Here is a 144,179-nt window from a genome sequence, read left to right as displayed (position 1 = left end):
AACTGAGATACAGGGTTAACTATTGTGGTAGTCGGTTCGGGCTGCTATAACAGAATACCACAGACAGGGTGGCTTAAACAGCAGACATTTATTTCTCACAATTGTGGAGGCCGGAAGTCCAAGATCAAGGTGCTGGCAGATTCAGTGTCTGGTGAGGACCCTCTTCCTGGTTTGCAGATGACTGCCTTCTTGCTGTGTCCTTATATTATATATATAGAGAGAGGGGGGCGGGGAGAGAGAGAGAGAGAGAGAGAGAGAGAGAGAGAGAGAGAGACAATGAGTGAGGACACAAGCTTTCTCCTGTCTTTTCTTATAATCCCATTCATGAGGGCTCCACCCTCATGACCTAATTACTCCCCCAAAGGACCCACCTCCAAGTACCATTACATTGGGGATTAGGCTTCAGCATATGAATTTTGGTTAGACACAAACATAGTTACCTATTGCTGTATAACAAACCACACCAAAACATAGTGGCTTATAGCAACCACCCTTTTGTTTGTTCATGATTCTGTGGATCAGTCATTTGGGCTGGCCTCAGCTGAGTGGTTCTTCTGCTGGTCTCATCTGGGCTCACTCAAGTGGTTGTAGTTACCTGTGGTCTAATGGGGCTGAATGGCCTAAGATGACTTCACTCACTCGCTCTATCCCCCTAATGTATTTTTTTCTTCCAGTTTTATTGAGAAATAATTGGCATGCAGCACTCTATAAGAGTAAGGTGTACAACCTGAAACTAACACAACATTGTAAATCAACTATACTCCAATAAAATTTAAAAAAGAAAAACATTAACCACACCACAGAATTTCCCTTTGCAATCACTATTACTATTCCCTTCAGGATTATACTGATTTGGAACATTGTAAATTAACTTAGCTTATTTTTGAACTTTATACAAATGTATTGAATAATACTACTGTTTATACACACACACACACACACACACACACACACACACACACACAAAGATTAAGGTGTACAGCATGGCTTGACATACGTATATATTGTGAAATTATTTTTTTTCTTGATTCCCAAATTTTATTTCACTTATCTTCCCATTTTACCACAAACTCTTTATAGTGAGAGCATTGCAAGTTGATAGGATATATTGGGGTTAAAAGCTTATTGCCTTGGAAGAGTTTTAGAATGTTTCTTAAAAACTCTGTACCACATCTTTTTTATCCATTCCTCTGTCGGCAGACATTTAGGTTGCTTCCATGTCTTGGCTATTGTAAACAGTGCTGCAATGAACATTGGGGTGCATGTGTCTTTTCAAATTATATTTTTCCCTGGATATATGCCCAGGAGTGGGACTGATGGATCATATGGGAGCTCTATTTTTAGTTTAATTTTTATGCTTCTAATTTCTATCAACTAACTGCTTGGCTAGTGCTGCCAAGATAATGGTATGTTATAGGGGTGATGGGGCACCCTTGTTTTCTTTATGACTGTAGTGGGAATGTCCCTAGTGTATCCCCACCATGCTGAGGCTGGCTTATTTATCATATTAGAAATAGATGGAGGGCTTCCCTGGTGGCGCAGTGGTTGAGAGTCCGCCTGCCGATGCAGGGAACACGGGTTCGTGCCCCGGTCCGGGAAGATCCCACATGCCGCCGAGCGGCTGGGCCCGTGAGCCATGGCCGCTGAGCCTGCGCATCCGGAGCCTGTGCTCCGCAATGGGAGAGGCCGCAGCAGTGAGAGGCCCGCGTACCACAAAAAAAAAAAAAAGAAATAGATGGAAATTTCCTTATTTCAGTGTCTCCTTATTTTCACGGATATGGAAACAAACAACATGGAAGTCTCTTCACAGAATTCGAACCAATGTCCCATTTAATATTGCTGATAGACATTCTTATAGAGAGCTAAGTCCAGGCCGGAAATGATAGCTGTCCAGGATCAGGGTCATGATGGTGGTAATAGGAAAAGTAGATGAATCTGAGTTACATTTTGCAAGTAAAACCATTGATGGATTCAATGTGGAGTGTAAAGGATAAAGAGGAATTAAAGGATAACTTCTAGGTTTGATCTGACAAATGGCTCAGACAGAGCCAATAACTCTTGATTGCCAAATGCAATGGGATTTTTCTCACTTTACCCAACACCTGAGCTCTGAGGACCTGCTGACCACTCTCTTCACTTTCTGTTCTGCAGCACTAGGGCTTCCTCCTTCGCTGCCCTCACTGTTTCTTCTCTGTCTCTTGCTGGGTTCTTCTCCACCTGCTAGAAGCCCAGGTTGAGACCCCCACACCCAGCTCTGTCCTTAGCCATCTTCTCTCCCTGAGCATCTTTGGATATTCTCATTTCTCCCCAGGGTTTCATGTACCACCTGTGATTCTGATACCTCCAAAAACTGTGTCTCTATCCCCATCTTGCTCCTAAACTCCCAGGAGAAGATCCAGTTGCCTATAGGATTTCTCTCTACATGGGTCTTCCGTAGGTGTCTCAAATCCTTCAAGTCTGAAACCAGACTCCTTATCTACTCCAATTCTGACACCAATTCCTATGTGTATTTCACACAATTTCAAGTAATTCCCCAACACAAGATGGGTGTCCTACAATTCAACTGAATTCTGACGCTATCTACTTGGAGACAGCAACAGATCCCACAAGTTAAGGACTCAGTCCTACAAGACTACCCCCCCCCCACACCCTTCAGGTCAAAGTTTGTCACTGGTGATTCTGACTGACTGGCTGTAGATGAGAGGTTCCAATGACCCCCTTCCTTGGGTTTGACTAACTTGCTAGAGTGGTTCACAGAATGCAGAAAAATATTTTACTTTCTAGATTACTAGTTTATTATAAAAGGATATAACTGAGGAACAGCCAGATGGAAGAGGTGTGGAGAGCAAGGTCTGGGAAAGGAAAGGGCTTGGAGTTTCCATGCTCCCTTAGGGTACCATTCTCCCCTTATCTCCACATGTTCACCAATCCAGAAGCTCTCCAAACCCCGTCTTTTTAGAGTCTTTATGGAGGCTTCATTACATAGGCTTGACTGATTCAATCATTGGCCATTGGTGATCGATTCAGCCTCCAGCCCCTCTCTCCTCCCCAGAGGTCAGGAGGGTGGGACTGAAACTTCCAACCCTTTAATCACTTGGTTGGTTCCCTTGGCAACCAGCCCCCATCTTTAGGTGCTTCCTCCAAGTCATCTCATTAACATCAACAAAAGACACTTTCTATCACTCTCATCACTTAGGAAATTCCAATGGTTTTAAGAACTCTGTGCCAGGAACTGGCTGAAGACCAAATATACATTTCTTATTGTAAGTCACAATATCACATCTACCTTCTCCCAGACATGATGGGGGTGGGGCTTACCATAGGTTCCATTCTCTCTGTCACCCTTTTCCCCCTGATCAATCAATCACTAAGTCCTAAAGATTCTCCCATCTCAAATCAGTTCCTTCCAGCCTCTTTCTTAGTCTTGGTCATCTCTATTGGGACTTACATGATATCCTCAATGCTGTCTCCACTTCCTTCCTGCATTGCTCCCTTGCATCCACCATTTCTGAACTTCTTTGTTTTCCTAGAGTGATTTTAAAAAATCTATTGAGAAAATTTTTGTGTTATAAGAGACACTTCCCTAGGAATGGATTTTTGCTGGAAAAACGATGAGCATGAGGACAGAATGCTGTGTCCTTCCTAGCTCTTTATTCTGACCATGGGAAACCGGGATACCAAGATTCCTTAACCTTGTGACTGGTGCTTTCTGGAACTTCATGTATTTTCAGGAGTATTTCGTTGACCACGTCCATTACAAATCACGTGCAGGCTTCTAGCTTGAATCTGCCTTGGGCATCTGAAGGACGCTCTCTCATTGATGAGGCTGAAATGCCTTGCCATTCCATAAACTGCTTCCCTAATCCCATCACTTGACTTTCAAGGTTAACGTTTAGGAATTTGTAGGAGAAAATTTTATTCAGAAATAGTTTGTTTTTTGGCCGCACTGCACGGCTTGCAGGATCTTAGTTCCCCCGACCAGGGATCGAATCCAGGCCCCCGGCAGTGGAAGCGCAGAGCCCTAACCACTGGACCACCAGGGAAGTCCCCAGAAATAGTTTTAACTAATCACAGATACCAAGAACCACAGTCTTCTGCCACTGGCGTTTTGAAAGGCAGAGGGAGAGGTGTGTGTCCTGAAGGCCCAGCTGTGGCAGTGGCTGCCAGCCTGTAGGGCTGTGTGGCTTCTAGAGCAGGATTTGGCAGCCTGGCCGGTGTAGGACTGGGGCAGGTGGGCTGTGAGACTGAGGCAGGGCATTGGGAATGCCAGAGGGAGACCGACCAACCCTGGGATTCAGTGTGAGAGTCAGATAGGAAAGGGAGCGGGGCCAGGAAGTTTGGGAGGATCTAGGGAAGGATGGGGGTGGATAGAGGCTGATATTCTCAGGGAGGAGAGGGAGGAATCTCAGTTTATGGGAGTTCCTGGAGAGAAAGGGAGAGGGAGAGACAGAGACCCAGATAGGCACAGATAGACACAGATGGATTCCATCAAGTGAGGGAAAAACAGCCAGAATCGACAAGAATGTTCACCAGGCAGAGAACATAATTGAAGTGTCCCTACCTGTGGAATCATTCTAAAGTGGCAAAAGAAAAAGCAAAGGAAACAGAAAAAGACATATACTATATATCATATTACATCATATTATATCTTTATATATACTATCATAATATATATACTATTATTACATAATATATATTTTACCACTTGAGAATGGTTCAATATGTATTTTTTCTTTTTCTATATTCATAAAAAACAAATAACGTTTATTGAAGGCTCTGTGGGCCAGACACTGTGTTGTGTGCTTCAGGGCATTATTTCTTTTAAGCCTACAGCAGTCCCACTTTACAGATGAGAAAGTGGAGTCCAGAGAGGTTAAGCAGCTGGTAATCAGAGGAGCTGGTGTTGCAGCCCTGGAGCCTGAACTGTTAACAGCTGCTCTGGACAAAGAGAGCCGTGACTAATGTTTCACCACTTGGGTAGGTTATTTGGAGGTACCTTGGACAGTTCTATTTCTGATGGTGATGAGTTTGAAAGAATAAATGATGAACGTAGGTGGCCAACTGATCTCCAGTTCTTGTTGCTGCCTTTGTGCAGTTTGGGGCTGTGAAGGTGAGAACTGTTGAGCAGGTGTGAAGACAGTCAGTAAATAGGTTACGGGCATTCAAAAATAAGGTGCCGGGGACTTCCCTGGTGGCCCAGTGGTTAAGAGTCCACCTGCCAACGCAGGGGACACGGGTTCGAGCCCTGGTCCGGGAAGATCCCAGATGCCGTGGAGCAACTAAGCCCGTGTGCCACAACTACTGAAGCCCGCACATCACAACTGCTGGAGCCCACGCGCCTAGAGCCTGTGCTTTGCAGCAAGAGAAGCCACCGCAATGAGAAGCCCGCGCACCGCAACGAAGAGTAGCCCCGGCTCGCCGCAACTAGAGAAAGCCCTGTGCAGCAACAAAGACCCAATACGGCCAAAAAAAATTTTTTTTAAATAAATAATAAATTTATAAAAAAATAAAAATAGGTGCTGAATTGGATATGAGACATGACATCCCCACCCCCAAGAAGCTTCTTATTAAAGTCATTTGAGGAATCAGCTCTTGATAGGAAGCCGATAGCCACATCTTTTTCTCTCCATTAGGGCACCCCAGTTAAGAAACTGGACTTAAAATCACTTGAGAACTTCATACGATTTTAATGTCTAAGAATCCAAATTAGCATGTCTCTGTCCAAAGGGTATGAAAAACTAATCTGAGTATAATTATCATATAATGTGATACCGGGGCAGGGACCTGGAGCCTGCTGCCTGTGGACCTAAGTTACTAATGAGGGTGTGGGCTGTAGACCACTAACAGCTCCATCAGGGTCCCACTCGGTGCAGCTCAGGAGAGCAGCTGGGATGGTGACCCCTGGAAGGTCAGAGAGGGGTCAGCTGCGGCTGAATGTTGGCGGCCTTACAGCCAGACCATGCAGAGAGATTGCTTGGAGCCCTGGAAGAAAGCCACATTTAACATTCAGGTTTGAGATGCTCTGGGGGGGAAAATGCTTGTTCAATGAGAGCTGTGACTAGGACAATAGGAGTGGAGGGGGTCTGCGAACTGTTGATTGAAAGCTACCTGCCTCAACCCATCAGATCTGCCTTCAGGCCACTCCAGGGAGCTGACCTGTGTCTTTTATTTGATTCTAAGGGCTGGAGCCCACTTCTAATAGGGCATCAATAAAGCTTCAGGATAATTAAGTACCTAATTGAGTGTCTAAATTCAGCTGAAGCAATTTACATGCAATCTTGCCATGTCTGGGATGTTTTTTTCACTTATGTCTAAGAAGTCATGTTTCTGACTTTTTATTTTGTTTCTTAAATTCCTTTGATACGACTGTGGCTGCCTTTGCATATTTATGACATTGGATAGGTTGCTGTGGCCACACTATATGCAAATCAACCAGTAAATGCAGTAGAAAAATAATATGGAAATCTAAAAAGGTAAATAAATGGGGGTTAGAAAAGAGTTTAGACAACACTCGCAGAAACTCCCTTAGTGAGAATGACCCTCAGCGGAGCACTGGAATACTTGGAATATTGGCACTTATTCCTGCCAGGGAGCTCTTGGCTTTTTGTTGGAAATTATATACATTTTTATTATAGTCTTTATCAACAGACCTCTTACCTCTGGGAAAAAGTTACTGCCTTTCTTCAGTATCTGTGCTTTGGTTCTCATCCATCCAGTCAAACATTTATTAAGTGCTTACTGTATGCACTGTTCCAGTTGACAGTCTGGTTCTCGCTCTCAAATCTTGCCACACACTCTCTCCTCCTGCTTCATTCTCCCCCCCCCCCCCACCCAGCCCTCCTACCGCCAACGAAAGTGGCATCCTGGCCGGGCACAGCAAACCAGCCCAACAAGTGAATCAGGGATTGGACTTGGTGAGGGGTGCGGGGGACTCGGGGCTATTTCAGAAGGGTCCTTGGAGCTTTGGGGAGCGCGAGAATTGTTCCCTTTTGTGCATTGCTTGTCTCTGTTCTACACCCCCCAAGAGCCGGAGATTGCCAGTGGAGTCCACACTTCAACTCTTCAGAAATTTATGTTCAAATCCCTTAGAAGGAGGAGAATCTGCCTCAATTAAGGCTTTATCTTAAAACTGAACATTACTTTTTTTTTTTTTTTTTTTTTTTTGCGGTACGTGGGCCTCTCACTGTTGTGGCCTCTCCTGTTGCGGAACGCAGGCTCTGGACGCGCAGGCTCTGCGGCCATGGCTCACGGGCCCAGCTGCTCTGCGGCACGTGGGATCCTCCCAGACCGGGGCATGAACCCGTGTCCCCTGCATCGGCAGGCGGACTCCCAACCATTGTGCCACCAGGGAAGCCCTGAACATTACATTTTGAATAAAAAATATAAGATGTCAAAATGTGTGCTATTGCCACTTAGTGTATACATCCCTATTCTGTGTCTGACTTTAATATGGACAATTTCAAACATACATACAAGCTGGGAAAATCATATAACCCCCATATTTCAGTAATTAGCAACTTATAGTCAGTTTGCTTTCATCAGTACCCTCTTCCCACTGGATGATTTTGAAGCAATCCCAGACACCATATAATTTCATCTGTAAATATTTCAACATGTATTTCTAAAAAAAGAAAACATAAAAAAATCCACAATAATCCTTCTGCAATTCCTTAAAATCGAATACCTAATCAGCAAATGCTCAAATGATTCAACTGCTTTTTCAGTTTGTTCTAATGGGTTTTCAGAGAAGGTTTGTGATTGGCTGAGGTGCCTGTTAAGTCTCAATCTGTATCACCCCCTTTCCCTTGTGTTGATCAAGGTTTTTTAAAATGGTAAAACCACCTGTTGAATATTATCGAAGATGTGTTTTGATGTCACGAAATGATCATCAGTGAAAAATTAAAATTGTTTTTATCAGTTTTCACATGGTGGAAAACATACATAGAGAATTGCTTACAATGGAAAGAGTTCCCCATCTCATCACCTTCCCCTCTGAGGCACTCCTCCATTTTCTATTTAGTTTCTCTAGTGTTTACATCCGAGACTGTAATTACCATATGTGGATCTCTGTGCCGTGGATATTACACACTGGCTCCCACTGTGAAAGATGGGGACTTGGTGCTCTTACTCTGCAAATACTGTTCACTGGAAGACCTCATTTGTAGTTAAGTGCATCCACATGTAACTTTCTCAGAATGAGTGCTTGGCAGGTCAATTTTCTAAATCTTTGCATATTTGAAAACACTTGATTGATACTTGGCCTGGGTTAGGAGTTCTAGGGTCAAAATTGTTTTCCCTAAAAACTTTGAAGTCCTTTTTCCATTAAAAAAAATGTAACTTGCAAGGTTAATTTCCTTAGCTATTATTACTATGTGCTCACATTTGAGTACTCATGATTTGAACAGTGCCAACCACTGTTCCAAGTGTTTTAATCAGTATCAAATTTAAACCTTAGCCCTATTTGCAGTATTATTAGCCACATGTACAGATGAGGTAACCCAGGCATGTAGCTTGTCCAGGCAGGATTTAAACCCCAGAACCTGCATTCTGAACCTGGCAGCCTTCTTCTACCTAAGGCCACACCTCCTGTCGCGGACCCCCTCACACAGCCCCAGTGCTCACAGGGTTCCCCCTCTGACCTCTTCAGGCCCGGGAGTAACAGCTTCCCCGGGTTGCTGGTCCCCACACCTCAGCCCTCCCCTTTGAAGAGTCTGTTTGTTGCCAAAACTCGGCTTCTGTTCACCGGTGCCAAATAGAAACGTGGAGACAGAGTTTTGGGTAAAGTAAAACAGTTTTATTGCTTTGCCAGGCAGAGGGGGCCACAGAGGGCTAATGCCCTCAGAACTGTGTGTCCCACCCTGGAGGGGGTTGTGAGGAGTCTTATAGTGTTCAGGGAGCCGGGCGTGGTCAGGTAGTGGACATGCTTCTGATTGGTTGGTGGTGAGGTAACCGGGAGTCAGCATCACCAACCTTCTGGTTCCAACAGGTCTGGGGTCTGCATGCTTGTGGGCAGCATGCAGTTCCACATGGTAGGGGTTTCAGTATCTGCAAAACAGCTCAAAGGACATGGCTCAGAATATCATTTATAGCCCTTGAGGAAGAACTAAAGGTTCTTGACTTTGTTTAATGGCTAAAGTATTATTTTGTCTTTCTTGACTGTTTTCCTTTCTTTCTGCATTTTTTCACTTCTCTAATTAAATTTATTCTTTGACTACAGATTTTTACAGACAAAAGGAAGGTGGAGAACATGGGTGGGGGTCTATTCTGGGAAGGTCTCAGAGGGTCCTGCTCAGTTACACGTTCATTAAACAGCTTTTCTTAAACCTTCTAAGCACCCAGCAGAGACCATGACCAATGCAGTCACATGTCTGGGAAGTACCAGGGCTCAGATTCAACCTGGTTCTGTCAAGCTCTGGGTGCTTGTTACCCAGAAATAGGTTTAAGACTTAAGAAGATAATAGTTTAGAAGCTGTAGAAGATGAAAATGGAGAAAGTTTAGGTTAGTGTATTTTAATTTAGTATTGAAAATCCCCATATTTTAAAAAAGCAAACCCATTCTAATATTATGATAGTTACCACTCTGTTCATTTTGTCATTTTTATTTATTACTACTTCATATCTGTCTAGTAAAATAGTTGATCTAAGCAACTTCTCTTTTTACAAGCGTCATATAACTTTAAGTTCTTGTTTTACCATTTTTGAAGTGTTTTGAATACCAGTGAGGCTCTCCCTGTGGTACCCCCTGGGGCTGCCAGGTTCCCCCTCCCCTGTGGGTTTTTATTGTCATCACAGAGTGGAATGGCTGTTCTCCAGAGTTTAGACAACTGGTCCACAGGGAAGACATTGTTTCTGAAAGGGTTACCATGACAACCTCCTTCTTCAAGGTATGCATTTGAGTTTTAAGAAAACAAAGGACTTGGCTTTGTATTAAATTGGTCCCCATGCAGTGTTCATCACGCCATGCATGCTGTATTAGCTGCCTTCACTCCTGGTATATGTTTTTCCTGAGATTTAGGAGCTCAGCTCATGACTGGGTGGCCACCTCCTTGCATCTTGGACTCAGACCAGAAGCCTGACCTCTTCTGCGAAAAAAGACTCATCTTCCTTAAATAAAGAAAGACTGTTGGCTGGATATGGCTCCTTATCATGTAGTTACTATTTCCTCTTTGAATACAGGCTCTTAGATTTGGAAAGAAAATTTTTTGCACTGGAACAGATGCTGGCATCTCTCTCCTCTCCACCTTTCTCTGATAAAGTATTTCACTTCTCTTGGTGGATTGGTCCATTGATTAGTTAGTAAATATAGCCTTGGACAACTGGTTATCCATTTGGGAGAAGTTACTTCTCTGCTTTCATGTTATTCACAGAAACCTTGATGGATTAAAACTAAAAGAATTTCTAGAGTAGCAGAAGAAAACATAGGAGCCTATCTTCATAATCTGAGAGATGGAAAGAAAAGAAACCTAGAAGCAATAGAAGAAAAAAAGAGGGGACCCCCTCAAATTTAAAACTTATATACACAGCCACATCATAAATAAAGTTAAACAATAAATAACAAAATTGAAAACATATTTGTGACATATGGCAAAGCATTAATATCCATAACATGTAAAGGGCTTCTAAAAATAGATGACGTACGGTAAAAGGTACTCAGGTTTATGAATGAAAGAGATATAAATAAACTAGCAAAAAAAAAAAAAAAACCAACACTGTTGGACCAATCTAAATGTAAAAATTTAGAAAAAAAATTTAGTGTTTGTAGGTAGGGGTGTCGGGGAGAAGTATTCCTGCTCTGTTGATGGGAGTGTGAAATTGTTACCGAACCAGGTCCGGCTGCTCACTGCTCAAAAATCAATACGCAAGAGAAAGAGAAAGATGTTGGTAGAAAGGAAAGTTGCTTTTAATCAGAATGCTGGCAATCTGGGGAGATGGTGGACTCAGCGTCCTCCAAAAACCACCTCCGAAGGTTCTGCTTGGCCATGAAAATTTTTAAAGGGAAAAAGGGAAGTAATCTCAGTTAATCATCGAAACGGGGGTCAGAGGCATCGTCATCCCCCACTGTGTGCAGGCTTGTGTGCAGGCTTGCTGACTTCTTGTGTTTTTTCTTTAGATGCTCTCTTGTTCACACAGCTTCTTCGAGAGATTACTGAAAAGGAAGCTAAGGAAGAGACCTGGTCGTCTATTAATTACTTATTCTTCATTTCTACTTCTTTGATCTATGGAAAGAAAAAAAAAAGATTTGAAAGGTGTGCTAGGGCTGGAGATGAGTACAGCATGGGGGTGCCTTGTGTTAGGTTAGTGACAAGACAAGGGGACCTCCTGCAGAGAGCTTTTTTCTGCAAAGAGCTCTTTCCTTCCAAAAGCTGCTTGCAAATTTACACCCTCTTTGGAATGGGTAAATGTGACAGTTTTTGTCCATTTAAAATGCCCATGACTTTCAACCGCCAAATTCCCTTCATAGAAATCTGTTCTATAGGAATACTGATACAGATTCAAGATGAGAGTGTGCAAGGATGTGTGTGAGAGTGTGTCTGTGTACGACAGCATGTGAATGTGGGAGTGGGTGGGTATGTGCGAATGTGAGTCTAACATCCTTGGTAAATTTGCTCAGTCTCTCTCCTTCACTAGAAGCTCCCTGAGGGCAGGGTTCTTGTTGGTTCTATTCACCCCTTTGTCCCCAGCACCAGGGATGGAGCCCCCGCACATGGCAAATGAGCAAATATTTGAATGAATGAATGAATGAATGAATGTCAGGCGGCTGCAAGAAAAAAAAACTGGGGTTATATCATGAATATGTGATATGGATTTGGGTCAATGTATTAATGATACAGAGGGCATGATTCACAATGAAGATGTTCATATCGCCCACACAGATGTAGTAAATTACTGAAGTTGAAATATACAAAGCCAAAAAAAAAAAAAAGAAAGAAAGAATAAACTGTCATTAAGGAAAATCAGAGTGAGACACTTGAACACAGGGTTCTCAACCTTTGACAGGTCAAACAGGAAAAACAGAAGGGTTAGAGGCTTTGTATAATGTTGACTTACAGATCCATGGAATTTTGTGTCCTGTGCATAATCACCTCCTTGTCTCAGGATATGCGAAACTCTCCAGTCCCACACGGCAGGAGTACATTTTCTTTCTTCCTTTTTAAAAATTTATTTATTTAAATTTATTTATTTTTGGCTGCGTTGGGTCTTCGTTGCTGCCCGCAGGCTTTTTCTAGTTGCTGTGAGCAGGGGCTACTCTTTGTTGAGGTGCGCGGGCTTCTCATTGTCATGGCTTCTCTTGTTGCAGAGCACGGGCTCTAGGCGCACGGGCTTCAGTAGTTGTGGCACGCGGGCTCAGTAGTTGTGGCTCCCGGGCTCTAGAGCTCAGGCTCAGTAGTTGTGCCGCACAGGCTTAGTTGCTCTGCGGCATGTGGGATCTTCCCAGACCAGGGATCGAACCTGTGTCCCCTGCATTGGCAGGTGGATTCTTAACCACTGCGTCACCAGGGAAGTCCCAGGAGTACATTTTCTGACAACAATGTCATAAAACTAAAAACCAATTACAAAAAGTTTATTTTAAAAATTCAAGGCCTGGAAGTTAAGCAAATAAGTCTTTTCAGTAACCCTCTGTCAAGGGTTAACTTCTTCCAAAAAGCAATTGTTGACTGAAAAACGCACACAACGTAAAAGTTGAGAATTATGTTTTATTTGACCACCAAAACTGAGGACTTAAGCCCAGGATGCAGCCTCTCACATAGCTCTGAGGGACTGCTCTGAAGAGGTGAGTATCCTCCAGGATATATAGGAGTTTCTGGCAACAAAGACCAGGTAGTGGAACATCAAAAGATTACTGCTAATTCAAGAAAATCAGACATCTCAAGGAATTAAGGAATTTAGTGCTTTTCTATGTATGGGAAATGCAAGAGTCTAGACTCACTGAAATCATTCCTTTGATGTGCACCTCAGCTATCTGGGGTCAGCATTCTGTGCTTTCTCATCCCGAGTCTCCTCCGGGTGCATCGTAGGGAGTGGCTGCTGTGGCGGACTGCTGGAGGGCGGGCATCTTGTTTCTAACCTGAGTTTCCTCAGGGCTCACCGTTGGGGCTGCTGTAATGTGATGGCTTGATGGCTACAGCAACCTTTGTTTACTGATACGGCAGGCAACAGTTTTTCATTGACACAATTATGGACTCCTTAAAAGTTAGGACTGTGGAGAGCACCAGACACCAAAGCTCATGAGAGATGCAGGCAAACTTTGCTCAGAGCAAGAGAAGAAGTGTTTTCATTATTAGGTAAGAGAGGATGAAAATAAATGAACTAGGGATTCAATGAAAAGCTGGAAAACCAATAAAACAAAGCCAAGAAAAATAAAAATGGAACGACTGGAGACAAAATTAGAGAACAACAAATTAGAGAAAAGAACTAAAATAGGATTTTTAATATGAGGAATGGTTCTCTGGAAAAAGTTAAAAATGACTTAGATTTTAGCAATGCTAATGAAGAAGAAAAAAAAAAAAACAGTAAATGGTAAAGGGTGTGTAAGCACAGAGATGGGAGGGGGAGATGGATGGCATTATAACACATTCCCGCCCCACCACCCTCTGTTTCTCTCCACAGGCCCAGGCATCAGGAGGTAGTGGGGGCCCTCAGGGCAGCCACCACTAGTCCCTGAAGTAGTATATGGTATTGCAAATGCCGAAATATCACAGCCTGTCCTTATCTTTCAGTGGTCAAGGGGCAGATGCTGGAGTCATACTGGTCGGTCCCTGTCCTGGAAATGTATTTAAGATCCTTGGACTCTGGTCAATGGGGCATTCCTCTAAATCAAGGACATGCAAACTTGAGAGCCATTTTCCCTAAGGGTGTGGAAAGAGCCATTCTGGGATGGGTGGTGACCTGGGACCCTTTGCTGCAGGGTTTGCACCTGGACAAACATCTCCTCCAGCAACAGAGTACAAAGAAACTATAAGGGAGTAAAAGTAACCACATGCATGCCCAGTTGGGGCAAATTATGAACAAATAGATAAAAAAGGCCAAAACCCACCGCCACTCCTTTTTTCTTTTTTTAACATCTTTATTGGCGTATAATTGCTTTACAATGGTGTGTTAGTTTCTGCTGTATAACAAAGTGAATCAGCTATACATATAACATATATCCCCATATCTCCTCCCTCTTGCGTCTCCCTCCCACCCTCCCTATCCCACCCCTCTAGGTGGTCACAGAGCACCAAGCTGATCTCCCTGTGCTATGCGGATACTTCCCATTAGCTTTCTATTTTACATTTGGTCGTGTATAGATGTCCATGCCACTCTCTCACTTCGTCCCATATTACCCTTCCCCCTCCCCATGTCCTCAAGTCCATTCTCTACGTCTGCGTCTTTATTCCTGTCCTGCCCCTAGGTTCTTCAGAACCTTTTTTTTTAGATTCCATATATACGTGTTAGCGTACGGTATTTGTTTTTCTCTTTCTGACTAACTGCCACTTGTAAGGTGCTGGGAGCAAAGACTGAGTACTGTGCATGATCCCTGCCCACAGCGCCACCAAGCGGTGGGCAGGCCACTTAAGCCACCCTTCTGGCCCGACACACTGGTCCTGCCCCTACCCTCTCATCCCGTTTAGGGGACCAGTCTGCCCTCCTCGGAGAGGAGAGAGAGCAAGGGCACCTGTTACTTGCTTTTCACACGAGGGGTGCTGCAGCCTGAGTCCCATGAAGCCTTGCCTGAATTCCTCCTCTGGCCTCTGATGAATTTCTAGTAATTAAAAGGTCCGAGGACCTAAGTCAGTAACAACCCTGCCAAGAGGAGAGTGGGGACCAATGGAGAGAGGAAGAGAGAGAGAGAGAGAGAGAGAGAGAGAGACGCCAAGACCCTGTGGCCCAGAGCCACCCCAAGGCAGTGGCTGCTTCAGGACCTTGGGTTCTCTGATACCTTTTTTTTTTTTTTTTTTGCCTTATGCAAAGTGTAATTTATAAAAGATTAAATAAAAAGACTCAACAATAATATGAACAAGTGTCCAAGATTTTCTTTAACTCAATTAATGTGGGAACCAGGAAAATGTTGAAACTGATTCAAAGTGCGTTAGAGGAACTGGGTATTTTAGGCAACTTTAATAAAGGAGTGTTAGGGTAGGATTGCTGGTTTAGATAGAAAACTGGTTCATCTCCTACAGGACTATAACTATAGCATCTGGGATTATTTTTTTCACCGTTCAGAGATTATTTGCCTAGCTAACTGAAAAAATCTAAATTCAGGTCTGCCGGTACAGATCTGTAAAATAACCCAGTCCATAGGAAAGCAATCGCAGGTGCAAGCCCAGCACCGCACTGAATGCACACCCAGCAAACCTCACTGGTCTGTTTTCAAGTTGTGGATAGCTTCGATGATACTGAAAACTAAATCCCTCCTTAACTGAGTCTGAGAGGAGTTTTGGTACTCAGAGCCTAGAGGTCTGGTAGGAAGGAAGGGAATAGAACAGTCAGACGCAGACAGGTATTTCCTCAGCTGGTTGGAGGACCAGCCCAGAGCGCACATACTCCCATACAAGCGTCCCTTCCCACACTTCTCAACTGAACTCTGTAAAAGGGCAACATTCGGACAAATATCAGTGGATATTAGTTCATTATAAATTAACCAATCAAACTCAATCAACTTGTGTATTTGAGAGTCCACTACGTGACCACGATCAGGTCGGTGTCCGCGGGTTCCGCGGATTCAACAATTGATCAGATCCATGATTGGTTGAATCCATGGATGTGAAACCTGGGGATAAGGAGGGACCCACTATGCCTTTTCACATAAGGGACTTGAGCATCCACGGAGTTTGGTATCTGCGGGGGTCCTGGAAGCAATCCCCCATGGATACTGAGGGATGACTGTATACAGATGCAAAGTACTCTAAGACCACCCTGCAAGACTTCATCGTTGAGGGACTTCCTTGGCGGCACAGTGGTTAAGAATCTGCTTGCAAATCTCCCAACTGGGATTGACATATATACACTAATATGTCTAAAATGGATAACTAATAAGAACCTGCTGTATAAAAAAATAAAATAAAATTCAAAAAAGGAACGTTAAAATAGAAAGAAAGAAATATGTTTGGGAGGAGGGTATTCCCTCCAAACGCATAGCTGTAAAAATGGCCATAAGGTGCTACATTATGTGCTTAAGAGTGGAGGCTTTCAATTTCTTTTTACAAATGGCAAGAAAAAAAGAGAGGAGAAACCTACAGATAAAAAAAAGAAACTTAAGAGATGTGTTAACCAAATGCCAGTTTCTGACATAGACCTTGTTTGGATCATGATTCAAATAACGTACTGTGGGGAAAAAATTATGAGACAGTTGGGGAAATATGAACATGGACAGGACATTTGATGATGCTAAGAAATGGTTGTTACAGGTGGTGTTATTTTTCTAAAAAGAGTCCATTTCTTTTTATTTTATTTATTTATTCATTTATTTAAAAAAATTTTTTTTTGCGGTACACGGGCCTCTCACTGTTGTGGCCTCTACTGTTGCAGAGCACAGGCTCCGGATGCGCAAGCTCAGCAGCCATGGCTCATGGGCCCAGCTGCTCCACGGCATGTGGGATCTTCCCGGACCGGGGCACGAACCCGTGTCCCCTGCATCGGCAGGCGTACTCTCAACCACTGCGCCACCAGGGAAGCCCAAGTCCATTTCTTTTGAAGATATATATTGAAATATTTACAAATGAAAAGATGAAATTCTGTGTGTGTGTTGGATAGGGGCTGGGTAGGGTATGGATGAAACAAGATTGGCTATGAGTTGGTAACTGTCGAGGCTGGGTGATGAACACGTGGTGATTCATTACACTATATTATCTACTTTTTTATGTCTGAACATTTTTATTAGTAATAAAGGCTAGGGCTTCCCTGGTGGTGCAGTGGTTAAGACTCCACCTGCCAATGCAGGGGACACGGGTTTGAGCCCTGGTCTGGGAAGATCCCACATGCCGCGGAGCAACTAAGCCCGTGCGCCACAACTACTGAGCCTGCGGTGTAGAGCCCACGAGCCACAACTACTGAAGCCCATGTGCCACAACTACTGAAGTCCACATACCTAGAGCCCGTGCTCCGCAGCAAGAGAAGCCACCGCAATAAGCCCGTGCACTGCAACAAAGAGTAGCCCCCGCTTGCCCCAACTAGAGAAAACTCACGTGCAGCAGTGAAGACCCAATGAAGCCAAAAACTAAATACATGAATGGATAAATGAATAAATAAAAAATAATAAAGGCAAAAAAACCCCACAATAATTATTATTTCTCTCGATTCCATGTGTTGGCTGGGCTCAGCTGGGGGATCCTTCTGTTGGTCTCACCTGGCGTTTCTCACATGACTACAGTTATCTGGCAGCTGGAGAGTCCAAGATGGTCTCCTCACAGGTCTGGGGCCTTGATGCTGGCTGTCAGCGGGGCCTCTCCCTCCACTTGGCCCCGCATCACTCGGGAGTCTAGTGCAGACTTGCTCACGTGGCAGCTGGAACATTCCAAGAACCGGAAGAGGAAGCTGCAAGGTTTCTTCTTGCCTAACTGCACGTCTACTGTGGTCTATCAGCCAAACTTGCAAAGCCTAGATCCAAGTGCTGGGGAACCAGACCACACCTCCTGAAGGGAGGAGCTACAAAGTCACATGGAAAAAGGTTGTGGCCTCAGGGAGGCATGACAAATTTGGAGTCTTACTTATCTCTTCTACCACAAAACTGTAAAGTAGTTGCTATTTACAGCGTTCACCATGAAACAGGCATTTGGCACCTATGATACCTGCTTAATTCAGACAGGGCCAGGCAAATAGGAGGATTTTAATAAACACTTACCGTATTGAACCAGACTGAATGAATTTAGACCCAAAATGTTTCCTCTCCTTGTATTGTAACCTTCATAACCTTACCTGGTACAGTCAATGGACCAAACGGCCTGACAAAGATAGTTAAAGGATTGAGTAAAACCCTCTTCAGAATTTTTCATTCTATTTAATTTTAACAAACAGTGTATATATCAACTAATGAATATTTCAGTCTTTCACGCATGAACCAAAAATGTAATTATGGATTTGATTTTACCAACGTTTGCTGCTTGCAGTAGTCTGTGATCACAGATCGCATTAAATGAAAGGTGAACCCCATTACGGTATCTGGAAAATGGAACTTAATAAGTTATGTAATTATGGGGAAAATCTGTGCAAATTGCAATTTTTATTAGGCAATTTTCCATCTTCATCTAGGCTCTAATAGTCTATTAGGTTTGTGGCAGTTCAGTGCTTTTATTAAGGAAGTTCTTTAACTTCTTTTCTGTTTGGTTCCTGATAATGAAGAAACTGTATTTTGGGGTAAAATGATCACAGGCCTGCTCTAACTTATCTTTTTCAATCTTATTACAATAGGAAGCTGAATTCTAAGTTAATTATTCAGCTAAAACTCTATAGATCCAATTTATGCTCATTTTATATAAAGACAGAGAGCTTAAGAGAATTTTATGCCAAGAAAAAAAAAATCTTACAATCCAGTTCTTTTCTATTTACTGCACCATGTTGAAATGTTGGCCGAAAGAAAAGAACTTAATTTTAAAATCTTATCAGGTCAGGTTTTCATCCTAAAAATGTTGTTTCACCTGTTTGGTGATTATGAAGCTATAAATCATTATATAGGATAGGAATTCAAAGTTGACACATGAAATTGCCCATCACACTACCTTTTTCTACTTTGTGGTTGTTTGTGATAAGATTTTATGATATGTAAGATCCAGTAATGCTATGTTTAGCAAATTCTCAGGTTTTATTGTCATTTAAAAATTTTTGTAGTATGTTTTTATTTAATTTATTTATTTAACTAAATTTATTTATTTATTTTTGGCTGCGTTGGGTCTTCGTTGCCGTGTGCGGGCTTTCTCTAGTTGCATCGAGCAGGGGCTACTCTTCGTTGCAGTGCGCGGGCTTCTCGTTGCAGTGGCTTCTCTTGTTGTGGAGCACGGGCTTTAGGCGCACGGGCTTCAGTAGTTGTGGCGCATGGGCTTCAGTAGCTGTGGCGCATGGGCTTCGTTGCTCTGTGGCATGTGGGAACCTCCCAGACCAGGGATCAAACCCGTGTCCCCTGCATTGGCAGGCAGATTCTTAACCACTGCGCCACCAGGGAATTCCTGTAATATGCTTTTAAATTATGATTTGATAAGAAGAAAATGACCCTGTGTCACTAAGTATTAGGAAAAACCCTTGTGGAAGGCCTGTCCAGGTTGCATGGGTATTTCTATATGCAGCGTTGAAGGTGGCTCAGGTAGCACAGGGCTGGGTTCTGCTCCAAGCTCAGTTAGAGATTTAAAGCATGGGCTTGGCCTGGAAACAGAGGGCATGACAAATAATGGTAGATGTGAGTAACTCCCAGTGCAACAGAACTCACCTGACTAGGCTCAGGGATTTGCACACTTTTGGTTTAGTTTTGTTTTTTTTTAATTAATTTTTTTTGAAGTATGGTTGATTTGCTGTGTTGTGTTAGTTTCTGCTGTACGGCAAAGTGGTTTAACTTTAAGAACGTTTTGTTCCAGGTGCTCATGTCTCCATAACACTTTAGGTTTTCGAGGATGTGAAAAACACATCTGTCTCTTCCAACAAACTCCTTTACATCTTCTATATGTCACCCTTGCAGATGGTGCAAACAACCTCTCACTTGGTGAGGTGGGGCTTCCCAAGAAATAATGATCTGGGTTTTCTTGGGAATCAGTGATCCAACAGATTATTAAATTCGATCAAGATTTTGACTTCCATGTTGTAAGACCCTTGCTCCTTCCTCTCCTGTTAGGGTCATAGGTAACATTCATCTGATAACCGAGGTTTAACTCTACATGTATTAGTATCTTTCTTCACTAATCTGGGACACTTCATGGCCCCTCAGAGTCTGTGTTTGTCATCTGGCTCTTCATTTTGAAAGATACTCAGGCTGAGAATGGTATTCTAGGTGCAGAATAATTGTCCCTCAAAACCTTGAAGAAATTGCTCTGTTGTCCTGTAATTAGAATAGTCCTTGAGAAGTGTACTGATTCTTGTCCATTGTAGGAAATATTTATTTGGAAACTTCTAAGAGTTTCTCTCTCTCTCTGCTGTTCTGAATTTCACACACTGTGTCTTGGGTAGGTCTCCTTTCCACTGATGCTCAGAGGGCACTTTAATCTGGGGACTCAGGTGTCTTCAGCACGGTTACTCTTCCTTCGTTTTTTTTCTTCTCCTCCCTTTTCCTCCTGGATCTTCAGCTGAATTGCTGTTGAAATTCCTGGATCTCTCTCTGGCTCTCAGCCTTTAGGCTTTCCATCCTGGTCTCATGTGCATCCAAATCCGCAAGGAGCTCTCTCACTGGCTCTGCAGCACTGTCCATTCTGTTGCTTGGCCCATCCCTTCATTTCCAAGATTATTACATGCTATTTTTCATACAGCCCTTTCTTACTTGGTGGATTCCCAGGAACTCACTCTCTTTGCTCTTGCCCACTGTTTGGCACGGCCTGGGGAGAAGACTGAGTGGACCTGCCTGGGGGTTACTGCTGCAGTGTGGCCAGCACCTGTTTGGACACCTCCTGGAATGTGCAGCCCCTTCCTTTCCCAGCACCCTGACTGCTCCCACGGTCCACAGAAGTCCACTCTTGTGCATGTTTTGGCCGGGTGAGTTCTCCTCCAATTCAAGCCCATCTGCCTTCTGAATTTCAGGGATTCTTCATAATTGCTGGTTTATTGAAGACATTTCTTCTTTTTTTGAGGACTCTGTCATAGATTAAAAAATACACGTATACGTGTGAATATGCGTGCGTGCCATTTTTAGGCATTTGCCGTTAAAGGAAGCTGGATACGCTATCTTCAGTCTCTCTGCGTTGTTCTGAAATTTTTAAATGATATATTTTTCAGTATCCTAAAATAGTCTTTGAGAACAAGATTCTTAGTGGTTGCATGACATTTTGTTGTATGTCTCTACCATTGTTTATTTAACTAACCCCTTATTATTAGAATATGATTTTTGCTATCATATAAAGCTATATAAGTATCATATACATTAGAACTGAGAACTTCTCTCCTGTTATTACCTCTTCATTTGTACCTCCTTGTGTTTTTATTCATATATCCCATCTCCTGTTTTTGGGGTTATTGCCTTTTTGTTTCTTTTGGAAATGATAAATCACATTTCTTTTTTTAATTGAAATACAGTTGATTTACAATGTTGTGTTAATTTCTGCTGTACAGAAAAGTGATTTGGTTGTACATCCATTCTTTTTTATAAATCATATTTCTAATGAATAATTTTCCATGTGTCTCTTGGGGCACATGTGCAGGATTTCCTTTAGTTGGGGGAATTACTGGATCATAGAATACGTGTGTGTTCAACTTTATAAAATTGCTGTGGTCTTTTCCAGAGTGGTTTGGCAGTTCACACTCTGATCAGCAGTGGGGCAAGTTCCTGCTGGTCTGTGTGCTCATCAACCAACATGCGTCAGGCTTCTTTTTTGGCCAATCAGCTGGGTGGAGAATTGTATCTGTTATGGTCTGAACTGGGTTCCCCCCAAATTCCCATGTTGAAGTCCTAACCAGAAGAACCTCAGAATGTGACCGCATCTGGAGGTAAGCTCTTTGAAGAGGTGATAAATTTAGAATGAGGTCACTAGAGTGGGCCCTACTTCAGGATGCCCGGGGTCCTCATTGAAGAGGAATTAGCACACAGATAATGAGCAGAGAAAAAAATGATGTGAAGATGCAGGGAGAAGACAGGCATCTGCAAGCCAAGGAGAGAGACTTCAGGAGAAACCCAACCTGCTGACACCTTGATCTCAGCCTTCCAGCTCCCAGAACTTTAAGAAAATACATTTCTGTCGTTTAAGCCCTCCAGTTTGTGGTACTTTGTTATGGCAGCCTGAGCAAACTAAATATAGTATCTAACTGTGGGGTTTGGGAAAACCTTTTATTACAGACATTTTCTAGTGTTTATAAGTAGAGAGAATAGTAATGTAACTGGCCTCATTTCCCCATCACCCAGCTGCGTGTGTTTACTGAAGTAGTTTAAGGCAGGTCACAGACATCGTATTCACTGGGGTCTTCAGTTGCATTTCCTGGATGTCTAATGAGGTTGAGTCATGATTATGTTTATGGGTCATTCTTGTGTGAAATATGTTCCATGTTTTTGTTTTATTTTTGTTCTTAGTATTTTGTGTGTGTGTATGTACTTTTTTTCTATTGGGTTATTTGTATTTTCTTTTCTTATTGACTTGTAACAGTTCTTCACATAGTCAGGACATTAATCCTTTGGCTGCTTATATGTGTGGCAAATATTTTATGGCTTGTCAATTCACTTTCTCTATCCTTGGTTTTAAAGTTTTAATTTTGAGATAATTGGAGACTAATAGAAGGGTTGCAACATAATACAGAAAGTTCTTGTTTATCCTTTATCTACCTTCCTTGCTGTTAACATCTTATACAACCTGCATAATATTTTTAGATGAACAAAAGTTCTTAATTTTAATGTGCACATTAATATTAATATAAGAATATAATTTATATAATGTATAAGATAAAATAAAACATATATATAAACATATGTAGTATATAATCTATATTATTAAAATATATAAGTATACTAAAATAACTATAAATTAATATAAATATTATATATAAATGTACAATATATTAATATTAATTTTTCTTTTACAATTGGTGCTTTCTGTATCTCATTTAAGAAATTCTTCTCTACTCAAGGTCATATGTTATCCTGTGCTAGCTCCTAGGCATTTTTAAAGTTTTGCCTTTCACATTTAAACCTTTGTAATCCATGAAGAGTTTCACCCATCAGGTAAAAGGTAGGGCTTCTTTTCTATACGAATTGTCCCGATACTATTATTGAATGTTCCATCCTATGATGCCACCTCTGTCACATAGGGTTTCCATATTTGCTAATGTGACGGGTGAGAAGGCATACCTAAGTGCAGGTTTAACGCACATGTCTCTTATGCGTTTGGCGGTGTCTCTTAAATAATATTTTCAAGATATGGAGTGAGAAGTGGTGGGCAGGGGAGGAATTAACAACTGCTGAGAACCTGTGATGTGCTGGCCCTGTCTGAGGCCCAGATGCATCGCTTCATTGAATGCTCATGGTGGCCTGATGAGATGAAGAATCGTTACCTTCCCCATTCTCAGTGAGGTTGTTATGCTCACAGAGCCAGCAAGTGGCTGAGCAATGGCTCTGGCCAAGCCTGTGTGGCTCCACAGCTCTGTCCCCTGCAACACCTTCAGGGATGGTGTATATGTCCCAGGACCCGTCTGGTGTCAGAGGTGGGGTGCTGCCTCTCTTATTGCTGAAATAACAGTGGTGGAGGGCTGGTTAGCCATATAGGACCTTGGTCAATGTGGAATGTCAGCTTTCTCCTTGCCTGACTCCTTTTCTACCTTCTCCCCATCATCAGGACACAAAGCTTTATTAAAAGAAATGTTGCTTTAAACACGGAAAACTTTATGATCTTTCTAAATAATTAAATCTATCAATCGCAGAGATATTGTGATTTATAGGAAATATATATTTAGTCATTCAGATGACCAAAATACATTTCTCATATATATTTGGCCTTCATGCACAGTCCCTGGCTCACAGCTCCCAAAACCCTTGGAATTTCCTACTTAAAAGTTTCTTTTATTATGTGAACGAGGTGACGTTTAGAAGCACCCAAGGAAGGCGGCTGGTTGCCTGGAGAGCCAACCCTGTGATTAGAGGGTAGGAATTTTCAGTCCTACCCTCTGATTTCTGGGGAGGCGAGAGGGGCTGGGGGTTGAATAAATCATCATTGGCTCATGATTTAGTCAATCATTACTGTGTAATGAAGCCACCATAAAGACCCAGAAGGACAGCTTTTCGGCCCCTTTTCACATCAGAGAAACAGAATGCTTCTGAGTGCCACCTTGCCATGCCCCGGGCTCCACGAGGACAGAGCTTCTTTGTTTGGAACCTTGCCCTATGTATCGCTTCATCGGGCTGTTGATTCATATCCTTTAATATCCTTTTATAATAAATTGGTAATCAAGTGAGTAAATGGGTTTTCCTGAGTTCTGTGAGCTGTTCCAGAAAATTAATTGAACCCAAGGAGGGGGCCATGGGAACCTCTGGCTTATAGTCAGTTGGTCGGAAGCACAGGTAACAACCTGAGTTTGCTCCTGGTGTCTGAAGTGGAGGGCGGTCTTTTAGGACTGAGCCTTTTACCTGTGGAGTCTGATTCTGTCTCTGGGTTGATCGTGTCAGAACTGAGTTGAATTGTAGGACACCCTCCTGGCATCTGAGAATCGCCTATTGTTGGTGTGGGGAAGTCTCCACACAAACAAGTTGGAATTGGGTGCAGGAGCCCTTTCCAATCACTGACTATAGGAAGAAGTTGCAGAGACAATCTCTTGACTTAGGCAAAATATATATTTTTAATTGATAGTTTTGTTTGAATAGAGTTAAACTTGAGTTTTTGTGACTTTAGGATAAAAAAGTTATGACTCTAAATTGTCTGGTGACATTTTGCAACAATTATTTACATGTATGTCTGTTTCAACAAATTGAATGTGACACTCATTTGATACCCTAGAGCTTTTGAGTAATGTGCTTTTGGTATGTAAATGGTCTAGAGCCCTAAGGGCCTGTTTCTGTGTTGCCTACTCATTCATCTTCATTTATGTGCAGGGAGACAGCCTAAGGAATCCCAGTTGACAGAAGAGTCTTAGAGGAGTGCTTTAATCTCTTGCTTCTTGCCTCTGTAGACAGTGTGCATGAGCACATTTTTATCAATGACATGAATGATAAAAACAAAGTCTTGGGACTTCTGGTTTCAGCCCCAACATCTAAAGAACTTAGAAGAAATAGATAAATCCACTATTTGGAGATTTTAAACTCTTCTGTCAGTAATTGATAGCTCAAGCAGGCATAAAATCAGTAAGGATATAAGCGACCTGAGCATTATCAATCAACTTCATCTAATTGACATTTATGGAATACTCCATCCAACCACAGCAGATCACCAAGATAGACCACATTCTGGACCATAGAACACCCCTTAACAAATTTAAAAGCATATAAATCATACAAAGTATGTTCTCAGAACAAAATGTAATGAAACTAGAAATCTGTAACAGAAAGCTGGAAAGTAACAGAACACAATAAAGATAGCTGGAAAATTCCCAAATACTTAGAAATAGAACAACATATTTCTAAACAACACATGGGTTTGAAGAAGTCTCAAGACATACAGGTGGCCAACAGGTACAGGAAAAGATGCTCAACATCACTAATCATCAGGGAAATGAAAATCAAAACCACGATGTGATATCACCTCACACGTGTTAGAACGGCTGTTATCAAAAAGACAAAAAGTAACCAGTGTTGGCGAGGGTGTGGAGAAGAGGGAACCCTTGTGCACTGTTTGTGGGAATGTAAATTGGTGCAGCTAGTGTGGAAAGCAGTAATTTCAAAAAATTAAAAATAAAACTTCTAGAAGAAAACATGAAAGTCTTCTTGACTGAGAGTTGGTGATGAGTTTTTAGATACGACACTAAAAGCACAACCCATGAATGAAAAAACTGATAAGCTGGACTTTATTAAAATGAAAGCCTTCTTTGTGCAAGATACTCTTAAGAGAGTGAAGAGACAAACCATAGTATGGGAGGAATATTAACACATATTTGATAAAAGACTTGTTTCTAAAATATGCAAAGAACTCTTAAAATTCAACAGTAAGGAAGCAAACAACTCAATTTAAAACTGGGCAAAAGATCTGAACAGAAACTTTATCAAAGAAGGTATGGAGATGCAAATAAACATGAAAAGATACTCAACATCATTTGCATTAAGGAAATAGAAATGAAAACAATAAAATACCACTACAGATTTATTAGAATGGCTGAAATCCAAAAAACTGAATGCCAGTTGTTGGCAAGGATGCAGAGCAAGAGGAACTCTTATTCACTGCTGGTGAGAATGCAAAACGGGACAACCACTTTGGAAGACTGGTGGTTTATTTTGAGCCTAAACCTAGTCTTACCAGATGATCCAGCAATCATCTACCTAAGTATTTATCCAACTGATTTGAAAGCTGATGTCCACACAAACACTTGCACACTAATATTTATAGCAGTTGTAATCATGATCACTAAGAATTGGAAGCAGCCCAAAATGGAATATTTTCCATTCATCAAGAAAAAGGTACGTAAATATCAAGGCACACAAAGATACGGATGAATCTTAAATACATATCGCTAAATGAAAGAAGCCAGTCTGAAAGGCTGCATACTCTATGATCCTGATTACATGACATTCTGGTAAAAGCAAAACTGTAAAAATGGTAAGCGGATCAGTGGTTGCCAGGGGTTTGAATAGGTGAAGCACAGGGGAATTTTTTAGAGCAGCGAAACTATTCAGTATGACACTGTAATGTTCATTGTGGATACACAACACTATGCATTTATCAAAAACCACCAAGGGATTTCTGTGTGCTTTAAAGTTAGAGAAGCACAGGTTTACCATGACCCACATACTCAAGAGCTCTCCACTCCTCTCTTGCAGCCCTAAGACAGAGGGAGAGTGGTTCTGCCCCAGCAGTCAGCTGTTGCATCCCTCCAATTTCTGCCATTTCAGTTCAGGTCACATGCATGCTAAAGCTCTCCAGTCGCTCCATCTAAAACCTGACTTGCACAGGGGTAGCTGGTTGCCACGTAAGAAGTCCAACTACACTGACACCACCATCATGTGAGAATGCCCAAATTAGCTGGATGGAAAGGCCACTTGGAGAGAGAGATGCCCCACCAGCCCCTAGCTATTCTATCCATCCTGGCCCAGCTGCCAGACATGTTAGTGAAGAAAACCTCAGATGACTCCAGCCCTAGACCTCAACTGAATGAAACAGCATGAGACAAAAGAACCACCCAGCTGAGCCCACTCAACCCACAGAATTGTAAAGAGATAATAACAAATTGCTGTTCTTTGCTGTGAAGTATTGGACTTCTTTGTAAGGCCACAATAGATAACCAATCCAGAACTGTAAGACTTTACCTTGATCTGGGGACTCGTGCCATGTTGCCTTGCTTCCCCAAAGAGAGAAATGCCTGAAATATCGGAGGAGACAATGGAAAAGATTTGCAGGCAACATTCCCAGGTCAAGACACACAGTTACTCTAGCTCACTCCTCGCCCTTCTCACTCATTCTCCAGCAGCTGGAAGAATGAACAGATTTAACGCATAGAGTACAGACATGTGGACACAGCCGGGGAGAAGGGGTGGGTGAGATGAGTTGGGAGGTTAGGTTTGACATAAATACACTATCATGTGTAAAATAGATAGCTAGTGGGAACCTGCTGTATAGCACAGGGAGCTCAGCTCAGTGCTCTGTGATGGCCTAGATGGTTGGGATGGCAGGGGGCGGCGGGGGGGGGGACGTCCAAGACGGAGGGGATATATGTATACCTATAGCTGATGCACTTCGTTGTACAGCAGAAACTAACACAATATTGTAAAGCAGTTATACTCCAATTAAAAAAAAATAGTCAATAGCTAGGTCTTCACTTCTCTTTCTAAGGGAAGAATTAAAACAACACTCAGGTTATCAGGAAAAAAAGAGTGATGGCATCATGCAATTCTGAGGCAGGCTTAGAGAGCTACCCCTACTCAGTGACGACCAGAAAGGAACCAACGTGGGTCTTAGGCATAGATGTTACAAAAATGGGGGTGGAGGGCTTCCCTGGTGGCGCAGTGGTTGAGAGTCCGCCTGCCGATGCAGGGGACACGGGTTCGTGCCCTGGTCCGGGAGGATCCCACATGCCGTGGAGCGGCTGGGCCCGTGAGCCATGGCCGCTGAGCCCGCGCGTCCAGAGCCTGTGCTCCGCAATGGGAGAGGCAACAACAGTGAGAGGCCCGCGTACCGCCAAAAAAACAAAGACAAAAACAAAATAACAACAACAACAAAAAAAACCAAAAATGGGGGTGGAAAGGGCAGATACACACTTTAACAAGAATTAGATCACACAACTAAAGAAACATCTTTTGGGAACTTCCCTCATGGTCCAGTGGTAAAGAATCCACCTTACAGTGCAGGGGATGCAGGTTTGATCCCTGGTCGGGGAACTAAGATCCCACATGCTGTGGGGCAACTAGGCCCACGCGCCACAACTACTAAGCTCGCACACCTCAACTAGAGAGCCCGCGTGCCACAACTACAGAGCCCACGCACCCTGGAGCCTGTGCACCACAACTAGAGGAGAGAAAACACGCTCGCCACAACGAGAGAGAAACCCGTACACCACAATGAAAGATCCCGCATACCTCAACGAAGATCTCACATGCCTCAACTAAGACCCGACTCAGCCAAAAATAAATAAATAAAAAGTAAATAAATCTTTTTTAAAAAAATGAAACATCTTTTTTTTTTCTTTCTTTTTTTGGCTGTGTCAAGCGGCTTACAAGATCTTAGTTCCCTGACCAGGGATTGAACCCGGGCCCTGGCAGTGAAATCGCCAAGTCCTAACCATTGGACTACCAGGGAATTCCCTGAAGAAACGTTTATTTAAAACTTCTCCAAAGTCTCAAAGAAATTGTCATTAATCTTAATCATAGGGCATGCCTATTTAGCAAGAGGTCAAGCAGAACATCAAAGACAAGAGCATCCAACAACAGAAAGAGAAGGAAAGTGGCTCTTGGAGACTGAGTGGAGGGGAAAGCTTTTTAAAATGAAAACCACCTCAGAAGCACCTTAGAATCAAATCTGTCCTGCTGTCATGGAGATGAGATCTGAGGGAAAACCCACCAAGTGCAAGGGGCAAAGGCAGAGGCGAAACATGATTAGATGCTGGGTATGAAAGCTGACAGTAAAGAAGCAGCACACAGAGGGTTTTCCCGAAGAGAACAGAACAAATGTAACAAAACCAAATTTGTAGACAAAACAGAAAGATCACTGTAATTTGTACACTAAAAGGATTCTCTTACTATAACAAGACAAATCAGTATAAAGTCATCAGGACCAATACAAATCCTATAGGCAACAGGGTAGGATAAAGTCATCTTATCATGGGAAATTTTAGGTTGGCTTCAGACTTTCCTCCAAGACTCAAGTTGCCAAAAGATAATGGAACAATTGTTGGCAGAGTGTGGTGAGGGAAAGCCTTTGAACTAAGAACTCACAACTGCTTCTTAAATTATATGCTTTAGTTGATGGAAGACATATTAAAAGAAGAATCAAAATAAAGAACTTATGAATATGAAGAATGAAGTCTGTGGTGAGCCTTGAATCTAAATAAACAAAATTATTAGGTTAAAATGACTATGGCAATTGTGGCCATAAACCAGAGTTTACTTATTAAAATGTTATTATTTTTGCATTATGCTGCTTATTCAAGAAATGTAGGAGATCATAGAAATCTCAGCTAGGGCCAGCAGAAGTAATGGAAGCAGAGAGAATTGGAAAGCATCTCTGTCTTTTTCATTTTTTCTACAAGGGGAATGTCTTAGTCTATTTGGGCTGCTATAACAAAATACCACAGACTGAGAAGCTTTTAAACAACAGATATTTATTTCTTACAGTTCTGGAGACTGAAATTCCGAGATCAAAGTGCCAGTGTTGTCAGGTGAAGGCTCTCTTCTGGGTTGCAGACTTCTTCTTGTGTCCTCACATGAAGGAAGGAACTTGGGAGTAGGGTGGGAGAGTCTTAATCCCATTCATAAGGGTTCCACCCTCATGACCTAATCACCTCCCAAAGGTCTCATCTACTAATACCATCATCTTTGGGGTTTAGGATTTTAACATATGAACTTAGTGGGGGAAGGGGATGGAACACCTTCATTAACTTTTTATTTTTAAAGCTAATAAACATATTTTGACTTTTCCATACCACCCCCTAATTTTAGATAATCACAAACTTCAAGAAATTCCTTCTAAATATACACGTGACATGTCTAAATCACTTCTCTATTGGTATACTCATTTATGTACTTGACCTGACTGGTTTTGGGAATCTTATGTTGTCTCCTCCTGCTACTGTGCTTATCTCTGTCAACATGTATCTCCTATAGCTTTTCTTCATATATTCCAATGCTGTGTTATTTGGTGCATAAAAGCATCAGCTCATCTCCATTGTGGACTGTAACTGTCATCATTGTAAAGTCATCCTCTGACTTATTTAAGGCTTTTTGCCCACGATTTATATATTTGATGATAGTATTGCTACCCATACTTTCTTTTGTTTACATTTACCCTGTATATATATATATATATATATATTTTTTTTTTGCATCTTTATTGGAGTATAATTGCTTTACAATGGTGTGTTAGTTTCTGCTTTATAACAAAGTGAATCAGTTATACATATACATATGTTCCCATATCTTTGCCCTCTTGTGTCTCCCTCCCTCCCACCCTCCCTATCCCACCCCTCCAGGCGGTCACAAAGCACAGAGCTGATCTCCCTGTGCTATGCGGCTGCTTCCCACTAGCTATCTACCTTACGTTTGGTAGTGTGTATATATGTCCATGCCTATCTCTCACTTTGTCATAGCTTACCCTGCCCCCTCCCCATATCCTCAAGTCCATTCTGTAGTAGGTCTGTGTCTTTATTCCTGTCTTACCCCTAGGTTCTTCGTGACATTTTTTTCCCTTAAATTCCATATATATGTGTTAGCATACGGTATTTGGCTTTCGCTTTCTGACTTACTTCACTCTGTATGACAGATTCTAGGTCTATCCACCTCATTACAAATAGCTCAATTTCATTTCTTTTTATGGCTGAGTAATATTCCATTGTATATATGTGCTATATCTTCTTTATCCATTCATCCGATGATGGACACTTAGGTTGTTTCCATCTCTGGGCTATTGTAAATAGAACTGCAATGAACATTTTAGTACATGACTCTTTTTGAATTATGGTTTTCTCAGGGTATATGCCCAGTAGTGGGATTGCTGGGTCATATGGTAGTTCTATTTGTAGTTTTTTAAGGAACCTCCATACTGTTCTCCATAGTGGCTGTACCAATTCACATTCCCATCAGCAGTGCAAGAGTGTTCCCTTTTCTCCATACCCTCTCCAGCATTTATTGTTTCTAGATTTTTTGATGATGACCATTTTGACTGGTGTGAGATGATATCTCACTGTAGTTTTGATTTGCATTTCTCTAATGATTAATGATGTTGAGCATTCTTTCATGTGTTTGTTGGCAGTCTGTATATCTTCTTTGGAGAAATGTCTATTTAGGTCTTCCGCCCATTTTTGGATTGGGTTGTTTGTTTTTTTGTTATTGAGCTGCATGAGCTGCTTGTAAATTTTGGAGATTAATCCTTTGTCAGTAGCTTCATTTGCAAATATTTTCTCCCATTCTGAGGGGTGTCTTTTTGTCTTGTTTATGGTTTCCTTTGCTGTGCAAAAGCTTTGAAGTTTCATTAGGTCCCATTTGTTTATTTTTGTTTTTATTTCCATTTCTCTAGGAGGTGGGTCAAAAAGGATCTTGCTGTGATTTATGTCATAGAGTGTTCTGCCTATGTTTTCCTCTAAGAGTTTGATAGTTTCTGCCTTACATTTAGGTCTTTAATCCATTTTGAGCTTATTTTTGTGTATGGTGTTAGGGAGTGATCTAATCTCATACTTTTACATGTACCTGTCCAGTTTTCCCAGCACCACTTATTGAAGGGCTGTCCTTTCTCCACTGTACATTCCTGCCTCGTTTATCAAAGATTAGGTGACCATATGTGCATGGGTTTATCTCTGGACTTTCTATCCTGTACCATTGATCTATATTTCTGTTTTTGTGCCAGTACCATACTGTCTTGATTACTGTAGCTTTGTGGTATAGTCTGAAGTCAGGGAGCCTGATTCCTCCAGCTCCGTTTTTCGTTCTCAAGATTGCTTTGGCTATTTGGGGTCTTTTGTGTTTCCATACAAATTGTGAAATTTTTTGTTCTAGTTCTGTGAAAAATGCCAGTGGTAGTTTGATAGGGATTGCATTGAATCTGTAGATTGCTTTGGGTAGTAGAGTCATTTTCACAATGTTGATTCTTCCAATCCAAGAACATGGTATATCTCTCCATCTATTTGTATCATCTTTAATTTCTTTCATCAGTGTCTTACAATTTTCTGCATACAGGTCTTTTGTCTCCTTAGGTAGGTTTATTCCTAGTTATTTCATTCTTTTTGTTGCAATGGTAAATGTGAGTGTTTTCTTGATTTCACTTTCAGATTTTTCATCCTTAGTGTATAGAAATGCCAGAGACTTCTGTGCATTAATTTTGTATCCTGCTACTTTACCATATTCATTGATTAGCTCTAGTAGTTTTGGTAGCATCTTTAGGATTCTCTATGTATAGTATCATGTCATCTGCAAACAGTGACAGCTTTACTTCTTCTTTTCCGATTTGGATTCCTTTTATTTCCTTTTCTTCTCTGATTTCTGTGGCTAAAAATTCCAAAACTATGTTGAATAAGAGTGGTGAGAGTGGGCAACCTTGTCTTGTTCCTGATCTTAGTGGAAATGCTTTCAGTTTTCCACCATTGAGGACGATGTTGGCTGTGGGTTTGTCATATATGGCCTTTATTATGTTGAGGAAAGTTCCCTCTATGCCTACTTTCTGCAGGGTTTTTATCATAAATGGGTGTTGAATTTCGTCAAAAGCTTTCTCTGCATCTATTGAGATGATCATATGGTTTTTCTCCTTCAATTTGTTAATATGGTTTATCACATTGATTGATTTGTGTATATTGACGAATCCTTGCATTCCTGGAATAAACCCCACTTGATCATAGTGTATGATTCTTTTAATGTGCTGTTGGATTCTGTTTGCTAGTATTTTGTTGAGGATTTTTGCATCTATGTTCATCAGTGATATTGGCCTGTAGTTTTCTTTCTTTGTGACATCCTTGTCTGGTTTTGGTATCAAGGTGATGCTGACCTCGTAGAATGAGTTTGGGTGTATTCCTCTCTCTGTTCTATTTTGGAAGAGTTTGAGAAGAATAGGTGTTAGCTCTTCTCTAAATATTTGAGAGAATTCGTCTGTGAAGCCATCTAGTCCTGGGCTTTTGTTTGTTGGAAGATTTTTAATCACAGTTTCAATTTCAGTGCTTGTGATTGGTCTGTTCATATTTTCTATTTCTTCGTGATTCAGTCTTGGCAGCTTGTGCCTTTCTAAGAATTTGTCCATTTCTTCCAGGTTGTCCATTTTATTGGCATAGACTTGCTTGTAGTAATCTCTCATGATCTTTTGTATTTCTGCAGTGTCAGTTGTTAGTTCTCCTTTTTCATTTCTAATTCTATTGATTTGAGTCTGCTCCCTTTTTTTCTTGACGAGTCTGGCTAATGGTTTATCAATTTTGTTTATCTTCTCAAAGAACCAGCGTTTAGTTTTATTGATCTTTGCTATCGTTTCCTGCATTTCTTTTTCATTTATTTCTGATCTGATTTTTATGATTTCTTTCCTTCTGCTAACTTTGGGGTTTTTTTGGTTCTTCTTTCTCTAATTGCTTTAGGTGCAAGGTTAGGTTGTTTATTTGAGATGTTTCCTGTTTCTTAAGGTAGGATTGTATTGCTATAAACTTCCCTCTTAGAACTGCTTTTGCTGCATCCCATAGGTTTTGGGTAGTCTTGTCTCCATTGTCATATGTTTCTAGGTATTTTTTAATTTCCTCTTTGATTTCTTCAGTGATCACTTTGTTATTAAGTAGTGTATTGTTTAGCCTCCATATGTTTGTATTTTTTTACAGATCTTTTCCTGTAATTGATATCTAGTCTCATAGCGTTGTGGTCGGAAAAGACACTTGATACAATTTCAATTTTCTTAAATTTACCAAGGCTTGATTTGTGACCAAGATATGATCTATCCTGGAGAATCTTCCATGAGCACTTGAGAAAAATGTGTTTTCTGTTGTTTTTGGATGGAATGTCCTATAAATATCAATTAAGTCCATCTTGTTTAATGTATCATTTAAAGCTTGTGTTTCCTTATTTATTTTCATTTTGGATGATCTGTCCATTGGTGAAAGTGGGGTGTTAAAGTCCCCTACTATGAATATGTTACTGTCAATTTCCCCTTTTATGGCTGTTAGTATTTGCCTTATGTATTGAGGTGCTCCTATGTTGGGTGCATAAATATTTACAATTGTTATATCTTCTTCTTGGAACGATCCCTTGATCATTATGTAGTGTCCTTCTTTGTCTCTTCTAGTAGTCTTTATTTTAAAGTCTATTTTGTCTGATATGAGAATTGCTACTGCAGCTTTCTTTTGGTTTCCATTTGCATGGAATATCTTTTGCCATCCCCTTACTTTCAGTCTGTATATGTCTCTAGGTCTGAAGTGGGTCTCTTGTAGACAGTGTATATATGGGTCTTGTTTTTGTATCCATTCAGCTAATCTGTGTCTCTTGGTGGGAGCATTTAGTCCATTTACATTTAAGGTAATTATCGATATGTATGTTCCTATTCCCATTTTCTTAATTGTTTTGGGTTTGTTATTGTAGGTCTTTTCCTTCTCCTGTGTTTCTTGCCTAGAGAAGTTCCTTTAGTATTTGTTGTAAAGCTGGTTTGGTGGTGCTGAACTCTCTCAGCTTTTGCTTGTCTGTAAAGGTTGTAATTTCTCCATCAAATCTGAATGATATCCTTGCTGGGTAGAGTAATCTTGGTTGCAGTTTCTTCTCCTTCATCACTTTAAATATGTCTTGCCAGTCCCTTCTGGCTTGCAGAGTTTCTGCTGAAAGATCAGCTGTTAACCTTAAGGGGATTCCCTTTTGTGTTATTTGTTGTTTTTCCCTTGCTGCTTTTAATATGTTTTCTTTGTATTTAATTTTTGACAGTTTGATTAATATGTGTCTTGGCATGTTTCTCCTTGGATTTATCCTGTATGGGACTCTCTGTGCTTCCTGGACTTGATTAACTATTTCCTTTCCCATATTAAGGAAGTTTTCAGCTATAATCTCTACAAATATTTTCTCAGTCCCTTTCTTTTTCTCTTCTTCTTCTGGAACCCCTATAATTCGAATGTTGGTGCGTTTAATGTTGTCCCAGAGGTGTCTGAGACTGTCCTCAGTTCTTTTCATTCTTTTTTCTTTATTCTGCTCTGCAGTAGTTATTTCCACTATTTTATCTTCCAGGTCACTTATCCGTTCTTCTGCCTCAGTTATTCTGCTATTGATCCCATCTAGAGTATTTTTCATTTCATTTATTGTGTTGTTCATTGTTGTTTGTTTCATCTTTAGTTCTTCTAGGTCCTTGTTAACTGTTTCTTGCATTTTGTCTATTCTATTTCCAAGATTTTGGATCATCTTTACTATCATTATTCTGAATTCTTTTTCGGGTAGACTGCCTATTTCCTCTTCATTTGTTAGGTCTGGTGGGTTTTTATCTTGCTCCTTCATCTGCTGTGTGTTTTTCTGTCTTCTCATTTTGCTTATCTTACTGTGTTTGGGGTCTCCTTTTTGCAGGCTGCAGGTTCGTAGTTCCCATTGTTTTTGGTGTCTGTCCCCAATGGCTAAGGTTGGTTAAGTGGGTTGTGTAGGCTTCCTGGTGGAAGGGACTAGTGCCTGTGTTCTGGTGGATGAGGCTGGATCTTGTCTTTCTTTGGGCAGGTCCACATCTGGTGGTGTGTTTTGGGGTGTCTGTGGACTTATTATGATTTTAGGCAGCCTCTCTGCTAATGGGTGGGGTTGTGTTCCTGTCTTGCTAGTTGTTTGGCATAGGGTGTCCAGCACTGTAGCTTGCTGGTGGTTGAGTGAAGCTGGGTGCTGGTGTTGAGATGGAGATCTCTGGGAGATTTTCCCCATTTGATATTATGTGGAGCTGGGAGATCTCTTGTGGACCAGTGTCCTGAAGTTGGCTCTCCCACCTCAGAGGCACAGCACTGACTCCTGGCTGCAGCACCAAGAGCCTTTCATCCACACGGCTCAGAATAAAAGGGAGAAAAAGTAGAAAGAAAGAATTAGTAGAAGTAGAAAGAAAGAAAGAAGGAAAGAAAGACAGAACGGTGTTAGGGAGGGAGGGAGGGAGGAAGGAAGGAAGGAAGGAAGGAAGGAGGGAAGGAGGGAAGGTAGGAAAAAAAGAAAGAAAGAAAGAAGATAAAGTAAAATAAAATAAAATATAATAAAGTTATTAAAATAAAAAATAATTATTAAGAAAAAAATTAAAAACAAAAACAAAAAAAAACTACGGACGGATAGAACCCTAGGAGAAATGGTGGAAGCAAAGCTATACAGACAAAATCTCACAGAGAAGCATACACATACACACTCACCAAAAGAGGAAAAGGGGAAAAAATCATAAATCTTGCTCTCAGAGTCCACCTCCTCAATTTGGGATGATTCGTTGTGTATTCAGGTATTCCACAGATGCAGGTACATCAAGTTGATTGCGGAGCTTTAATCCGCTGCTTCTGAGGCTGCTGGGAGAGATTTCCCTTTCTCTTCCTTGTTCTCACAGCTCCCGGGGCTCAGGTTTGGATTGGGCCCGGCCTCTGCGTGTAGGTCGCCTGAGGGTGTCTGTTCTTCGCTCAGACAGGACGGGGTTAAAGGAGCCGCTGATTCGAGGGCTCTGGCTCACTCAGGCCGGGGGGAAGGGAGGGGCACGGAGTGCGGGGCGGGCCTGCGGCAGAGGCCGGCGTGACGTTACACCAGCGTGAGGCGCGCTGTGCGTTCTCCTGGGGAAGTTGGCCCTGGATCCCGGGACTCTGGGAGTGGCGGGCTGCACAGGCTCCCCGGAAGCGGGGTGTGGATAGTGACCTGTGCTCGCACACAGGCTTTTTGGTGGCGGCAGCAGCAGCCTTAGCGTCTCATGCCTGTCTCTGGGGTCCGCGCTTTTAGCCGCGGCTCGCGCCCGTCTCTTGAGCTCCTTTAAGCAGCGCTCTTAATCCCCTCCAGGTACGTGGGGGAGTTTCTTGCCTTTTGGGAGGTCTGAGCGTTCCGTAGGTATCTGTAGGAGTTATTCCACGTGTAGATGTATTTCTGGTGTATCTGTGGGGAGGAAGGTGATCTCCACGTCTTACTCTTCCGCCATCTTCCCCTCGTCTTCCCTGTATATTTTTATACATACTTTTGTTTTCAATTTTGTGGTGTTTGTTGTTTCAGGTGTGTCTCATATAAACAACACAGAGTTGAATTTAGTTCTTAGACCCTATTTTAGAATCTATCTCATTTAATAGGTTATTTCATTAACACTTTCATTTATCATAAGAATCAGTAAGACCGAGGGACAAATGAATGGTATAGACCAGAGAGTTCATGATTATGCCCAAGTATATAGGGAATTAATTTTATGATAAAGGTAACTGTTCAGAGAAGTGTAGTGTTGAAAAGCCACTATATGTTTAAAAAATAGTTGGAATCCTCATCTTTTTACTCACACCAAAATAAATTCCAGGTAGATTAAAAAAAATGTAAAAGCAGTGATGAATGGTCAATGAAATACAAAAGGATGTTTAATCACACAAATTAAGTAAATTCAAATTAAATCAATGGGGCTTCCCTGATGGCACAGTGGTCAAAAATCTGCCCGCCAATGCAGGGGACATGGGTTCGAGCCCTGGCCTGGGAAGATCCCACATGCCGCGGAGCAACTAAGCCCATATGCCACAACTACCGAGCCTGCACTCTAGAGCTTGCGTGCCACAGCTACTGAGCCCGCGTGCCACAACTACTGAAGCCCGCACTCTTAGAGCCCGTGCTCCACAAGAGAAGCCACCACAATGAGAAGCCCACACACCGCAACAGAGTAGCCCCCGCTCGCCGCAACCAGAGAAAGCCTGTGCACAACAGCAAAGACCCAACACAGCCAAAAATAAAATAATAAAAAATAATAAATTAAAAGCAAAATGAAATCACTTATTTGCACCCAATGATTAAAAAATAAAAAGACTGATTATAGCAAGTACTGGTGAGGATGTGAGGAATTAGGTCCCTCATGTACTACTGGAGAGTCTGTGCATTGACACTGTGCTTTAGGACTAGCAATATCAATAAAATGTTTAAAGTATTGGTAAATTTAAAAGCATCAGTAATTTTTTAAAAGTAGAAAGCGATTCTACTTTTAGGATCATCCTGTTGACACACTTAAAGAACAAGAAAAATTTTCAAGCGTTTTTTGCATTAGCAAAAATATTAGAAAAATTCAAAGGCATCAGTAGGACATTGGTTAAATAAATTGTGGTATATCTCCCATTTTGATCGCAAGAGATGTCATTCCAACTTGAACAAATTTTAGAAGGAAAGGGTCTACCACCCCGTGGGGTTCCTAGGAGGGACTGGAACCTGGGTCCCGAATGCTGCTAGGATTCTCTTGGTCCACCACCGCCTCTCTCTGCATGCTGGCTCACTCTTCCTGCCCTTGGAGGAGACCATGGGCTCAGGCAGCACTTGGGCTCATGCCTTCATAGCCAGCAATCAGGAGCTGCATATGAGGCAGTCTTCAAAAATACTCCCTGGTTTGGATCCAGAAGCTCCATTTCCATCGCCACTCACACCAGCGTGGAAGTGTTCACTGGCGTTTTCCTCTGCTGGCAATACAACAAGGCAGCAGTGCTTTCTACGTGGAGGCTTTCTGACAGCAAAGAGCAGGAGGTGTTCCATCTGTGTTCCGTCTTATAGGGAGGCCCATCTGTGAGAGGTGTGAGTGTCCCACCAACTCATCCTGGGCGAAGACAACAGCATGAGGGTAGAGTAGGCACTGGTGATTCCAGTAACAAATCTGTTCCCTCCAAGACTAAACTATACTTCTCTTAATAAGCATTTTCCCACTTTTAGGTTGCAAGCTTAATTGAGGATTTTACTTGCAAATGAACCTCTAGAGATGGAGATACCCCGAAAAGATAGCATAGTGTAATGGTTAGGAGCGGCTCTGGAGCCAGGCTGCTGGGTCGGCTCCAGCACGTACTAGCTGGGGGACCTGGAACAGATGCATTGGTTGAATTTTCTCATCTGAAAATGGGGTTTGTGATCATACCTTTTTCATGGGGTTGTAGTGAGGATTAAGTCAATTGATGTGTGTATGGCGCCTGGAGGGATTCCTGGCAGAGAAATGATGCTATGGAAATGTGAAATGCAATAAATACAATAGAGAAAAGGAAAGAGAGTGAGTGTCTGAGTGCCTTTTATTCTTCCCCTTGTTGAAGGGTGTGTTGACTGCTGTTAGCCCACGAGTTTTCTATCTTTGTTAAGTTGGGACTGGGGCAACAGTTTTGGAGGTGGAGTAGAGAACTTGGCATCTGGTTCTTAAGTCTCTGGAGAGAGCGCCTCCTTCAACCCAATTTAGAAATTCCTGTGCAACACCCATAGGTCGTGGACTTTAAGCCTGATGCCATGATTGGATGGAACTTTTGGTATCGTCCTTGGGGGTGTAAGTATATATTGCTTGTAGGGAAGAAGGGTGGTCTAAATATTTAGTGACAAGAAGCACAGACTGTGATAATCTTCAGTTTGCCAGTAGTTCCACTTCTCCCCATTTCCGGGCTCATTGCAGGGTGCACTTTGGGGCCCGCTGGTGGTTGACTGAATCATGAGCAGAAAAGACATAAACCATTTCCAGGCCAGACTTTTTTTTTTTTTTAAACATCTTTATTGGGGTATAATTGCTTTACAATGTTGTTTTAGTTTCTGCTGTATAACAAAGTGAATCAGCTATATGTATACATATATCCCCATATCCCCTCCCTCTTGTGTCTCCCTCCCACCCTCCCTATCCCACCTCTCTAGGTGGTCACAAAGCACCGAGCTGATCTCCCTGTGCTATGCAGCTGCTTCCCACTAGCTATCTATTTTACATTGGGTAGTGTATATATGTCAGTGCCACTCTCTCACTTCATCCCAGCTTACCCTTCCCCCTCCCCGTGTCCTCAAGTCCATTCTCTATGTCTGCGTCTTTATTCCTGTCCTGCCCCTAGGTTCTTCAGAACCTTTTTTTTTTTTTTTTTAGATTTCATATATATGTTAGCATACGGTATTTGTTTTTCTCTTTCTGACTTCACGCTGTATGACAGACTCTAGGTCCATCCACCTCACAACAAATAACTCAATTTTGTTTCTTTTTGTGGCTGAGTAATATTCCATTGTATATATGTGCCACATCTTCTTTAGCCATTCATCTGTCGATGGACACTTAGGTTGCTTCCATGTCCTGGCTATTGTAAATAGAGCTGCAGTGAACACTGGGGTACATGACTCTTTTTCAATTATGGTTTTCTCAGTGTATACGCCCAGTAGTGGGATTGCTGGGTCATACAGTGGTTCTATTTTTAGTCTTTTAAGGAACCTCCATACTGTTCTCCATAGTGGCTGTATCCATTTACTTTCCCACCAGGAGGGTTCCCTTTTCTCCACACCCTTGCCAGCATTTGTTTGTAGATTTTTTGATGATGGCCATTCTGACCGGTGTGAGGTGATACCTCATTGTAGTTTTGATTTGCATTTCTCTAATGATTAGTGATGTTGAGCATCCTTTCATGTGTTTGTTGGCAGTCTGTATATCTTCTTTGGAGAAATGTCTATTTAGGTCTTCTGCCCATTTTTGGATTGGGTTGTTTGTTTTTTTGATATTGAGCTGCATGAGCTGCTTGTATATTTTGGAGATTAATCCTTTGTCAGTTGCTTCATTTGCAAATATTTTCTCCCATTCTGAGGGTTGCCTTTTTGTCTTGTTTATGGTTTCCTTTGCTGTGCAAAAGCTTTGAAGTTTCATTAGGTCCCATTTGTTTATTTTTGTTTTTAATTCCATTTCTCTAGGAGGTGGGTCAAAAAGGATCTTGCTGTGATTTATGTCATAGAGTGTTCTGCCTGTGTTTTACTCTGAGAGTTTTATAGTGTCCAGGCCAGACCTTTTAACTCCTGGTGCAAGACCCCGCAAAGCCATCTCTCCCTCTGTCATAGTGACCAGGCACATCCCGGACAGGGGCTACTTCATCAATCAGTCTAGGAGGGAGGACAGCATGATGGAAAGCCCCAGTCAGCCTGCTGGATATGTAGCAACAGTGGGAAATAACCCTTCCTCTCTTTAAAGTCACTGAGATTTTAGGGCTCTTTGCAGCAGAATTAAGCCTATGCTGAAGACACAGAAATGTGAAGGGAACATTTCACTTGTATAAAATCACCTTGCTCTCCATCTCACTGGTTTGGGGCCAAAACCCTTGTTAAGGCCAGAGAAGAACCAGCGTACTGCTGATACACCGTGGCTGCCCAGAAGGTAGTTTATGATTGATTGGTGAACGTCATATTTTTCATGCTAGAAATTTGCTTCCATTGGACCTGTAAGGTCTCCACTGAGCTATTATTAGAACATAACTTGGAGCAGACTGCTCTGCAGTGACAGGAGTATGAAAGTTGGTAACTTAGAGGCACTCCATTTCGAAACCGTTTGGACAGCTCCTATTCAGGTATTACAGCTGGAGAGTTATGAGGAAAGATGAGCGTGGGAAAAGCAGACGAGTTTAAAGTGCTGCTGCCAGAAATCCTCTGAGGGGATTCCAGCCATCTCAGTATTTACTACATGATGAGTGTCGAAGGGAGGCAGATGGTCTTTAGCACAGCAGTGTCCAGAGACTTTGTTTTCTTACAGACCAGAGAAGGGGCCTGGTTAGGCTGCAGTGTGTTAAAGTGTCGGGTGTCAAGCCGGCTGCATTCCAAATCATTCATCTTTTTAAGAAAGATTTGCAGTTTAATTTACTTTTTTATTGAAGTATAGTTGATTTGACAGTGTTGTGTTAATTTCTGCTGTACAGCAAGGTGACTCAGCTATACACACACATAAGTTCTTTTTTATATTCTTTTCCATGATGGTTTATCCGAGGAGATTGGATATAGCTCCCTGTGCTATACAGTAGGACCTTGTTGTTTATCCATTCTACATGGAATAGTTTGTATCTCCTAACCCCAAGCTCCGAGTCTGTCCCTCCCCCACTCCCCTCCCCCTTGGCAACCACAAGTCTGTTCTCTATATCTGTGAGTCTGTTTCTGTTTCATAGATAGGTTCATTTGTGTCATATTTTAGATTCCATGTATAAGTGATTTCATGTGGTATTTGTCTTTCTCTTTCTGACTTACTTCACTTAGTATTATAATCTCTAGTTGCATCCATGTTGCTGCAAATGGCATTATTTCATTCTTTTTTATGGCTGAGTAGCATTCCATTGTATATAGGTACCACATCTTCTTTATGCATTCATCTGTCGATTGTTAGGTTGTTTAAGTTGTTTCCATGTCTTGGCTATTGTGAATAGTGCTGCTATGAACATAGGGGTGTGTGCAAAATCATTCGTTTTTGTAGTGACCCCTCTTAATTGCTTTACAAAACATTTCTTTGCCTGCTACGTATCACCTTTTTAAAGACTTCACAGTTTAAAGTTTATCCTCTTAATTCATTTTCATTTTCAATATGGACTATGTTACTGCTATTAGTTCATTTCATAAGAGAAGAGAAAAGATGGGGGACGAAGTGGGCAGGACAGCACGCTCAGACTTGCGTTTTGAAACACCTCCTCCGCAGTATATGGAGAACAGATCTTTGGGCACAGGGCTAGGTGTACACAGACAGACGGCTGCTGCAGGACTCTAGAAGAGAGGTGATGCTAGTTTGGATTAGGTTGTGTAAAGAGGGGGAAGTGACGTAGAAGAAGTAGCATGACTTCTGGATGCGTTAGGTACAGAGCAAGGGAAAAGATAGTGCAAGGATAGTCAGGTTTCTGGTTTGAACAGCAGGATGGATGAAGGTACTGTTCACTGAGGAAGATGGAGTGGGTTGAATGGTGGTGTCAGATGTCGACGTCCCAGAACCTGTGAACGTGACCTTATTTGAATAAAAGGTCTTTGCAGAGGTATTTATAAGTTAGAATCTTGAGATGAAATCATCCTGGATTTTTCCAGGTCCTTCTAAGAGAAAGGCAGAGGGAGATTTGAGACATACAAGGAGAAGAGAGGGTCACGTGAAGGTGAAGGCAGAGACTAAAGTGATGCAGCCACAAGCCAAGGACACCTGGAGCCACCAGCAGCTGGAAGAAGCAAGGGAGGATTCTCCCTTAGGTCTAGCCTTCCGAGGGAGGTTTGATTTCAGACTCTTGGACTCCAGAACTGTGAGAGCATAAGTTTGTTGTTTTAAGCCACCAAGTTTGTGGTAATTTGTTATAACAGCCCCAGAAACAAATACACTAGAGAACACTGAAAAAGAACAGGTTTGGAGGAAGAAATAATGAGCTTGTTTGGACATGCTGAACTTGAACTGCCTTGGATACAGCAAGGAAGAGATGTTGAATAGGCCAGTATGTACTTGTCTGGGCTGGAGAACTCAGTTTGTGAGTCATATGCATTTAGGTGGTCCTGGAAGCGGGGACATGGTAAGTCACTAGGAGAGGAAATACAGGGGAGAAGGGAAGTCCTGGGACCAAGCCCTGAGGGACTCTAACATCCAAAGGGATAAGTAGTAGAAGATTTGCCTGCACAAGAGATAGAGAAGGGGAGGCCGGGGAAATAAGAATGAATCAGGAGAGCACTGTCTTAGAAAATAAGGGGAGTGGGTATTTCAGAAAGGATGGAGTGGTCACCAGTATTTATTTTTATTTTTTATTGAAATATAATTGATTTACAATGCTGTGTTAGTTTCAGGTGTGCAGCAAAGTGATTCAGTTATATATATATGTATATATATGCATATATATATATACCTCAGTTTGGATAAATTTGGATATATATATATATTCTTTTTCAGATTCTTTTCCATTATAGGTTATTATAAGATATTAAATATAGTTTCCTGTGCTATACAGTAGGTCCTTGCTGGTTATCTGTTTTGTATATAGTAGTGTGTATATGTTAATCCCAAACTCCTAATTTATCCCTCCCCCACCCCCTTTCCCCTTTGGTAACCATAAGTTTGTTTTCTATGTCTGTGAGTCTGTTTCTATTTTGTAAATAAGTTCATTTGTATAATTTTTTAAGATTCCACATATAAGCGATATATGATATTTGTCTTTCTCTGTCTGGCTTACTTCACTTAGTATGAGGTCCATCCATGTTGCCGCAAATGGCATTATTTCATTCTTTCCTATGGCTGAGTAATATTCCATGGTGTATATATATATATATATACACCACATCTTCTTTATCCATTCATCAGTCGATGGACATTCAGGTTGCTTCCATGTCTTGGCTATTGTAAATTGCCAGTGTTTAAAACTGAGAGAGCACAAGGACTAAAAAGGTTCACCAGATCTCGTGGCATCATTGGGGAGACCAGCAAGAGCTCTGCTAGTCAAGTCATCCTACCAAATCTACCTTGGAATGGGTTGAAAAGTGACTATATGCAGCTTTTGGGGGGGAAAGGAGAAGGGCATTTGGACTGTTCAACAACGGAGAGAAATAGAGAGATATGTTGGAAGGCGAGGATGTGAGGGTTTAGATTGATTTGGTTTGTGCTTTTATTGGTTTGTTTCTGTCAGAAGAGTCGTGAGTACACTGACAAGCGATGAGAAAGACCCAGTTGCATTGAGAGGTTGACTGTGTAACAAAGGAGGGATAATCCGTTCTGCAAGCATCCTGAGAAGGATCAAAATGGGAACAAAACCACAGGTGGTAGGGCAGCTTCTCTGTTGCGATAATAGGACCGTGCCGATGAAGAAGTAGGAGATGAGAAGGTTCTTGTGCCGTGGCTTCTATTTTCTCTGTAAAATTGGAGATGGCCCTCAGTGGCGCCTGCTGGTGCTGATGCCCTTGTGTAGTCCCTCCCTTGAGTGTGGGCTGGACTTACTGACTTGCTCCCACCGAATATAATACGGCAGAGTCATGGGAAGCCACTTCAAATATGAGATAATCTGAAAGGCGGTGGCTTCTGTCTCGAACGCTCTTGCAGGCAAGTGCACTTGAGGAAAGCCAGCTGCCATGTTGTGAGCTGCCCCATGGAAAGGTTCAGCAGGTGAGGAACTGAGGGCGCCTTCTAGCAACAACCTGCAAGGAACCAAACACTGCCAACAACCATGGGAATGAGCTTGGAAGAAGGTCCTGTCCCATTTGAGTCTTCAGGGGAGACGTGGACCCCGTTGACAACTTGGCTGAAGCCCATTTATAACCTCTGAGTCAGAGGCATCCAGCTAATCCCCCCGCTGGACTCCTGAACAACAGAAACCATGGAAAACAAATGCTTTTTATGTTTTAAGCCACGAAGTTTTAGGGTAATTTTTTACACAGCAATAGATAGCTAATACATGGTTTTATGTATGAGAATGTAGGATGGGAAGGGGACTAGACGTTTAAAGAGGGGAGAAGATTTGAAATGGTTGTTGTGGAAAGTGAGAAAGAATGTATGTCGACCAGCAACACAATAGGATTTCTGGGCCAAGCTGAGAGCCCAAATGAGCTTAGCAATCATGGCTTTATGGTAGAACCAGTGTGCCTTCTGTCCGATATAATGAGGTTATTATTCTTTTTTTTTTGATTGGAAATTTTTATGATGCTTTGATGGACCATGGGAATCTAGCCCTCCTTTAGTCTTTCCATGACATCTTCAGGGACATGGACTCATTCAGCACGTTTGCTGAGGATTTATTATGTGCCAGACACTCTTTATCCATTAACAAATATTTATTCGGTGTCTTATTGGTGGCAGGTGTTCTAGACACTGTTCTAGTAGGGGGCATGGAAAATAAGTAAACAGAATGGTGATGCAAACTCTAAAGGAAAGGAAGGTGGAAGGGATGGGGTGAAGGGGGCTCTTTTATGTAGGGGGCCAAGGCAGCCTGATTGCATGCAGGGACTTCTGGAAGCAGAGGCTAGAGCAGTGAACAAGATAAAGTCTTTGCCCTCCTGAAACTTACATTCTCGTGGGGGAAATAGAAAATAGAACAAGCAGAAGTGTAATTGTGGGCACTGATGGCTGGTAGGAAGCAGCATTAGAGTGAGTAGGGCACGCCTCTCGTAGAAGGTAATATCGAGCAGAGAGTTGAATGGAGCGGGGGGAGGGAGTCTTGTGGAAATGGAAACAAGAGGGCCTAGAGGATGGCGCCTAGAAACGCTCTCTGACGGGACCATGCTTGGAATGGTCCCATCGCGGCCAGTGCTCTGGGAAGTTAAGAGTTACTTTTTGCTGATGGTACGAAGTGTTTCAAAATGGTCATGGAGTTAAAAAAAAAAAAAAAAGGGTGGAAGTGTCTATTAATAGATGATCTCGTCACACCAGGGGTAAACATTTTATTTCATTGGGTAAGAATAATAATTACACAAGCCAAACTCCCTTTTAAGAAGTGTCAAGATTGTGTTAATAACAGCAGTAAATATTTATTAGGTGCTTACTCTATGCTTGACACTGTTGGAGAGCTTTAAATTATTAACTAATTTAATCCTTTCAGGCCTTATGGGATGAGACTATTGATTTAATCTTTTTACAGTTCAGGAAACTGAGACACAGTTTCTGTGTTTATGTGTTTCTTGTCCAAGGTCATGCTGCTATCGAGTGATGCCGCTGGGGCAGAACATTTAGCCCTTGTGCCACTTTCCTCCAAATCTCTTGGAAGGATATTAGAAAAAATTAGCAAATAATATGCATTATAATTTAAGTTTAATGGAGTGGATTATATATGTGAAGGAAAATTAATTTCGAATATCTTAATGTAACAAGTACCATTAGATTTTGGTGGTCAGATAGAAAGCAGCTACGATTTTACAGACGGCTCGCTAGTTGTTTGGGTTAGAATTCTTAAAATATCACTCACGGAGTTTGTATATTATCATAAAATATCACAGAAATGTTAATGGGCTAATGATTTATGTTGAAATCTCAGCTGCTAATATGCCGAATCTTTTAATACTGTCCTTCTGGAAAAGCCCAAACGGATGGTGGATAGTAGTCATTCTTCATGTTTTATAATCTTGCCGTTACACGGCAGGCTCAAATCGTCTGCTTTTCTTTTTTTCTTTGTTAGTTTTGAGCTCGTGTTATGACTGATTTTCACTTAATTAACTTAAAACTAGATTTTATTTTTTAGAGCAGTTTCAGGTTCACAGCAAAACTGAGCAGAGAGTACAGAGATTTCCCATCTACTCCCTGCTCCCCCTACCCCCAGACACCTTCCCCCACCATCAGCATCCCCCACCAGAGGAGTGCATTTGTTACAAATGATGAACCTGCACTGACACATCCTAATCACCCCAAATCCGCAGTTTCCATTAGGATTCACCCTTGGTGGTGTACATTGTAGGGACTTTGGCAAATGTATAATGACAAGATCCAACGTGTATTTAGGGAGGATGCACTTCCCTAAAAATCCTCTGTATTCTGCCTATTCAGCCTTTCCTCCCCACCAACCCTTGGAAATCACTGACCTTTTACTGTTTCCATAGTTCTACTTTTTCCAGAATGCCATATAATTGGAATCATACAGCATGTAGCCTTTTCAGACTGGCTTCTTCCACTTAGTAATACACGTTTAAGGATCCTCTATGTTTTCTCATGGCTCGATGGCTTATTTCTTTTCAGTGCTGAGCCATATTCCATCGTCTGCTGGATGTACTGCACTTTATCCATTCACCAGCTGAAGGACATCTTGGTTGTTCCCAAGTGTTGGCGATTATGAATAAAGTTGCTATAAAAATGGATATAAATTTTCAACACATTTAGGTAGTGTGATTGCTGGGTCATATGGACTTGGTGGCGGAGGGAGTAGCCCTGTTCTGAGTGACACCCTTGCTTTTGGAGGAGGACAGTGGTGGAGGGTGGTAGCTCTTGGTCTTCCCGACCTGCTCTTCCTGGCATTGATCCTCAGCCCTATGAATGGGGCCTGCTGTTTTCAGTGTGTCATCCCTGAGCTAGAGCCTCCAACCGTGGGGACCTAGGTGGAAGAATGGAGCCCCATGCCCTTGACCACACTTGCCTGTAATCTGTTCGTTGCAACATGCAGCTGGGGTTGAGGGGTAAGAAACGCTGGTGACCTGTGCCTCCTGTGAAGATACTGCAGCCACCAGCGGGGAGCTTGGGGAGGGAGCCCTGTGTCCTCATCTGCACCTGCCTTTCTATCATGCTCTGTCGAGGGGGAGCACGAGGGGACAGGCTGTGTTCAAACGCCACAGACTTGTACTGTTTTTACCAAGTTGTACCAAGTTTTCTTGAATAAATGTTTTTTGTTTGTTTGCCGTATGCCCTTAAGAAAATTTCCAGAGACTTTAAATGGTTGGATTTAAAAAATTATTTTCCAGTTTATGCTTATTTCACTGGGGAGCAGGACCACAGAATTCCTCATGCTACCAGTATGGAAGTGGAACTCCTTGGAAGGGTTTTTGATAAAGTCAATTTTATTAAGACATTAATTCTCCAAGTGTGGTCTAAATAGCTACAGATAAATTATGGTAAAGAGAGAGAAAGCAAGGGAGAGAGAGGTGGGGAGATTGCTTTAAGGTTTACAATATGCACCTTCATTACAGAATACCTTCAAATAATACTATATCACTTCGGGTAAAATATAAGAACCTTACAACAGGTGGAGACAAGCGTGGAGAAGTAGCAGTAAACAGAATATATTCTGACTAAGTGTAAAGAATTCAACTAAAAATTATGACTAAAAGGAGCGAAGGGAAAAAGGGAAATTATGACTAAAAGGAGAAGGGAAAAAGGGAAAAGTAGAATATGGTCATTGATTGTTGAATAGATAATAGGTGAGAATAAACAGACACCTGAGACACCAGATAGTAAAAGTTAAATGAGTTTTTCTCATTTATGCCTAATGAAGAGCATTAAAGGTATAAATACAAAGGTAATCAGTGAAACAAAATACAAGCTTTCCTATATATAAAAAATAATTTTAGAAAGTTGACATAGCATATAAAGAAACACAGTAAATATAATATACACAATAATTAAAACAATATGAGGGCATTAAGACCAAACAGATCAATCATATCAATAAATGTTAAAGGCCTTGGGACTTCCCTGGTGGCGCAGTGGATAAGACTCCACGCTCCCAATGCAGGGGGCCCAGGTTTGATCCCTGGTCAGGGAACTAGAACCACATGCATGTTGCAACTAAGAGTTTGCATGCCACAACTAAGGAGCCCACACGCCGCAACTAAGGAGCCCACTTGCCGTTACTAGGACCCGGTGCAACCAAAATAAATAAATAAATACATACATATTTAAAAAAATGTTAATGGGCTTAACAGCTATTAAACAAATGAGTAAAATCTCTATGAAAAGATATGGAATGATTTCTAGGATATATTGTTAAGCAAAAATGGCAAAGTGCAAAAGAATATATTCATTTTGTGTAAGGAAAAACGGAAAATAAGAAGACATACACACATCTGCTTATTTTTGCAAGAAGAAACAAAGAAAGAATAAACACCAGAAACTAGTAAAATGGATTGTGTATGGGAGCAAAGTCGGGTGGGAAGATTAATGGAGAAAGTGACAGTTCTCTGAGAATATATTTTTGATTTTTTTTTTTTTTTTTTTTTGCGGTATGCGGGCCTCTCACTGTCGTGGCCTCTCCCGTTGCGGATCACAGGCTCCGGACGCGCAGGCTCAGCGGCCATGGCTCACGGGCACAGCCGCTCCGCGGCATGTGGGATCTTCCTGGACCGGGGCACGAACCCACATCCCCTGCATCGGCAGGCGGACTCTCAACCACTGTGCCACCAGGGAAGCCCTATTTTTGATTTTTTTGACTTTTGTATTCATATTAATGTTCTAAATACTAAAACAAACAGAACAGCATGGATGAGGAGGGGGAAACCTAAAACTAAATGCAAACATAAATCCCTGAATCCAACTGTGTTTCATAAGAATAACAACCACAATAAATGGGGAAGTGCTTAATTCGAGTAACATTTGAACGCAATACTTTGACTATATACCCTCAGTCTAAAAAACAACCAACCAAAGAAAACCAAACAAACAAACAAAAAAACCTGCAAATAAATACTGAACTTTTCTGAGTTGGCTTGATCTTCATAGTGACTTACAGGCATAGCAATTCTGAAACTATTCTATGTGGTTTTGGATTGATAATATTGGTAACCGGGGTTCTCACTGCAAAAGAAGAGACATAAATATTGATTTTTTTTGTTTGTTTTTGTTTAACTTTAGGGAAAGCAAGGAAGAACACTGTGGAGTTGAATTGGAAATGGCTGTACTGGCACAAAGTCATGTGTATGTATATATTTATGCACACACATATATGTATTTAAATTTTCTTGTGCTTGCATATATGTGCGTGTGTGTGCGTGTGCGTGTGTGTGTGTGATTCTATATTTCTTCACATAGTCCACTGAAAAAGCCTAGAAGCCATGGTGCTCAATAGCAATGAGCACACCTAGCATCTAGTGTTTGGTTTCTAAATATTTACCATTTCCTATCAAAGGGACCAGAGCCCCTTAGAGAAATGTTTGGTTATAGGGCCCAGGAAGGAATCACATACAATGAGCACTGAATGTCTTATTGTACCGGAAAGAGAGGAAAGGTTAAGATAAATAATAAGGTGTGTAAAAAAGACAAGATCTAGCTTGAAGGACTTCAGCTGTTCAAATCTAGAAGAATGTGAACATTGAAATAATAAGATCAGGGATGGGTTGTAAATCTAGTGGGAGGAGTTGGAATTGATGAAGAACAGGGTTTTTGGTCTCAAAATATCTCCTCACACATCACTTACTCTTTATCATTTCATAATAACTATACAATGGGTAATTGGACAACACCTTTAACTAAGTGATCAAAATTAATATCATTGAAAAAAGAAAAATGGTATCATGTGTCTTCAGATGTGATGCCCTGAGAAGGACACAAAATCACTTGTTTAGTATCAGTCTCTCAATGTATTAATCAGTGACTACACTAAAATCTAAACAGACTAAACACTCCTATTGAAAGGAAAACATTTTCAGAATGGAGGAGAAAACCCAACTATAGGTTTATAAGAGACACATCATAAATATAGGAATACAGAAAGTTTCCAAGAAGAAGGGTGGAAATATATATATACCATGCGAAGAGCATTGCTGTGACTCTGCTAATATCAGACAAAGTAAGCTAAGGCGGTAAGCACCATTTAGAAATTAAGTGGGGCATTTCATGATGTTAAAGAGACTCATCCACCAGGAAGGCATAGCGACTCTAAATCTTAATGCTAGACATATAAAGCAAATTAACAGGAGTAAACTGAGAAATAGGCAAACGCAACAGCCGCAGTGGGAGATTCTAACACCTTTCTCAACAACTGACAAGAAGAAGCAGAGAAATAAGGAATTATATATATTGAATATCTGAATAACAAAATTAAATTTGGCCTAATAAATGTTAGAGCACTGTATCCAATAATAACATAATAGATATCCTTTAATGTATATATATTTTTTGTCACCGTTTTTTTTTTTTTTTTTTAATTTTATTTCTTTTCGGCTGCGTTGGGTCTTCGTTGCTATGTGCGCGCGGGCTCTCTCGTTGTGGAGAGCGGGGCTACTGTTCGTGGCCGAGCATGGGCTCTAGGTGCCTGGGCTTCAGTAGTTGCAGCATTTGGGCTCAGTGGCTGTGGCTTGAGGGCTCTAGGGTGTGCGGGCTTCAGTAGTTGTGGTGAGCGGGCTCAGTAGTTGTGGTGAGCGGGCTCTAGAGCGCAGGCTCAGTAGTTGTGGTGCACAGGCTTAGTTGCTCCACGGCATGTGGGATCTTCCCAGACCAGGGCTCGAACCCATGTCCCCTGCATTGGCAGGAGGATTTTTAACCACTGTGCCACCAGGAAAGTCCCTTTTTTTTTTTTTTTTTTGGACTATTGAATGCCTGGTTATTTTTGAGTGGAGATTTCATTTTCATACATTCCTTTTAGAATGTAGGTGAATCAGTTTCTTCGATAGGTAGTAAGAAGGGAAACTTAGCTTGCTAGGCGCCATGATTTCATTCCCTTCCTCTCCCTGGGAGGAACTGACTGACTATAGCTCACTGAGTTTTATTTGGCTATATGAACCTGATCTTAACTGCAGAATCCAATGCAATAAACCCTTACAATATGCTCACTCTGAGTGTCCATTGGGAATTTGAAGATGAGAAAGAAATAGTCCCTGCCCTCAGGAAATTCACAGCACAGTGACAAGCCTAGAAACTTACATATTTCAGGATGACAAGTACTGTGTTAACTGTATGGACATGGTCTTATGAAAGTAAAGAACATCAAAAAGAGATGTCTGCCTTAAGAAAGCCAGACTCAGGAGAACTCTTTGCCTTCATAGAGTATCTTCATCAGGGGTCATTTGGTTATTAGAAACAGACACACAAACTAGCTCAAGTCAAAAACTAATTTATTGGAAAGGTAACAGGGGTACTTCATGGAACCCAAGAACAATGCATGAGGCCAGCCTCAGGGGGACTACAAGTAGGCACTTGTCGTCCACAACCTAGTATTTCTCCCCCTGCTTCACTGGGTGGTCACACAGCCTCTTATGGCCACTTTCTGTGCCTGCTTCACTTTGTGGAGGCTGGCTTTGTCTGCTTTGGCATGCACATAGCTGCTCCAGCCCTATGATTTCACAATTCAAATTGCCAGTGGAGGCTGAGTCGTGTCCTGAAGTCATATTTCCAGTCACACTTAGGGAAGATAACCGACTTAGGGTAAGACAGCTGTGGTGAGGGATCATGAATGTGGTCTCCTGCCTGTTAAAGAGGCTGAGGGGCCAAACTCTCTGAGAAGCAGATGTGGCAATGCAGGTAACACAGCTGCTACAGATGGGCAGACCATAGGTTTTTCAGACATCTCTCTACATGGCCAGTTATCATAGTTGTGGCACTGGAAACAAATGTTACTTACTGTTTTCATAGCTTCCATGGAAAAAAAATGTCAAAAGAAATCTGTGGGTGGAAAAAAGTTACATACATGATATCTGCGACAATTTTAGCTGAGATTAATAGTGCTTATAATGGGTTCCATGAAGGATGGCATTACCGATAAGATGATACAAGCAAAACCTAGCAAGCACCGTGCCAGACCTACAACAGGAACTTGAAAATGTGTTCTTCTCTTGTACTGGACTTGCATTCTCAGCATCTTCCTTCCCAATAATACTCTGGTTTTCCTAGCTATGTGATTTACATGCAGTTTGTCTCACATTCAACTCCAGAGGGAGAAACTGACTATCCTAAATTGTCAACATAACCCATCCCCATGGTCTCCGCGATTGGTTCTAAGATGGACACATGAACCAGAAAAATTCCATTCTTTGACCTTTGAGCTATCTCGGAAGTATACTGTCTCCCCTCTGAACCTGAACTATGCCAGCATATAGATCTTGAGAGCAACTGACAGCTAGTCTAGAAGCAGGAAGAGGTCTATGAGGATGGAGATAATATGTTAATACTAATTGACGGAGAGCAGCAAAGTGGACAGAGAGGCGCACTTCCTGGACACAGCATTGATTAAGCATCTCAAACTTAACACGGCCACTTCATAACTCTTTATTCTTGCTCCTTCCGCAGTATGTCAGGTCAGGATAGGTGAGACTGAGGTGCAATAACAAACAACCCTAAATCAAGGTGACTTAAAACAACAAACGTTTATTTCTTACCCTACCTGTTGAGTGCAAGTTGGTAGGAAGCTTTGTTCCACACCATCCTTTCTCAGGACCCAGGCTGCTGCAGCCACCAACTGCGAGAGAGTTCTTGAGGATTTGCACTGGCAGGTAAATGCTCTGACACAGAAGTGACACATCTCATTGGCCAGAACTAGTCATGGGACTGCATCCAACCGAAAGGGAGGCAGGGGGAGGGGAGAACCAGAGATATTTGTTGAACACCAATAATGACTATCATGCCAATCTTTTCCATCTCAACAAAAGGCACTACCATCATATACCCAGTTACCCAAGTCAAAAAAAAAATCTAGGTGTTACCCTTGACTTTACCCTTATTCCCAGTGTATAATCCATCAGCACCTCCTATTAACCCCACTTCTCTTCCTTCTCCATCACTACCATTCTGTTCCCCAAACGACAACCATTTTTTTTTTGGGGGGGGGGTACGTGGGCTTCTCACTGTTGTGGCCTCTCCCGTTGTGGAGCACAGGCTCTGGACGCGCAGGCTCAGCGGCCATGGCTAACGGGCCCAGCTGCTCCGCAGCACGTGGGATCTTCCTGGACCAGGGCACGAACCCGTGTTCCCTGCATCGGCAGGCGGACTCTCAACCACTGCGCCACCAGGGAAGCCCAAACCATAACCTTTTAATTGGACTACTGAAATACCCTTATACTGGTCATCCTGCTTCCAATCTTACCCTCTGCCCACCCAAGTCTAATTTCCACACGGCATCTGTGGTAGGCTGAGTAATGCCCCCTGCCCTCAATTTCCACTTCCTAATCTCCAGAACCTGTGAATATGTCATGTTACTTGGCAAAACGGTCTTTGCAGATGTGTTGAAGGTTATAAACCTTGAGATAGGGAGATTATCCTCTATTTTCTGGTGGGTCCAATCTAATGCCACTAGCCCTTAAAAGTGGAGAACTTTCCCAGCTGAACTCAGAAAGATGCAGCAGACAGGAGGTAGAAGTGATGCAGCAGCGTGGGGCTCCGACACCTCCTTGCTGGTCCTGAGGTGTAGGGGGCTATAGCAAGGACCACAGAGAGAGCACTAGGAACTAAGGGTGGTCCCCAGCTGAGAGCCAGCAAAGGAACGAGAACCTTAGTTCTACATGTGCATGGAAGTGAATTCTGCCAACAATCAGAATGAGGCTGGAAGTGCACTCATCCCTAGAACCCTCAGAAGGGAACCTCGATTTCAACCTTGTGAGACTTTGAGCAGAGGAAATAGCTGAGCCATGCAGACTTCTGACTACAAAACGGAGAGAAAACGTAACTGTAACGTTTTAAGCATATCTTTTTTTAAAAAAATAATTTATTTATTTATTTATGGCCGCTTTGGGTCTTCGTTGCTGCACGCGGGCTTTCTCTAGTTGCGGCGAGCAGGGGCTACTCTTCACTGGCGTGCGGGCTTCTCACTGCGGTGGCTTCTCTTGCCGTGGAGCATGGACTCTAGGCACGTGGGCTTCAGTAGCTGTGGCTCGCGGGCTCTAGAGTGCATGCTCAGTAGTTGTGGCGCACAGGCTCAGCTGCTCCATGGCATGTGGGATCTTTCCTGACCAGGGCTCGAACCCGTGTCCCCTGCATGGGCAGGCAGATTCTTAACCACCGCGCCACCAGGGAATTCCCTTAAGCATATCTTGGTAATTTGATCATGGCAGCAACAGAAAATGAATATAGCATCCGTGGATACTTTTTTTTGAAACAAAAATGAGATAATGTCACTACTCTGCTCAATCCTCCAATGTTTTCCCATCACATTTGGAGTAAAATTCATCCTCTTTACTGTGGCGTATGTGGTCTGATGTCTGCATACTTCTACCACTCTCTCCTTTCCCCACGTTCTCATTTCTGACCCTTAGTCGCACCAGGCTCCTCCCACCTACTTGCCTCCTTCTAGTCAGTCAAATCCTAAATGCCATCTCCTCAAAGAAGCCTTTCTGAGCACTTAAAACCAAGTAACCCCCTAATTACATTCTATCACAACATCTTATTTTAATTCTCTTCAAACATTTGGCATTTTCTTATATTTTTTATCAATTGTGTGTATCCTCCACTAAAATATAAGTTCAGTGAAACCATGGACCTTGTCTGTCTTGAACACTAATGTGTTCCCAGTGCCTATGGGTATCAATAAATATTAATTGAGTCCATTTAATCACTGGGACATTAGATTAAGTCTTACCTAAAGGCCTGATGTGCTAATAAATTCTTTTTATGGTTTGAGCCAGAGTTAGGTTTTCTGTTAACTCCCAACATGAAACTTCCTAACTTTGTTTTCCTTTAGAGGAGTTTTTATAGCACTGTCTAAAGCATATCATCATAACCATTTTCACTCAGTACAACAGGATATTTTTATTCATGTTTCTATCATAGGACCTTCCCTATCCTCAGGCCTCTCACCCTGTCATAGAGTAGGTGCTAAGTTCTCATGGAAGGAATCACTGAGCTGAATGGTGGCACAGGGAAGGTTGTGTTCATAATGTTCATAACCCACCAAGCTCTTACAGAGATTCAGATTTTCTATTAAACAAACGAAAACGCTGCCCACAAAGACAGAGCAAAATAGCTGTACAGTAGGTCCCCTAACAATGGTTTTGTCCATTTGTACGATACCGTTAATTAGTCAGAGAGAGAATCTAGCATGAGATCAGGCATTGTAAAAAAAAAAACACAAAAAAACAGCATTAACAGCAGTGAATTCTGAATGGGCACAAGTTATGTAAATAATCTTAATAGCAATGATAAGAGATAATTGTTCACAGGTGTCATTTCCTGGGGGAAGGGGGATCCACCTTTTCTTGCAAGAGAAAATGCTAATAGTTTCATTAAATTTATGAGCCTTAATTAGCACACTGCTGTTCTAATTACTGTGCTAATCCTGAAATCACATTCCTTCACTCCCCTCCCTCTCTTAAGTAGATTCATACACAATCAGGCACTTCTGCTTTCTTTACGAATATGTGCTTTTTGGAAGGGCTTTGACATTTATCTTCAATAATGATGATGTTGCTTCCAAAAACATGCAGGCCATCAGCTTCTCAGTCTTTTTCTATGGCTCTTTTTTCCTCTCTTCTATACACATACACACCCAGACACAGACACAAACACACCTCTCTTTGTGATGTAAATATGTAACTCAGAAATTACTAAGAAGTTGATTTCCTTACAAGCTGTTCTTGTTAACCTCCTTCTGAGTCCCTAAAGGTTTTTGTTTGTTTTGTTTTGTTTTTTAAAGATATTTTCTATAGCAACATAAGAATATCTCACATAAAATTACCAAGGGCTCTTTAACATCTGTCTTTATTATCTAATTTTTTTTTTTTTTTTTTTTTTTGCGGTACGCGGGCCTCTCACTGATGTGGCCTCTCCCGTTGCGGAGCACAGGCTGCGGACGCGCAGGCTCAGCAGCCATGGCTCACGGGCCCAGCCGCTCCGCGGCATGTGGGATCTTCCCGGACCAGGGCACAAACCCGTGTCCCCTGCATCGGCAGGTGGACTCTCAACCACTGCGCCACCGGGGAAGCCCTATTATCTGATTTTGATGATGATGATGGTGATACCCTGTAGCTTCCACCTATTGTACTCACCATGTACAAAGTATTAGGCCTAGTGGTTTAAATGTCATGTCATATAATCCAGTCAATGACCTTATAGGTAATTATCAAACCTCTATTTTACAAAAAAGGAAACTGAAGCTAATAGTACAGATAGCTTGTCCAAAGTCATACAGCCCCATACTCTTTCTTCTCTTTGTGGGGCTTCAGTTACACTTACAGGATAAAGTGAAATGTTCTAATATATGTCTCATGCTCTTTCATTGTTCATCCTTTTCTCCTTTATGTTTTAGCCTGAATATTTTCTTCTAGCCTATCATCTAGTTGATCAATTCTCTCTTCAGCTGTGTCTAATTTGCTATTAAACCCTTCACCGAGTACTTAATTTATTACATTTTTCGATTCTAGTATTTCCATTGTGTTCTTTTTTATAGTTTTCAGTTCACCTAAATTTTCCATCTTGTCATTTAATTTCTTGAATATAATAAGCAGTTATTTTAAAAGTCTGCTTTAAACTTCAATATCTAATTAGACTGTGGCTCTGTTTCTATTTCAGTTTCTGTTTCAGTCTTGCTTTTTTATTATTCCTAGTTATTTTTGATTGAGCGCTAGACATTGTATATAAGGAATTGTAGAGATAATTTGAGGCCATGGATAAGGTTATCATCCTTCATAGCAGACTTATATTTGCTTTTGACAGATAGATAGGATAATAGCCTCTACTCCTAGGAAAAGATAGGATAATAGCCTCTACTCCTAGGAAAAGGTATAGCTTTTCTTGGGTCTCATTATTGGGGGGTTCACCATGGCCTCTTCATGCTGGCTGGACCCCAATTCCAGCATCTCCTCAGCACTATATAACCTCTGAAATCTCTGTTCAGCTCTGTTACTTATTAGATGTTCTCTGCTAAGCTATACATGTGCAGGTTATGAATTGGCCAAGGACCCAAAGGGACTTCTCAGATTTTCTCTTTTGCAATTCCCTCCTCTCTGGTACCCTGCCCTTCCAACTCCTACCAAATCTCAGCCATCGGTGCATCCTTGAACTCCAATCTCTTTCTTTCAGTAAGACTGTCATTCTCCGCTTGAGCTCCATCTTCCCTGTGCCATGGTTTGGGAAAGACTTTAAGGGGAGAAAGCCAGGGTAATACTGGGACTCACCTTGTGTGCTTCCCTTCTTTCAAAGATGGTAGTCCTGGATTTCCCTGGTGGCACAGTGGTTAAGAATCCACCTGCCCTGCATAGCACAGGGAGATCAGCTCGGTGCTTTGTGTCCACTTAGAGGGGTGAGATAGGGAAGGTGGGAGGGAGATGTAAGAGGGAGGAGATATGGGGATATATGTATATGTATAGCTGATTCACTTTGTTATAAAGCAGAAACTAACACACCAATGTAAAGCAATTATACTCCAATAAAGATATTAAAAAAAAAAAAAGAATCTGCCTGCCAATGCAGGGGACACAGGTTCGAGCCCTGGTCTGGGGAGATCCTACATGCACAGAGCAACTAAGCCTGTGCAGCACAACTACTGAGCCTGTGCTCTAGAGCCCACAAGCCACAACTACTGAAACCCGCGTGCCTAGAGCCCATGCTCCGCAACAATAGTAGCCACCACAATGAAAAGCCTGCGCACCACAACAAAGAGTAGCCCCCACTTGCCACTACTAGAGAAAGGCCACGCGCAGCAACGAAGACCCAACACAGCCAAAAAAAAAAAAAAAAAAAAAGATGGTAGTCCTGTCAGTTGCTGCCAAATACTCTGTATCGGCCAGGCTGTAGTTTTCTTTTTAACCTATCTATCTGTGGATTATGTCTTCTTTTGCTCTTTTTCTTAATCAGGTTTACCAGATGCTTTTTTCATTAATCTTTCTAAAAGATGCAGCATTTTTTGGTGGGGAGGGGTTGTTTATTCTACTATTTCCCTAGATAATTGATTTCAGTTCTTACCTTTTAAATTTTAATCTCCCTAGTTTCCTGATTTGTTAATTTCTTTTTTTTTCTATATGAAAAATCCCAAACTAGCTTATATCAACTCATGGCCAACCTTGTTTCATCTACATGCCTCACAAAATGACTTTGATATGAACCCTATACATATATAATTCCACCTGTAACTATTTCAGTATATATTCTAAAAGATAAAGACCTAAGAAAATAACAATGTCTATATCACACCTAAAATTTATAATTCTTTAATATCATCATTGTTCAAAGGGTTCTTCTACAGTGGAGTTGGGGGACAAGACAGAGCCAAGTTCAAACTGCCATCTTCCCAGAATCCTCCCTGCTATAAAGGCATGGCTTTCAAACTGACTATAAACTCACAGTAAGAAATACATTTGACATTGCACCCCAGAGCACAAATAACGACATGTATAACTGAAACAAATATTTCACAAAACAACTTATATTTACCGTATTGGCTGTCCACTCTCTCCCTTCCCTTAACCTCTCTCTCCCCCTCCTCCCTCTTTCCTCTCTCTCTCTCTCTCTCTCTCTCTCAACCACTAAATGTTGGTTGCAACCCACTAAGTTGATTTCACATTATAGTTCTGTTATCTGCACTTCGAAGAACAATCGTACAAAGCAAATGTCTAAATATCAAATTAACTGAAAAGGGGAACTTCCCTGGAGGTCCAGTGGTTAAGACTCTTGTGCTTCCATGGCAGGGGGCATGGGTTTGATCCCTGGTTGGGGAACTAAGATCCTATGTGCTGCGTGGTGTGACGTGGCAAAAAAAAAAAAAAAAAAAATTTAACTGAAAAGGTTTGAGATGAGGGGCAGAGAACTAGCATTTCATCTGCCACGTGCCTGTGTCACATGTCAAACCATTACACATTCAGTTCATTCATAACCTGAATCTCTCGCTTATCTATATTGTTTGTAATTCTTAATTTGCCAGACCATTCTAGCAACATGTACTTAATAGCTTTAGTGTAAGTACACTGAATTGTATACTTTAAAGAGTCAGTACCGAATATTCGAGATCCCACTGCCGTTTTCTTCTATTTGGAAGTATATCTGTCTCCCTGACCATTTCTGCTTGGAATTTCAATATCTGCTTTGAACAACCTAACATCAAGCATATTTGTTATCTCTACACTCTTACCAAAAATGTGAACCACCACCCATTTTCCTGAGTTACTAAAGATTGAGAGTTTAGTCAAGAAGTAGAAACAATTCCAAAGGTCAAAACAACAGCATTTCTCTCTTTGAGGATAAATTCAGCTGACAGCAGCCTTCTCTTTACAAGTCCTAACTATAAGCTTGAGGTTCAAGTAAAGCAAATAAGCAGCTATCAAACCAAATTTTGTGAAAAAAAGAAACCCCTTCAACATTAGCAAGTACAAGTAAGACCCCATCACATCCATCTTTTAGTGATTATCCTCTATTTAGCACATACTTATACACTTCAATAAGCCAGTCCCTTGGTTTTTGACCTTCAGAGAAATGAAAGACACTCATCCTGTGTAACTTAGCTTTATTTAGTACACAATCTTCATACAATTCAGTACAACAAATTATAAACGCTCTTTGTAAGATTCTACCCCTAGGATATTAAGTACAGAAAATCAATTGCCACAAGAAAGTAAGCCACTCTCTCAGTTTAAAAGTTTTTTTCCATGAACAGACAAGCACTCTCTTCTATGCCAAAAGGTTGCCATATATAAACCATTTCGGAGCATATTGGCCAAGATATATGATCTGAGAACATTTTGTCCTTCTATTAATTCCAACGTTTAAATGAAAATTTAAAAATGGACTGTTTCTAGTTAATTCAGGTACGTTTTGGCCAAAGATGAGCTACAATTGTTACAAGGTTCATGTGCAATCAAAATAAACCTTTTTACTTAATTGTAAAGATGCAGACCAGATGAAATATCTACATATGTCCTTGCCAACACCAGCACCAACCCAACACATACACACACACACACACACACACACACACACACACACACACACACACATTTATTTAGTTGATCTCACAAAGGTCAAGAAAATCACCTTTAAGTGGACAACAAATGGCCTAGATAACACCTAATTATGCTCCTGGCTAATATATCTGAAATGAATTCCTACTTTTTAAGTCTGTAATAAAGTGACTGGAACCTTTCAACTCTAGTAGAAGTAGATTAGCCACTGTGATCGGTATCAGTAGTTGGTCATTTAATGAAGTTAAAGTTGGTTAAAGTAGGGAATCATAACCTCAAATGTATAATTGTACATTCACTTGCTCATCTTCTGATGTAAAGCCGAGGCCTTTCCTTTGCATAAGGGTCCAATGATTACAGTTTTATTTTTGCATAAATCATACCAATAATATGATTTGGGTACTTTTTATTTATTTATTTATTTTTTGCAGTACACGGGCCTCTCACTGCCGTGGCCTCTCCCATCGCGGAGCACAGGCTCCGGACGCGCAGGCTCAGCGGCCATGGCTCACGGGCCCAGCCGCTCCGCGGCATGTGGGATCTTCCCGGACCAGGGCACGAACCCGCGTCCCCTGCATCGGTAGGTGGACTCTCAACCACTGCGCCACCAGGGAAGCCCTGATTTGGGTACTTTTTAATACCTTCTGATCAGTCTAGATCTTTTTTAAGGTGAAATGAGGACTAAAATAAATAAATCTGTGAAGCAATCTAAGCTCAGAAATTTTCTTGAATTTTAAGTTATCCCAATATTTTATAATTTTCCCAACCACAATTAATTTAAAAGTAATTTTTATTAGTGGCAACCGTTATCAAATCTTACCAAAGCATTCAAGCTAATTTTTGCAGAAATAACCCTTCCATTTTAGAGCGAAATTTCCTGGGTTTATGTTGAATCGTGTATTTACAGCGGGAAGTAGAGCATGCAGACAAGGTTGGCGCAGGCAGAGAACTCAAAGGAGAGAGCAGAGGCCTGAGAATGCCAGGGAGCAGCCCCCACTGGTGCTGGGCCGAAGTCAGCTTACAAGAGGGATGGAGACTGTGAAGGGACCCGGTGAGTCACGTAAGTAAAGGTTAATTAAGAGCACTTACTGTACTTAGAGGTTCTTTTGAATGCTAACTCTGAAGCAAAATCAAGTGGTCTTTCTACCCATAAAATACAGCCGTAATTTGAGGGTATTACCAAACATTAGCACAGCCACTGAGATCGTGTGGCAGGGAGCTTAGAGAGCCAGGGTCAGCCGCTTTTCCTCTCTTTCCTCCCATGTACTCCAATGAGAAGGTCATAAAAGAGAAGACTGAGGAGCACTAAAAATATTTCACATGATTCATTAAGAGATTTGGTCATCAGGAAATAAAAATGTCAACTATACATGGTCACAGTGTTCTGGAAAGAGTGTATGTATGGATTCTGTCTTGCAAGAATTTTTGGCACTTTATATTTTTCACTAAAGACTGAACACTAAGTGTTTTGGCAACAAATGGCACCTAAACTGTGAAAAAAGGATTACTGTATGTGATCAATGTGGTGATGATAAGCATAAAAATTTAAGTACATGTTTCTTGTATACTGAAACTCCAAATACCCAAATGCATAGATTAATAATACAGGAATATTTAAAATAAATTGAAATATTTCTGAGAAGGTAATAGAGGGTTTTAAAAACGTAACTAGATAGTCGAACACGCTGTACCTTACATGTGCTTGGTTTCAATTAGAGTAAGGCACTCACTGAAGGATGGACTGACCCATGCTGTCAGCTGCAACAGGCATGCATCATTACTGGCTTAATTAAAGTTTCAGTACTGATTAAAATGTTTTATTATTGTATTATCCTAAACTGCAGTGGTCTCCAACCTTATTAAGGGATACAAGAAAGATATAATTCAGGAGTTTCAGTTGCATAATTTAATAACCCAGCTACTGTCAATTTTTTATTTAAATAAGTTTTGATAAAAGCCAAGTATCCTTCCTTGAACCCAACATGATAGTGTAAAATTTCTTTTTGAATTCTGCTTAAGTAGTAGCTGAAGAGAAAATCATTTGAACATGTGATATATCCGTCTTCATGTCTACAGTGATTTGCAAGGAGAAATATTTAAATCATTTCCAACTGGCATGAGAGGTGAAAGTTAATTTCATTAGCTATCTTGATTTAATTAAATACACAATATGCTTTTATCAGTAACTTTTACATGTCCCTATCATTAGAAATTAATTACAAAAGCAATTATCAAAAAATTTTTGAGCAGGTACAAGGTACACATAATCCTCTTCGTTGTTTACAAATAAGCATGACTTAGAGGCACTTGGTTACCTTTGAGTAAGAAAAAGAACCACCTATCAAGGGCCCTCACAGTAAGATTGGAGACCACAAATCAAACTTGGTATGAAAATGCTCTCTGCCAAAAATATCATAGTAGTGAGTTAGTTAAGATACAACATTTTAAAAATAGTAAGACTTTGCAAGGTTCTAGGCTGTAAAAAATACAAAGGCTAAAAACAAAGAGTTTACAAAATTTTGCAAACCCAGTAAATTTGAATGAGTAAGAAATGAAGAAGAATTTTCTTACTTGCAGGATAGATTAAATAGTATCAACAGGTTTTAAAATAGTAACACTATACAGTAACAAATTCTACTCAGCTACATAACATTTCTGCTGCTTTAAGGACTTACAATATGGAACTTGTAACACTTTTCTGTGCCCAGCATTAAAACATTCATGCACATGCCCGTGTACACACATACACACACTGACACATACTACTGAAGTGCTACACATTACATTTCAGATGGAGCACAACAAAACATTTTAGATACATATGAAGACTTAACATGATTTTTAAAAAAATATTCAAAGCATGACAAATTAAAAACATTATAAAATTTTTAGGTGAAACAGGACAATAGAGAGCTTTTTAAAAAGCCACCAGTTGGTCTTCACTAGTGAAAAAATATTAAATAATTTAATTATGTATCCCCTCAATTCAATTCAACTATAGCTGTTGTAAGTCAATTAAAAATTAGAAGTATTTCAAATCTTGAAACAGGCTCTAGATTTCCAACATGATATGCAGCTGTTCAGGCTACCTATGGAACACTTAACTGTTCTCCCCAACAACAAAATTCTAGATCACTTTTAGAAAGTTGAAAACATTTAGGCTAAAGAACATTAATGAAACAAGACGAAGACTGAAGCATGTATAAGATACTTTCAAAGATGGTAACGCTTGTGTAAACATTTGTAGACTTAATCATATCACAGCTTTAAGGTACCGGTTACCTAATTACATTTGAAACATTATCTATTGAGTTTCATTATGATGGAGTTTCACATATCAAAAATAGAGATTAAATAGAAAGCTCTGTTACTTGTTTCTGGATAGCTTGTAAACGTGGAATGTTTTGTTCTGAAACACTCTAGTGAAGTATGCCGTGTAGGGGGGCAGGTTTCTTTTTATCTCTTCGCAAAAGCGAGGGTGGCCTGCAAGTTTCAAATCTGGATCATTCTTTCCTGGGCCATCCATCATCTAAAGCCAAAACAAAACCAATACAATTTGGAAAAAAATCATATTTACAAAAGACAAACAGAAGTAGGAATAGGGATTGGGTTTCTTTAAGAATGACATGCTAGTGAACTTAAACTGAACGAATGTCAATGGCTGCCTGGAGACCATCTGGTCCATCCCTTTCCCCTTTGGAAGTGTGACCCAAGGCTGAAGAGCAGAGTTCGGTGTCAAACAATGTTCACCTTTAATGGCAAAGCTAGAAGCAGAACTTGGATCTCCTTGTCCTGAAGAACATACTACACCATCCCCTCTCAAAAAATGAAACACAGAGAAGAATTACTATGACCAGAGAAAGTTCTGCAACTCATCAGATGGCCTAGTTAGAAAAAGTTACACACAAAGCAAAATTTAAATGTATTTGGTCTGCACCTCTGAATTCAAGATAGTTATGGACAGTTATTTTTCCTTGAGCAAAAATCAAATCTCATTTTCTTTGTCTCAGCTTTACTGAAGCATAACTGACATAACATTGTATATATTTATGGTATACAATCTGATGATTTGATATACATATACATGGTGAAATGATTACTACAATCAAGTTAACCAATACATTCATGTTGGTCAAAGGGTATAAACTTGCCGTTATGAAATGAGTAAGTCTCTGGTGGCCTAATGTATAGCATGGTGACTAGGGTTAACGATACTGTACTCTGCACTTGAAATGTGCTAAGAGAGTAGATCTGAAGTGTTCTGAATCTCAAATTCTGTACAGTCAAGGTTTTATTTATTTATTTTTTTCAGATGTAGGCTAGGTTTATCACTTTTCCCCCCACTCATTTTAGAAATATCTATCAGCTTTCATACCAATAATTACAGCACACACCACCTCTAAAGGGTGAAAATCTTATGTTTTCTCTACCTGAGACCTGGCATATCTCCGAAAACATTTTCCTCAGAAAGAAGAAAAGAGAAGTAGCTTGTTTTCCTGCTCAGGAGTGTAAGCTTGGCCACAGAAAGCCATCTTTGTGGAAGTGTGCCAGTGGACGAAAAGGGACACCCAGCGAGAGAGCAGGGAGAGAGTGAGATTCTACCACACAGGCTGTGGGGTGCTGGGTTGGCCACCGCCCTCATGGACATTCGTATCAGCCAAAATGATGCTTTGGAGCAGCCGTTTTAAAGGTTGAGGTTTTTTCACTTTAGTAGCAAAACCTTAAAAAATAAATTCTACGCAAAGCCTCGTGACACAGACCAGCTGAAGACAGAGTTGCTCTGTTTGGTGTGACAGTGGGGACAAGAGCTCCCCTCCCATCTCTCCCGCCCCTCCAGCCCCCGTGGCAAGTTACTAACGTGCCAAGGTAGGGGTTCTGCAGAACGCAATGGAGGTGAATGCTTGATCCATTGTGCAATTCTACAAGGTATAAAGGTAGTTACACTCCTTAGGGCTCACACTGGATCCTCTCCTCCCCAGGGGACGCCCCACACAGGGCGGAAGGCATGCTTACATGTCCGTTGGCGATGTCCAGCAGGTCCCGCAGCCGGCAGCCCCGGCGGTGCCTGCGCTCATAGCAGATGCTGTCTTCCAGGATCACGTAGTCGGTGCCAAAGGACCTTAGCAGGGCGTGCACTTCCTCTGGGGCTCTCTTTGCATATATCTGATAGACCTTCAAAACAAGATAAAAATGGAATAGGGCAAAATACCACTTAACTGCTGGGAAGTCTGTCAAGGACTGTCTATTGCTGCAACCTCCCACAGGGGTTGGGTCCAATTGCAGACACCCTGCTCCCCTCACCTCTTCCTGTGCAGGTTGCTCATTCACCTGTAGTCCTGGAGTGTATGTGAGAAATTTCCAAAAAAAAAGTTGTTGGGATGGGGGAGAGTGAGTCATGCTGAATACATTTGGATTTAGACACCAAAGATTTAGGATGTATTGAGTTATGAATATATTCATCAGTAGATGCCAATTCTAAGAATGCTTCACCAAGGTAAATAATGCGATTAAGTAAATAAAACACAGTCTCTACCTTTAAAAAGGGGACCTTTAGACTAAAAGGGTCCATTAGGGGTGGTGGTACAGTCTGGAGGCACAGATACTTGTAAGGAGACCCAGCTTCTGATAGTGGCAGTTGGGGAACAGGACCCCCATAGGGTCCCTGGCCCCAGGCAGGGGCAGCACCCTTGCTCTACTGCTGTCCTGCTGCACTCAGCTTGACCAGGAGACCCTACACTTTATCTTTCTCTCGTCCTTCCTGGAGGAAGAGCAACTTGCAGCGCCCAGTGGCAGTTCATCAGGAGGCACGCCTTCCCAGTCACCACCAGCTTCACACACATTAAGTAAATACACGCAGATGGTGAGTGGCCTATATCCTGGGACTTGGCGCTGGGAAAGGTAGAATGGTGTGTGTGTGTTGGGGGAGGGGTAATGAAGAGAGGAGCTGCTTCCTTTGTCGTCCACTGATTTCTAATGGTATGTCTCTGACTTAAGAGACTGGGTTCTGAGAGCCTAGGTCAGCATGTCTTAACGGATATGCTGAAATGGTGGGGGGTTATCTGCTTCTATTGCTAACACTGTGAGGTCATCCTCCCTACAGTCCAGCACCAGCCTCAGGCTAAGGCATTCCAAGGATTTGAAGGTCAAGACTGAAGAAGGGCACTAGGACCTTCAAGGTTATCAGTTTTTAGGGCATAAAACTCAGCACCTAGGCAGGGACTGGATCTTGGAGAGGATGGAACACAGGACTCCCTGTGCCTCTGACATGTCTCTATCTGCATCTCTCTCAAGTCAAAGTGGTGGCCACCTCCCAGCTGAACTTTGGGTTCTGGTGATCCAGGTACCCTCCGATCTTCCTCTAGCTAACTCAGGGCCATGTGGAACACTTGGGCTAGTTGAAAAATTCCCATTTTAGCAGGAATCTATGTTAAGACAGTTCTCTTAAAAATGGAGTATTTAGTAAAAATCATTTACTTTTAGGCTAGATAAATCTCACCCCCCAAACAAGACTTTTCAACAAATTTTCAGCCACCAAGATTAAGAAGTGACTGATATAAAACATTAAAAAGTCTGAAACCACTGCTGGCGAGGACTAGGACAGGTACCTTCTGTAGCACTGACTGGAGTGTAAATTGGCAGAATTCGTACAGACCTGGTAATTCTATCTCGATTACAAATGCCCACATCCTGTGACCCAGCAACTTCACTTCGAAGAACCTCATGTGTGGATAGACACCTTGTGCCTGTGCAGAGTGATGCTTATACAGGCGTATCATCTGGGAAATTGCTGTATAATTGCAGAAGACAGGGAAACAACCTAAACGGTCAGATAAAATTTGCCACATCCACGTAACAAAATATTATGCAGCTTTAAAAATGGCAAGGAAGCTGTCGATATGCTGATGTGGAGTGATCTCCAAAATACATGAAGTGCCAAAAGAAGCAAGATGTAATTAGTTCTTTTGTAAAAAGGGGGGAAAAGAATATGAATTCATGTATCTATCCACACACACACATTTGTATATACATAAAATTACCGGTAATGTTATTTGCCTCCTGGGAGGGGAACCAGTAGCTGGAAGGCAGGGGTGGGATGGAGACTTTTCACTATGTTCTCTTTTGCGTGCTCTGAGCTTTTTTAACTGTGTGGCTGTGTTGCCTATTCTCTCTCTCCCTCTCTCTCTCTCTGTCACACACACACACACACACACCCCTCCAGTTCAAAGCTCTGAGGACTCTGTCCTCAAACACTCTGCTCTGTACATCTCAAGGTGTTCTCCTCAGTTTACTCTTCTACCCGAGAGGAACAGAAGGCCGAAACAGCATGCCTTTAACAGACGGGGCAGGCCAAGGTCTAGACTCTGGAGACGCAAGTCCTGACAGGCACTTCAGCTCTGCCTTCCCCTCATAACCTGCAGGTAGCAGAAGCCCCAGCTTTACCGGACAGGAGCCAGCCAGGAGAGGCACTCACCGCTTTGGTTCGCTCTCTCAGGCTGTTGTCCTCGTAGTGTGGGTGGTTGGTTAAGGTCCTTCCCGTGCACAGCTTGACGCCGGCCAGTAACTGCATGCTTCCAGCAAACACAGCCTTCCTCGGAGTTTTAGAGCTAAAAGAAAAAGGTCATGAAGAACCTAGGGGGCAAGACAGGAATACAGACGCAGACCTACTAGAGAATGGGCTTGAGGATATGGGGAGGGGGAAGGATAAGCTGGGACAAGGTGAGAGAGTGGCATGGACATATATACACTATCAAATGTAAAATCGATAGCTAGTGGGAAGCAGCTGCATAGCACAGGGAGATCAGCTCGGTGCTTTGTGACCACCTAGAGGGGTGGGATAGGGAGGGTGGGAGGGAGACGCAAGAGGGAGGGGATATGGGGATATATGTATATGTATAGCTGATTCACTTTGTTATAAAGCAGAAACCAACACACCATTGTAAAGCAATTATACTCCAATAAAGATGTTTTAAAAAAAGAAGATTTTAGAGTCTAAATTAACCTCACTGCTAAGGCTTCCACGAAGATAGCATCACACACTCAGGATCACCCAGCTATGTTAGGAAGGGCTATGAGTCGGGAAAAACACAGGAGGCTGCTCGAGATTCTGATTTGCACTCAAACTGTTTTATGAAATTTTTCGTGTCTGTTTTTGACAATGATTGGGAAGCTTCTCATTTACTGTTTTGATGGGTTTACTCTTATAATGAATTGTCTTAGGATGTGGGTATCTCCTGAGTCTTCTAGGCTAAAACCCACAACCCTCTCCTGCTCTTGTTCCAAAGAGGCAGATTCTAACACGAGGCCTTAGAAGACTGCCAGTGCTTTTTGTATTAAACTTAACTAAAAGGGCTGCCTAGAGTAAAACAAACTATAAAGCCAGAAGCTGCAGTTGCCGTGAGTCAATTCCAAGGGTTTTTGGTTAAAACAAGAAAAAAAGATCACAGATATCACTATAAATTACTTTTTAGAAAAAAAGAATTAGTAAAAACAAAAGAACATGGAAAGAAGATTCTGAACTAGCAGATATCTTCTTAGTATGATGTACTCAGTACTCAGTATGAAGATGTACAATATTTCTGATGCGGAAGCAGAAGTATTTTATGTATTCTTTTCCTTTAGTCCTGATTATGAAAGACTACATGCATCTTAAGGAACACAGGGTATTCTGGTATTAAATTAAGATCTCACTTTCCAATTATCACCAAGCTGTGATTCTCTGCCTCTCCATGGGATGCGAGGGACAGTGATGGAGGGCCAAGGAAAGACTTCCTGATTTCTGTGAAAGCATCTTTCCTTTTCCCCCGGAAAAAAAGAATCTTAGTAGTTCATTTAATTCCCTTCCATTTTTTTTAAAACCTGGGAGCCACCTGCAAATCAACGAGGTGTCGTTTTATTGTGAAGAACATACGGCTGTTCCATGGACTCTGCTCGATGCACCATCTCCGATACAGGCCCAGTAGTAATACTGCAAGGTGTACTCACCCTTCCTGTGTTAACAGCAAGGAGTGTGTGGCTGCTAGGGTGAGTTAAAATGATGGACATAGTTGTTTTGAGAAGGAGTCTAACTGAAATCATTAAAACTCAACCTACTTTACAGAAAAAGCCACAGCAGGCCGTTCTCCTCAATGTTTCTGGACATTACGGCATGAACTTGCTCTAGTGTTCAAGTTTCTAAGAGAAGCCTCATCATATTCACATATTCCAGGAGGATGTTCTACTTACTCCATTTTAATGCTAAGACTACAGCACGAATGCCACCCAACAAAGGCCTCTGGATGTCTACAAGCAAGGCATCCTACAGCTCAAGCTGAAACAGTTACAAGTAATTTACTTTTGGAAAATGCAAGATTTTCTAACAGTGACACTCTTGTTCACTCAAATTCCAATAAGCTTTCTTAAGTGATGGAAAAAAGTAGATAGAATTACAAGGAGCACACAGGGAATGACACAATCTTCACCCTCCCCTATTCCTGTCAGACCCCAGAATGGATTACAAGAGAAAAACTTTTATGTGAACTTCGCTGTGCTTCATAGGATGTCATCATTCTGACAACCAGACCCAGGAACACAGGCATAAATAGATGTCTGCTCTGTCCCCCTGAACCAGCAATTTATAAGGAGTTCTTGACATGTGTCCCATGTGGTCAGGGAAACAGGAGGGTTTAAATGAAAAGAGGTGCACTGAGTTCCTTAGTGAAAAGTTTATATAAAAATTCCATTTTATTCAATGAATACTTACTAAACACTTAGTCTGTGCCATATATACAATGCTGCCCTCATTTATAGTGGACCGTAATTGCTAAATACAATAAATATGAACAAATAAAATTAAAGAAAATGTGTCACTATTTTTCCAAACCAGTCTTCTTTCCTTCCGTATACTCTTAACTGGCACAAACCATTCTACTGCAATAAATTATAAAGTTAATGCCACAAAGTGGCTGCCTTTGGGTCCTCTGAACCAAAGAGATTTAGAATGCAGGGAGAAGATGAGTCTGGTCTCCATGTCTGGCAAAGCATGAGGTAGAGGGGAGAGCTAACAGAGAGAGAACCATCCTGGTCTGTACAGTCTTACTGCCTAAGAGTGCCAAACTTGTCTCTCTTCACAAACAACAAATCCAGCAGCTGAGCTGATAGTATCCATTCAAATCTTTAGGCTGTCTCAGCATCATCATTTTGAATATATAACAGGATTCAGCATCAGGGAGATGCACAGAGCTGTTTCTAGTTGTGGCAGAGATAGATGACTGGCCTGGTATCTATTCATGGCTAATGACAAAGGTTTCACACACGCCCCCCCCCACGCCCCCTTCCTGGGCCATCATCACAATACTTTGATGAGTTATACAGTTCACAAAGGTTTAAAATGTCAAAAATCCTAAACTGCTTGCTGGGGAGTTATAAGGTTATTCTTTATTCAGCTAAAAGTTATTACTGAGGGCCTGCTATGTGCAGGGCTGGTGATACCCGGTCTTTAAGAAGCTTACTGGCTAATAGACTCAGCTCTCATTACAGGCAAACACTTCAAAACAAGCCCATAGTTTGTCCACCACACACTGACGACTGCTTTCTGTGGGCCTGCAGCTATGCTGGAAATGGAACACATCAGACACAGTAAATACGGCGTCTCTCCTCTGTAGGCTCTGAGAGCACTTGCCACTCCCTGCCGCCCCAGTGGGTACGGTCCCCAAGGCAACAGCAGCCATCACCAGGTGAGCAAGTCATGTCACATGACTGCTTAGAGGAGTTGAGGAAAAAATGGAACAAAGTTCATTCGATTGTGACAAGTTTTAACGTTTGGCCTCATTAGTAAAGAGTCAGGAAGTTTAAAAGAAACGCAGTCCGTCTCAACTGCCGGTGCCACAATCCTGGATTTTTAACAGTCTTTCACTAAAGGTCCTTGGTTTTATTTTAAATAGCAAAATACAAGTACCCTAACGGATTAGATACATTTCTTTGAAAACGACTGACTTCCAAGCATACCAGAGATGATGTTTATTCACTTGATTGTCTAATTTGGTTGTGTATGCTAGCCCTATGGTAAATCTGGGATATTTAACTGCTCTCTTAAATATTTAAGTTTATCCATAAAGCAAATGCAAAAAGTAAAACAAGCAAAGTGAAACAAAATGAAAAAAAATCACATTTTCTAGACTTTAAAAACCTAGATTCGCAGTATTTTACATTCTCTGTGGTAAACTCAGTAGGCAAAGGGAGAAGGGATTCTTTGTCTTTAACTTAAAATATGCAGTATGACAGATGTAATGATGGGTATTCTTCCTTCACAGATACTTTTGCTGACACAGTCTGTGGTCTGTGTCTAAAATAGCTAATGTGCTTTTATCCACTGAATGACACTTCTCTATTATAGAAAAACAAAGCAATTTTTACCAATGTTTGAACAAATGATGTATAAAATGAAAGAATAATTTGTTTTTATAGTTCTCTGCCAAGCTCCATAGCAGGCTGCCCAACCTGCAAACCATTTACTCTGTAAGAAATGTCACTAAATAATGACAAGGACTCACAGGTCAAATGGATTTACATTATATAATTTAAATGTCATTCCAGGAAGACCTGATGGCATTTTGAACAAATAATCTCATTTATTTTTGACGCTCTAAGCTTCAACAAGTTAATTACTGTTGAACTAATGGGGAAACTAAGCATTATAATATAATGTGTGAACATTTGTTTTATCTACACTTCAAAATTTATAGAATTATGCAAATGCCACAAAATGATTCATTAAGTATAAAAGAGGCTTACAGGCATTTAAGGTCTGAACTTAACCTACATCATGTTTAAAATACACAGTAATTCTCTCTGCTTTGATTAAATGTGAAGGAAGTTTGGTCCATTTTCTCAGGCCCATTGAGAAAATATTGCACATGCAGGCTTCATCACTGGAAAGAAACTATTTCTAGTGAAAATCTCCTAAAGCCAAGTAGGTAAACTGTCACACTTCAGAAGTCAAATCTACAGTCTATCTTAATTGCACAATGTCAAAGAAATGTTTCAGGAGCCAAAAATGAAACACTCTAAGGAACGAGGTATGAACTACCAATTGCTGTGACATTTGGCCTTGATGAGGTAAACGTGCTTTCTAATCACACATAAAACCTATAAAAGTACCACCTGGGTTTTGCTGAAAGAGATACCAGAAAGTAAGAAAACAAAAACAAAAAACCAGGTTTTTAATCTTTGTATTCAGGAAACATCATCAGTAAAAAGGGGTTAATGTGAACACACGCATTTAAATCTGCTGGGAAACAGGGCGTGCAGCACCTCAGTATAACGTGGAAGGCAGGCAACCAGCCCGGTGAACACACAGGCCGGGGTTGTGGAAGGCATGCGGATGTCGCCCTACTTCTCACAGGGAAGACTCTGGGGGCCTGACTGCAACAAAAGACCCTTGCTGATTAAAGAGAATTTAATCCCGAAGCATCAACCATGAAGCCCCAGCATCAGGTACACGAGGCAGACTGGGAGATGGCGGTAGCTTCTTTTCAACACTTTACGCAAGAGTTGCCCTGTGCCAAAGTGGAGGGTCATCTGTGTCCCCTCGAGTTTCTGCAGGTCACTGTTCCTTGTTCTCACTCATCCCGGAGGGCAGGCAGCCATCCTGTAAGGGAAGCTGCGCTCCCACCCCAATAGATGCTGTCACGACCGCCCTGACAAAGGACAGATGTGAGTGTATCACTTTGGTTATTTGAGAACAGAAGCAGACAGGATGGGGAGGAGGTGTTCCTCACTAACAGTGCTGGGTGGGGACCAGAGGTCTGGCTGCTGCCTTTAGACAATTTCAAACAGATTTTTAGATATACTCTGTATCCTTAGCCCACAGCCTTTTCTCTAGCACAGCTCAGACCTACTAATATCACAGACACTGTGTGACTAATCAAGGTAGTGGAGTGAAAGTAGAAGGTCATACTTTATGTTTTAAAAACAGAAGAAATCAGGGCAGGTTAAAAGAATAATAAATGCATGCACTTGTGTTTGGAATTGAAGTCTGCAGACCAGAGCTGATTTAAATGTTGATTTAAACAAATACACTTTGTGTCTAAACAGACCCTATTTTGGCATACATTCATCATCACTTAAGCTTATTTCACAAACATGCCTAGCAGCTATTTTGCAAAAACAATAATTTAGGTTTGAAGACTTTGAAGGGAAAACAGGCAAGATTAGATCACAATAGAACCAATTTTTTGGAACAATACAAATCCTTCAGTTGCTGAGAATTTTTAAAAAGTGAAGAGAGTAAGTCTACATACAGGGAGAAGAACTGTTAGTAAAAGGAGAATGTAAGAACAAAGACCACTTCCCCAAATGCAGAGTAAAAGATTATCTTCTTTACACATGGAATAAGCTCTCATCCATAATTTTTCAGAACCAGAAATGTTATTTTAAATAATTTTCTGTGAGCAAAAGCATGAAAATAAAGGCGTTACAAAAAGTATATCCTGTCTGACACAGCCAAAGACAACTCTGCTAGGATAAAATTTTAATGACACTACAATTAATTCCTAAAAGGCTGGGGAGTAGAGGTGAGATGTTTTAAAATGCCAATCCAAGTAGATCCAGAAGATCTGCCACCTTCAGGATTCTACCAGACTGGGTACCCTACACCATTCCTATCAATGGTGCAATTTGAAAAATAGAAAATATCAGCCTCACCTTCAGATGCACATGTCATAAATTTCCAGTTGACTATAGCTAATGCAAAAGTAATTAGCTTTTCTTTATATGAATAACGCTCTTTTCCCTTACACAATAAATACTGAAGGAATTACTTACTCTATAATTGTCTGCCATGATTTAAAGTTAAATAAATATATAAAGACAAAGCACCACTTCGTACCCTCAGCACTGAAAATATATGAAAAATTATACTCATTGCATCTAGTCAACCCAGTCCAACATTGGGACCAAAGCTACATATATATTTTAGATACAAATCTCTATAAAATTCATGTATTGTACTCAAGAGACCTAAGCTATCAAACATTTACCATCTCTTAATACACAAGCAGTGCTCAACTGTACTGGTTAGTAAACATTAGTCACCAGCAACTGCCAATATGGCTACTAAAATTCTAAGTGATGGAGACAATACAGCCGATGCTTTCAGAATATGTCACATAAGATTTGCGACACCTGTTTAAGTGTGAATAATTACACTGCTGCTTTTTGGTTATAAAATAGGGAAATACAATATTACAGGGCACAGGAATGCTGCTCTGGGTAAAAAAGTTTATTTTTGCTGGTGGGAGGCAGGTTTCATTAACAAAACTTTGAAAAACACAAGTCTCATTCTGATGCTGAATGCTGAGGCAAAGCAATCGTGCAGGCAAAAATACAAACCAATATAACAGGAAAGCATTATGATGTTCAAGAAAGGAAAAGCTCTAGCTTTTGAATTTTAAATTTTCTCTAGGCCTAATCTTGGGCAATATGATTAGTTAAAATGAAATCTGCACTGAGCTAGTATGACTCTAATTAACTGTAGTTTACAGTATAATTTTTAAGTGATTAACAAGGAAAGAATATTTTATGTGTCAGTATTAATAGAAAATTTGAATGGTATTAAAATGAAAGAAATGATAAAGATAAAATTGGCAGAGAATATAAAACTTTATTTCCATTGCTGTCACTGGTTTGAAATGCATCCTCTGATTCTGTTTCCCTCTCCGTATTGGTACTTTCCCTTCTTCACGGGATTGTGGTTAGAGAGAATATTTTTTGAATGGAAAGAAATTATTTGCAAATATAGAGTTTTAAAGAAAAACTTGAGAATGAATGTATCTTCATAATTAGATTCAGAAAAAAACCAAAAAAACAAAAACCAAATGAGGTCTACAGTGACTCTTAAAAGGCACTTTAAATTTAAAAGTTAAAAAAAAAAAATCCTCTTACTTAATCCAGTTCATCAGCTCCACTGTATCTGGATCATAGAATTCTCTCAACTCGGAGAGCTCATCCATCATTCCTGGCCAGAACTGAAATTAAAAACAAAACTAAACAAAACCAAAATCCACCCCCAGACCCACAACTATCACTAGATTAAAGTGAAAAAGGAGAAACTGCATATAACTTGTGAACTAAATAAACGTGGTAACTGGAATATTAGAACTACTTCACTTCTGCAGTCAACCCTTCTAGTGTAAGTGAGATGAAGTCTGAGAAAAGTTTCCAAAATTATTGTGAGCTGGAGCTAATTAGAAGTAGAGGTGTTGCCAACTTTAAAAAATGAGCTTTTATTTTACACTAATAAAAATGCTATTGTATGTCGTGTTAATATCTAGTAAAACATTAATTTGGATATGACAGGAATAGCAACCACGAGAAAGTTCACAGGATATGAGATAAATGTGACTAACTAACTTCATGTAATTTATCTTTAAATGTAGAATGTACCCTGTAGAAGACAGCACCATTTTAGAGCTGCAAAAATGCTTTGGAATACAGAATCTCATTTTATCCTCACAACTCCTCAGGGAGACAGATGACGCAGAAGGCATCATCACCATGGCTATTTATTTTTCATTTTACTAGTCTGGAGACCTCGGCTCAGAGAGATAGATAACCTGAGTTGCTCAGATCACAGTGGCAGAGTCACAACTGGCAACTTTTCATTGTGTGATATGGTGATTATATTGTTTAAACTAGAAATCTGGACAAATGGTTTGATGAATATTAACATAATTACAGGTACAAAGGGAGAGAAGAATATTTGAAAGTAGGACGGTCCACGAAAATCTGGTACATCTGAGTATTATATTTATGCCACTGGTGCCTCCTACTCAACTTGAGTAACTTAAGCTATGCAGATATAATGTAAAAATACACTGAATCCACTGCTTTTCTAATATAACTTGTCTGTGTAATTCAACAACTAATTAAATGTTCACTGTTTTATCAAATGGCAGTTGGCTAAAAAGACTTGATCATCTAAATACATGCTAAGGTGAACTGCAGAACTCATTTCCTATATTGGAATGGAAGCCCAGTGATAATGCATCTACATTTCATTAAAGTTGCAAGTATAATCTTTTTTATTTAAGAACCACTAACTGGAAGCAAAGTGGCACCTGACTGGTCTATGGATGTTTTTTTTATCCCTATCACTTTCTTATCTTGTCATTTCATCTCTGGCCATTTTTACTACTCATTCATATCTTGTCTCCTGGGTGGGTAAGTCAGGAAAATTGCTGGTGCTTGTGACAGAAAATCAGGTGTCAGCACTACTAGTCCTAGGTTTCAGAAGAGATGTAATAAAAATTACTGATTAAATGATACCTCTATAAGATTCCAATTATCCATTATCCCTATTAATTTTGATAACAACAGAATACCAACTTTTAAATGATGTTTTAATTATTTTTGTATAAAACATATTTTGAAATCTGTGAATTCAGTGGTTATTAGACATTTTTCTAGTTTGAAATTTGCTGTTAATTCTGAAAATGTTAATATCTGGTAACACAGTCTTATGATAAACTTCTTAAACAACGTGAAAACAAATGTTGAATTAACTAAATGCTGTTCCTAAATGATCAGCAGTGTTTATATGAGATTTTAGGTATCCAAATAAGTTAATTAACATGAGAGCAATAATGTTATTAAGCTCTTGATTTTAGAGTGGAGACTAGCACATACTTTTCCCTTTTAAACAGGATTATCCTAAGCAGACATATAGCAAAATAAGTATTATGAACAAGAAAATTTGAAATCCTCATTATAAGTGCTATGTAAAACTTAAATCAGGCTTTGAAATATTAGTTCGTATTTCTTACAGATAAATCTGTTCAATAGTTGGAAAACATATTCAGTTTCATACATAAGATCTTTATTTTCTTTGTGATTTTGTATTAAAACACAAATACAGTTTTGAGAAGCTGAAATACGTAAACTGTTTTATACAGTGAAAGCTGGATGCGTTAAGATTTCTCCTGAAGTCCAATACTGAGAGAGGCGAGGCCATCTGTCTTCGGAAGGATTCATCAGAATGACTACTAACTCTCTTACTCAGGGTACATCTACAAAGATTCCCTGAGGAAATGATGGCCTTTTCAGTGCTATCATTGGTTCTTCCATAGCACTGGTTCTCAAGAGGGGTTGGGGGAGGGATTCTGCCACACCCGCAAGGGGACATTTTTGATTGTCACAACTGGAAGTTGGTGCTATTGGCATGTAGTGGGTAGAAGGGATGGATGCTGCTAAGTGTCCTATAATGCACAGGACAGCTACTAAGACAAAGAATTATCTAGACAAAATGTCAACAGTGCCGCTGCTGAGAATCCCTGTTCTCTGCAGGGGGTTCTCAAGTTTGACGGTGCATTAGCACCACCTGCAGGGCTGGTTAAAACCTGGATCACTGGACCCCACTCCCAGAGCTCCTGATTCAGTAGGTCTGGAGTAGGACCCAAACATCTGTATTTCTAACAAGTTCCCAGGTGATGCTGATGCTGCTTGTTTATTTCTTCTATAATGTCCTTCCTCAATGTTATCAAGAACAAGAGACTTAAGTCCTCAAGTAGCTATTAAAAAATCAACAAATTTTCAAATAAATATTTGAGACATAAAGGAACTCAGCCTACACACAGAGACAGTGGGAAAGGACTGTTACGGTGTGTGTATGTCTTTAGTGGTGAGACAGGAATGATGATGAGCTGCATCTTCTCTGCGAGGAGGGTGCTTTATCCCTCAGAATCAATGTGTAATAAAGCTACCTCATTCATCATTAAACATATACTCTGCCTAATCCTTAATTGTTGCTTTCCAGATGTTTGTAAGAAGTTGCATTTATTTACCATAGAGCAATAAAATTCCCAGAGGCATGGTGGCAGAAATGACCTATTTCTATGTTTTCTAGTATCTGGGAGTTGGCACAGTGGTCCACCCATAACAGCAAATGTTTTGATAGATAGGAACACGATAGAACATAATTTTTTAAAATATTTACAAGAGAATTGTCTAACAGTGATTATCACACATTTCTTTTAGCCTAAAACCTTTGCTTCAAATAAAATCTTACATGAAAATATAAGCAAATAAACCCAGAAGCTGAGCTGCCATAGCTGATCCTTTCTGTAGGAGAGTCCCACCCGCCTCCCCACTCCCTTTAGCTGCCCTCCCAAATCAGGAACTGTACACAGTAGAGTTTGAAATCCATTGTTCTACCTTAAAATAAAGTTTGAAGAAAAAAATCTAAACTTAAAAAATATGTAAGATTTTTTTTTAAAAGAGAGCATAAGAGCTCAGTTGGATAAAACAATCCAAGCTACCTGCCCAGGTAACAATTCAAGCCTCTAAATCTCAAAGGTGTGATGAAAGGCTCACTGTCTCATATGGAGGAGTCTCAGAACTGAAACACAGTTAACGCTGTTTCAGAAATCAGTCAACTGAGAATATGAGGAATTTCTTTATTTCCTACTGAAACTGAAGGACATAATAAGGCTAAACTTAGACTGTATTTTTATGTGCCCAGCCCTCTTACAAAGATGATTTTAAGCATCTAATAAAATATGTAGGTTAACATAAGATGCATTTTAGGATCTTACTCTTATAAAAAGCATGTAACAGGGAAAACTAATTTTTCTCCTTTATTCACCTCAAAATAGGTCTGAAAACATCTTTATTTTCAGAATTTGCATCAGCTGACTAGTAAGTCAAAACCAAAATTAATTAGAATAATTAAATTGTAGTATTTTTTGTTATAATGTTTTTACCTGTTAAATCCCATTTTGGGAAGAACATCAGTCTTCCTATCGATGTCAGCTGCCATAAGAAGCAGCTAAGTAGATATTTGTAAGTTCTGCAAAGCACTCTACTTGCCAATGACACACAAAGTACACTGAGTCAAAGCAATTATTCTGCTAAATAGATTAAAGACAGGAATGAGGACAATCAACCTTACCTTATAGCACAGATACAGCAGTATTAATATCGGTATTGAATATCGCATTATACATATCTATATAAGAAAGACATTATTTAGATTACAAGTGTTTGGAGTATTTTTGCTTTTACATTTTTGCTTTGTAAATACATTTTTTTTAAACAACAAAAATATAATTTAACAGAGCATGAGTCTCTGATATGCAAAACAACTGAGTCAATCATTCATAAGCTATTTGTAGCTCCTACCATATTGCCACCTAGTGAATTTATAGGGCAGAACCACCCAGAACTGCACTTATGGGCCATTAATCATTACTGTACACTTAGTAGTAATTATGTTTATATTATAATACTTAATAATAATAGCGATAACTCTGGATAATGGGATTATTGGTGATTTTTAATTTTCCTTTTTGTGCTTTTCAGTATTTCCAAATTTTGTATAATGAACATATCTAACTTATGGTCTGGAAAAAAATGATTTAGAAAATAAAGCTAAAATTAAACAAAATTATTTTAAAATAATTCCTTATAAAATCATAATGTATCAATTATTTGTAGCTTTAAATTTTAGTATCCATTTTATCAAATTGATGTATGGACAACTGAAAAAAAAAAACCCAACAGAATTGATAATTAAAGAAATACTAGAAGTCATAAAAATGAAATGGAAAAAGAGATAGCACTGACCCTCTTTGGGTTATAAAGATGGATCAACTTCAGAAGTAACTCCCATATTTCAGGGCTGCATAAGCCAAATGATGCAAACACACACATATGTGATGTCCAGAGGTACTTCATTCTGTAAGAAGAGAAGCAGGCAAAGGTCAACAGCGCTAGCTGTGTAGAAACCTGGAGTCTGAGACAGCTGTATTATTTGTGATAGTAAAATCTTACTAAAACTATGCAGAAACCGTTGCCAAGGGGTTACTTATTAATTCCATTGCCTTTTGAGAACCATCATATAAGTAAAAGTAGAGGAATATTGGCAATTAGGAAAAAACTGGTTATAAATACTATTTTGTACTGGGAGAAGATAGTAAACAAGGACTTTTTTTTTTTTTTTTTTGCGGTACGTGGGCCTCCCACTGCTGCGGCCTCTTCCGATACGGAGCACAGGCTCCGGACATGCAGGCTCAGCGGCCATTGCTCACGGGCCCAACCGCTTCGCGGCATGTGGGATCCTCCTGGACCGGGGCACGAACCCGCGTCCCCTGCATTGGCAGGCGGACTCTCTACCACTGCGCCACCAGGGAAGCCCCAACAAGGACATTTTTATGGGAACCATAATCATTAATGAAGATGATCATCAGTTCCCAAGTTACATTGCTAAACTATGTCAGGTAAAGAGTGGTCAAATAAAAAAATAAACAGATAAAACAAAAATACCTCATTGTACTCAATGCCAAGAATCCAAACAGAATCGTATGTATCAAATTGTAGGCAGTTTCTGGTTTCAGGCCGATTCTGTACTCTCCCATTTTATACATGGATTGCTGATTTGTAGAATCACTGCATAAAATAGTACACATACAAAAATTAAAGCTAGGTACTAATTTTAATTTAGTTAAATCTTTCTTAAAGAAGAAGATAGAAGGACTTCCCTGGTGGCGCAGTGGTTAAGAATTCGCCTGCCAATGCAGGGGACACACGTTCCAGCCCTGGTCTGGGAAGATCCCACACGCTGCAGAGCACCTAAGCCCATGCGCCACAACTACTGAGCCTGCGCTCTAGAGCCCGCGCGCCACAGCTACTGAGCCCATGCCCTGCAACTACTGAAGCCTGTGCGCTCTAGGGCCCACATGCTACAACTACTGAGTCCACGTGCAGCAACTACTGAAGCCCACGTGCCTAGAGCCCATTCTCCACAGAGAAGCCACAGCAATGAGAAGCCCACACACCGCAATGAAGAGTAGCCCCCGCTTGCCACAACTACAGAAAGCCTGCGCACAGCAACGAAGACCCAACGCAGCCAAAAATAATAACTAAAAAAAAAAAAGAAGAAACCTATGCCTTCATATATTTAGAAATGTTTATTTCCCTAAGATAAAGTGAATCAGCTCTGATCAATTTTGAATTTGTTTATGAGGCTAAAAGTGTCATAATATAAATGCATTAATAATTAGAGTAACTAAAACTGAACAAATTTCATTTTAATTTAAGCAAAACCTTAAAGTCCTTCAATCCTTTAAATTATAAGAGATAGCAAAAAAATATTATTTTGGAATCACTGAAACTACAAGAGATCTTTAGAGATGTCATAGTAGTTACTCATATCTTTCTAGTTTTTACAAGTAAGTAAAAATGTATCCATGAACTTGGAATTCAGTTCCTTTACGAACCAATGATCACATTTTTAACCTACCACAATACCTCATTACATATAACTAACATGATTTTTTAAAAAATTAATTTAATTTTGGCTGCGCTGGGTTTTTGTTGCTGCGCGTGGGCTTTCTCTAGTTGCGGTGAGTGGGGGGCTACTCTTTGTTGCGGTGTGCGGGCTTCTCATTGCGGTGGCTTCTCTTGTTGCGGAGCACAGGCTCTAGGCACACAGGCTTCAGTAGTTGTGGCATGCGGGCTCAGTAACTGTGGCTTGTGGGCTCTAGAGCTCAGGTGCAGTAGTTGTGGCGCACGGGCTTAGTTGCTCCGCGGCATGTGGGTTCTTCCCAGGTCAGGGCTCGAACCGTGTCCCCTGCATCGGCAGGCAGATTCTTAACCACTGCGTCACTAGGCAAGTACCCTAACGTGATTTAAAAAATCAAATATGGCTACATTAAGATGACTGCACCTATAAAATTAACAGTAACCCTTCAACATCATCTAACACCCAGTTCACGTTCTGTTTTCTATTTATTGCAATAGCTTTTTTCAGGTGGTTTCTTTGAATGAGGATCCAAAGCTTTCATACTGCATTTCATCAATGTCTCTTTAAATTATCTTTCAATCAATATAAGTACTCCCCCCTCCCCACTTTTAAGGGCATTTACTCGTTGAAGAAAATGCACAATTTGTCCTATAACTGTTCCTACCTTCTGGATTTGGCCGATTGTCTCCTCGTGGTGCCATTTTATATTATTTCTCTATTCCCATGTTTCTTATAAACTTGTAATTAGATCTAGAGGTTAATTATTAGAGTCAAGTTCATTTATTTTGGCAAGTACACTTCATGGGGATATGATGTATTCCATATTGCATCACACTGGGAAGCACGTACTGTCTGGTTGTCCCCACTTGAATGATGTTGAGATGGATGAGTGGGTTCAGATTTGCACAATTTGTTGTCAAGGGGAAAAGGAAACAACAGTAAGGGCTGCCAGCTTAGGATAAAAATAATACTTCTATAAAGGCCCCACTTATCCTTCACACAAATCCAATAGACTTGGATATGTACAATGCTTCTATGTAACTACAGACCTGTTATTTCCTGGAAATCCTCTTTTTCACCACCCTAGATACATAAGAAAATTAAAATGATACTCTATGGTAATTTTCACCACTGGTGATAATCTTTACTTAAACGTTATATATCACAACCCAAACTCTGGCTTCCACTGATACTAAAAGATTACTCCAGACAAGAACATACCCTCTCATCCTCCCTTGATACCTGGGAGAATTCTGCAACACCTCTCCCGGTGCCCACAACTGAGCTGGAAAGCTCCATTAATCCCATGAGTATAGAACAGAGTATCCTTTTCAGTTATATACTACACACCAATGTAGATGTGGTGTATAAACGTAATGGTACCATCCTTCCTAGTACTAGAAAGTAGAAATACTTTAAATGCTTGGCATTGATAATATATCCTTCAAATTACTTAGACGTTAATTCACATTGAGACATTATAATTCTTAAATGACTTTAATTAATGTAGTGCTTTCCTCTAATAAAGTCCTAATATCCCTACCTGGTAAAATCTTTATCTATAATCATATACCAAATAAGCTTTCAAGGACGGCCCATAGGTTCACGCTGAGCATGGCAGACATTTTCACACAACACTGCAGGCCAACTGAACTTCCTGCTTTGCATGCTGTCTAGAGTCCTGTCGACACCTGGTGTGTCTGGAATAACATTAAGTTACACTGTCTAGAATAATTTCCATCTATTTTCATGGGGCTAAATTTTTATCTTGGACTCGGTATAAAAAGAACACTTCTGAAAGATACTAAAATAGTTTATAGTCAGTGAAATAGCTTCATGGTTCAATGTTGCTTCATTCTTAATAATCATAAAACACCTCAACTGATCTGGGCTCATTGTAATGACTTTCTCCCAGCACAGCTCTCCGGTGGCTGCGAATCACAGCTCACCAGCACCTTAATTGGCAAGGTAGCTACACAGGAAAAGGGCTTCCTTCTGGGCTTCATTACTTTTCCACAAATGACAGTAGCTTTAACTTCTTACACTTAATCTTGTTTCAATTTAACATGGATAGTAAATGCAAAAACCTCCATCAGGTTGATATGTAGGTGTTCTTCATACTCCCTGACTTTCTCTTTTAAGTAGATTAGCAGACATCCTAAGTTTTAAAACACTGTCAACTAATACTTAAGACTTTTAGTAGATGCTAATAATTATGGTCCATTCCAACTTTATAAGCCCTTAAACAAGACGCAACAAAACAAATAAACAATGGTTAACTCTTGACAGTTCATGAGAAATAAAAAAGGTAGCTGGAGAAAGAAAGGTAGAAGAACACAGGAAATTAATAATGGGAACAAAACAGAGAGACTACAAGTCAATAATAATAACACTTGCTAATGATAGCTGAAATCTACACAATATACTCTACGCATGAGGCACTTTAAGTACTTTATGTAATTTTCATTTATTTATTTCTCACAAAACCCTGTAGAGTAAGTACTCTTAGTGCTCTCATTCTACAGAAATGGAAATGGAAATAATGAAGGGTTATGTAACTGGCTCAAAGATCACATTGTTCCCAAGTATGCGAGCCAGGACCTCAACCCAGACCTGTGTGCATGGCATCTACTACTTTTTCCTATCTCTGAACTACTCCACCCTTACCAACTGAGAGTACAGTCCACGCTAACTTGGGTACGTTCCCCCTTTAAGATGACTGTACTCTGTTCTGTATCTGATGTTTTGATTTTCAATTTAGCAATTTTTCTGCAACACAGAACAAGTTCATTAAAGCATAGAATTAGATTTCTGAAATATGCCATACCTGAGATTACGGAAGGCAACAGCTAATGCTGCAATCACTGTGATGGACAGAACAAATATATAAGCATAAAAAAGCAGAGTATCTGAAAGCCTTTCAAATGTATTAAAAGGCAGAAGGCCAAATGCTTCTTCACACAAATACAGGTTTGCATCAAAATCTCTAGGAAACAAAGGGAAAGCAAAGTATTAAATTCAAGTACAAGATAAGTAAACCTCCAACTTTTCCTCAAAATAAGCCTGAAATTAAGAACTGATAACTTACATTTTAAAGACGCTGCTGATTTAATATAAAAAGCAAACACAGACTTTAAATTCAGTCATACCTTGTTGCTCCAAATCCAAATTTTGCCTTCAGAAATTTAAATATGTGTTCGTCTGACTTGAGGTTAAGAATTTTCTATCGGGGAGGGAGAAAATAAAAATTGCTATCAGTTCTTTATGCATGGTTTTCTGATAATTTCCCATTGAATACACATTTTCAGCGCTCCATTTCATAGGACTGTATGTGTGTGTATGTGTAAAATTAGTAAATGTTTACAATAGGTCTTAGAACTGAGAAATGCTAAGGCAGGGATTTTTTCATTAAAAAATTCTTTTATTTAAGTATAGCTGATTTACAATGTTGTGTTAGTTTCTGGTGTACAGTAAAGTGATTCAGTTATACATATATATTTTTTCTATTATGGTTTATATTGAATACAGTACACTGTACTTTACAGTAGGAACTTGTTTATCTATTTCATATATAGTAGTATGTATCTGCTAATCCCAAACTCCTAGTTTATCCCTCCTCCAACCCCTTTCCCCTTTGGTAATCCTAAATTTGTTTTCTATGTCTGTGTCTGTTCTGTTTTGTAAATAAGTTCATTTGCATTATATTTTAGATTCCACATATAAGTGATATCATATGGTGTTTGTCTTCCTTGTTCTGACTTACTTCACTTGGTATGATAATCTCTAGATCCATCTATGTTGCTGCAAATAGCATTATTTCATTCAAAAGCAGGGATTTTCAAACACCCTCCATTCCTATTTTTTTTTTTTTAGCAGAATCGTTTTTGCAAACAAAATCTAGGCATAATAAGTTCAACGTGCAAAATAGATAAAAGATGAGGTTCTTTGGTTTCAGGGAGAGGGAGACAGCTGAAGCCCAGTGAGTACAACTTTTAAAATCAGAAAACCGATAATATCATGATCTGAAACCTCCAATAGGAACATAAGCCCACAAAGCCTATTTTGCTTTGGGTTTTTCTGTCTGCAGATACAACTGATGTAAGACTCATTCTTTCAAAGACAATTCAAGACACAGCAATAACCCTCAAGGGGTGAAGAGACAAATGCCAGTGTTTATCATTAGTGAGTATAATTTTAATTCACATTATTTTATTTTTAATTTATGGCTTACAAAAATTCATATAACATAAATGGGTGAAGAAATTGTATCAGAAGAAAAATGACGATAGAAAAGAAAATAAGATTAATCCAGAACTGAGGTTAGTACACAAAATATATTCAGTAGATATGAGCCACAAATCCGGGCTCATGCATTCTAGTAGCAAATACAAAGAGAGAAATAAAAGCATTTATGCTACGCACAGGGTCATAAGATTAAAACAAACCAGTTGCTCAAGAGACATCCTTATAATCCTAAAACTGAGACTCAAGAGAAATTTTCCCCATGGGTACAGTAAAAACAGCAAATAGTCTCAAAGACTATTTTTTAAAATTCTTCCAATTGTAGGTAGCTGGCAGAACATCAAGTGCAATTCAGTAGGCATTATTCTTTGGGGAGTCAAAAAACAGTGGTCCAGACAAGTAGCTCTCTCCTGGCTTAATCCAGGCACAGGTAACTGAACATGTAGAGTGGTGAAATGGATGGACTGCATATCTTTCAGCCAGTCTTTCAGAAATGCTGATTGTTCTGCTCAAATGTTTTGTTTTTTATTTTAATAAATTTTATTTATTTATGGCTGCATTGGGTCTTTGTTGCTGCACGTGGGCTTTCTCTAGTTGCAGCGAGTGGGGGCTACTCTTTGTTGCGGTGTGCAGGCTTCTCATTGCGGTGGCTTCTCTTGTTGCGGAGCATGGGCTCTAAGCATGTGGATTTCAGTAGTTGCAGCATGCGGGCTCAGTAGTTGTGGCTCTCTGGTTCAGTAGTTGTGGCTCGTAGGCTCTAGAGCGCAAGCTCAGTAGTTGTGGCGCATGAGCTTAGTTCCTCCGCGGCGTGTGGGATCTTCCCGGATCAGGGCTCGAACCCATGTCCCCTGCATTGGCAGGTGGATTCTTAACCACTGAGCCACCAGGGAAGTCCCTCAAATAAGTTTTTGATAAGTAGTAAACTATATGGAGTTTAAGAAAATAGTGATAAGGACCTGGAGTGGAGGTGTTTAATGTGGCTGACTGAGTGAAGGGTCTGTTTTTTCTTTGACAGTCAACAGACAGGGAGAGAGACTGCCATTCTCTTACAGAAGAAGAGTCTGTCATGTACATGCAGCTGTCTTCTGTCCTGAGACCAGCCTTCCCAGAGGGGCGAAATCATCTCAATTAATCAATGTGGTTCTGACAGTAAACCCAGTTTATTTATGAACTTACCCCAATAAAAATCATGTCTTTTTTTATTTTTAGTACCATAGTACAGAAAACGCTCTAAAAAGTAGAAGCTTTTAATTTAGAGAAATACTTGTTTAATGCTTTTAAAGGTGAGTTTTTAAAAAGTTTAATAACTCAAAAGGTGGGTTCAAAGTAGAACATGTTAAGAGCAAATAGAAATCAAGAAAATAATCCTGTTACTGAAACAAAGGTAAAACTGAGTCTGTTTAAAGTAAAACTGGTAACTCTTTAGTAATGCTAAATTAAATATGTCATTTTATTAACCTACCTTAATAATGTTGTTGAGAAAAAGTGTCAAACATAAAACCACAAATAAATGTAACAATAGTTTCCCAAGCCTATTAAGGAAGCTTCCAGTTTTCAGGTTTTTCTAGAAATTAAAAGAGTTGAGTTTCAATTTTTTAATTTTAATATAACTTCATAAACATTTAAGATGAGATTACTTAAGAATTTAAAACATTGGGTCACACAACATATAGGGAAAATATAACCTAATTTTCATGAGGTTACATTGTCTTAAAATTTGTCTTTTTCTAATAGTAAATGAATCACTTAATAATAAGCTCCATATGATGAGAAAATGTGTCCTAGTCCTTTTTTTTTTTTAAAGACCTCTTCAACCAGAGTATGGAGTCGGCCACTTAGAAGGTACTCAGCATATACTGACTGAACTTGATCCACTGATTCATCTTTTTATCCACTGATTCATATATCACAGACTATAACCCATTAAATAAAAGACCTATATAAAAAAAGTAAATTGTGCTCTTTGATACGTAATAGTTTTCTTATAACCCTCAAATAACTTTATGGATTATCAAATATAATATCTAAACAGTTCAAATATAAGTGATGTTTATTTATAATTAAGGTTAAAAGGATAAATGAGAAGTACAGTTTTTAATAGTCAACTAAAAGCCTGTTTTTTAAAATTTTGTGAAGATTTGTCCATAGTAGCTCTCACTCAAAAGACTAATAACAAAATGTATTTATTCTTCCCAAAATGGAAAACAAAACAGCTTCTTGATATAAAAGTGCTTATGAGAAATGTTTCTCATATGCTTATAAGATAGAAAACAGGCTTTGCAACATTATTAAGGAAAAACAACTAACTCTTAAATTTTATGTAAATTTAAGAGATTTTAATTATATAATAGAGTCAAAAGATGAGGCCAATGTGAAACATGTTATTCTAGGAAATGTCCCATTTTTTTCTAAAGGTATTTATTTGGAATCTCAACATTCTCAAAACAGAGTTAATTTTAACTCACTTAAAAATCAATAATATGATATGGAAGGATGGGGGAAAGAGTGGTGTTACTACTTCAAATAACAAGGTGTCCACCAACTTTAAAGACTGTGACAAACACATTTCCACAAAGCAATATGTTCTTCTCACTTTTGAGTTCACACATGAAAAAAGTCAACATTTTTTTCTCTTTTATTCCAACTTTAAACCAATGGCAGTCAAACAAGTATCTCTGGCTAATCCTGAATTTAATTAAGATTCCAATTTTCTAAGAAATAATAAACGTCAAAACAAAGGAATGGCAGATCAGAAAGCCTGAAAACAAATGCTATACCATGCACTTCATAAAAAGCAAATAATGGCCCTACTGCTTTTTAGTGGGAATTTGGTTATAAATTTTCCTTTGTATACTATATGAAAACAAGGTCTAAACAACCACACAATTAAAAAAAAAAGTTTACTTTGACAAAAAAAAGTCCTACCTGAAGTTTTCTTGCAATTAACACCGAAAGGTTAAAACTGATAAGCAACGATCCGAGAATCATGGAATTAAAAAACTGAAGAATGCAGACAAGGAGTAAACCTGTTAGCTGTATACCATACAGCCATGTCACCTGCAACAACCAAGGATTAGATGGTTAAACAGATTTTTATCAAGAGACTCCCACATGCTGACAGGTTGGTCACTAGTTGGATACATCTCAAGTTATAAATAATGCAGAGAACACACCTAGCATCAAGTAATACAATCTAAGAAAGGAAGGTAGTAACTCTTTATTTACCTTTTAATTACAGAACATTTTAAACTTTATAACATTAAGAAGAACAGGGATATATGAAGTAGAGGAAGCAAACAATGGTATAAATATATTCTAGGAATAGGCAAATGCTGTTTGTAGTCTTTAATTTTCTTCTAAATTCCTTTACAGTTATGGCCTATAGTATTTTATTGTATTCCAACAATCAGTATTTTTACCGTACTCCATTATTTCCCAATCTTCCCTAATGACTAATGATGAGCATCTTTTCAGGTCCTTATTGAACATTTATATATCTTCTTTGGAGAAATATCTATCTAATCTTTTGTCCATATTTTAACGTTGAAAGAGTTGTAAGAATTCTTTATATATTCTGGAAATCCTTATTCAGATATATGATTTGCAAATATTGTCTCATATTTTGCGAGTTGTCTCTTCACTTTATTATTATTATTTTTTGCTGTACGTGGGCCTCTCACTGTTGTGGGCTCTCCCGTTGCGGAGCACAGGCTCCGGACGCGCAGGCTCAGCGGCCATGGCTCACAGGCCCAGCTGCTCCGCAGCATGTGGGATCCTCCCAGACCGGGGCATGAACCCATGTCCCCTGCATCGGCAGGTGGACTCTCAACCACTGCGCCATCAGGGAAGCCCATCTTTTCACTTTCTTGATGGTATCCTTCCAGGTACAAAAGTTTTTAACTTTGATGAAGTCCAATTCATCTAATTTTTCTTTAGTCACTTGTGCTTTGGGTGTTATATCAAAGAAGGCTTGGGCTACTCCAAGGTCATAAATATTTATTCCTATCTTTTCCTCTAAACATTTCATAGTTTTAGTAAAATCAGGTCTATGATCTAGTTTGAGCTAATGATTGTGTATGGTAAGAAGAAGGGGTCCAACTTCATTCTTTTGCATATAGATATCCAGTTATCACAGCACCATTTTTTTAAATGGGGTTTTCCAATTTTTTTAAAAAAATTTTAATTTAATTTAATTTTTATTTATTTATTTTTGGTCGCATTGGGTCTTCGCTGCTGAGCGCGGGCTTTCTCTAGTTGCGGTGAGCGGGGGCTACTCTTTGTTGTGGTGCGTGGGTTTCTCATTGCGGTGGCTTCTCGTTGCAGAGCACAGGCTCTAGGCATGGGGGCTTCAGTAGTTGTGGCACGTGGGCTCAGTAGTTGTGGCTCGTGGGCTCTAGAGCGCAGGCTGAGTAGTTGTGGTGCATGGGCTCAGCTGCTCCACAGTATGTGGGATCTTCCTGAAGCAGGGCTTGAACCCCTGTCCCCTGCATTGGCAGGCGGATTCTTAATCACTGTGCCACCAGGGAAGTCCCATCACAGCACCATTTATTGAAAAGATTACTCTTTCTCCATGATTATCTTGGCATCCTTGCTGAAAATCAGTTGACTGTTTATTTCTGGTCTCTCAATTCTATTCCATTGATTTATGTCTATTCTTCTGCTTGTATCACACTGTCTTGATTACTGTACCTTGGAAGTTAAGTTGTGAAATTGATAAGTGTGAGTCTTCCAACTTTGTTCTTTTTCATGATCTTTTTCGCTATTCTGGGTCCTTTGAGTTGCCATATGAATTTTAGGATCAGCTTGTCGATTTCTGCAACTGGGATTCTGAGAGGAACCATGTTCAATTTGTAGATCCACTTGGGGAGTATTGCCACCTTAACAATAGAAAGTCTTCCAATCCATGAACATGGGAAATCTTTCCAATTTATGCAGGTCTTTAAAACTTTCAACAGTGTTCTGTAGTTTTCTGGGTATAAGTCTGCACTTCTTTTGTTCAATTTATACCTACATATTTTATTCCTTTTGATGCTTTTCCTTCTACGAAGTATTTGTATCTTTTGCTCCCTTTTCCATAGGGGTGTAAATATTTTCCTCATTAAATCTGTAGGAACTCTTTAAGCATAATGACTCATTCAGGAATACATTTTTTTAAAATAAAACTTTTTTTGTCTTTATTTGGATTACGATGTTTTTTGATGCTGGCAGTCTTTTTTTACACCAAGTAGGAATATTTAGAGAAAAAAGAGCAGTCTGTGTTACAAGACTGCACAGTTTTATAAATGTACAGTCATCCATTGGTATCTGTGGGGGACTGGTTTCAGGACCCACAGTGGATTAACAAAATCCTTGGATGTTCAAGTCCCATGGTCAGCCTTCTGCATCCATGAATTCAACCAGCTGCAGAGGACTGTATATATTTATTGAAAAAATCTGCACATAAGTGGACCCACGCAGTGATACTCATGTTGTTTAAGGGTCAACTGTAATGATATCCTAGGTTCAAGAGAAACACTGTGGGTGATTGGCCAGAAATGTAATACTGAGCAGTACTGTATACTAGAAAGTTGTGGATTATCAGTGGTACTTTTTTTTTTTTTCCCCCAGTGGTACTTTTGATGTTCCTTCTCAGGTTCTATTAGTTCAGAGTTTAGAAACAAGGCAGCAATAATACATTCTTCCTATATAGAATAATCAAAATTTTCTTCAATGGCATGCTCATGCTCTTCATTATCATTCATAATTAAACATGGTTAACATTTTTTAACATTCATAAAATATCAGGGAGTATGATAAATGACTCATATCAACTCATTCAAATCGAGGCAGTTGGTTCTAGAGTCTATGTTCTTAACTGGCTAGAATGTAAGTACTGCCACAGAGAATCAGAACTTTGGTATCAAAGTGTGCTAACATTGAATGTTTAATGCTCCAAGGGAATTATGAAGGTCTGTAGTTTTACTGATCTTTTGAAAGAACTAGCTTTTTATTTCACTAATTTTCTCTATTGTTTTTATGTTTTCAATTTCACTGATTTTTGTTCTTTTCTTTATTGTTTTCTTCCTTCTGCTTGAGTTGGGGTTATTGTGCTCTTCCTTTCCTAGTTTCATAAGGTGGGAGCTTGGTTATGGTTTAGATTTTTCCTCTTTTATAATGTGTGTAGTGGCACATGTTTCCCTCTTAGTGCTGCTTTAGCTGCACCACACAAGGTTTGATATGTTGCATTTTTGTTGTCACTGAGTTCAGTGTTTCCTCAAGCCTTCCTCTTCGACCCATAGATTATTTAGAAGTGTGCTGCTTAGTTTCCAAATATTGGAAATTTCCTTATCTTTTTGTTGATTTCTAGTTTGAATCCATTGGTTCAATCCATTGGGTATTCTGCTGTTGTTGGGTGGAATGTTCTATAAATGTTGGTTAGATCCTGTTAGTTGATGGTGTTGTTGAGTTCTATATCCTTAACGATTTCTGTCTGTTTCTCAATTGTTGAGAGAGAGGGGTGCTGAAGTCCTCAACTCTTTTTGGGTTTGTGTTTCTCCTTTCCGTTCTGTCAGTTTTTGCTTCACATATACTGTGGCACTGTTGGTTAGTACATGTGCATTTAGGATTGCTATGTCTTCTTGGTGGATTAATACTTTTATTAGTATATACTATTCTGGTAATTTTCTTTGCTCTCATGCCTACATTACCTGATATTAATATAGCCACTCCTACTTTCTTTTGATTAATATTTGCATGGTGTGTCTTTTCCTACCCTTTTATTTTCAATCTATCTATACTGTTTGTTTTTTTTTTCTTTGGTACGCGGGCCTCTCACTGTTGTGGCCTCTCCCGTTGCGGAGCACAGGCTCTGGATGCGCAGGCTCAGTGGCCATGGCTCACGGGCCCAGCCGCTCCGTGGCATGTGGGATCTTCCCGGACCGGGCCACGAACCCATGTCGCCTGCATCGGCAGGCAGACTCTCAACCACTGCGCCACCAGGGAAGCCCTATACTGTTTGTTTGAAGTGAGTTCCTTGTAGAAAACAATTGGGTTGTGCTTTTTTAATCTATTCTAACCCATCTCTGTCTTTAAATAGTTGTATTTAGATCATTTACCTTTAATGTAATTTTTTTAACGTCTTTATTGGAGTATAATTGCTTTACAGCGTTGTGTTAGTTTCTGCTGTATAACAAAGTGAATCAGCTATGTGCATACATATATCCACATATCCCCTCCCTCTTTCTTGCATCTCCCTCCCACCCTACTTATCCCACCCCTCTAGGTGGTCACAAAGCACTGAGCTGATCTCCCTGTGCCATGCAGCTGCTTCCCACTAGCTATCTATTTTACATTTGGTAGTGTATATGTCATTGCCACTCTCTTACTTCGTCCCAGCTTACCCTTCCCCCACCCCGTGTCCTCAAGTCCATTCTCTATGTCTGCGTCTTTATTCCTGTCCTGCCCCTAGGTTCTTGAGAACCATTTTTTTTTTTTTAGATTCTGTATATATGTGTTAGCATATGGTATTTGTTTTTCTCTTTCTGACTTACTTCACTCTGTATGACAGACTTTTTAGGTCCATCCAGCTCATTACAAATAACTCAATTTCGTTTCTTTTTATGGCTGAGTAATATTCTATTGTATATATGTGTTATTATTGATATGATAGGTCTTAAATCTGCCATTTTATCATTTGCTGTTTGTTCACTCCGTTTTCCATTTCTGTTTTCTTTTCTGCCTTCCTGTGGGTAACTTGAATATTCTTAGAATTCCATTTTTACTTATTTATAGTATTTTTGAATGTATCTCTGTGCACAGATTTTTAGTGGTTGTTCTGGGTTATTACATTATACATTCATAACTTATTACAGTCTACTAGTGTGGACATTTTACCAGTTTGAATCAAGTGTAGAAATTTTACCTCAATTTAAGTCCCTTTACTTTTCTCATTTACAACTGTCATAAATATTTCCTCTACATACATTGAGAACCATAAGACCATATTATTATTTTTGCTTCGGCTATCAAACATAATTTAGAACACTCAAGATGAGTGAGGAAGTTTATTATATTTATTCATATTTTTACTTTTAATTGCCTTTTCTCTCTTCCTGATGTCCCAACATTTCTTCTTTTATCATTTCCTTCTATTTCAAGAACTTCATTTAGCCATTTTTTTTTTTAACAATAGGTCCATAGGTAACAAATTCTGTTAGTTTTCCTTCATCTGAGAATGTTTTGCTTTCCCTTTCTTTCCTGAAAGATATTTTTGCTGGCTATAGAATTCTGGGTTGACTATTCTATTCTTTCAGCACCATGGTTTCTGATGAGAAACCGACTGTCGTTCAAACTGGTTTTCCCCTATAGGTATCACTTTTCTCTGACTGCTTTCAAGATTTTTTTCTTTATCTTTTTCTCCAGAAGTTTGATTATGATGTATCTTGGCATTGGTTTATTTGGGTTTACCCTATTTGACATTAGCTCAGCTTCTTGATTCTGTAGGTTTTGACAAATTTGGGAAGTTTTTGACATTCCTTCAAAAAGTATTTTTTTCAAATACTTTTTCCAGCCTCACTCTCTTTCTCTCCTTTTGGGGTTCTGATTATACGAATTAGACTTCTTGTTACGGTCCCATAGGTCTCTGAAGCTCTGTTCATTTTTTTCCAGTCTATTTTCTTGTTCAAATTAGTTCATTTCTAAATTGTCCTGTCTTCAAGTTCACTGATTCTTTCCTCTGACCATTCCAGTCTACTGTTGAGTCCATCTACTGAGTTTTTGGGTTTTAAAAAATTTATTTAATTAATTTGTTTATTTTTTTGGCTGAATTGGGTCTTCGTTGCTGTGTGCGGGCTTTCTCTAATTGAGGCAAGCGGGGGCTACTCTTCACTGCAGTCTGTGGGCTTCTCACTGCAATGGCTTTTCTTGTTGTGGAGCACGGGCTCTAGGCATGTGGGCTTCAGTAGTTGTGGCTCGCGGGCTCTAGAGCGCAGGCTCAGTAGTTGTGGTACACAGGCTTAGCTGCTCCGCAGCATGTGGGATCTTCCTGGACCAGGGATTGAACCCATGTCCCCTGCATTGGCAGGCGGATTCTTAACCACTGTGCCACCAGGGAAGCCCATCTATTGAGGCTTTTATTTTCATTATTGGAATTTTTCAGTTTTAAATTTCCATTTGCTTCTTCTTTTTATCTTCTAAATCTCTGTTAAGAGTTCCTATTTTTCATTTGTTTTAAGTGTGTTTGTAATTGCTCAATGAGAATTTTTTTTTATGATAGCTGCTTTAAATTCCTTGTCAGGTAATTCAACTTTTGTGTGCCTTGGTTTTGGCACCTGCTGATGGTTCATTCAAGAGATTTTCCTGGTTCTTAGTTTAACAAATGATCTTCAATTGTATTGTATTATGTTATGGAACTCTGAATCTTATGTAAATCTTCTGCGTCAGCAGACCTCCTCTCACACCATGCCAGCGTCATGCCACTGAGGAAAGAAGGACACTGCCTCATTATTTCCAGATGGGTTTGGATGTCCAGGGTGACCTGGACATTTGACCTCCACTGACTTTTGAGGGGCAGAAGAAAGGGGTGTCTCATTACTGCTGGGTGAAGATGAAAGTTTAGGCTCTCTGTTGACACCATCCCGGCAGGGATGGGGAGGGCTCTCTCATTACCAATAAGTTGAAGGTTCTCCACGTGGCATTCATGCTTCACCCTTTCTTGTCCTTTTGGCTTTTCTTGGGGCTTTTTTGGTTTGAGTCCATTGGTTTCTCCTGATTGCTGACTTTTCCAGTACCTAGTCTGAGATATATGCAGCAAAAAGAAAACCCAGTGAACTCACTGCCATATTCTTCCTCTGGTTTCGAGGTCTCTAGGTGTAGTCTACTTTCTTTTCTCCACCTCTCAAAATTTTCTTATATTTGTTTTTTACATGTTGTCTAGGGCTTTTAATTGTACTTAGTAGGAAGAATAAGAAGTGCGTTTCCTTCATTTTGTCTGGAACCATACGGAGTACTTTAAAATTGCCGCTTAGGCATTGATCACTAATGTGTTTTGTTTTCACAACAGGTAGTCTCCACATTCTTAGTCTTTAATCGAACAGAATTATATGCTTAGTAATAACATTTACTGTTCTGTTTTATATTTTAAAACCCTGTACACATTTCTCACTGAAAACTTGATCTTTTGATGGTAAGAGATTTTCCATCATCCATGAAAAGAAGATGACGTGTACTGAAAAAGATATTGCTTCTTGTCACATCAGGCTCTGAATTTGTATTACTTTTTTCTATATCAATTATTCTGACTCTTTCCCATTCAATATGATTAGAGATCAGTGATTCCAATTTATGAAGAAACTAAGGCTCCAAGAAGTTATATTGCTTGACAAAGTTTAAAGAGCTAGTTATCTTCAGAGTTGATAGTAGCAACTTGGTATAATAACCCAGGATCCTTTCATTATAATACTGTTCCTCCTTTAATTCTGATAGTTTTAACTACTTCTAACGCCAACAGAGTTTCAAATATAAAAGTTCAACGAAGCTTAGAACTGAATATGAAATAAATTAGCTGTATTATTCTTTAGTTTTTTGTGTGTGCCAAAATAGTACCTTTTATTCTGTTTTCCAATTTTTTAAAAAAGAAAAAGAAACAGATGTTCATTACAGAAATATTCAAGAGATGTAAAGAACAAAAAGAAAATAAGAGCATCAATCACATAGCTGACTGCTAATACTTTAATGCATATATTTCTGGAAACTTTCCTCTCTCTATACATATGTTTTATTTTTAAAAAAGGGAGAAGGAAAACTAATGGTTATATATAACTAACACTGTGTTACATAGTTAAGACATGTTTGTTTAACAATACCCTATTGCTATTGACTTAGGTCATTTCCAGACTTTTCTTATTACAGTCCAGCTAAAATAAACATGTTTGATTATTTCCTTAGGATAAATTTCAAGAGGTCAAAATTTGGTGAAAAGACATACATGTTTTCTTAGGCTTTTGATACCTACTGTGAAAATACACTACAGAAAAATTATATACTAGGAAAAAAGTTTTATATATGTATTTTCAAAATGGCTCAATATTATTTATTTATTTCTTCTTTCATTTATTAATTAATTTTTTATGTTAAAATGTACAATGTAAAATGTACAAAATGTTCATTTATTAATTAATTTTTTATGTTAAAATGTACAATTTTTATGTTAAAATGTATGTTAAAATGTTAAATGTACAATGTTACATTTTTATGTTAAAATGTAAAATGTATGTTAAAATGTACAATTTTTATGTTAAAATGTAAAATTTTGAACATACTTGTTAGAAAGGGGGGAAAAGTGATATCAGATATGAAGAGACTAACTGGCCTAAGAGTGTATGACAAGAAGAAATACAAAGGTATCTAGGCACCTCTTCCCCTTAGCTTGCAAGTCTCCATGAACAAAGCATAAAGAGTTTACAAAACAGGAAAGCAAATATAAACAGACAGCAACAGACTCAGCTTCATTTGTACATGCAGCTTTTAGAGGCATGTGGGCTCTATTATCATTATCTAATACCATATATATATACACACACATACATATATTATACACCCACATATATTATACACCCATACACATATATACACATTTTAACTTTGGCTTATCCACCTGCTTTCTTTTTTTAATTAAAAATAGTTTTAATTTTTATTTTATATTGGAGTATAGCTGATTAATGATGTGTTAGTTACAGGTATACAGAAAAGTGATTCAGTTATACCCATAGAAGTATCCATTCTTTTTCACATACTTTTCCCATTTATCCACCTGCTTTCTTTACTGTATTTTACCTTCATATCTTCCCCTCTCAAACTCCATCCAAATTCTAGTCTCCTCATTTTTGGTCCACTAGAATCTCATTTCTGTGAAACCTTTCTAGCCGAAAAAGAAGTCTCCTCTTCTAGACTTCTGGCACTTACTGTTACTACAAATTGACATCTATAGATATACAGACATCTCTCTAATTGTATAGACATCTTTATTTCCCAAGCTAGATGGCAAACTCCCTGTGGATGGGACAATGTCTTATACAGGTTGGAATTTTCTATAGTGCCTATCCTATTACTATGACTCAGTAGATAGATAATATATGTGTGTTGGTTGACTTTAATGTTTCCTAATTCAGATTCAGTCAGTTTCCAAAGATTGTTGCATCTCTTTTGACATGGAATATGTGAGTACAACTCTTCTCTATTAGATTATATTGCTGCCTTAGATCTGGTGATAATATTTTATACTTGGAAAATATTTAAGTTACTGTTACTTTGGAATAGTAACTATGAGCAACTTAAAAACATATACAACACATTAAAACATATTTCTGCACATGAAAAAAACCATACAGTTAAATGACAGCAGCACACACTGGGAGACAAACAATGGTTTCCTTTATAATTTCCTTATTTCATATGTGACCTCTGACCAATCAATAGGGATTCACAGCCCGTACTGGTAAATGTTACTATGAAAATTTTACAAAGTACCACAGAAAAGCTGTTATACACCCATTGATTTCCTTGGGGAAAAAAAGGTGGGACAATACACAGTAATACATTTTAAAATAGCTATCTTATATTTTAAAATTTAAGTCAACTCTATAAAGGACAACTGATTTAGACATTTGTGCTCCAAATAAATCCATCATTTTTTTAAGGTCACGCCACATGTGGGATCTTTGTTCCCCGACCAGGGATCGAACCTGTGCCCCCTGCAGTGGAAGTGTGGAGTCTTAACCACTGGCCTGCCAGGGAAGTCCCGAAATAAATCCATCTTTTAATGTAAAATAAGCAGAATAAAAATTAAGATGGTCAAACTAGGCTGCATAAATTACTCAGCTTCAACTGACTACAGCATATTTACATTATAGCTAAGAAGCAGCTTCAACTTTATCATTAAGCATGTGCATATTTTGAGCTCATTCTATCATATAAAACATTAAACAACAACCATCTCAACTGAGAAAAGAGAGCAAACCTTACCTTCACTGCTGGCAGCATGTCCAAGGAGTCCAGTATGAACAGCACTAATGCTTGCATCAGCATCATAAATTGATTAAATTGCCATGTTAGACTAAAGAGAAAAGTTGATATGAAAATGGCAAGAAGTGTCAGCCTCTGTAAAAAGAAAATCTTTGTATAGTTTATATGTCTCTAGTAATAAAAAGCCTCTCAGACAAGTGTTCTCAAGAGCAGCCAGTATCTCTATAAACCAAACAGAAAAACTATGCACTGTTGCTCTGAAAACTCTTGCATTTGTTATTTAAGTTCCAAATAGCCTAACGTGACACTCTGCATATAAATATTCACATATGGTATGTGTACTCCATATTATCATGGAGGCAATAATGCACCAAACCACATTTCAAGAGCAATGGCTTAAAAATTCTGACAGTTCTGCAGAAATTTTGTGTGGGTTTGCCGTAACTGTTTAAGGGCAGATAATGTAGAGTACATTTTTAATATCAAAAATGAAAACATTTTCTTTGCAAAGTAGGAACAGGTTTAGAAAAAGAAAACTTAATTTAACTCAAGTTAAAAAATTGGTCATGGAATAAGAACTATTAACATGCACTTGGACACTATGAACATCACATTTTCTGAAGCTTCTAAGATAAAATTGGAGAACTAAAAATATATACAAAGTATTATAAAAACTTACTTGAGAAAGGGGCTGTAAGTTTGGTCTCAGGAAATATGTAATTGCTGCTATCTGAATTGCAAAGAATGGCAGCGCCCAATTCTCTCTCAGTGGGATGGTAAACTCAACCCTTGTGGTATCTATTCTGCACAAGGAAAACACAAAGGACCAAAGTAGTAATTTTTACTATCATTACCTCAAAGATTTCCTAAAGTGAAAGACATATTATGTTAAGTATATTTAGATTTTGGTTCTTGGTTCTCAATAATTTGCCTTTATCATCATCATCATCACGCCTGCAACATAAAACTGGCATTGAGAAAATTTAACTAACCTGTCCACAGGTATGCAGTGGTAGAACTGGGGTAGAACTGGTAGTGCTTTATACTTGAGTCTTAATTTTGTCATTGATTAATAACTTTTAAAAGCTCCTTGACTCCCCTAAAATGTGAACCCCCAGAGGGCAAGTGTAGTTAAGTTTTCAACTTTGTACACCTAGTACCAAGAACGATCCCTATACATACTAGGAATCCAATAAATGTCTTTATTTACTTTTAATAGAAACAATAAATTTGACTTTAATTTATTCTTTTTTAAATTTATTTTTTGTTGAAGTATAGCTGAATTACAGACTTTCATTTACTCTTAGCAGGAATAATATGTTAGATTAAAATGTTAAGAGCAGACTTCCCTGGTGGCACAGTGGTTGAGAGTCCGCCTGCTGATGCAGCGGACGTGGGTTCGTGCCCCGGTCTGGGAAGATCCCACATGCCGCGGAGCGGCTGGGCCCGTGAGCCATGGCCACTGAGCCTGCGCGTCCAGAGCCTGTGCTCCGCAACGGGAGAGGCCGCAACAGTGAGAGGCCCGCGTACCGCAAAAAATAAATAAATAAATAAAAAATAAATAAAATGTTAAGAGGCAGCATAACATAGTGGTCTCACACTCTGCATTTGAATTCTGACCAAGACTTAGCTCCATGTGTGCATGTGTGTGTGTGTGTGTGTGTGTGTATGCCTTTATCTATATATAAATATATATGCCTATATATTCTCATATATATATATATACACATATGCACACATAACCTTTTTATATATTTATACATATAATGTATATGTATAAAACAACCTTTTAAGCTTCAATTACCTCACTTCTAAAATAGTAATAATGGGCTTCCCTGGTGGCGCAAGTGGTTGAGAGTCCGCCTGCCGATGCAGGGGACACGGGTTCGTGCCCAGGTCTGGGAGAATCCCACATGCCGCGGAGCGGCTAGGCCCGTGAGCCATGGCCGCTGAGCCTGCGCGTCCGGAGCCTGTGCTCCGCAACGGAAGAGGCCACAACAGTGAGAGGCCCGCATACCACACACACACACACAAAATAAAATAAAACAAAATAGTAATAATAATAGTACCCACTCTACAGGGTTGTTAAAATCATACATATAAAGTATGATGTAAAGTGCTTGGCATATAGTAAGCACTCAGTAAGGTTATAATAAAAAGTAATTTGTTGAGGATTACAACATAAAATCAACATCAGAATTCATGTTCAAGTTTTAAGATTGCTACTGACTATTGGTGTTGCTTTTAATAGGTCAGGCAATAATTCGATTTATCTCGAATATGTTTTTTAAAAATGCTATTTCATAATGCTCCAGGGTTTGGAAATTAATAGATATTAATTAAATAATGTAAGAACTTCCTTACGCTTGTACAGTGCTTTATACTTTGTTAATTATGAGCTGCATACAATCTTACTGAGGTTGATAATAAAGATATTAATAAACCTTTTAAGACATGAGATTTGTGGCTGGAGAAATACTGATCACACAGCAAGTTGGTAATAGAATTGGGATTATTATAGATGATTCTCTTGACTTACAATTCAGTGTTTTGTTCCTCAGCTGTAGATATACATATAAAAGTAGGACTTTCTACCTTACTAAATAAGAAAACCTCCACTAGGTAACCCAAAGAGAAAATACTCCACACAAAATGTGGCAGAACAACCTTCTTTAAACTGGAAATGAAGTAACTTCATTTTAACTTATACCTTAGAAAGGGAGAAGGGAATACTGATTCCAACTCACCTATTTGTGACATACCAGAAAGCTGCTAAGAGTCCTGACAGCCACGTACCACTCAGGAGCCAGCTGGTTATGTAAAGAGCTGTGACATAAATTGCTTGGAGTCCAAATAAGGTGTAAATATAAAAATAAACTGGCTCTATATATTTCTGTAAGGGAATGATAAAAAACGTCTGTTAAAGAAGCCCTACTCCTTCTCATTGCCATTTACAAAATATGACAGTGGAAATTTAATATTCAGAAGCTTGGTATTAATTCCAAGAAATAAGCGTACATCACTCCTTCCTGTGTAAAAGTGTGCTAGCAGCCTTTCTTCTCAATACAAACGCAGAAAAGGAAGTCCTTGAGGATTCTGGCTTCATTTTTTTTTTTTAAGTATTTATTTATTTATTTGGCTGCCCTGGGTCTTAGTTGCGGCACGTGGGATCTAGTACCCTGACCAGGGATCAAACCCAGGCCCCCTGCATTGGGAGCGCGGAGTCCTCACCACTGGACCACCAGGGAAGTCCCTAGTTTCATTCTTTAGACGAGTTTTACAGCTAACTTCATCCAGTATTACCTTATTCACATGAGAAGTGGTCACTGTGATTTGCTAACTCTCCAGGTTGTTGTTTTTTTATTTCAAAGATAAATGAGGAGTGATCACATGTTTCCAAATGAAAATATTTATCAGCTTCTAGACTGCATACTTTAAGCCTGGAAGCATCTATATGTAAAAATATCTTATAAAATATAAATAAAAAGCAAAATTCACAATATGTATGGAGAAAATTAGGATACTACTGTTTTTATACCAAGCCAGTTGAAGATCAGAAAAACATATGTGAAACATTCAACTTAAAATGTCAGACTTTGACTTTCATCTAATATTAAATTCAATGTCACAGAACACAACATACCTGTATGGGTAGAACTCTATATAAAATACTGAGAAAAACCTCTTGGTAAATATTCATTCGTTGAAGGAGGTTAATTGTCCTCATAGATTCGGTTTTGTTATCATATATTAAGCCATGAAAACCTAAGATTGATATTTGAAAATTCAGTAAAAGATAATTATAATTAAATTATTCATTCAAAACTATTCATAGATTCTTTAGTATATGCCAGAGAATGTGCTAGGTGTTGCGGATATAATAGTCCTACCATGAAAAGCATACCATATAATAGATGGACATTATTTAAATGTTTACACAAACATAGGTAAATTATAACTTCTGTGATGTAATAGAAGAACCGTATGATTCTTCTACAGAAATTTGGGCAAGAGGATTTTATATTTCCCTGCTCTGCCTTCCTGCCATGAGACCTGTAGTACCTCCTTTGGGAGAGTATATGAAGCCTCCCTCCCACCCCCAGGGATGGGTTTGGCCATTTGACTTGCTCTGACCAATGGCAGGTGAGTGGATGTGACACAGGTCACATCTGAGCAGAATCTTTAAGAGACAACGCATGCTTCCACCAGCAATCTTGCCCTTTCCCTCTGCAGTGGTAACAGTATGTTCCACATAGGGGCTGGATAATGAGAGTGAGAAATAAATCTGTTGTTATAGAATTCCATTGTTATATTGAGGTCATTTGCTACTGTAACCAAGCCAACTAATTAACAGAAGGTATGAACAGTTCACAGAAGAAAACATGCACACAGTCCTTACACATCTGAAAAGATGCTCAACCTCACTCCTACTAGAATAGCAAATTAAAACTACACTAAGATATCGTTTCTCACCTAGCAGCTTGGAAAAAATCAAGAAGTTTGACAATATACTCTGTTAGTGAGGCTGTAAGGCTCTTTCATACACTGTAGTTGGGAATGCAAAATGGTATAATCCCTATGGAAGACAATTTGGCAACACCTAGCAAAATTACATGTGCATTTACTCTTTGATCCAGGAAGCCCATGTCTAGGAACAGATTCCAAAGACAGACTGGCAAAAAGACAAAATGACATAGGTACAAGGTCATTCCTGCAGTGCCATCTGTAAAAGCAAAAGATCAGAAACAATGCCGAAGTCCATCAACAGGAGGTGTTTTGGAATGAAATGTGTCCCCCCAAATTCCTATGTTGAAGCCCTAACCCCAATGTGTCTGTATTTGGATAGGGTCTACAAGGAGGTAAAAAGGTTAAGTGAGGTCATAGGGTGGGGCCTTAATCAGATAGGACTTGGTGTCCTTATAAGAAGAGGAACCAACAAGAGAGGCTCTCTCCCTCCCTCTATGCACACACACAGCAGAAAGGCCTTGTAAGGACATGGCAAGAAGGTGGCCATCTACAAGCCAGAAAGAGGCTTCACCAGAAACCAACCCCGACAGTACCTTGATCGTAGACTTCTGGCCTCCAGAACTGAAAGAAAATAAATTTGTTCTGTTTAAGCTACCCACTCTGTGTTATTTTGTTATGGCAGTCCTACTAGACTAATACAGGAGTGTTATGGACTGAGACTTTATATGGCCCCCTATGTTGAAGCCCTAAGGCTGTCCCCCTCCAATGTGGTGGTATTGAAGATGAGCCTTTGGGAGGTAATTAGGTAGAGACAAAGGTTATAAGAGGGGGACCCTCATAATGGGATCAGTGCTCTTATCAGAAGAGACACTGGAGAGTTTGCTCTCTGTCTCTGTCTTCCATGTGAGGATGCAAAGAGAGGTGGCCAGCAACAAGCCAAGAGAGTCCTCATTAGAACCCAGCTGTGCTGGTACCCTGATCTTAGATTTCCAGCCTTTGGAACTGTGAGAAAATAAATTTCTGCTTTTTTAAGCCACCCAGTCAATGTTAGTTTGTTATGGCAGCCCGAGTAGACAAAGACAAGAAGGCTACCTGAATAAAGTTATGGTTACCCACACCAAGGAGTACTATGCAACTGCAAGAAAATAAGTAAGTAAATAAATAAGGAATATCATGATACTCTACTATAGAGTGATCAAGATTTCAGTCAAGTGAAAAAAGCAAAATAGAGGACAGTGTATACAGTAAGCAGGGTTTTTTTCTGTAATAAAAGGGAAAATATGAATATATAAAGTATTTGCTTATATTGAAAATACTAACGGTAGAAGAATAAACCAAAAACTAATACAAATAGTTACCTAAAGAGTGAGGAAAGAAACAGGGTGGAGGTGACAGGGATGGAGGTGGACTTCCCTGAATGCTCTCTGTTTTATAGTTTTGACTTTGGAACCATGTAAACATTTTTTTAATAAGTATAAAAAATATATAAAATTTTTTAACAAAGCAATCACTGAAAACCAAAAGCAAGATAAAACAAAGAAACCTACTGAGTTGGTAGCTTGGTCACATAAAAAGAACTCTTTCCAGTGTTCTTGGGAATAGAGGAATATGACTGTAAATTCCTAGTAGGCTACATCCTAAGGACAAAAAGAATTACAAAGACAGCTTGAACTGTTTTCAGGCAATCATACTGTTAGTAGCAATATTATCATTGCTACACTGAAAGTATTCTACATAGCAGCATAAAACAAATAAGTGATAATGTCATAGAAGCCAAAATTTTCAACTTAAAGAAAACAAGATACAAATATAAAGTCAAAAAAGTAAAAACCTTGTTATCCTAATTTTGAACTAAAAATAGCTCTATTCATATTTTCTTTTAGGAAAAAAAAATCACATTTCCTACTCTGCTCACTAAAGGTCTGGAAATAAGGACCAAACTAGTAGCAATAAGTGCCTCTAGTACCCAGACTGTGGTCTCTAAATAGCCACTAAAGAGAACTGGGGCTCCTTGGAGAAACAGCTGATTCTAGGTCACGGGTAGGAAATACACAAAATGGGCTTGAAACATCTTGTCATGCCAAAGGAGTTTTCAAAGGCTACTGGAGTCATGTCAAAAAGACAGCAGTTGGTAGTTAAGAATCCACCTGCCAATGCAGAGGAGAAGGGTTCAAGCCCTGGTCCGGGAAGATCCCACATGCCGCAGAGCAACTAAGCCCAGGTGCCACAACTACTGAGCCTGTGCTCTAGAGCCCACAAGCCACAACTACTGAGCCTGTGTGCCACAACTACTGAAGCCTGCATGCCTAGAACCCGTGCTCCGCAACGAGACAAGCCACCGCAATGAGAAGCCTGTGCACCACAATGAAGAGTAGCCCCAGCTTGCCACAACTAGAGAAAGCCCGCACAGCAACAAAAAACCCAATGCAGCCAAAACAAAAAAAGACAGCAGCTGATTTGAAGGGCATCCCACTGGCCAAAGACTGGACAACTTGTTATGAGAAGAATAATGCAAAAGATTGAAATGCATGAAATATGTTAGAAATCCATGTGTTTATGATAATATTTAAAAAGCAAACCTTTAGGGGATGCTAGAGAGGTAACCCATTCTAAAACAAAGGGAAAGGATCAATACTTATCCCACCTTTCCTTTAGGAACTGACATTCTGGGTTGCCAAATAGTTGATGAGAAAACGTTTTTATTTAGAGAGGAAGTCCATCTGATAATGATGGAAGGAATTACAGAATCAGAATATCACCATGCTATAGTCCTTATGTAATGAACAGATTTAAGTAATGATCATCAATGGTGATAAACCTAGGTGAAAGGCTAACTAAGAACTTAATAATGGATGGCCCTGTCTAAACTCCAAAAGAATGAGCTGCACATTGTGCACCCCCTGATGTGGAAGTGGACAACACCAGCTAGGAAGTATTCTTGCTAAAAAGCAGAACCTAAATCTGAGCAAGCCTCTAGATCTAACTGCCAATTAAGAGGAAATTCAAACAGAGAAACACTGAATGGCAGCATTGGGGCTCCACCAAAATCCAGAAAGTGGAAAACTCAGACAAAGCAATCAGTGTTTCCAGTGAAGAATTACAAGAAAAAAAAGATGGTGAGAAATCCATAGCTTAAAAGAAACAAAGACATAGCGAAAGACTGCAATGTATGAGCTTTATTTGGATTTCAAAACTACATTAAAAATCTGTAAGACAAGAGGAAAATGAGAATATTGAGTAGATATTTGATATTAAGTAATTTCTTAATTGTGATAATGACAACTTGGTTATGTTTATAAAAGGGATGGGCTTCCCTGGTGGCGCAGTGATTGAGAGTCCGCCTGCCAATGCAGGGGACACGGGTTCGTGCCCCAGTCCGGGAGGATCCCACATGCTGAGGAGCGGCTGGGCCCGTAAGCCATGGCCGCTGAGCCTGCGTGTCCGGAGCCTGTGCTCCGCAACGGGAGAGGCCACAGCAGTGAGAGGCCTGCGTACCACAAAAAAAAAAAAAAAGAGAATTGCCATTCTTTAGAAAATTATACTGATATATTTACAGATGAAGCAATATGATGTCTTGGAGTTATTCCAAAATTATCCAGGTTGAGGATGGGGGTAGAGAGGAAACAAGATTGGTCATAAACTGGTAACCACTGTAATTGAGTGATACTTGAGTGCAAATCCATTAGAGGATTTTCTCTACCTTTTTATATGTTTGAAAGTTTCTAAAAGAATAATCTTAACAAATAACTAAATGAATTGAAACAGATCAACCACTGAGTTCATAGTGATTAGAAAGAAAATACTCATTATTCACCTTTAGAGCAGAGGTTTTCAACTTCAACACTACCAGTATTTTGACATTTTGGTCCTGATACTTCTTTGTTGGGGGGACTGTCCTGAGCACTACAGGATGTTTAGCAGCATCTCTGCCCTCTACTCACTAAATTCCAGTAGCACACTCACCCTCTCCCCCATAAAGTGTAACAATCAAAACCATCTCTGGACATTCCAGATGTCCCCCAGGGACACAACTGCCCTTCAATAAGAACCCCTGCTTTGGGGAATGCTAGAGAAGCAACTCATAATTTTGAGAACTTGTAAGTACAGCTGATTCTCATTACTCACCACAGTTATGTTCTATAAAATTGCAATGAAAACTGTATTAGCAATACTGAATGAGGAGGAAATACAGGGTTACTTTCCTACAAGCTTCTGGTCATGCATTTTCATCAACTGATCAACACATGACCTTGATTTATATGAGTTTTTGTCTAAAGACACCTTTAGTATATATTGTTGTTTCATTAACATTTAACTCATGGCCGACAGCACTCTAACTCACACCTGAACAAAGCTCATCTAACACACGTTATTTTCTCTGTATGCCTTCACCATGGCCTTCTCGCACTTAGGAAAACTAGACAGCACTGCAGCACTATGCTTGTGGGCCACTTTAACAGGAAAATCACCAACGAAAACCACAAAAATGCAAAAAACACATGGCACTAAACAGATTGTGAAAAGGACTCTGTAGTCTGAGCTGAAACACGAAAGCACTGCATCACCTTATTTGACCTCAGCTGGGAACACACAAATGAAGCAACTAAAAATTTTCACTGCTGTGCACATGCCCGTGAATGACGGTGAAAGCACCAGGACTATTGATTCTGGGGTTACAAGTATGTTTCAGAGAGTAGGTGAATTTGCAAATATAGAATCCATGAATAATGAGGATCAACTGTATGGGGGAAAAATCAACACTTATCCTGCCTTTTTTGATAAACTGTAGCTCGGGGTAATCAAATAGCTGATGAGAAAAAGGTTTTCTATCTAACAGAGTTCCAGCTAATAAATGCAGGAGGAATGAGAGTCACTTCTGTAACTCTATTGAAATAATGGACAGAGGCAATAGTCATCAATGGCTGCTAAAACCACTAAGTGCAAGGCTGGTGAGTAATTAACCTTATTATGTGTGAATGCAACTATCCACACAGGAATCAACTCATTAACTTTTATGGCACTAAAAGAAAGGCAACCAAAATTTCATGTCTCCTATCGTGATAAAATTAGAGTACAAAACATCGCCCATGAAGAATTCTTACCAAAAATATATCTGATTCCAAACAAAGCCTAGAAAAAGGCAATTCTCTGTTATATGCACCCATATGAAGCACATAACGCATATATTGAGTAGGAGAGACCCTTTTGGAGGGTTCCATTAAATGGAGTAAAGGTAAAGAGTATGTGCTCTAAACCACTTAGAAACACAGAAAACGTGGGAAAATGGTAACTGCAAAATAAAGGAATGAATGGGGGGCACTGGGGACAAAAAAGACAACTGTAATTCTCATTTGTACTACCAAAACGTCTCCTGTTTTCAGACAATACTCCTTTCACATACAAAGACCTTTTCCAAAATGACCATGAAAACAATTAACAGCAAAACCAAGAAACTATGAACAGATAATTAGGGATGGAGCAGAGCTGAGAAGCAAGGAGAGGAGAACTACATAAAATATTACATAACTTCTTCCAAAGCAAAACATTTTCATGGATTGATTATGTTAAAAAGGAAAAAAACTATACAAGTTCAAGGAAAAACTACACAAGATCTATAAAGCATTTAGAATGCATTAGTGCAAAAGTATATTTTAGCAGAACTATTGAAAAGAATGCAGTAGACCCCAAATAAAACTATTAGTTGTGATTACCTTGCATGAGGGTTGGAGCCTGCAGCATCTGCTTGTAGTAGGAGTAATACAGTCCACATTCTGTTCTGAATGAGATTTCTCGCTCCACTTCCTGAAATAAAGTTAGGTCTACTGGGTTTACATGACCTAGTTTTGTTTAAATATCTACTGTCACTGTAGAAACAGGATATAGAACTACAACTTAAAAGAAAAACACAAAAACAAAAACCTCTGACAACAGTCTTAAGAAATCTTGGCAAATAAAAACAATAAAAGGCTGATAATTATTGAAGCTGGGTGTATATTATAGGGGTTTATTTCACTATTCTCGCTATTTTTGTGGATGTTTAAAATTTCCTATAACAAACCATTTTTAACAATGGAGAAAACTAGTTCCATTTAAGTTAATGTTTCAGAGTTAACGTTTTTAATTTCACACAAATTAAAACCTTAAAAAAGTACCACCATTCTTATGTAATATTAGTGAAAAACAAAATAGGGACAGTAGAAAAAAGTCTCTCAAATAAAAAGAACTATAACTGCATTAGACACCTGCCTAAAAGCTAACAATATTATATAAGATTAATAATTTTCTTTTTATTCTAAGAATACAAGGTATTCTTAGTAAAATGGGGCAGACCTTTTACATGTGAATTTTACTTTGAAAAGTGTAACCTTGGTGGAAAGATGTTCATGTAGGAAAATGGATACAAGAAATATTAAACTGCTTTTATATAAATATTCAATTTTAGAAGAACTGAAAATTTAAAGTAGTAGCTATTAGTCAATTTGGTTGTAAGGTGCTTTTATGAAATTTAAGATTTAAATCAGTAATATAAAATATGGAGGCAACTGGTAACAAGAATGGGGAAGACTTTCTGGAATAATCCTATTAATACTCTTAGATCCTATATTTCATATATATATAACAGTATAAATGAACAAAAAATTATAACCGGGGCTTCCCTGGTGGTGCAGTGGTTGGGGGTCTGCCTGCCGATGCAGGGGACGGGGGTTCGTGCCCCGGTCCGGGAGGATCCCACATGCCGCAGAGCGGCTGGGCCCGTGAGCTGGCCGCTGGGCCTGTGCGTCCGGAGCCTGTGCTCCATGGCGCGAGAGGCCACAAAAGTGAGAGGCCCGCATACCACACACACAAAAAAAATAAATAAATTATAACCTATGTCATTATAGATTCTTTTACACCAGTGTTGAAAAAAACAGGTTCTGCAACACACTGTCTAAAATGTAATACCATCTATGTTTTTTCCTATACAGCAGATCCATATTCCACAAACCCAACTTTACTGGTGGAAGATGATAAACACTGAATATCTTACTTTCTAGTGGATAAACTTCTTTTAGCACATCTTTGTTTTCCCCTACCTCCAATTATTTTTCAAATAGTAATAAACATTTCATTAAAAGAACCAGTCATGCTATTTATCTTCAGATCTGCCCTTAAAATATTTAAAGAGGGACTTCCCTGGTGGTCCAGTGCTTTAGAATCCGCCTTGCAATGCAGGGGATGAAGGTTCGATCCCTGGTGTGGGAACAAAGATCCCACATGCCGTGGGCCAACGAAGAGCCCGTGAGCCTGCAACTAGGACCCGACACAGCCAAAAATAAAAAAAATAAAAAATAAAAAAAGATATTTAAAGAAATATTTCTCCTACCCTTTAAAAAAGTATTATAAATTAATTCACGAATAGAGCATTGAATACTCAACTATCAAAGAGTATAAACATCCACTTACTGATATTAAAACAATTATGTTTCATCATTAACTCTTTTTTAAAAAAGCAGAAGGCACAGGGTAGCAAACCTTCTTATATAATGAGCTTCCTTTCACAGAAAACAATTTTTTTTTTTTTTTTTTTTTTTTTTTGCGGTACGCGGGCCTCTCACTGTTGTGGCCTCTCCCGTTGCGGAGCACAGGCTCTGGATGCGCAGGCTCAGCGGCCATGGCTCACGGGCCCAGCCGCTTCGCGGCATGTGGGATCTTCCCGGACTGGGGTGCAAACCCGTGTCCCCTGCATCGGCAGGCGGACTCTCTACCACTGCGCCACCAGGGGAGCCCAGAAAACAAATTTATCCTTGGGAAATCAAACATAAGAAAAAAAGGCTCATCGGGTTTTGAAATTTAATTTCATTAGCACACTTGCTTTACAAAAAGGACAACAGAAAATGATGTAGCTCTTTTAGCTTTTACATTTGCTACTGATTTGTGTTGTGTCTTTCACACCTGTAAAGTTTTATCTTTTGGCAGTCACATTAATCCATTCACCTTTAATCTTTGGGAAAAACTGCTCCACTGCTTTTGATAACATAAAACTAAATTGGTATTAATTGTTTCCAGAATGTTCAACCTCCTCCGTGGTCAGGTAACCATAGAAACTATGAAGTGACATTAACTAAGCAAATACTAGCTTTTGCCCATGCAAATAAGAAAAAAAACCACATTAAGTATATTACATTCCTTTCCTTCTCTCCAGCTGCCTTAAAGTGCTCGAAGTGTGGCTGCCTTCAATGGAATATTCTAACATCAAACACTCATGCCCAAACCAAACTGGAGAACGAAAACAGTCATTCACATGTAGGGGGCTCCCTATCGGACATGGTTCTAAAAGGAGACTGACTTCATGAAGATGCAGAAAGAGAAAAAAAAACCGCTCAAAGTACTAAAAGTAGAAAGCCACTTTTGTGCCCCATCTCTCTCTCTTTTAACATACCCAGAATGTGTAAAGAACAGAGGGGATCCTGATTAGTAAAAATGCCTTTCAACATGATTAATTGGTAATCTTGGCACCAGCTGTATAGAACCAAATGCTATACTTTATTAGACAGACACTTGCAAGTTTTACATCTGCTTCATGCTAAGAGAACATCTGCTCTACTCAAAACACTTTTCCAGTTTTTATACAGCAATTTATACTTTGCCTGGTGGATAGTGCCAATGAAAAGGTACATCAATAGAAGTTACCCTGTGAAGAACACAAAACGAACAAATACTTCATGTTTTAAATTGCACAAGTTCCACAGGGGAAGCACTGTTGAGAGAATAAAAAACATTGTCTCTGAAGATGACAGAGAAAAGCAGAAAGACAAAATAATTGTATTTTTAAGAAACTGTACAGCTAAAGCCATTTAAGTAGTAGTTAATATAGTAATTTAACAGAAGTACTAAAAGGAAATAAGTATGAAGAAAAGAAAATGACTAATTAATGTTGTCAGGGCATGCAACTAATGTTTTGCATGCCCTGGCAACACACAAAAGGTAATAAGCCCTTTTAGACAAATGACACCAAATTTGCAAAGGAACCATATCATTAGTTTTAAAAAATCTCATGTAAATAACTTTGTTTATAAAAATTGCCCCCCCCCAAAACAACTAGGCAACTGGTAGTGGGGAAGCCACTGAAAGATTAACATTAAAGGTAAAATTAACATGAAAGATTACATTAAAGGCAAATGTAATCTTTCAGAATTAAGTTAACAAATCATCTCACTAAGCAACAGTAGCTCACGATAAGACAGCTGTTCTTAAAGTTCTGTACAGGGAATCATGCCGTCAGCAAACATATTTATGGCACATACATGGTTTATTGTCTGGTTAAATTCATGTCCATCTGTTAGAATGGAATGATTCTTGCCCTAGAGTTGATTAAAAGCCATGACATATGACAGCTGCCAAGCAGTGTTTGTGACTAGGTTAGACTATTGTTGAAGTGACAGTATTTCCACTGGGCTCGGCTGAAGCAATTATCAGTTGTGGTTCTACCATAGTTACCACTGTGCGGATTAACCCTATTTGGTCTAAAGACTCCTTGCTTTGCAGGAGTATTCAATGGGAAGATGTGCAAATTCTATAAAATCAAATAAATAAGAAAAAATGTTAGCATAAAGAAAAAAGACTTAAAAAAATTGAGTGATTTGAGTACTTTTGGCCAAATGAAAATTACCTTTCCTTATAACTGAACGTTTATTTTCTGAGGAAACAAAAAGGGATAAGAATTCAGTCCTTGATTCCAAGGAGTTTAAGTTTCAATGAGAAAAAACAATGCATTTTTTAAAAAGGAAAATGACTGTTCAAGCAAAGACAGGTATCAATTAGAAGGAATGACAATTTTTTGCCTATTAAACTAGCCTCCCCACTGGATTCTGTGCTTCTAATTGGTATCTTCTTCCTCCAATCGATCTTCGTCATTCACTCATTCATTCATCCATCCATCCACTCATTTATTCATTCAACAAATACCTACTGACCACCAACAATTGACAAGCATTCTTTTGCTGGGAGATTTAGCAGGGAAGAAAAGAGACACAGATCTCTGCCTTCATGGAATTTATAATCTAGAGCAGAAGGAGAAGGGAACAAATAAACAAGCAAAATATACAAAGGAAAGCAGAGAAGTGGTATAGGGAGGGAAGGGGGTGGTGCCATGATCCTGGAGGTGGACAGGGAAGGCCTCGCTGATGAAGTGACACTGACCAGAGAGCGGAAGAGGTGAGGTAGTGAGCCATGTGGATGTCTGAGGGGAGAGCCCATCAGTCAGGCAAAACAGCCCACATGCACCCTGGAGATCGGCGAGGAAGACAGTGTGGCTGGAGTGGAGGGAACAAGGAAGGGGCAGTAATAAGGTTGGGGGGCTGTAGGGGCAGAAGTAGAATCTGAGATGTAATGTGGGGTTAGGGTCTGGACCACTCAGTCTGGGAGACACAAGGACTCTGGGCTCATACTCTGAGCTACAAGGTGTGTGTGCAGGAGGTGCGGAGGTCAGGAGTTTGGTTTTAGACATGTTGAGCTTGAATGTGAAGGGTTTTGAGCAGAGACATACACTGCTATATATTTAAAAGAATCGCACTGGCTGCTGTGTTCAGAATAGATTCTACGGGACAAGGGCAAAGCCGGGAAACCAGGAAGGGGGCTGCTGAAGTAATCCTGGTAGAGACAAAGGCGGAGGTTGTGAGAGGTGATCGGATTCTAGACACTGTCAAAAGAAAACTGATTGGGATTTCCTGAAGGATTTAATGTGGGCCACATGTGCCTACTTAATTTAATTACAATTAAAAATTCAGGGGCTTCCCTGGTGGCACAGTGGTTAAGAATCCGCCTGCCAATGCAGGGGACATGGGTTCAAGCCCTGGTCTGGGAAGATCCCACATGCTGTGGAACAACTAAGCCTGTGCGCCACAACTACTGAGCCTGCACTCTAGAGCCCGCAAGCCACAACTATTGAGCCCCTGTGCCACAACTACTGAAACTCACGTGCCTAGAGCCTGTGCTCCGCAACAAGAGAAGCCACCACCATGAGAAGCCTGCGCACTGCAACAACGAGTAACCCCCACTCGCCACAACTAGAGAAAGCCCGCACTCAGTCAAGGGAGACCCAACGCAGCCAAAAAATAAATAAATAAATGTATATTTAAAAAAAAAATTAAAAATTCAGTTCCTCAGTTCCTGAGCATATTTGGATAATGGCTATAGTATTACCACAGCAAAGATAAAGAACTTTTCAGCAAACAGAAAGTGTTTTTTTAATAGATCTTTATTGGAGTATAACTGCTTCACCATACTGTGTTAGTTTCTGTTGTACAACAAACTGAATCAGCCATATGTATACCTATATCCCCATATCCCCTCCCTCTTGAGCCTCCCTTGCACCCTCCCTATCCCACCCCTCTCGGTTGTCACAAAGCACTGAGCTGTATCTCCCTGTGCTATGCAGCAGCTTCCCACTAGCTAACCATTTACATTTGCTAGTATATGTATGTTGCTGATACTCACACCTCGCCCCAGCTTCCCTCTCCCTCCCCGTGTCCTCAAGTCCATTCTCTATGTCTACATCTTTATTCCTGCCCTGCCAGTACCATTTTTTTTTTTTTTTAGATTCCATGTATGTGCGTTAGTATACGGTATTTGTTTTTCTCTTTCTGACTTACTTCACTCTGTATGACAGACTCTAGGTACATCCACCTCACTACAAATAACTCAATTTCGTTTCTCTTTATGGCTGAGTAATATTACATTGTATATATGTGCCACATCTTCTTTATCCATTCATCTGTTGACGGACATTTAGGTTGCTTCCATGTCCTGGCTATTGTAAATAGAGCTGCAATGAACACTGTGGTACATGACTTTTTTTTTTTTTAACATCTTTATTGGAGTTTAACTGCTTTACAATGGTGTGTTAGTTTCTGCTTTATAACAAAGTGAATCAGCTATACATATACATATATCCCCATATCTCCTTCCTCTTGCCTCTCCCTCCCACCCTCCCTATCCCACCCCTCTAGGTGGTCACAAAGCACCGAGCTGATCTCCCTGTGCTATGCGGCTGCTTTCCAATAGCTATCTATTTTACATTTGGTAGTATATGTAAGTCCATGCCACTCTCTCACTTCATCCCAGCTTACCCTTCCCCCTCCCCGTGTCCTCAAGTCCATTCTCTACATCTGCGTCTTTATTCCTGTCCTGCCCCTAGGTTCTTGAGAACCATTTTTTTTTTTTTTAGATTCCATATATATGTGTTAGCATATGGTACTGGTTTCTCTCTTTCTGACTTACTTCACTCTGTATGACAGAATCTAGGTCCATCCACCTCACTACAAATAACTCAATTTCGTTTCTTTTTATGGTTGAGTAATATTACAGTGTATATATGTGCCACATCTTTATCCATTCATCTGTCGATGGACATTTAGGTTGCTTCCATGTCCTGACTATTGTAAATAGAGCTGCAGTGAACACTGTGGTACATGACTCTTTTTGAATTACGATTTTCTCAGGGTATATGCCAGTAGTGGGATTGCTGGGTCATATGGTAGCTCTAGTTTTAGTTTTCTAAGGAACCTCCATACTGTTCTCCATAGTGGCTGTATCAATTTACATTCCCACCAACAGTGCAGGAGGGTTCCCTTTTCACCACACCCTCTCCAGCATTTATTGTTTGTAGATTTTTGATGATGGCCATTCTGATTGGTGTGAGGTGATACCTCATTGTAGTTCTGATTTGCATTTCTCTAATAATTAGTGATGTTGAGCAGCTTTTCATGTGCGTCTTGGCCATCTGTATGTCTTCTTTGGTGAAATGTCTATTTAGGTCTTCTGCCCATTTTTTAATTGGATTGTTTTTTGTTTTTTTTGTTGATGTTGAGCACCATGAGCTGTTTGTATATTTTGGAGATTAACCCTTTGTCCATCATTTCATTTGCAAACATTTTCTCCCATTCTGAGAGTGGTCTTTTCGTCTTGTTTATGGTTTCCTTTGCTGTGCAATAGATTTTAAGTTTATTTAGGTCCCATTTGTTTATTTTTGTTTTTATTTCCATTCCTCTAGAGGTGGGTCGAAAAAGATCTTGCTGTGGTTTATGTCAAAGAGTGTTTTTCCTATGTTTTCCTCTAAGAGTTTTATAGTTCTGATCTTACATTTAGGTCTTTAATCCATTTGGAGTTAATTTTTGTGTATGGTGTTAGGTAGTGTTCTAATTTCATTCTTTTACATGTAGCTGTCCAGTTTTCCCAGCACCACTTATTAAAGAGGCTGTCTTTTCTCCATTGTATGCTCTTGCCTCCTTTGCCGTAAATTAGGTGACCATATGTGCATGGGTCTATCTCTGGGCTTTCTATCCTGTACCATTGATCTATATTCCTGTTTTTGTGACAGTACCATACTGTCTTGATTACTGCAGCTTTGTAGTATAGTATCAAGTTGGGGAGACTGATTCCTCCAGCTCCATTTCTCTTTTTCAAGACTGCTTTTGTATTTGTGATCTTTTGTGTTTCCATATGAATTGTAAAATTTTTTGTTCTAATTCTGTGAAGAATGCCATTGGTAGTTTGATAGGGATTGCACTGAATCTGTAGATTGCTTTGGGTAATATAGTCATTTTCACAATATTGATTCTTCCAATCCAAGAACATGGTATATTTCTCCATCTGTTTATGTCATCTTTGATTTCATTCATCAGTGTTTTATAGTTTTTTGAGTACAAGTCTTTTGCCTCCTTAGGTAGGTTTATTCCTAGGTATTTTATTCTTTTTGTTGCGATGGTAAATGGGATTGTTTCCTTCATTTCTCTTTCTGATTTTTCGTTGTTATTGTATAGGAATGCCAGAGATTTCTGTGCATTAATTTTGTATCCTGCAACCTTACCAAATTCACTGATTAGTTCTAGTAGTTTTCTGGTGGCATCTTTAGGATTTTCTATGTATAGTATTATGTCATCCGTAAACAGTGACAGTTTTACTTCTTCTTTTCCAATTTGTATTCCTTTTATTTCTTTTTCTTCTCTGATTGCCGTGGCTAGGACTTTGCCATTGAATAATAGTGGCGAGAGTGGACATCCTTGTCTCATTCCTGATCTTGATGGAAATGCTTTCAGTTCTTCACCATTGAGTATGATGTTTGTTGTGGGTCTGTCATATATGGCCTTTATTATGTTGAGGTAGGTTCCCTCTATGCCCACTTCCTAGAGAGTTTATTATAAATTGGTGTTGAATTTTGTCAAAAGCTTTTTCTGCATCTATTGAGATGATCCTATGGTTTTTATTCCTTTATTTGTTAATATGGTGTATCACATTAATTTGCATATATTGAAGAATCCTTGCATCCCTGGGATAAATCCCACTTGGTCATGGTGTATGATCCTTTTTATATGTTGTTGGATTCTGTTTGCAAGTATTTTGTTCAGGATTTTTGCATCTATGTTAATCAGTGATATTGGTCTATAATTTTCTTTTTTCGTGATATCTTTTTCTGGGTTTGGTATCAGGGTGATGGTGGCTTCATAGAATGAATTTGGGAGTGTTCCTCCCTCTGCAATTTTTTGAAAGAGTTTGAGAGGGCTCAGTGTTAGCTCTTCTCTAAACGTTTGGTAAAATTTGCCTGTGAAGCCATCTGGTCCTGGGCTTTTGTGGAGCCCAAATGCCGCAACTACTGAAGCCCGCGCACCTAGAGCCCATGCTCCGCAACAAGAGAAGCCACCGCAATGAGAAGCTCTCGCACCACAACGAAGAGTAGCCCCCACTTGACGCAACTAGAGAAAGCCCGCACACAGCAACGAAGACCCAACGCTGCAAATAAATACATACATACATCAATTTATTTAAAAAAACAATTAAAAGTTCATTTTCTCAGTTCCTGAGCATATTTGGATAATGGCTATGGTATTACCACAGCACAGATAAAGAACTCTTCAGCCAACAGAAATTTCTTTTGAACACCATTTTTCTAGTGTTTCCCTAATCAGTAAGGTCTTAACATTTGGTCTTAGACGTATGCATGCTATATTTAAACAAAAAGTATGCATCTAGTCTTTTAAGTTTCACTGAGATAGAATTCACATACAATTTACCCTTTTAAAGTGTACAAGTCAGTGGCTTTTACTATATTCACAGGGTTATGAATCCATCAGTACAATCAATTTTGGAACATTTTCATTACCCACACTCCTGGGCTGTCACCCTGCAAATTCCACATGCCCTCTAACCCTAAGCAATCACCAATCTACTTTCTGTCTCTTTAGATTGGCCTCTCCTGGAATCACAGAATATGTCCTTTGTGCCTGACTTCTTTCAATTAGCATGTTTTCAAGGTTCATCTATGCTGTAGCATGTATCAGTAATTCATTTCAAAACTGCTGAATAATATTCCATCGTATGGATATACCACCTTTTCTTTACCCATTCATCTACTGATGACATTAGAGTTGTTTCCTCTTTTTGGCTATCATGAAAAATGCTGTTATGTACATTTGTTTACAATTTTTTTGTGGATATGTTTTCATTTTTCTTGGGTGTACCCTTAGGAGTAGAATTGCTAAGATCATGTGATAACTCTGTATCTGATTGAGGACCTGCTGGACTTTTTCCAAAGTGGTAGATGGTTTCCAGCTGCTCCACATCCTTGTCAACAGTTGTTATAATGTCTTTTTATAATAACCCTGCTAGTAGGTGTGAAGTGTTATCTCATTGTGGTTTTGATTTTAATTTCCCTAGTAGTTAATGCGGCTGAGCATCTTTTCATGTGCTTGTTGGCCATATGTAAATCATCTTTGGAGAAATGTCTATTAAGTCCTTTGCTCATTTTAAAAATCAGGTTGTCTTTTTATCATTAAGTTGTAATAGTTATTTATATTTTCTAGATACAAATCCCTTACCAGACATGATTTGTAAATATTTTCTCCCACTCTGTTGTCTTTTCACTTTCTTAATGGTGTACTTTGGAGCACAAAAGTTTCTAACTTTGATGAAGTCCAATTTAACTATTTTTCCTTTAGTCACTTGTGCTTTTGGTGTTGTATCTAAGAAAGCTTAGCCAACCCAAGGCCATGAAAATTTATTCATGTTTTCTTCTAAAAGTTTCATAGTTTTAACCCTTACATTTGGGTCTATGATCCATTTTGTGTTAATTTTTGCATGTAGTATGAGAAAAGGGCCCAAATTCATTCTTTTGCATGTAAATACCCAGTCGTCTCCAGACCATTTGTTAAAAAGACTATTCTTTCTCCATTTAATTGTCTTGGTACCTCTGTTGAAAATCAATTGACCATAAACGTAAGGTACTCTCAATTCCATTCCATTGATCTCTATGTCCATTCTTAAGCCAGCACTACACTCTCTTGATTATTGTAGCCTTGATATTGCAGGTTTTGAAATCAGGAAGTGTGAGTCTCCCAACTTTGTTCTGTTTTGGCTATTCTGGGTCTCTTATTCCACATAAATTTTAGGATCAGTTTGTCAACTTCTACAAAAAATCCACCTGGGATTCTGAGAGGAATCATGTTGAACTTGGGGAGTATTGCCATCTTAACAATATTGTCTTCAATGCATGGACATGGTTTAAGTTTTATACTTTTTGGTTAAATTTATTCCTAAGTATTTTACTTTTTGTTGATGTGTAAGTGGAATTGCTTTTTTTTTAAAATAAATTTATTTTTGGCTGTGCTGGGTCTTCGTTGCCACGCATGGGCTTTCTCTAGTTGTGGTGAGCAGGGGCTACTCTTCGTTGCGGTGTGTAGGCTTCTCATTGCAGTGGCTCCTCTTGTTGCGGAGCACAGGCTCTAGGGGTGCGGGCTTCAATAGTTGTGGCACAAGGGCTTAGTTGCTCCACAGCATACAGGATCTTCCCGGGCCAGGGCTCAAACCCATTTCCTCTGCATTGGCAGGTGGATTCTTAACCACTGCGCCACCAGGGAAGCGCTGGAACTGTTTTCTTAATTTCACTTTTGGATTGCTCATTGCTACTGTATAGGAATACAATTAATTTCTGCATATTGATCTTGTTACCCTGCAACCCTGATAAACTCATTAGTTCTAAAAGTTTTTTTTAGTGGATTCTATATACGTATCATCTACAAAGAGAGACAGTTTTACTTCATGCCTTTCATTTCATTTCCTTGCCATTATTTCCCTGACAAACTGTCTAGTACAATGTTGAATACAAGTGGCTACAGCAGAAATCCTTGTCTTGTTCCTGATCTCAGGGAGAAAGCTCTCAGTCTTTCATCATTAAGTATGCTCTTAACTGTGGGTTTTTGACAAATGCCCTTTATGAGGCTAAAGTTCTCTGTGTATTTCTAGATAGATGAGCATTTTTATCATAAAGGTTGTCAAACTTTGTTAAATGCTTTTCCTGTGTTTTTTGAGATAATCACATGGTTTTTATTTGTGTATTCTACTGATGTGATGGGCTCACCTAGTCCATTCCTATTTTGAGTTATGTACATTACAAAGAACTGATGTTGAATTTTTTTCAAATACCTTTTTTTACATCTCTTGAGGTACTAATATGGCAAAAAAAAAAAAGTATATATTTCCCAACAATCTCCTTTGCATTCCTGGCAGAAAAATGACTTTTTCATGGTGTGGCATGCTTTAATGTGCTACTAGACTCTCTTTACTAGCATTAATTAGGATTTTGGGTCCAATATATATAGTGGGATTAGTCTCTGAGTTTCGTTTTTTTAATATTATCTGGATTATATGCAGTTGATCCTCATTATTCATGGATATCCTATTTGCAAATTTGCCTACTAGCTAAAATTTATTTGTAACAACAAAAATGACAAAAATCAATACTTGCTGTATTTTGCAGTCATTTGTAGACATGTGAGTTGCCTGATGTGCATAGTTCCCAGCTGTGGTCTGCCTCTTGCTCCAGCTCTCACACAGAGATGATCAGAGGATAAAGACAGTAAGGGGCAGCAGTGCAGCACAGCACGAGAAGCCCTAGCTCTGGGGCCAGTCACAGAAGGTTTGAATCCCAGCTCTGGCACCAGTTAGTGGATGGCCTCAGGCAACTCACTTAACATTTCTGAAACTCACTTTCTCTTTTGTGAAAAAAAAGAAAATAGAATCTACCAGGAGGAGTTCTTAGGATTTAAGATTGTAACCTATGTGTGATATGAGTATGTCTATACATATGTACATATTTCCCCAGGAGTCACGGTTCAGTATTCGCTAATTCACTATTCTCAGTGACTTTATATAACATAACTGGTGGGAATAAGAACTGACTGTAGTTACAGTCTGATCCTCAGTTTTGGTGTGTAATACCTGATTTATAGCAATAATTTGGAAGTTTTCTTCCTCTTTAGTATTCTAGGATGGCTCAAATAGCATTGGAATATTTTGGTTCTTTAAAAGTTTGGTAGAATTCCTCCATAAAGTCAACAGGGTCTGGTATTTTGGGGTTGGGGGATAGGTAGGTACAATATTTCTCAAGTGTTCTCTATCACATCTACAGAAATAATTGTGTTTACTGGGGCCGTTTTGGTAATTAATGTTCTTCTAGGGACTTCCCTGGTGTTCCAGTGGGTAAGACTCTGCACTCCCAATGCAGGGGGCCCGGGTTTGATCTCTGGTCAGGGAACTAGATCCCACATGCATGCCACAACTAAGAGTTCACATGCTGCAACTAAGAAGTCTGCATGCCACAACTAAAGATCCTGCATGCTGCAATGAAGATCCCGTGCGTGCCACCACTAAGACCCAGCACAACCAAAACATAAGAATAAATAAATAAATATTTAAAAAATATATTCTTATAGGAAATCACCCATTTCATCTATTCATCTAATTTGCATAAAATCAAACAAAATAGTCTCATGTGGCTCTTTCTTATTTCATGGTCTCTATGGTTATTTCTCTGTTACCATATTTCATGACCTCTGTAATTATTTCTTTTTTTTGGCTGTGCTGCACGACACGTGGGATCTTAGTTCCCCTACCAGGGATCGAACCTGTGTCCCCTGCAGTGGAAGCACGGAGTCTTAACCAATGGACCTCCAGCGAAGTTCCATCTCCATAATTATTTGTGTTATTTCTTATTTTGGATATTTTCATTTGCTACCCCATCTTTATCTTCCTTTCATTTCTTTAGTTTTCACCCCCCCAAATAACCACTGATTTATGAACTGTTTTCCTACTTTCTAGGTGATCAATTTATTTTACCTTTATCGCTCCTTCTGTTGTGAGATTTCATAAGTGGAATAATTCATTTATTGCACAATATATTAATTATTTCATAATATAGTATTTACAGCTACAAATTTTCTTCTGAGTACTCTCTTAGGTATACTCCATAATCCTGAAATATGGTTTTCATCATTTTCTAGATTTCATTTATAATTTCTATAAATTCAGTTTTAATTACCTGTGGCCCAAAAGTTACTTTTTAAACATTTAAAAATTTCTAGATAGTAAGCAATTTTTCTTTTGAATTAGTTATCTGCAATTTTTATTTAAGTGAATGAATAAATTAACAAAAGAGGATACTGTGACCTTTATGCCCAAAGTCAGGAACAGGCCAAGACTATGTGCTATCACACTGTGATTAGAGAATATTGTCCATATAATTTCTGTATTTTTGGATCTGAGATTTTTCCTTACAGCTTAATTTATCAGTGGTTTAGTGAATGTTCTGTGGATACTGGAAATGAATGTATCTTTAGATATTTACAGATTAGATCTATCATATTCAATATTTTCACTAGGTCTTCTATATCCTTACTTATTTTTGTCCACTTGCTTTTATATGAACTGGGAAAGAATTAAAACTCAATACTAATGTATTTCTATACTCTTCTTACATTTCCTGTGGTTTCTGCTTTGTAAATATTGTGATTATCTGATGCATGGATAGTCATACTTATGGTTTGTATCTTTATCACTGAAATATTGCCCTTCTTTGCCTCATTTAATACTGTCTGATACTTTCTTTCCCCTTTCTGCATTTATTAAGTCCTTATCCACACCTGTGGCCTAATCTGTCTAAGGAGGATTCTTACTGTTCTGGGAGGATCTTATGCATATATGATGTGATTTGGATTTTGCTTTGTGATCCAGAGTTTTTATTAGGTGAGTAAAACCCATTGATACTTATTTAATCAAAAATAATTAGACATACTTGTGTTAATAGATATTGTATCATGCTTTTTACTGCTCTTTACAACAAATCCTTCACTACATGATCTGTGTCAGCTTGTTTCAATATGTGTGTATGTGTGTGTACATGTCTTTAATTTGGAAGGTTGATGTTTTTGTTCTCGGGGTTACCTTTCTTTATAACTTCAGAGAGTAACTTAATTCTTTGTTTCTATGGCTAGTATCTACTGACTTTCTATAACAAGTTATGACAATCTTATGAAATTTGTACTTCTCCCCTGCCCAATTTTACTTGATATTATTTTTCTTGGAATTTTCTTTATATATACTGTGTGTCTGTTTCTTGACATCACTTTTAGTTGTAACTTTTTGACTTTTAGCTATAAAAGATACATCAGGATACTTCCACCATCTTTTTTTTTTTTTTTTGTGGTATGCAGGCCTCTCACTGTTGTGGCCTCTCCCGTTGTGGAGCACGGGCTCTGGACGCGCAGGCTCAGCGGCCATGGCTCACGGGCCTAGCCGCTCTGCGGCATGTGGGATCCTCCCAGACCGGGGCACGAACCCGTGTCCCCTGCATCAGCAGGTGGACTCTCAACCACTGCGCCACCAGGGAAGCCCTTTCCACCATTTTTTACCTTTTCTTTCCCTTCCTCTTCTAACTTGTGTTATGTAATTATTACACCGCTATTGTGTTACTATTACATAATAACATTATTATGCTATTATACTATTCATATCATATATATTTTGTTCTGCAACTATTTAGTCTTAGTTCTACAGTTAAATAAATTTGACAATCTTTCTAACATTGTTTTGCCTTTTATCTCTTGACTGGATAAAGTTTTTCCTCTACCAATTTCTCCAGGTGTTCTTAAAAATACATATTTCTCAGAGTCAAAAACATTTGAATGGTGCTTTATATATGATGGAATAACTGGGTTAAAATACATAAATCACTTTCTTTTACGTGAGTCCTTTGTAGACATCATTCAAGGTCTTTGAGTAACTATATGTTACTTGGAAAACTTGGAAGCCAGATTGACCTTTGTTTCCTCATATAGGTAACTTGATCTTTTGTCTGGATGTCCAAAGGCTTCTTACTATTTAGGTACAGGAATTTCTTAACTATATCCTGCTAATGATTTTTCTAGGCCAAATGTTCCTGGGACCCATCGTGTCCGTTCAGTTTGTAGATTCAAGTTTTCCTTTATTTTTGGAAAGTTTTCTTGAATTACAGATTTAAACATTTTTTTCCCCGTTTCATGGTTTTGCTTCCTTTGGGACACAAATAATGCAATCTTTCTGTTGTCTTCCTTAGCTGTCACTTCTAATATTTTAACTTTACTAATTCTATTTCATTTTGTTTACTTTCATCAGTCCTGTCCAACTTTTCTCTTCTGTGCTTTTTGCAGATTCTGGTCTCCTGTGTGTTGCTTCTTACATAGTCATGATTTCTATTATGGTTATATCTTTAAATATTCTATTTCTTGACTAAGTTCTGCCAGCTCATGTTTCATTTCCTCTTATCTTCCTACAAATCTCTTTGAAGATGGTATATACATTCTTACATTCCTGCTTTGAATTCACCTTCTACAGTGGCAAATGCTTTATTATGTTTGTTTTTTAATGTGACATGTTTGGCCACAATCTTCACGTCTCTGCTGTAAAAGTTTTCTGGTTCTTCATGTATCGTCTGTTCTTGTTTTTCTCTTCCCTTTTTCTTTCAGTATTATTGTACAGATCCTGTGCTAGTTACTTTCTGATTACTAGTCATTTCTAAATGTGGTAAGTTCTTACCAAATCAGCTACATGTAGGGGAGAGGGCTGGGACATAACTCAGGCCAGCAAGAATTTTTCTGCTGATACAGAGTGGATTACAAGAGTGAGCTCTTTAGTCTTTTCTTCATTTTAGTCGTCAGAGATCGGCAGCTTCAGGGCTGTTGAAAATGCAAGTTTTCTCTCTTTATCCTGGTCTGCTTAAACTCTACTTTTACAAAAATGGTTTGTCTCTGTGATTACTCCTTTCAGCCTGTCTACCTTGTTTCTCTTTCATACCAAAGTGTATACAGGAAAGCTTCTGTACTCCTCACATCTAGTCCCATGGTCTCACACAGGGGACCACTGGTTTATCCCTCAGAATATGCCAGTGACTTTGGAGGACTAAACTTCAGCAGCTTTACCTAAAATCTGCAGCTTTAGGAGTTCTCTCGCAGCATCTTTCTACACTCCTTGGAGTTTCACTGGATTTGGCAGCCCTTCCTCATATATTGTGGTTCCAGATTACAGACCTCTCTTAGTTTCATCAAAGAAGGAATCTGACTGTTTTTCATTTTCTTTCATTGCTCTGAGGTAATTCTAAACAAAAGAAGGAACTGACATCTTTATCCTACCGCTTTAAAATGAGAAGTTAAGTAAGCAATTTTAGGGGTCTAACCACACAATTAGAAACAATCTACCCCAAGTTGGGAGCATGGAAATAGTGAAATGACCAAGGGTATAAAAATGTCAAAAATATTAAAGTATATAGCTATTAATTTATATAATAATTGTAAATGTTTGTGAAAATATATAATTGTATATGGAAAAAGCATACGATGATTGTAAAAACTATCTATATTGGGGTCATAAATAAGTAAAATATATACATGTACAGGATGAAGAATGGAAGGGAAAAATGAAAATTGTTTTTTGTTAAGGGTAATGAACACCAAGTAATGTTTTTCATTAAAAAAAGTTTTTGTTGTTGTCACAGTATAGTCTGTGCAATAAAAAACACAATGTTCCAAAAAGAAAAACAATCAAGACCATACAGAGATTTACTCCAGCACCTACGAAACACAAATCATTAAAAATGCAATGACTGGCTCCCCACTTGCCAGTACTAACTATGCCCTATCCCTGGAGGCAAGCTCCAAAGTTGCATCCTTTTGCTCCAATTCCAACCCAGGTTCTTTACAGCAGCCAGGTGTCTCCCTGCCTCCCCTGCCTACACCACTCCCTTCCCACTAGAGATTAACTCTACTCCAACAGACCACTGTCTAGTCAGCACTGATGATGTGCCAGGCACTGTAAGGGGAGCACAGCAAGTAAGTGTATGGGCTTTAAACCCTTTAGTTTGTTTTGTTTATAATAAAGAGCAGCAAAAAAAAAAGCAGGTTGCATTTAAAGGACAAGTTAGAGTTAAAATGTTTGGGCTTTGGAAACAACCAGATTAAATAAAATAAACGTAAAATGCACCTATAACAGTGCCAAGGACATAGCAGACATTCAATCAAGGATATTTAAAAAAATCTCTTATACTTTAAATTTCGCAGCAAGGCCAATATTAACACAATGGTTAAGACAACAGGAAACTAACTTTTTAATTTAAAAAATATGCTAGGAAAGGATACTACATACACATTTTCTGTGACCATTTAAACCAACATCTTCTTTTCGGCTCCAAGTTTCTGTCCCAGGGTTCCCACATATGAAATACTAACACTGCTATGAACATTTAAAAAAATTACTTTGAATGCATAAACTGAATATATGATTAGTCTATCTAATTAGCAATATTTTTACTCTCTGAATAATTACAACTAATTCAGAGTATTCAAAAGATCAAAGTATTTACATAAAAAACTAGCCTGGAAATTTTGATAAGTTATAACTCAAATAAAAAAGGGAAATAGATTTACACTTCTCAAATATTCCCATCATCCCCCAAGATGAAAATGATGTAAAGGAGTAAATTTAGGAAGGCGTATAAACTCTGAAAATGAGCTTTCCCTTTGGCTAAGTAATACCGTTGATCAGTAATGGCTGATTTCACTGGTTTATTCACAGAAAATGTATAAGCACTTTAAAATTAAAGTTCAATTTAAATAAAATTTAAAAATTAGTTCCTCTGATGCACTAGCCACATTTCCAGTGTTCAATCACTACATCTGGCTGGCAGCTACTGTACTGGACAGTGTAGATTTAGATCATTTCCTTCAGTACAGAGAGTGCTGTTGGAGACCACTGGGTCTAGATAATTCTAAGATGAAAAATAAGCCAGTCTATCATCTGGTTTGAGAAATGATTACAACATCTGAGGATTCCTCTTGTGACACAGGGGTGAAAAAAACCCAGAGAGCTTGAATAGAGAGGGAAAAACGCACCAAGACCCTGAGCTCAGCTTTAAGTGTAAGGGGTGCGGGTGGTGTGGGGAGGCCTGTGAGAGGGTGCGCCTGTCTCACAGCTTCTCCCAGCCTGTGTCTGAGGCAGAGACAGAATCTGGCCTCCGGTCTCTTGCTTCTCATGCTACATACTCCTCAAACAACCCTGCCCACACAGCTACAAGCTGGTAACATGAAAAGGTCCGTTTCCAACACACATGGAACTCCTGCCTTCAGATCCGTAAATCCAGCTCCCCTTACTCCATATCTTTACTTGGATTGTTTTGAAAGTGACTCACAATGTATCCAAACCTGAACTCATCATTTCTGGCCTCGCTGCCTCCTGCATAAGAAAGAATGTGGTTGGCCTTTGTCTCCAGTTCCTGAGAGGCAGCCAATAAACCCTTGAATTTCCCTGTGACAAGAGTATCTTTGTTATTCATGGTAGGCTCCTTGGCCCACATCTGACAGCTTGTGCTAACAGGTGACGCAGGGTGGGCCCCTAGATGGTTTCTGCTAAGGAGATGACTCAGGATGGGAGCTGGCCAAGCCAGAAAGACCAACCGTATGCTTAGAGGGTTGACGCTCTGAGCCAACAGATATCAGCTCGACCTCTGGCAAGTGGAGAGCAGCTGGAGATTGAGTTCAACCTTGTGGCCCATGATTTAATTAATCATGCATACATAAAGAAACACCAGTAAAAACTCTCAACACCAGAGCCCAGGTAAGCTTCCCTGGCTGGCAATACTCTACACATTGTTGCACACTGATGTGCCAAGAGGATAATGCATCCTGACTCTATAGGAAGAGGACAATGGAAACTTGGAGTCTGGGACTCTCCCAGACTTTTCCCACTGTGCCTCTCCCTTTGGCTGGTTCTGATTTGTATCCTATTTCTATAATAAAATTGTAATTATAAGTACAGAGCTTTCCTGAGTTCTGTGTCATTTTAGTGAATGGATAGCCAGTTGGTCAGAAGTGAGAGTAGCCTGGGGTCCCCCAAAGTTGTGACTGGCTTCTGAAGTAAGGGTCAGTTTTGGGGATGACTGTGCCCTCAACCTATAAAGTGTGGCTTAACTCCGGGTAGTTGGTCGGAAGTCACTGTACCCTTCAGATCTGCTCCTCCCACAGGGTTCACAATCATAGCGAATGAAGATCTACCCATCTATCCTTCTGCTAACGGGAGAAAGAAGGTCATCACTGATAATTCTTCCTCCTCAACTGCACTCCACACAAACGATGAATCAGTACATCCTTCCAACTCCTGCCAGTCTACAAAGCCATACATGACCTGGCCTTTTCATCAGGTTTCTTGATGATGGGCTATATCTATTTAAGGGTGCTAGTAGGGCCATGTATAAGCTTTAAATTAAAGAGCTAAACTTACAGTTTAAAATTATGTGATCTCTTTCACCATGTCTCCTTCCTATAGAGTTACTAGCATTTAATTTTGACTTTATGCCCACAAAGGGGAAATTCCAGGCTTTATTCAGAATACTTGTATTAATAAATAAGTTTTAAATTTCTCAATTCCAGGGAATCTGTTTATAGGTACTCAATTTTAAAGAGACAGGTGAGTAAAATGTTTCTTGACAAGAAAATCTACCAACTGTCACTGAAGGGTAAGAATTATTATTTTTTGGTACCATGATTATTTGTATAAAGATATATCCATACTGTACCTATAAAGTAATATGACAGGTTTTAAAAATAAACATACTAGAAATTACTGATAAAAATAAAATTTGTCATTCAAAGCAGTCTCCTTTGGAGACTCATTCCAATAATGGAACCAAAGCTCAAAATATTTTGGAAAATTCTCTTTGGGAACTGTCTTCACATTCTGCATAGATACTTTTGAATATTCTCATAGATGATAAATCTTTGCCCTGTGAAACTCAATTTTACCTTTGTAAGCAACTAATCATTAAAAGCCATGGTGGGAAATAAGGTCAAAGATCATGACATTTCTGATGAAAAGAAAGGTATATTTGGATGAAAACCACTGGCAATGTGTAAGTTTTAAGTGATATACTTGCTCTGAACCAAAGCCAAATTAAAGGATGTCAGAGGGGAGAGAGAGAGAGAGAGAGAGAGAGAGAGAGAGAGAGAGAGAGAGAGAGAGAGAGGGAGAGAGAGAGGGAGAGAGAGAGAGAGAGGGAGGGAGGGAGGGAGGGAGGGGAAAGACAACAAGGAAACTGGTATTTAAAGAGTCATACACTCTCTTGAAAATCTGATGACAGTTATGGCTTCCTCTCAATCTTCTGCATATATTATTAGAAAGGCACACCACATCAAGGTCATCTATGGAGCCAAATTAAAATTCCCTGGTTTAGAACAGTAGCTTTCGCTTTTTCTTTCTTTCATTTTTTTTTTTTTACTGTACCCAACAGAAAAAAAAAATTTATACTGTGACCCAGTTTGTACATACATACATATAATTAAAATAAAAGTTTCACAAATAATTATCAACCTTACCATGTGACAGTATTCTCTTATATTTGATTTCATTATGAAAAATGCTACTTATGACCTACTACACCAATTTCACAATCTACAGCTTGAAAAATACTGGTTTAGAGTAACTGATGCATAATATGAATAAACTAACGATAATGGGAAAACTCACTTGATTATAAAAATTTTGATGTTATTTTAAACTAACGAAGAAAAAGTCATTTTACTCTATAGCCAAACTTTTCAAGAGACTGGATTCTTTATGGCAAAACGGAACTGTCTTGGTCATTCGTCTAAATGGCTAACTAACTACTGGAGACACTGATGGGTAAATCATACAATGTTCATACCTTAATATTAGAAAACCACAAATCATTCTCATGTAAAGTGGCCAGGTAGACAGATGTAAGAAGTCCAGTGCAAAGGGCAACAGTTCCACCAATTGTAAATGAAAGAATCGTCCATAATCTTCTATTGGTACAACCTTTTAGAAAAATGAACAGATGAAAAACCAAGTCAGTAAAGGATTTAGCAGTTAATAGTTCTATTTCAGACTGTCCAACGTGCCAAGTTCCAGCTGCCTGTTAGTGGTGAAGCTTTCCGTGTCTCCAGCAGACAGTTAGGGGTTCCGTTTTGTGATTCCACAGACCTTTTTATACTTTTCATACTATTATTATAGTTTTTCCCCCACTGTATCTAACTCTTCATTTGTCCATTTTGCCAACTAGAATGTAAGCATCTTGAGGACCAGCATATTATCTTATTCATCTTAACACCTAGGACCTGTGCTTGACCTAGTTTAACTACTAAGTTTCTTAAATAGAGGAATAAATGGGTTACAGATCTAAAATATAAACAGTCTTTTAGATGATCTACTTACAATGTGTGGTTTATTCATTAAAAGCTACTCCCAAACTTGATTACTTAAAATTTTAAACCCCATCACACAAGTTAAAGGAATATAAACTAAGAAACATATTTATAGTACATATAAGAAAGTTTAAATATCCTTAATATAGGATAAATACTTTCAGGATAATAAAAAAAATGAATATTTCAGTAGGAAACTGATTAAGGACATGAATAGGCAATGCACAGAAGAAAAAATGGCCAATAAACTTAATAGAAAAAAAAGTTAGTATTAATGAAATGCAAACCAAAACAAAGAGCTATAACTTTTACAATAGTGGCCAATTTGATAGCTTAAAAATGCTTAGTACTCTGTTTTGGTAAGGATACAAAAATATAGCCTTTTTTTTTTTTAAATAGACATTTTTTAAACACTGCTGGTGTTAGAATAAATGGATGCCTCTCTGGAATGTGACATGGCAACAGGAAGTAAAAGCCACCAAAATGAGCACACTACTTGACCAATAATTGCAAATCTAGGCATACACCCCAAAGAAATAAAGTTTTAAACAAACATTTGGCCACTGTGGTTCAGGTTGTATAGGTAAAAGGTTAAAAATCATCTAAATATTCAATAAGAAATTAAATAAATTATGCTACAGTCACACAGTGACTACACACTGACAAAATTTTAAAAATACACTGACTGACATATGTTCATAACACAACAAGAGAAAGATAGCAAGTTACACAACAGCGAGTAGGATCTCAATTTTGAGAAAAAACACATCTGAATGCTTGTAGGTGTACATGTACAGAGAACAACATTTAGACAGCAAGATAAAGTGTCATAGGTGGTAATCTCAGGATGAGTGGGTTTGCGGGAGTATTTTTTCCTTCATTTTTGCTTTTCTTTAGTTTTCTTTTTTTTTTTTCTGACATGAATAAATACTGCTTTGGTAAAATGAACAGTCCTCAAAGTTATGTTTTAATTTAAAAGGACAAACTTGAACCTGTATTTGTTTTTATATAAGATTTTCAGAAAATACTCTGTATTGTCCCAAATTGCTAATAGCTGAGTTGGGTGGCATGACTGCTCAATATAGATTACTTTTATTTTATAAAACTGTCACCCCCCCACCAAAAAATAAATAAATAAAAAATAAAACTGTTACCCCAAATTACTTTACTAGCTCTAGCTGCAGCTGATGTAAACTCTGTCAGATATCCAAAATGGCTGATAGACATGGAATTTTTCATGCTTACTTTAAAAAATCCTGACCATGCTTAGCCTAAGAAAGCAACTCGGGTAGCAGGAATTTGGTAATTAATGCCATTTGATGTATGGCTTAGCAAGAGTCTTCAACATTATTTAAACAATTTACCAAATTCTGACCACTTTTCCCACCAAAAAAAAAAAGCAAATTAGAAAATTTCAGGAATTTAACTGAAAATAAAGAATAAAAGAAAGTTTGATTCATCTTTCAATACTTTAATGAAATGAGAAACTCACCCAAGGTAAGGCTGTCTAGTTGTGAACAGCATACACAAACCAGAAAAATTAGAAGTAGACTAAAATCTGAACAGTGGGAAAAAGTATTACTCTCAAAGTCAAAGGATCAGATTGGCATAACTATACTGAACAGGCAGCTGAGAAGCAAAGGGCTCTGATCAGAGGTCTTTTATCTAATCATAACTGTAAAACAAATATTATCACATTGCGATCAAATCATCTGTAAAACTAAAATATCAAGGTAATAGAATAAGTTTCTTCACCTATTAGGTCTCACCAAATTTTTATCCTATTGGAGAGTGATTATTTCAATATGCAGACAAAAAAGCAATCCCAAATGCTGCTTTAATTTAAATCACCTACTAGATGACAATTTATTTTCCAACTTCACATTTTCTTCTTGTGCCACGTAATCCTCTGAAACTTCTGTGGTTTGTATTCCTTTTCTTTGCCTGATGGATATCATGGTGTCAAAGACTCACATGCATTGTTCTTCCAACCACTCCTACAAACAACACAGAATTAAGCCACCATCCATATGTCCGTACCCTCTCTGCCAAATACAGCCTGTGCTCATCTGTGTTTTGGAGACTTTACCTGAGCCATTTTCCCTTGCTTAGGACGCCCTCCCATTTTCCCATCCAAACCTTAACCGGCTTTCAAAGCTACTCTCAAGACACAACACAAATATTCCTTTAACACAACCACATTTATGAAGCGCCTGTCCTGTGGCAGGCACTGCCAAGAGTTAGGAGTCCAGGTGAGCATCACAGACAAGCCCCTGCCCTTCTTCCAGGAAGCCTTCTTTCTTGGGATGCACCAACCCCTACTGATCTCTCCCCTTCCCGAGTCATAGCAGTTACCACGCATTTTGTCACATAATTAGGTAGTTTTATATTATTTTCTATAGTACCAACCATGGAAAAGGTATTAAGTAGTAAATTTGTTGATTGTTGATGGTCTGATTTTGAAGAACTGAAACACTGTTTTGTCTCCGGTATCTGGATTTTGATACTGGTGCTCCTTCAAACAATTCACACTGGAAGCTTTAGGAATATGCCTCAGTGGTGATGGCAGCGGGGGTGTGCCAATCAGGGCAGCTGCTACACCAGGCAGCAACAGTGGGAGTGACGGCAGGGAGCAGAGGCCTGGTTTGGAAGCAGTAAGTGGGAGGCAGGGGAGTGGTGGCAGTGAGTAAGCTGGCTACAGTCCCCCGGAACAGCTGGCGTCACTCCTCCGACGAATGAACAGCGTTTAACCATTTATTAACTATGACCGGTTGCCGGACACGACTGTCGGGACAGTTTATTAATTCCTAAAGGTAAACAAGTTGCTCTACTGAAAAGAACACACCAATCAACGTTATACCATTCATTCATTCATACAAAAAAAAAAATCTGAGAGGAAAAGGTGCAAGCACCGAAAATGGAGACTCTGGAGCAACGAGGGAGAAAAGGAGTGTGGGCAAAGTCGTACCTCTACAGATGAGCTTACCCCCAAATTACCTCATCCTAGAATCATGACCTTTCTAAGGGCCCCAAGCGGAGTTGTAAAAAGCCCACAACTGATACAACGTAACACATTAGGACAGAAGGGCAACAAATGTTTAAGTGCCAACTACGTGTGATAACTGCATGAACCCAAGAAACAAGTTTCCCCATCAAATTACAAGAAATGCCATCTTAAATGTTTGAAAAGGGAAATGAGAGCGGGTGGTTTTTTCCTCCATTGCTTAGAAGAACCAGCACGTACTGGGCATCCCGGGGCGCTGCAGGGCACATTATTCAGCTCACCTCCGCACCCCAATCTACACCACCGGAGTCCCCGCCAGACGCTGAGGGGCCGAATAAGTTCAGTAACTCGCTCCGGCTCACCTAGGAAGTGGCGTGGCCGCCGAGGCCGGAGACCACCCAGCCCCTCCCTCCGCCCGCGTGGCCAAAGCAAGAAGTCGCCCGAGAAGGCGCCCCGCCCTCGGCAAACTTGCTCTCTCCTAAGCTGCCGCCCCCAGTCCCGCACGTCGGGAGGACAAGGGGGCGCCCAGTCCCACACCGGGTCTCCGCAGACGCCGCGAGGGCCGGATTCGCGCCCCCACCCTGAGCGACGCAGCGGGGCGGCCCGCGGGCTTCCGGTCTTCGCGGCAGATTCAGCCGAACGCCGCCACGCAAGGGCGGAGCGCCACCCGCCCGCCGGACAGTCCGGGGCAGCCGACGGAGCCTCGCGCTCGTGCGTCCCCTCGCGCTGCCCGCGGCCCGAAACGCAGCCACAGACCTGCGGCCTCAGCCGTCCTCGCGCGCGGCTCCGGACCGGGAACGGGGGCAGCCGGCCGGGCGGCCGGCGTCGCAGAGGTCCGCGGGGGCGGGGCCGCACTACGGCCAGCAACGCGCCGCGGGGAAAGCTAAAACCCAGCAGCCGCGGAGCTTTGTGCTGCACCTTGGAAATGGGGGGCTGGGGGGAGTCACCGCCCCGGGGAGGGGGCGCGCCGGGGAGGCTGGGCCACTGAGGCCGCGCTTATAGGTCCCGGGAGCCGTCCGTCAGCACGGGCCACCTCCCCCTCTCGGGGCGCCCCGCCCCGTCTCGTGCGGCGCCGGCCGGAAGGAAGCGGCGCACTTCCGGCCGCCGGGCTGTAGTGTTGGCTGAGTTCCGCTCCGTTCTGCTATGTCCCGCGGCTCCCGGCACCCCTCGAAGAACATTGGACCCCCGTCACCGACCGAGGAGCCCGAGGACACCTTCGCCTACGCAGACTCCCGCCACCCCCAGGCCAGAGCGAGCGGCGCTGCTCGGGGGAAGAGGGCCGGGATGCGAATAAGGGTGGCCTCAAGTCGAACCCCGGGTGGGGAGGGTGAGACGGGCTGGGGGCCGCGACAAATTCTTTATTGCGCCGGTGCCCTCCTGTCTCCTGTGCTGGTGGATGTGGAGGGATCAGTAAGGGCCCGGTGGACGGAAGCAGTCCGACCACTCAGACATCTCCCAGCTAACCGCGTTGCCAAGGCCTGGCGCGCCCCTTCTCGGGTCTTGGCAACACCCCCAGGCCCCAACTGCCGGTGATCTGTGTTTGGAAGTCTTTTACCGATTGCCAGTGAGGTACTTTCGCATCTCCAAAGACGCGCCTCTTTTTGGCGAGGGGGGCAGGGCGCGCTGTCTTCTTCCAAATTTTGTGTAGAATACGTTCCTCTGTCTTCTTAGGCTCCTGTGTTACTCCGTCTCCAAACTAGAGTGTAAACCTTTTCGGAGGGCAGTTGCTGTGTTGTATACGTGGATATCTTTCTTAATCACACTTTGATGAACAGTAGATAAAGCCTTTTGTTAGCAGATTCTCAGAGCACATGTTAATTGATTTTTATTAAGGAATGGTCCTCTGGGTCTTCCACCTGTGAAGAGGACTGCTCATCTGTCTAATTCCAGGAATTACTTCAGCCAGGTGCCTTTCCTTGTTTCCCCTGTTTGATATTTTCCTCCTCCTTTGTGTGTCTGTTGCTGTTAATAACAGACACACATTCTGTGTCAATGGGTTGAGGTATCTGCTGGTGGTTTTAATAAAAATAAATGTCAGCTGTTTTTTCAGGTGGCATTTGTCATGTTTAACATGATTGTTGGTGTCTTTTTTTCATGTTATGGACTTGAGAACAGGGACTGTATATTTATAATCTTTCTCTTTCGCCTTAAGATGCCTTACATAAAATACATTTGTGTGTTTAATAAATACATATGTGAATTGATTCCTCCTTAAGTAGAATTCCCCCTCTCCTCCCCACCTTATTATGTAGGGTTTTTTCTTAAACTGTCTTGTGCACTGGGGAAAAAAATGTCTGTTGTGAAACATGCGTCCCTTGAGTAAAGGAAATAGTACTTGTTAGCAGCTGCTTGTTTTCATATGAAATGGCTTTACTAAGCAAAATAGCTTTGAGAGAAATAGACATCCACTGCTGAGGGTAAGTCTTGGTAATAAATAAGTTAATTAAGAATGAATTCATTCTGATACAGCAACCATGGGGGTGATGGGTAATGAGTGGTAGACTTTTGCCCCTACTGACCTCTGGTCATGGGCTGTGACTGCAGAGGTCTACAGGAATACTTGTTTGCATTGTGTTTTGAAACCCATTGGGATCTGGCTTTTCCTCTATTGGGGCCAGCAATAGTTAAGTTGTGCTGGAACAGTTCAGCTCAAAAGTATGGCCTGGAAACCTGTGGCATCACTATCAACATCATAAGGGAGCTTGTTGGAAATTATCAGGTTCTAGACATACCTACCGAATCATAATCTGTAGGGGTCAGGGACAAATAATTGGTTTTAAGAAGTTCTCCATGTGGGTCTGTGTTCAGCAAAGTTTGAGAGCCATAGCAGGACCTTGCTACTCAAAATATTGTCTGTGGACCAGCTGTGTTGGCATCACCTAGGACCTTAGAAATGTCGGCTCTCTGGCTCTCCCCAAGGCCTACTGAATCAGAATCTGCATTTTAATATAATCTCCAGGTTATTTGTATGTACGTCACACTTTGAGAAGCACTGCACTAGAAGTCATTAATGTCTTCTTATGGGAAGTCACATCCTTCCCACAAAAGCATCTTGCGTTGGACCAAGGGAGAGAGCTCTCCTTCTCCATTGGCTTTTTCCTGTCTGATGTACGATGTTTGTTCAGTTTTCAATAGTTTGGCTTAGTAGTATGAACACTCTGGATCACTCCTCCCTTCTGTGGCAATAGACTCTCCCAGTATTCCTCCTCTCTACCTTTCTGGCATTCCTTTTCAGTCTCATGTAAACTCTTCCTCTCTGGCTCATGGCTCCAATTTCCAGTGATATTCTGATCACTCGTAAGTGTTTATGTCCAGGCATAGCTCCTGACAGCCAGGTCCCATACATGTAGTGCCTATTGGAAATTTCCGTGTGTGCAGAGCTCAAACTCAACTCGTTAAAAATTAAACTTTTTCTAATCCCCAAACCTACTTTTCATCCCATGTGCCCCCTTTTCCTAATTGGTGTCAATAACTTAGGAGCCAAACTTGATTCCTCCCTATTGTGTAGCCCATATATCCAGTCAAACACTGAGTCCCATTGGGTTTATTCCTAAATATCTCAGAACTTGTCCAACTTTTCCCCATCTCCATTGCCACTACTGTAATCCAAGGCACAATTTTTTGTCTGGATCATTTCAATAGTCTGCTAACCGATTGCCTTACCACCATTCCTGCCCTTTGGCCTTGTCCACTCAGTCCACCCTCCATATAAAAAACATACTGATCTTACTAAGATATAAGTCTTTTGGTGGCTTACTGGCTTTATATAAAAAGCTCCTTAACAAGCTTGAAAGTACTGCTGTGAGTCAGGCTCCATTTACCTCTCCAGCCTCATCCCTACTTCCTATTCATAAATTTCCAAGTTTTTATAAGTGCCTGACTTAACTACTATTCAGCCTTTAAATTTCAGCTTAAATGATCCTTGCTGCTTGATATTTATATACTCCCCTCTCACTGAATCATAGCTTTTCTGTGTGATGCATAGAATACGGTGGAAGTGACAGTGTGGGACTTCTGAGGCCAGGTCATAAAGACATCCTAGTTTTAGCCTTATCCTCTCTTGGATTGCGCACTTATGGGGGATGCCAGCCACCATGTTGTGAGGACACTCAAACATCATGTAGAGAAGGCCACATGGGCGGCACCTGGCCTCTGGCCAACAACCAGCCTGCCATGTGAGTGAGCCGCCTAGGAGGAAGATCTGCCAGCTCCATGTCATCCATGCCGCTCCCAAATATCTCATGCACAGATACAGTAAGAAGAATAAATGTTTATATTTGTTTTAAAGCCACTAAGTTTAGGGGTAATTTTGTTATACAATGATGGGTATTCAATATAGTAGTCATCCTCTGTATGGATGTATCATCATTTATTTAATATTGCCCTCTAATTGGACATTTAGATTGTTTCCAGCTTTACCCTGTTACATGCAGTGCATAGAGAATATCCTTATATTTATGTAATTCTTTAGGATATATTTCTAGAAATAGAATTGCTAGAATTTAAGTTAGGATAAACATTGGCAAACTACATTACAAAAGGTTAAAAATTGTATTACTTTACACTTCCACCAATGTGCATTACGGGGCTTATTTCAGTGTCCTTGTCAACAATGGATATTTTTAATCTTTGCCAATCTTAGGCGACAAATGATATATCATTTAAAATGTATTAGTGAGGTGGAGATAATATCAGGACATTATTGGCTGTTTGTATTTCTTTTTCTGTGATTTATCTTTTCATGTTCTTTGGCCAATCGTCGATTTAATCTTTATATAAAGGGATTAGTTATAGATTATGGATTTTAACATTTTTTTTTGGCCGCACCGCGTGGCATGTGGGATCTTAGTTCCCTGACCAGTGATCGAACCTGCGCTCCGTGCAATGGAAGTGCGGAGTCTTAACCATTGGACCACCAGGGAAGTCCCTGGATATTAACTTTCTGTTGTATACTTTGCAGGTATTTTCTCAGTGTTGTGTACTTCATATAGTGTGTTTCGCTTTTCATTGGTTTTCCATTTTATGTTATCATATCTATCATCTTCCCTTTATAAAAGCTTCTGGGTTTTTCCAACATACTTAGGAAAACCTTTACCATCCCAAGATTGTAAAATTTTAAAAATACTTTTTCCTAGTTTTAAAAAATATTGCACCTTTTTAATATGAAGAGAGAGATCTGACAATTTTTTTTCTAATTGGAGAATCAGTTGTTTCACCATCATTCTTACCTTACTGATTTGAATTATCTGTATCACATACTAATTCCAGTATGTATATGGCCTATTTGTAAACTCATTTATTGTGTTTAAATGATTTTTAAAAAGAACTAGTTTGCAACAGTTCTACATACTGTATTTCTTTTAAACACATGTTCTGGCAAGTTTTGCATATTTTCTTGCTCATATAAACTTTATAATCTTTTACCAGTTTCCAAAAAAGAATCCATGGAGATTATTTTACTGGAATTGTATAAAAGGTAAAGAAGTCTTTGAGAGAAATGAGATCTTTACAATACTGAGTATTCTTTTACAGAAACACATATTCAGTTGAAGACAGTTTGGCCCACTTACACATATTTTTGCAACAGTAGTTTCATGCAATCTTATTTTGCCACCTCATCCACAGGGTTGGTTTTTCAAGTGTCTTTATAAAAGAGCAGTAGTCTCCAAACTTTTTGATCTCAAAACTTCATCAATCAAAAATGTTTGTCCTCTCTGTGTGTGAACGTATGCACATATATGCGTGTGTATACATACATATATATACACATTATGTATTGCAATATATGGAAATCCTAATATGTTCTTCCTACATCCCATGGGTTGTTTTATACACTCCTTGCGTATGACCCATGTCAGAGACCTCAGAGATCAGCCGTGTCTGATCTCGCATTCTTCCGAGCCTAGTTTGGCACTCTTGGTCTTAGGCAACCCATGCTGAGTCCTGGAGATCAGCTTTCTCAGTGCTCACAGATCATTCCAGAGTTGCACAGGAATCAGCATTACACCTGAGTCCTTCCCCATACCCCCCCCCCCACCCCGCCTTTAAAATACTTGCCTCCTTCCCTGGGAATATTCTTAAGAAAAGGTATTATGTAATATTGTTAGTTACTTTTTCTCTCTTCCTTTGATCAACTTCGTATTAACTAGATTTGTAATGGTTTAGAAGAATGAAATTTATAGGCAGTTTAGCATAGGTGTATAATTATCCAAGGACTCTATTAAATAAAGTTAACAAAATATTTAAACATTGTCAAGGTTGGTTCATTTTCTTCAACACCTGGTACTCTTCTTCCCTCTACTTGTCTGCTGTTTCCACCTACGCCTTTCTTTTCCATTTCCATGGTTAGAATAACTATTGTATGTTTTTGAATAAGGACACGAATAGTCAGGTTATCCAATTAAAGCAGATGATGGTGCTTTATCACATAATAAGCTTTTGGCGAAGTGTGATGATTCCTAGATGTTGGCTCTTCTAGTCCACAAACCAGCCTTGGCTGGTCTTTCCAATTTGTTCCCTTGGACTGCTCTAATGTCATTCCCTGCAAAACAGGTATATACAACAGGTGTCTAAAAACCCTAGAAATAGACATTTCCTACTAACAGATGCCAAGGTGTACAGTCTGGCTTGGGATTTTTTTTTTTTTTGGTAGGACGAAGTAGGACTTTCAGCCAGAAATGTATGTGTTTCTAATACCCTCAAATTCAGATATTTTATCATGCCTTAAATTATGGCTAATCTAGCACTGGGCTGGATTTTCACTAACACTTAACCACGTGCTGTCCCCAGATCTTCCTGAGTCCACCCATGGATGTTAATAAACTAGCCTGAAGGACTTATGCTTAGGAATTCACAGGCTTGATTGCATCTCACCAGGCCTGAAAGCTGCTAGGACTCCAACGACCCCAATAGTTGCGTGAGATTGGAGTAGGTAGGCTCTGTCCTTTTGTGCTCCCCACATGATGGAGGAACGAATACAGCTACCTCTGAGAGGTTTTTAATCACAGTCTTTTGATGGCTTTAAATTTTTTTCAGTCAAGATACCAGGAAACAAAGTTTGTTTCCTCTCACAACTGTCACCAACCAGTTCATTTATATGAGCATACGTTCTCCGTGGTGATATTACCCCCTCCGCCCCCAACAGGGAGAAAATTGGCTCTTGGGGGTTGAAAAAAACCTTATTCTTTTAATGTATAAAGTGCAGATATACAGTATATCTTAGGTATTCAAATTTCATGGAGGGGGGTGATCAGGAAAAGTCTAAAAAAAAGTTCCTTAGGGACGTGATAATGAAAAAAAGGTTGAAACGCTGATACAGATTAAGTTTTGGTGGTTGGAACACCGGCCAAATTCTAGAGTTTAACTTTTCTCTTTTATTTTCACTATGCATAAGTGTATGTGTGTGTGTGTTGGGGGCGTGGGGGGAGACTGGAAATAATGTTGAGTTACATCAGTGGATAATGGTTAAACGCAAATGCTGGTTTGGATTTTATCTTTGCCCGTTCTGCCGTTTTCCGACCTGGTCATAAGTCTCCTCGGTGAAACTAGCAGAGCTACATCCCAGGCCCACAGGACAGCACCCCATATGAAGAGGCTGGCTTTAGGGCTGGACTGCAGGTATGCTTCAGAATTAGGATTGCTCTGCACCCGAGTCCTGCAGGTGAAACAGTCCTTGTGCGATGGTTAGAAGACTGAGTTCCGTGTGAGAGCTTTGCATGGTCAGAGCCAGGCCATTTCTCACCGTTTCCAAGAACTGTTACCTTTCCCTAATGGTCCAGTGCATGGCACTCAATCCTGTATAGTTAGCGGCTGATTATACTGAGCGTATACAATTTGAAATACCATTCTCTCTCCTTGGGCCTAAGTTTTGCCAATGCTGCCCGCTCATCAGCTGATTTAGGGAAAGGGCCATTTTCACATAGTCCTTAATGGCGGTTTATAGGTGTGAGAGAATGATTATATGAACTTAATGTGATGGTAACAGGGTAATGTCCTGACACTTTCTCCCAGGCTGTTGTCTTTTTAGATGTGACATGAATTGTATACAATATTCTAGGTACCAGGTTTGTCTTTTTTGGGTATATTTTAAGAGATACGATATTTTGTTGTGAGTATCCTTCCTCAAAACACAAAGCAGTATGGCTCTTAGAGTCCTTTCCAAGGCTGTAACACGTAGCTTTGATACCATGATTTATAAGGGCGTTTAATGCGTCCCTGCCCCCAGCACACACAGTGAGTGCTCAAACCATGATAGGAACCACTGTTTGAGCTCACAGATGGCCAGGCCTTTTATACACATGGTTGCTGATCTTCGCAACAACCCTACAAGGTTTAAGTATTACCATCTGTTTTACTGATGCAGAAACTGAGGCTCAAAAAAAGGTTGAATGCCTTACTCAAGGTCACATGGCTTCGAACCAACACCATCCAGAACTGTCAGAACTCAACTAGGTATCTTATAGACGATCTTCTCATTTAGTCCACATAACTCTCTGAGGTTGGTTTTATAAAATCAATTTCACATTTCAGAAAATAGAAGACATAACTGAACTTACAAGAGGTTCAAAAAGGTAAAGCCAAACTATATTTCAAACCAGCTGAGGTAGCAAAATACCCACTCTGTGCAGCTGGCAGGCCGTCCACCACCCATGTCCTCCCCTTGCTTCAGATGGGACACAGTGACCGCTTTCCCGTTAGGAAGATCCACATTTTTTTCCTGTGATTACAAAGTGAGTTTTAAAAAGTGTCACATAGTACACTGGAGCCTCTTTATCAGCATTTGCACACGGAGCACAGGGGTGCTCCAGCTGGGCACAGATTCTGAAGAGCCTCATTTTAGAGTTTTTTAACCTACAGGGTGATACCCTGCATGGATTCCAATCTTAGCATTATGGAAAGGCACGACCTCACCAGTTGTAATTCTCATGCTTCATATGGAGAAAGGCTTGGAAAATGAAGATAACTTGGAAACCGCTGGTTTCCTACAATTATTTAATTATTCCAGCATAACTATTTTTTGTAGAATGTGAGCTGTAGAGATCAGAAATAAATACAGCTTATGATCTGAACTGTATCCTGCTGCACTTTTTCTCACTAGCCTGAAACAGAATTTTCTAACACCTTTTGTGGTTGGAAATACTAAGTTTAAACGGGATTGCAGATATAAACAAAAAAGAGCAAGTTGTAGATTGATGTGTCTGTTTCAGTAAAATGCAGCCACATTATTGCTGAAGTATGGATACTAAAATTAATAAAATGACAAGTAGAAAAAACCCCAGAAATCTGGAGATGTGCACTGAGCCTTTAAATAACATCAGGTACTAATAAAAGACCTGAAAAATGAATAACTTGTTTTATTTTGTTGAGGGTCTCTTCAGGTCATAATTTTCTATTGTGTACATATTTAAGATGACATACTTTATTAATAACTCAACATTTTACAATTACTGATACCAGTGGCAATGACATGGACAATTATTCTTAATTTTTCCTTTTAACAGAGGATAAAGCTGAGAAATCAGAAAGATAAAATAGTTGGGTCTATTTTATCAGCTCATGGTCAAGGATTCATTATTTTCTGATTTGTGTAAATATAACTCCGTCCACCTAACACATCATGTCCTTTTCAAGCCAAGGCCC

At 39.8% G+C, this 144,179-nt stretch overlaps 1 protein-coding gene across 2 annotated transcripts; it reads right to left on the bottom strand.

Moving 5' to 3' along the window:
• Positions 1-61,723: 61,723 nt before the first annotated feature.
• On the bottom strand, positions 61,724-135,447 carry DPY19L3 (dpy-19 like C-mannosyltransferase 3). Of its 2 annotated transcripts, none has more exons than XM_082863287.1 (19): positions 135,297-135,447; positions 133,392-133,533; positions 131,017-131,150; positions 109,697-109,787; positions 103,162-103,283; positions 102,266-102,411; positions 100,198-100,321; positions 99,519-99,653; positions 89,445-89,576; positions 87,982-88,083; positions 85,427-85,500; positions 85,105-85,263; positions 81,299-81,421; positions 80,600-80,711; positions 79,926-79,982; positions 75,923-76,005; positions 68,475-68,607; positions 66,017-66,175; positions 61,724-64,532 (listed from the first exon to the last, which is right to left on the bottom strand). In XM_082863287.1, exons 2-19 carry the CDS (start codon positions 133,492-133,494, stop codon positions 64,371-64,373), a joined length of 2,151 nt encoding a protein of 716 aa, XP_082719413.1. In that variant the 5' UTR covers positions 133,495-133,533; positions 135,297-135,447; the 3' UTR covers positions 61,724-64,370. The 2 variants fall into 2 exon arrangements, with proteins under 2 accessions (XP_082719413.1, XP_082719414.1); XM_082863288.1 differs by lacking the exon at positions 135,297-135,447 and adding an exon at positions 133,946-134,006.
• Between the last annotated feature and the right edge of the window lie 8,732 nt (positions 135,448-144,179).

The sequence above is a fragment of the Leucopleurus acutus genome (genome assembly GCF_964270905.1).
Source record: "Leucopleurus acutus genome assembly, chromosome: 20".
In the NCBI taxonomy this organism is placed as follows: Eukaryota; Metazoa; Chordata; class Mammalia; order Artiodactyla; family Delphinidae; genus Leucopleurus; species Leucopleurus acutus.
The sequence above is the reverse complement of the archived record's forward strand: the minus strand, read 5'-3'. Positions and strand labels throughout refer to the sequence as shown.

What these genes read in the sequence shown, in the direction of transcription:
- DPY19L3 (XM_082863287.1), bottom strand. Translation starts at nt 133,494, where the DNA reads ATGATATCCATCAGGCAAAGAAAAGGAATACAAACCACAGAAGTTTCA. An exon ending in GGCTCCAACCCTCATGCAAG is followed by an intron (nt 103,284 to 109,696) that starts GTAATCACAACT and finishes TATCAATCTTAG; the next exon opens with GTTTTCATGGCTTAATATAT. An exon ending in TGCTGTATCTGTGCTATAAG is followed by an intron (nt 76,006 to 79,925) that starts GTAAGGTTGATT and finishes TTTTAATTTCAG; the next exon opens with TTCTGGCCAGGAATGATGGA.